We start from the raw sequence: 121,896 nt of genomic DNA on the forward strand, positions 1-121,896 counted from the left end.
GTGAGTATACTCACTGTCTGCCCCAGTGTGAACGTCGACTCAATCTGCAGTACGCGTACTCACCAAGCCGACAATAAGCTATAGCGTACGATGCGCTACATGTGTGAACAAAAAAATAGGCTCGTGTAGGTTCACACTAGATGCGTACGCTGAGCGGCTGACTATTCTACACATAAAAGGGCTCAGTATTTGAAGTTGCTCGTAGTATTTTATAAACGATAAAACTAGCGTAATTTTTTTTTTCAAATCAGACGTTTTACTGATATTTCAATTAAATGATGCGCATTCAGATAGTTGCCATTTGCGAAGCTCTAGAGGAAGACGAAAATAATAAAAAGAAGAGATTGTGGGTACATCCCTTAAATTTGAAGAGATGTTTTCTTGGTCAATTTCATACTTTATATTTCGAATATAGACTTTATCCAAATAAGTTCAAGAAATATTTTCGTATGACAGTAAAACATTCGATGAGTTACTATCTTTAATACGTTTAAGTTTATATAAAAGGGACACTAATTATCGACGTGCTGTACCGAGGCGCGGCGGTGCGTACGCGGCGGAGCGGCGCTATTCGGCAACTGCGTCCGCGTAGCCAATCCGCGTCCGCCGTGCATAGTCGCGTAGTAAAATAATCGGCCACTGAGAGTCAGCTACAACAGACGACGTAACAGCGTATAGTCGGTTCGGTGTGAACGACAATTTCAATATATATGGAAAAGCAATAAACTGCGTAACGCGCGCTCACAGTCAGCGGCCGACAATACGTTTGGTCTGAACGATGCCTTACGATTAATTTTACCGACAGATTTAACATGTGTTTTTCTTAAAACAACTATTTACTTTGAAAATTTTTAACTTGAAAATAGAACTACCATTCCAAAATTCTTGATGAAAATAGGTACATAGCAAAAGTTTCTTTAAAAAATCTGACGTTTATGCTGTCAATAAACTTGAACATAAGTATATTAGGTACTAGCGACCCGCCTCAGCTTCGCACGGGATATCAATATTTCCCCACAATTTAATGGATGTTATTATACATATAAACCTTCCTCTTTAATCACTCTATCTATTTAAAAAAAAACCGCAAGAAAATCGGTTGCGTAGTTATGAAGATTTAAGCGTACAAAGGGACATAGGGACAGAAAAAGCGACTTTGTTTTATACAATGTAATGATTATTAGGCTCATTTCTCTTTACAATCCGAGTGGAACCGCGAAAAATCGCTAGTTTTCCGAACATAAAATCGCATAGAACGTATTCCGCCATATTGGTTTTGTAAACACGTCAGGCTGTCAAGTTTCGCGCGCTTCGAGTAAAGAAGGTTGAGGTTCAATTATTTTAAGTGCTTTGTAAATAGTGGTGGCCTAGTGGGTAAAGAACCAACCTCTCAGGTAAGAGTGTGTTCGATTCCAGGTCAGGCAAGTACCAATGCAACTTTTCTGAGTTTCTTTCTAAGTATATCTTAGACACCAATGACCGTGTTACAGAGGGCACGTTAAACTGTAGGTCCCGGCTGTTATTTAACATCCTTGGCAGTCGTTTCGGGTAATCAGAAGCCAATAAGTTTGACAACCAGTAATACCTTGGGGTATCGGGGTGCCCGGGTTGAGAAAGTTAGATAGGCAGTCGCTCCTTGTGGCACACTCAGCTGAATCCGGTTAGACTGGAAGCCGACCCCAACACATTATTTGGGAAAAGGCTGGACATATGATGACCGTATATAGGTTTAGTTGAATAAAAATCAATGGTATTAGAATTAGTCGGTTTCAATGCGAAATATACAATGTAGCTGTATGAATTACTATAATGCTTAGGTTCTTGTAAAAAAATATGTGAGTCATTTTCTACCAAGTAATTATTATTTACACGAAGTTCATTCCTAAGTATATTAAATTACAATATGAGTAATATTTTTGCATAAATATAGAACTGATTCTACAAATCATTTGACTATTTTAGTCCTAAAAATCAATTATTTTTAGCTATTGTAGAGATTCTAATTGATATTTTGCATTAATACAATAAACGAGAAACCATTTTTTATTTCTTTGTTTGTTGTATCTTAAAGGCTCCGAAACTTGAACCTATTTGAAAAATTCTTTCACAGTTGGAAAGTTACACACATCTCGAGTAACATAGGCTATATTAATTTTATTCTGGTACGAGCAGTGGGGACTCCCACGAGACGCATTTGATACACTTATGAAGTGCATACGAAAATTTGGCAATGATTTGATCATTTTTCCTTCAAATTCCTGCTTTAATATGACAACCATCTTTTTACCTCAGTGCGGAAAGTAGGAAGCAGTTCTCTCAACACGCAAGCGAAGGCATAGCAAACAGTTAGACACATATACATTTCTTGTAAAACGTCTGACGTCAGAACACATACAATTTAGTCATTATAAGCATGCAATAGTATCGTGCAAGCCTACTGTAATTGCTAGTTCAAGTTAACCCTATACTATACTACTCAAAGATTATCGGCCAAATCTGCTGCGCAGGACATATTGCAGTGCAGGCACATTTGCTTGGACACAGGTGCACTCTCTATTCCTTCACTCTCATAGCGCGATGGGACGACAATCCGACACCACCGGAGAGAGATCACAAGCAGGACCGACTGCAACATGCTCAATCAACAACGGGTGGATCAATTACCAACTCACAGACTACGGGCTGCTTTTGTGAAAGTTTCTAAAACCCTCGAAGCTGTAAGACAGTTTGTCAGACTTACTAGCTTGTGACTACCCGTAACGACTGCCGGGAAGATGTTCAAATGACAGCCGGGACCTACAGTTTAACGTGCCATCCGAAACACAGTCATCTAGACACACGGCAGTGTGTCCGCCAAGTTCGAGCAAAAAAAGCGACACACCGGCCGTGGGTTATATTACACGAACCATTTCGGGCCAAATTCGACCCCCCTGTAACTCAAAATCTATTTTATTTATGCATATCAAATTTCTAGTATCTGTTGAGACTCCCTCACTTATCTAAAATACAAAATTTCATTAATATACCTATTGTAGGTCTTGAGATATTGACGTCAGAAAATAGCTATTTTTACTATACACTCACTGACTGACTGACTGATTCACTGATTCACTGACTCACTCATCAAAAACCTAGACCACTTCCAATGGTCGTATTGACTTGAAATTTGGCATGGAGGTAGGTCTTTATGTCAAGGTAAAGGGAAAAATCTGAAAATGGCCAAGTGTGAGTCGGTTTCAAAATAATGAAGGTGTTTTATACCCGGTGTAAATTTATACCCCTAAGGAACTAAAACTACTAAATTTGGTGTGACTTGAACGGCGCTTCGTTGACCGTAAGCCCTAGACCATTAGGGTTTTTTACAGATCTATCCAGGTTGTAAGGCTGGACGAGATTTTCTGTGAGAGGTTTATGGAAAGCTGCACACAGGACCGATAGGAAATAGGAATCAGTAGGTACTTACAAAGTTCCGCCGGTTGCTGCAACTTGATCCACTCACGCTACTGCACAGATCACTTGTACACATGTAATTTATGGTTTGATGGGCGCCCAGTAACTCCCTGCAGGGGCTTTTGATTAGTTTAAGAAGTTTATAGAAGTTTAGACACAGTTTTTGATTTTAATTTGCGGCGCGTTATGGCGGCCGGCGTCGTATTTTTTGGCACTCGCGCGAAAGTTTTTTTGCATTGACGGTGGCGCCACGTCTCGCTTGGTGAGTGGCAGTTTTTGGAACTAGGAGAGGGAAATGAAAGGAATAAGGAATGCATGCAAGCTCAAACATTCCCCCCCACTTGAAATCAGTCCAGGGATTTCACAAAATAAGAGTCGAAAAGACTAAAAGATGTGTGTTATGTGTGCTTGAGTTCAAATCGTGCTGAATTACCTAGTAAGTTACGTGATTACGATTCTAAGTTTATAATTTTAAGTTAAAAGTAAGTTGATTATAAGCTACATTAACAATAATTATGGTTAAAAAAAATACAATGGAAAGGTTAAAGTTTAGTTAGAAGTAGGCAAAGGGCAAATCTTGACTACAGGCCGTCGAAGTAGTCCTTTGGCCGTACGTAGCGTGACGACACGCACTACACCATCAGAGCCTGGATGAAGCTCGACAACACGACCGAAACGCCACTCCAACGGGGGAAGATTTTGTTCCACAATTGTAACTATATCACCCACTTGCACATTGACTTGGTCTTTGAACCATTTGCATCTCTGCTGCAGTGTATGAAGGTAATCTCTTTGCCAAATTTTCCAAAAACTCTGTGTCATTTTCTGCAACAATTGCCATCGCTCTTTAGGCGGTAAATACGTATCCGTAAGCGGGATCTCCGGTAATGATACCAAAGGACCACCAGTGATGAAATGACCCGGTGTCAAGACATCTACCTCAGTGGGATCGCTAGACAAAGCGCATAACGGCCGAGAGTTAAGGACGGCTTCTACTTTATTCAGCACAGTCAACATCTCTTCGAACGTTAGCACTTGTAAGCCAACAACTCGTTTAAGGTGGTACTTCATCGACTTAACACCACTTTCAAAAATACCGCCAAAGTGGCTAGCAGTTGGTGGATTATGTTGCCACACGATATTACGCTTTGTACACTCAGTATTAAGTTCTGACTCCTGAGTGGAAAGAAACTGGTGGACCTCGCTTAAGTAGCGCTTGGCCCCGACAAAATTTGTACCACAATCAGAGATAATAAGTTGACAAAGACCACGGCGTGATACGAATCTGTCCAAAGCTGCGATAAATGCACTTGTCGACAAGTCTGTAACTAGCTCAAGATGGATCGCTTTTACTGCGAGACATACCATCACGCAGACGTACACCTTGTAAACAGGCGCCTTACGCCTTTTACTCTCTTTCACGATGAAGGGTCCTGCGAAATCTATCCCTATCTTTGAAAAACATCGTGAAGGTTGTACTCGGGGTGCCGGTAGATTTCCCATTATAGGTGAAACTGATGTGGGATTTACTTTGAAGCACGTTACACACTTGGAAAGTCGCGATCGTATTAAATCGCGAATACCCAAAATCCAGAATCTACGACTTATAATAGACTGCAACATTCTAGGTCCACAATGAAGATGAAGTTTATGAAAATAGTCAACTATAAGTGCAGACAGTCGTGAATTTTTTGGTAACAACAAAGGGTAAATTTCAGAGAGTGGAAGTTTTGAATTTACTAAACGCCCCCCCACTCGCAAGAGTCCTCGGTGATCGAGAAAGGGATTAAGTTTTTGAATAGGACGTGAACAAGTCCTTGCACATTTTACTGACTCTATCTCATTAGCAAAGTATTCCGTCTGCTCGTGTTGAACAAGCAGGGATAATGAATTTTCTAATTCCTCCACAGTCAAAGTTTTACAATTGAAAGTAAGTTTTCTTAAGACTTTACTAAATCGCAACAACCAAGCTAATGCTCTTTGGACACGTGAAAATGAAGAATAATGACTTAATAATTTTTTAATCGGATCCTCATATAAAGGCACTAAGTCCGCGGAATGAGTTATCACAGGCAAGCTCTTCACCTCAGGCACACCTCCAGGTGGCACGTATACGTCCTGTGAAACTGGCCATTCTGAAGTCTCTAGAAAAAGCCAAGATGGACCTGACCACCAGGTATCAGAAGCGATCAGCTGTGAACATGACAACCCACGACTGCTATGATCAGCTGGATTATCGGAGGTCGATACGTGATACCAATTTTGAATCTGTACGAGATCGGTAATTTTAACTACACGATGCGAAACAAAGGTTTTCAATTTATAAGGTTCAGTATTAAGCCAAGACAAAACTGTACTACTGTCAGTGAAGGCGATCACTCGAGAGAGCTTCAGATGTGGATTTAACAAGTCAGCCATATGTTTCAAGACCCGAGCTAGAAGTACTGCACCAAGAAGTTCGAGGCGATTAATCGTAACTGGTTTTATGGGAGCTACTCTCGACTTCGCGATTAATAATTTAACTGAAATTTTACCTCTACAGACAGATCTTAAATAAATACAACAACCGTAACCTTTGGATGAACCATCACAAAAACCAACGAGCTGGCATTCTACTACGTCTGAGGGCAGAATATGACGAGGAATTTGTACTTGTTTGAGGTAACTGAGCTCAGAGACAAACTTAGTCCATTGATGAGCAATACTGTCTGGCACAGGATCGTCCCAATTTAATTGAAGTTTCCACAAGGCTTGAAGAATCAATTTAGCTTTAAGCACCATGGGAGTTAACCAACCCAATGGGTCATAAATGCGAGCAACATTAGAAAGAATGGAACGCTTTGTAAATTTTGGAGTGAATTCAGATTGAGAATAAGTAAAAAGATCTAGATTCGGGTCCCATTGCAGACCTAATATTTTTAAAGTTTGTATGTTTTGATCGTCACAAAATGATTTTGGAACTTGACAATGTTCAGAAGGAAGTTGTGCAAGGAACTCAGGTGAGTTACTACTCCATTTACGTAGTTCGAATTTACCACAATTCAGCAAATTAATAATTCCGTCTTTCAGATTTAAGGCAGCTTCAACTGAAGGAGCGCCAGCGGTGACGTCATCCATGAACGTGTCATGACGCAGAATGGAAGCAGCTTCAGGCCATGATGCACCGTGATCGTTTGCTAGCTGGTGTAGCGTACGGATGGCTAAAAATGGTGAACTGCTCACGCCGTAGGTCACAGTTTTAAGTTCATATTCACGAACTTCATCACAAGTGGAGCTACGCCACAGGATATGTTGATACTTGCGGTCCTCTGGACGAAGTTCGATATTTCTATACATTTTGGAAACGTCGGCTGTGAAGACTACTTTGTGTAAACGAAATTTTGTAATAATATCAACGATATCGTTTTGAAGTTTTGGACCTGTGTAGACAATATCGTTAAGAGATATGCCGCTAGATGTCTTCGCGCTCGCGTCAAAAACTACACGCAGTCTCGTTGACGTGCTGTCAGGTCTGATGACGCAGTGATGCGGAATCAAATATCTAAAATCTGTGTCAGAAGGTTCAATTTGATGCATGTGATGTAAGTCTTGATACTCTTGCATGAATTCTCCATAATCGTGTTTCAGGTCTTCGTGATGAAGGAACCGTTTCTCCAAATTATGAAGTCTGGATAAGGCCGTGCGATGAGAGTCTCCTAACTGCTCATGTTCTTCCTTTAGTAGCATAGGTACTACGTATCTTCCATCTTCGTTGCGTCGAACAAGGTCTGTGTAAATCTGTTCACATTTTTCATTTTCCGGGTTGACAATCGTTTGCTTAGGCGGCTCTTCTACCTCCCAGAATCGCTTGACCACATTGTCTAAGGCAGCTGTGGAAGCCAAAAGTGTAGACGTTTCAGCTGGAGGCGAACACTCAGCGTCGAGCCTGCCCGTGATAACCCAGCCGAATACACTATGTAGGGCTACCGGTAGACCCGGGCCTACTTCAAGTCGTTGACCATTATAAATGCTATGGAAAATATCTGCGCCTAACAAAAGATCAATGTCACCGGGTTTATCAAAGTCACTGTCAGCTAGAACCAAGTGCTTGAGGTTAGCTTTGACAAAAGAAGGTATTTCTACTGAAGGCATTTTATGGGTGAGAGCTTCCATGACAATAGCTCGTACCGTAAAAGTTGGTTGATCTGAGTGTAATGGTTGAATCGTAAATGATGTTTCACCTTTGACTTCAAGCACTGGATTCTGTCCTATTCCAACAACAGAATAATCACAACTACGTAAGGGTAAACCTAATCGAAGTGCGCAGGCAGTTGTTAAGAAACAACTCTGTGCACCGCTATCAATAAGTGCTCGAAGATGTGTAACACCACAAGGACCATACGCCCTAACCACACATGTTCCTAATAACACTAATGAGCGATGTTGCTGCAAGTTGCAACTTGTATTCATAGAATTAAGAGTAACTACTGGGTCAGCAGAAGAAGCTGGAACCGCTGGAGTAGCACAAGAAGTCACAGGACACGCTGACGTGGGGCCCTGGTCGCGATGAAGTAGCGTGTGATGACGCGCGTTGCATTTGGTACAGCAAGCTTTGGACAGACACATATCAGCCGCATGATTGGGCTTTAAGCAATTGAAACATAAGCGCTTTGATTTGGCTAAAGATTCACGTTCATTTACATTTTTTGAATTAAACACCGGACACTTATAAATAGTGTGGTGAAAATATCCACAGCATACACACCCGAATTTTTTATCTGACACTGAGTATGCATGAACATCAGGATTATTTAAATTATTATTTTGCATTAAATTGTTGTCAATAAAATGCGACCCTGTATTAGAGTTCGACCCTGTATTCAAATTACATTGATTTAAAATTGACTCAAGATTCACATTTGATGTATTATTAAAGTTAGAACTCGCGCCTGAGTGCGGCCCTGCATCTGAGTACGGCCCTGTGCACTCATCGAACGACATCGATGCCGCGTTATCGTTAAAATGCGCGGGAAATGATGATAACTTTGACTTCGTAAAATTATTGTTATTTCTACGTGCCATTGGTGGCAAACTATTGCTCGAATTACATTTATAAGGCTCACTAGCTTCTAATATTTTTAGATAACTTTGTAGGAATGTTAATAATTCGATAAAAGTAGGTATCTGACTTTTGTTTTGACTTTCGAATCGCTTTCGTGTATCAGAGTCTAATATGCGAGAAGATAAATAAAACAAAATAAATTCACCAAGGTTTTCGATTTTAATGGATTTTAAAGCGTTTACGGATTCCTGTAATAAACTAGTGATTTTACGTAAATCGTTAAGATTATAGTTCGGCCGTTCAGAGAATGCGTTCCTGACACCTGTCAGTTAGTCACGACTAGTGATGGGCACAACATAACACTGAGTTCGTTACCGTTCCTCCAAAATGAACCGCCAAATTATTTTAAGATTATTTTCGTTTTAAATTGGCGGAATCATTTAAATTTTTATTTTAGTTATTTAAGTGGAAACCAAAAAAAGGTAATATTCATATAATAAAATTGTTTTATTTATTCTTTGTTACAAAGTTACAATTTCTATGCAATAAAGTAAGTACATTGAATTGAATGTGCGTACAGAATATTAATCAGACTCCGATTCGCTTGAGGAGGTGGTGTCTTCATCATCATCTTCCCCTACATGTATAATTATATTATTATCAATAACAGAATCAATCCTGATATCTCGGTCAAAATGTTCCAAAATCAGGTTTTTAGTCTTCTCAACAACCCTTGCCCAGTCATCTCTTGTGACTTCCCCGCAGGCTTCTTTTAATAGGGTCATCATCTTTTTCGTGCTGAATGGCGGGGAAGTATTGTGGCGGGCGGCGTAACCTTTTATTTGAGCCCAGATTAGCTCGATCGCGTTATATTGGCAATGATACGGTGGAATTCTTAGAACGCGATGACCGTACTCCAGAGCCAGTTCATCGATTTCGTATCGCACATTTGCCGCTTTATTTTCTTTAACTAATTTAATTAGCTCTGCTTTTAGCATCTGCATATTTGCGTCAATGCCTTTTGCTTGTAACCAAGCCACCATTTCTTCTTTTTTATTAGCTTGGGTAGGGGGTTTCTGTATTTGAACCGAGTGATAGGAGGCATTATCCATGAATATTACAGAAGGCTCTGCTAGGCTGGGCAAAAGCACGTTCTGGAACCACTCTTTAAATGTAGTGGCATTCATTTCCTCGTGGTAGTCATTTGTGGTTTTTGATTGAAATGCCAGTAACGCGTTCTCCACAAAGCCGTATTTTGCAGATCCTGCGTGGCATATTATCAGACGGGCCCCCTTACCCATTGGTACTTTTGACGTTGACGCTTGTGTATCATCCGTCCAGGAACGGGAAACCGTGTGATTGGCGTTTAGCCATGTCTCGTCAATGAACACGACATTATCCCAGTTATCAATTTTTTTTGCTTCCCTCAAAAAACTTATCCTTTTTAAAATTACGTCGTATCGTTCTAATAAAATTTTTCTTTTGTCTGTTTTTTTATACGAAAAACCTATATCTTTTAAGATTTTGGTTAAAGCAGTTTTACCCCCCCTAAACAGTCCAGCTTCTCTTAAGGATGCCAAAAGCTTCTTCCTGTTGAGATATTCATTTCTGGAATAGTAACCATATATATGATTTCTGATTGCATCGGCGTCAAAGGTGTCAATATCTGTCACGGGTTTAGTTCTACGTTTCTTCTTCGGAGTACGTAAAATATTATCTTCCATGCCAGTCGAGCCGAACTTTTCTTTATTAATATTTGTTATCGTTCGTTTGCTAACTCCAAGCGCCTGAGAGACGCGTTCTTGTACTTGTTCGACAGGTATCAGGGGTCCGCAATTTTGCCGCTCCCGCTCAAAGTAATCTTGCAGCTTGATGATTAACTCACGGGCTCCACTTTTCAATGTTTGTCCACGTTTAGGCATTATTATGCACCAAAAGTAAAAAGAACGCAATAAAAAACACAATCGAAGTCCTATTTAGCGCCGATGTCAGTTTGAAAAGCAGAAACAGTCTTAAGGAGATGAGTTACGCACGAAGAATTTATGTCGACTAATTTATTTATACGGGCGGCGCCCTATTTATATGTGTACGCCTGCGACAACGAAAATCTGATTTTGAAAATTTAAAATTTTGAATTTGACATTTGAACTTCATTGTATTTTTCTTCATGACTATTGAAGGTTGCGAGTCGAAAAGGTTGTATGCGTTTCATGTCGCTACAAGTCCATTAAACATAAGCCGGATAATCAAATAAAAACCATAGACATAATATAGTAAACAGGACTGCGCACATACATATTATACTACTTACTTATTGGTGTCTATGAGATTAAGCTATGTGAGACAAATCCGAATTTGCTAAGATTATTAAACACAGATTGGTATTGAAGTTTTAACTTACGCAGTTTGTTACCTTAAGATACTAATATAAGCTTTTAATAATTAGCTGAAATTAGCTGTATTAAATTCATAAAAGTTATCTTATAGTCCATTATTTTCAAATTTTAAAAAAGAAAAACAAATCTTTTATTTTATAATATAAGTATAACTGTAAAAGAACTGATTACGATACTTGCCTGTTATTTTTAGCACAGCACTACAAATATAAAGCGCTGACATAACCTTGTAATTGCGCAGTATAGATTTAGAAAAATATTGTTTACCAAGTTATTTGACACTCAGTTTGGACCAAAATTATAACATTCATTGATTATTGATATAATAATGTTGTTTTAAATTTATTTCATCAATTGTTAAAACGGTAAACAATCAGCAAAAAATTTTTATCGTAACTGCAACGCCATTACAAAGTTACGTCGTCAGTTCAATCGCGATGTGTCAGGAACGCATTCTCTGAACGGCCGAACTATACTAGATTTTAATGTAGGATGACTACAGATTTTTTCCAAATAATTTACTGCTAAGATTCGCTTATTTTGATACCGATCTATTAGCGCATCGAAAACAATTTGATAATTGTCTGATGTGACCGGAATGCCCTTGGCGATTGATAACGCGGAACCCGTGAGGCAAGAAAGTAAATAATGAAACTTTTCGATATTAGAAATGTTTTCGTTATTGTGCACGAGAGATGCAAATGTGTCATAGAATGTTTGCCAATATTCTATATTTCCGTCAAATTTAATAAGTTCGATTTTAGGTAAACGTGGTTGCGCAAATGGTTTCCGGTTTCCGGTTGCCTCCGATGAGATGGCGTCGCGGAACGGCAATGCGGCTTCACTTTTATCACACTGTAGGTAGATTTCTGCGACTTCGTTGACTGCGTAGTACATGTCGTCAAAGGCATCAACCGTTTTCATGTTTATACTGTCTTGAGGATTCAAAGCTAGTTTTAACGAGTTTATTTCGTTCGTGAAATTTATGTATTCATGACGCAAGTCGTCAATACGTCTATACCTACTCTTAAATGGGCCTAACTTGGACTTATCGGATGTTATTTGACGAGATAAATCGAATAAAATTTGAATCTCACGAAATACGTACTCACGTTGAGTGACGAGAAGTTTGAGTTTAGTTTCTTTGCTATCCATTTTGTATTGTTTAGAATTCAATGACTAAAAATGGACAACTAAGTACTTTAACGTAATAATTGAGTCGTAGGTTACACGATTTGAACCAAGCACACTCAATAATTAGATATATTATGCGGCTCAGAAGGATCACTAAAAATGGTGTGACTTGAACGGCGCTTCGTTGACCGTAAGCCCTAGACCATTAGGGTTTTTTACAGATCTATCCAGGTTGTAAGGCTGGACGAGATTTTCTGTGAGAGGTTTATGGAAAGCTGCACACAGGACCGATGGGAAATAGGAATCAGTAGGTACTTACAAAGTTCCGCCGGTTGCTGCAACTTGATCCACTCACGCTACTGCACAGATCACTTGTACACATGTAATTTATGGTTTGATGGGCGCCCAGTAACTCCCTGCAGGGGCTTTTGATTAGTTTAAGAAGTTTATAGAAGTTTAGACACAGTTTTTGATTTTAATTTGCGGCGCGTTATGGCGGCCGGCGTCGTATTTTTTGGCACTCGCGCGAAAGTTTTTTTGCATTGACGGTGGCGCCACGTCTCGCTTGGTGAGTGGCAGTTTTTGGAACTAGGAGAGGGAAATGAAAGGAATAAGGAATGCATGCAAGCTCAAACAAAATTTATCTATATTTATATAATATATCTTCGAATGGTACAAAGGTTTGTATTTAGTCAAAGTAAAGTAAAAATCTGAAAACGGCCAAGTGTGAATCACTTTCGAAAATAACGAATGTGTAACTTTGATCCACGAACATAATATATGATAACATGTCATGTCAGTCAGTTGGTAAATCTAGTCCATTTATTTAATCTAGTTCATTTCTTTGTAAGAAACATAGTGCATATAAAAAAATCTAAAAGATAGTATAAATGAGACATTTCTTTAACTAACTCCATCATAAGAAAAAATAAAAATAAACAACCTTACAAAAATAAATGAAATCCCACCCAAAACAAAAATGTGAAAGACTGCCAAGTTCGATAATATGGGAATGCTTCGCCTATAAAAGAAGTGAGATCTGAATAAGTACCAAGTTCCATACACATACCTCAGTTAAAAATAGTTGCTTTTTAATGATGTTACTTGGCAAGTTTTAATAGAAAATTAAATAATTGATTCATTGCGTTTAGTAGGTTTATAACGGTGTATGAAAACTTGCCAAGTAACATCATTAAAAAGTAACTATTTTTAACTGAGGTATGTGTATGGAACTTGGTACTTATTCAGATCTCACTTCTTTTATAGGCGAAGCATTCCCATATTATCGAACTTGGCAGTCTTTCACATTTTTGTTTTGGGTGGGATTGGTATGTACAAGATATGCTTAGAAATATATTGACCTCGATTCAAGTAATAGGTTTTCATTTGTTTAACTAGTGCAAATAAAAGTTATTTATAGCGCAGTACACGCCTTTTATAGCTGCATTTGCAACAATTTTATATGTTCAGAGGTCAAGATTAGAGGTAAATTGTAGGTTGTACAACCTTAAATGTGGCTTCGACTTTTTTTGAAGAAGCATTGAAAAAAAATGGCGGACTAGTTGAGTAAATTGCGATGTATAGTTGAAAAGCTTTGCACAGGTGCAGTCTTCATTATTCTTCTTCTGATCAATTATAGGAACGTGCTTAACAACTTCATGCATGTGATACAGACCTATTGTTTAACTATTGTGTCCATGTTGAGAGTGAAGTGGTTAACTAGTTTAAAATATTTTGGTTTATCATCATCATCATCATCATCATCAGCCTATCGCAGTCCACTGCTGGACATAGGCCTCTCCAAGTGCACGCCACTGAGATCTATTTTCTTCATTCTTTTTTTTGGTTTATCAACTGAGGCGGAAATCGTCATCCTCCAAGCCTTTTTCCCGACTATGTTGGGGTCGGCCTCCAGTCTAACCGGATGTAGCTGAGTACCAGTGCTTTACAACTGAGGCGGATATCTCAGGTACCTACGTGATATGTCATGTTTGAATTGGTTAAGATTCGTAGTTTAAAAGAACATATTACAATATATGTACCTATACTATTTATTGGAAAACCTTTGAAGCAATTTGAAAAATACTTTCAATGTTGGAAAGCTACATTATTCTCGAGTAAAAGCCCTAGTACAGGCAGTAGTTCCCACGGGACGTGATTTTAAATACTAGCTTTTTAAGATGAGGATTTTTTTTATTTGTAATTTTGTAATTTTGCCATCTAGCGTGGCAATGCAGCCAGCCTTTTCCACGATCCCAGCTGACAGCGATGCGGATGAATATTTTGATCATCATCATCATCATCATCAGCCTATCGCAGTCCACTGCTGGACATAGGCCTCTCCAAGTGCACGCCACTGAGATCGATTTTCGGCTTCTCGCATCCAGCTCCTGCCAGCCGCCTTGCGCAAGTCATCACTCCACCGTGCCTGAGGACGTCCTACACTACGTTTGCCGAGGCGTGGTCTCCACTCCAGAACTCGTTTACCCCAACGGTTATCGGTTCTTCGGCTAATATGGCCAGCCCACTGCCACTTCAGCTTGCTGATTCGGTGGGCTATGTCGATGACCTTGGTTCTCTGACGGATTACCTCATTTCTGATGCGATCCCTCAGAGAAATGCCGAGCATAGCCCTTTCCATAGCCCGCTGAGCGACTTTAAACTTGTGAACCAGCCGCACCGACAGTGTCCACGTTTCGGCTCCGTAAGTCATGACAGGTAGGACGCACTGATTGAAGACTTTTGTCTTTAGGCACTGTGGGATCGACGATGTTAGGACTCGACGTAGCTTCCCAAATGCAGCCCAACCCAACTGAATTCTCCTATTCACCTCGTCCTCAAAGTTGTTTCTACCTAACTGCAATGTCTGCCCGAGGTAAACATATTTCCGAACAACTTCGAGAACGGCGCCGTGTATCGCTATCGGTTCCGGTAGAACATGTTCATTGAACATGACCTTGGTTTTGTCCAAGTTCATCCGTAGGCCGATGCGTAGAGAAGATTCAGATAGGTCGTTCAGCATCTGTTGTAGGTCCTGCAGCGTTTCCGCCATGATGACGATATCGTCGGCAAATCGCAAGTGAGAGATGTGTTCGCCATTGATGTTGATGCCGCGTCCTTTCCAGTTCAGCGTCTTGAACATATCCTCCATTGCATTAGTGAACAATTTCGGGGAAATAACATCCCCTTGTCTCACTCCTCGATGCAACGGTATGGGCCTTGTTTGCTGATTCTGTACTTGGACGGACATTGTAGCGGCTTCGTAGAGACATCTCATCACTTGGATGTATCGCCAATCTACTTGACAACGCTGCAGGGACTCCAGAACAGACCAGATTTCAACCGAGTCAAAGGCCTTCTCATAGTCCACAAATGCTAGACACAGGGGCTGATTATACTCTTCGGTCTTCTGTATAATCTGCCGCACTGTGTGGATGTGGTCTATGGTGCCGTATCCGCTCCGAAACCCAGCCTGCTCCGGTGGTTGGAATTCGTCGAGTCTTCGCGCAAGTCGGTTCGTGATCACTCTTGAGAACAGCTTATAGACTTGGCTTAGGAGGGAAATGGGTCGATAGTTCTTCAACTGGGTTTTGTCTCCTTTTTTGAAGAACAGGACGACAACACTCCTACTCCACGCCTCTGGAGTTCTCCCTTCAAACAGGACGGCATTAAAAAGCTTCTGGAGCTCCCCCAGTACGGGCTTTCCTCCTGCTTTTAGTAGCTCTGTTGTAATGCCATCCTCTATATAATTTGATACTTAGAAACTCTATATATTTTGATTACTTAGAATATTTTGATACTTAGTTTTAATATTTCCCTATCATAAGATCAATGATGAATAATTAAATAAAAAACAACATATTTAAATGTGGACTATAAAGTCTGAAATCACCAACCCGCATTGAGCAAGCGTGGTGATTAGCGCTCAATCTTCCTCCATGTGAGAGGAGGCCGCAGCCCGGCAGTGGGACGATTAAAAGGCTGTTATAGAAATAGTATTTATAAAGAATAAAACCTCCTTAGTACATAGCCAATGCCGTTTACCATACACATATATAACCTTTTTCTACGCATAGAGTTTCGTAACAAAGAGTTAGAATACGCGATAATATAAAACTACCCCCCTCCTGACCCCGAAATGTACTTCGTTATAATATACAGCGGTGGGGCGACCCCTAATTTAATACTGTACACAGGGTGTTTTTATATGAAGGTTGGTTTTGGATTAATTTTTGTTAAAAGCAAAGGTTAATTCGCTAAAGTTGTCGCAGTTCTGTTAAAGGAAGAAGGATTAGTACCTAATAATAATGGTGTCCAGAACGATTGTTGATCTGGGTGGTTGTTCTCATATAAGGAAATCAGCGAGCAAAGGACATATTATAGTGCACGAACATTTGCGCAGACACAGCAGCATTCACTATTCCTTCACTCTAGCGCTATGGGACGACAATCGACAATCAAAAAATATTTGAATTGAAACAACCTATTAAAGAATTAAACAAAGACATAAAAAAATACTTTGAGGTACATTATTAGCACGTTCCAATCAGAGCTTCATGTAATCTTAAAGGAACTAAAGTAATACCATCAGATCATAATTAGGTTCTTAAATTAGGTATATGAATGACATTATTAAAAATAACTTATTTAAGCAAACGAGTACGTGAAAGCCTTTCACAATAATCAGACAATAATTTTTCGAAAAAATCGCATTAATGTCATAAGATTCGCATAGAACCTCCTTTTAATAAAAAAAAAACAATAACGTTGAACAACCTCCTTCAAAGGACTGTCCATCACAAAGCCATATAAAAAAAACGGCAAACAAAAGGCCTATACAACCTTTTTACTGCAACCTGTATACGAATAAACTAGCAACCTTGCAAAGCTACCTTGCTAGCTAGTACCGCGTCAAGCATCGTGCAATCCAGACGAACATACAGTAACTATTAAACAAAATCAGTCTTCTTCTAGACACCACATAGAATAACCGCGATTAAAAGACATTTTAACTAAACAGTTTTAAAACCACGAAAAAAAAGAAACGTTTGTTCTCTACTTTCTTAAATGGAATTCTAAATCTTAATTTAAAATGAGTATTTTAAAATGCGAACGCACGCTTTTGCACTGTTTTTTTTGGCGTTTCGTTCCTGCTTTTTGAATTTTTTTGATGTGTGAAATTTTTGTAAGTGTATTTTTTTATTAAAATGGTTTTTTGAAAATTCAGGAAGCAGGATTTATTGTGAAGCTTGTATTAATATTTTTGGCAAACAAATTAATTACTTACGTTTAATTTGATGCTAGATTTTGGTGAACTTATTAAATATTTTCTAAACGGCCGATTAGTATCTATTTAAACTTAAGTTTTTTTTTTAAATTTACTGAATCAAATTCTAGTGTCAAGTTGAAATTCCTTAAATTAAAATAAGATCAAATATTTATTACACTATAATCTTTTAAAAATATGAATATACTTACAATAATAAAAACATAGCTTTTTATATTTAAAACTCACTGCTGCTTTGTGCAATATCAAAGGCGTAAGTCTCCACTTCTGAATAAAAACATTTCTATCAAAATTAACAACGAATTTCTATAATCTATCTATCTTTTGTTTGATCAGAGATTTAATATTGTCATACATGAGTTACATACCCCAACCGTTTTTTGGTGCAGTTGACAGTCCTGTCAATCAAACCAAAAAAAATGATATTTTCTATTGAAAATTGTGACAGCTGTCAACAAAACATTCGGTATAGTATGTAGCTCATGTCAAAATTCATTTTCTAATTGCAAATATATTATACAACAACAGATATATTGTCAAAATTAATCTTTACTTATTTTAAGTATATTAATATAAGTTTGACTGGTTATTCAGAAGTGGTGATTCCGCCATTTTAATATTTTATACTCAAATGTAAATAATAAAACCACGAATTCGTTTCCACTCTGATTGATCAACTATGTTCTATTTAATTATAATTTACTAGCCACCTTCGCGCGTTTACACCCGCGTCCCGTGGAACTACAGCCCATACCGGGATAAAATGTAGCCTATGTTACTGAGAAAGAGTATAGATTTCCAACAGTGAAATCGGTTCATAGTAGATTTGGAGCCTTCACATCACAAAAAAAAATCCTCTTTATTTTATTTTATTGAGTATATCTATACTAATATTATAAAGCTGAAGAGTTTGCTTGTTTGTTTGAACGCGCTAATCTTAGGAACTACTGGTCCGATTTGAAAATTTTTTTCAGTGTTAGATAGCCCATTTATCGAGGAAGGCTATAGGCTACTTTTTATCCCGATGCGGGCAGTTGCTCCCACGGGACGCGGGTGAAACCGCGGGAAAACGGCTAGTATTAATATAATGCTCACGGATATGTTGATCAAACAGAGGTAGAACTTAAAAGTGTTTCACAAAACGATAAATTATAAAAAAAAAACTTCTTTTCTATAAATACCATACACATGAAAGCCTAAACTTAGGTACTTCAAAATAAATTGTCAGCTCATGCTTATCGAGTGAGCTGCAGATTTCATCGTCTAACAAGCCCTAGTGTCAGAGTTTCCTCAAATTCGCCTGACGGCCTCTGACGTGGAATTGTAACAACGACTGCCACTGAGTAGCATTCGAGGACGCCGGCTTTACATTGTCTTCCCAGAAAATTCATGGTTTATTAGTGAATTTTTTTTAAAAGGCCACAGAGATATCATCCCACCTCGAGAGTCGAATCCGACTACGAGGTCTATCTGCTGAACCCAGGCAATCCGATTCCCCTCGGTAAAACTGGTTGTCAAACTTTCTGGCTTCTGACTAGCCGTAACAACTGCTAGAGATGTTGAAATGACAGCCGGGACCAATTTGACGTGCCTTCCGAAACAATAAAAAAAACAATAGATTGTCACCCAGTCAGGTTCTCTCAAAGTAAAAACTAAATAAGGCTGGCATGTGTGTGGTAAACTCTCAGTTACAAATAGGTACCTACAAATTTTCTTTTATTTTCTTACCTGTTTGGTCAATATTTAATTGGATACCTACGCAACGAAAAGACCCTCGATATAATATAAGTAAGGCTAAAACTGCAATTTGAGTTTGTCAAAAGAGCTCTACAGGAATTAATTTTAAGCAGTGCGCAAAAAAAAACTGGTGGTCCAGAATCATTAACAGAACATATCTGCATCATGAGTAAAAAAATTTTTTTCATTATTTTGTCCGCCCTAAAATCAGCAAAATATGGATACCAACTATTCTTACGCGCTTGGAGCAGCGCTCGCGTCAGTAAACCGGTTTCGCGTTGCCGCCGTGCCTACTACGACGACTGTGACCGTACAATCGGTTACAAAATAAACATCTTTCGATATCAATAACTTTTCTTTTTTGTACTAAAACACGACAAAATAAAAATATACGTATCTATAAAACTTACTTTACTATAGTTTGACAAAGTTTGCGCACTGGATAAAATTCATTCCTGTATAAAAGAACATAATACACATATTATGTGTATTTTATATTTTTATTTGCAACTCCAACGAGTAATACTTTCTAATTCTTTAAATATTGATCAAACATACTAAATTTATTTACTAAACAGGCTGTTTATGTATTTATTAAGACAACAATATCTAATATTGTAAATTTTATCAGAAAAATAACAAAAAATAATTGATATCTATCATAGACAAGTTTACTATTTGACGTTTCAAAAACGGCCATTCCTTCGCCTATTTAAAAATATAATTAAAACTAACTAAACTAAAATACTTTTACGGTCTGACTATTTAACCCGCATACTGCAAACTTTTAGTCGGCCGATAGTTTGCTTGTACTCATAAATCAATGTGTAGGTACGCACATTAAAAGGATCACGTATTCAGCCGGCATTATGACTAAAAACTTTCATTGGAATCAAGATTTTCTTTAAAAAGCGCCAACCATTGTATCAACTGTCGGCAGACTGTTTAGTCTGCAGTGTGTATTAAAATTTTCTATAAATATCTTTCCTACACCTTATAACAAATTAACTAAAATAAAATATCACCATCATACACCATTTTTTATATTTAGTAACGTGCTTTCATTTATATTCTGACAGTTAATGAAATTCAAAATGGCTGCCGTAAAGTCGCTATTAGTAATATGACGTGAAAAGAATGGACTGGGGCCCGATTCTGCTAAGTAATAATGTCAAAATTGAATAGAAATCGAATCGCAATAGCAGTTTTAACCATATCGGGCATTCTGCTACTAATATAAGACCAATCGTATTCCAACGATATTCGATTGGTTTGCGATTGGTCTGCCATTTTGGTGATGTTGGTCTATACGGTAGTTTGCTTTATAATCATCTTGCAATTGTAAATTAGGCAGACAATATAATTCATGATTGAATCACAGAAAATGATAAAAACGTTTATTTAAAAGAAAAAACGGAATGCCACATACGCTTCAATCGTAATTGAGTCGCGATTGGATCTCAGGCGAATGTGAATCGTATGTCGCTTAAGTAAAGTTTGGAGAATCGGGCCCCTGGTTATTTTAATAATTGTAGACCTCGGTTCGACTTTCAAATAGCAAGTCATTGACTTATTGTGTTATTAGCTGGCAGACTTATTATTAATAATTATTACAAAAGCAATTCGTACTACAATATGTGTGTCGTTATCGAAATATCAATGAAAGAAATGAACTTTAAGAATAGGCGTGATGACAAGGTTAAAAAATAATTCTTATTAGTCCGTCTTTTAGATTGGTAAATAATATTGGATACGTATTTTTTATTTTAACTATACATTAAATATTTACTTAGATATAACGCAATAATGGTTGAGAGTGGGGATGTCGCGTTTGTTTTAAGATGGTTCAAAATGTACGCTCCGGCCCACTCTTTGTACACCATATGCTAAAAAATGTTTCAATTGACGAATATTTACTGTCATTTTTGTTGGTCACCTATTCTAGTCTATATCATATAAATTGGCGAGACGCCATATTGAAAGTCAATTTATTTCAAGAAAAGTACGCGATCAACGTACGCGATACGTGATCTTAAATTTTTCGAATTCGTTAGATTTTTAGAAGTACTGTACCTATAGGGAGCCGTAGGTGTAAGTTCAGTCGTGTTGTATCTTCGTTTTAATTTGTTAGTGAGAGAAAAGAAAAAATACGTGTCCATTATTTAAAGGTTGTCTAAAAGACAGACTAATAATTTTTTTCATGCACCATGCCTATTGTCTTAGTATGAGTTGCTTTTGATACAATGCGTCAAATTACTTTTTAAAAATGATATGCATGTTCTTTTTTATAGATTTCAAACTCATTCAACATTTTTTGTAAAAAATCACAAACTTTTTTAAAAGTATTTTGACGCATCGTACACCAAATGTCAGATTCAAATTTCGAACAGCCATCCCATAAAGGAAAAACCATCGCTCATCCGATAACCGTGAACGTAACGTTCAAAAACAAGAAATAAAATACGGAAATGTTTGGAATTTTCGAGATGTGCCGGAAGCAAGTCGCTGCACTCATTCTGCCACTCGTGTTGGCATCCCTGACCGGGTACTCCTCAGAAGCACTCAGCACTTTTGGGGTCTCAAATACGAAGCCGCCCTCCGCAGCCCCAACCGCCCCACCCGGTAAATATATTTTTTTTTATATAATGGGACATTTTCACACTGCACTACCACTGAACTTTTACAAAATTAGACAAAAAAAACACCGATTTTTTCACTGTTTTTTTGAAAAAAAATCTTGAAAAAAAATATTTGAGTGACACATTTTTTTTGGATTTGATAAGTCATGTGTGTTTTTCGAGTGTTAGTGACGCATGAGTTTTTTTTTTAATAATTATTACAGGTACTAACAGAGGATTCTGTCCCATTATATGAAAAAAAATGTTTACCCATGCACTGGCGTGATTTTTTAACAGAAAATGCCTACAAAGGAGTAATAACGTTAAACACTGAACATACTGTATATATTGTACATACAAATTGACACTTACCACGTTTTTAACACTAAACAAATTAAAAAATTACAAAAAAAATTTTTTTTCAAGAATTGCTAAAAAAAACGAAAAAAAATGTGGCAAGTGAAATGTGGTAATTTTTTGCCCGTTTTCGTGTTAATATGGATGATTGGACAATGTTTCGGTGCGTTTAGTCCAGTTTTTGGCGTTATTAAAACTGAAAACCCCATCAAAATACCTTCACCAACGCCACCGTCGGGTAAGCCATTTTTTTATGTAATGGGACCTTTTTTATTTGTTTGAAATAAAAAAACTAAATAAAAAAAAAACATGTACAGATTAAATTCCGAAATTAAAACTTTAATACCTTGTACATATTTGCATCTTTTTTTCATTTTTTTTATTTTTTATTAAAAAATAATTTCAGATCTCATTGGTTTAAGAGCTTTGACAATTAATTTTATAGCCATTTTTATTGTTTTGATTTGTCTCATTATATAAATAGAAACTCTTTGGCGAAAAACCAGGAAAACTTAACATTTCATGCCAAACCTCATACATAGACTATTTTGAGCCTAGAATCTAGATACAATTACTATCTAACACATACAATTCCTCTGAATATTTTTACATACATTTTACAGCCGATTTTTCATTCGTCAATTAACTTCTATCTATATTGGGAATAAAATTATGGTTTGACGTATTTTCTACTCAAAAGCTGTCAAAACGTCAAACGTATTCTTCAGATAAAAAGTTATCTGACGATTGAAAATACAGCCTTTAATTGTACATTCAATATTGATATTATTTATACTTATAACGGAAAAACAAAAAAATAATTTGAACAGAATTAAATATAATTGAAGTAACTTCTTTTGAAATACCGATCGTCAATTTTGTTATAATTCAGAGGAATAAAAAACTAACACAAAATACACATCTATAGTGCCTGTTATTATACAAAAAAATCTTTACCTGTGTAGGCTAACACAACAGAATTTTAGCCAAAATCGCTCAAAAAACACTGCTTTAGCATCACAAATAGGAACTGTCAAACTGACAGCCAAATTGGCGGCAAATATCGGCCATTTTGATTCCATAGACAAAGATACTACATAACATACATAACCTTTTTCTTATAGACAGCATATTGTAACAAATCTTTTTTTACCAAGAAAAGAGTTTACAAGGTGCAGAAAGTGTCAAAAAATGTGGTGCAAACGGCATTTGGTTGCCATACTGCCTATAATTTTAATCGGTTGGCTAAATATACAGTGTACAGATGCTTTCGGCATCTCTTCTTTTGGAAAAGCGAATACAGACCCACCAAAGCCAGCTACTACTTCAGCGGCCCCGGGTAAGAATTTCAAACACTATATTTTATACATACTTACAGAAACTCTGCTTTTCATACTGTCATACAAAGTTACATATATACACACACAAACATATAAGCCAATTGTCAAAGCATGTAACTAACGCTATATACTAACCGCGGATTTCAATAATATATCTATCTTTATTTATGCTTAGTAGAGATCATAGATGTAGTATAATAAACAAGATTGCGCACGCTCGAAATATATATTTACGAAAATGAACTCTATTCCAACGCAATAAGGTGCTAAATTTGTTGCATAATACACAGAGGCAAATCCGAGCCGAGAGGGATAGTTAGAACGGAGGCCGTTTGTCTCTTTCTAACACCTTGCCAGCATAAAAAAATGCTGTCATCAACAGTTTTGTCTTCCCAAAAAAACAATTGAATCACATATATTTTTATCTTATTTTAACAATTGTAAGTCAACAAATTAATAAAAATCGCATTTATTTATTATACGAATAAATTAATTATTTAAATTATTATTCTTAAAACATAAACAACATAAAGAAGATGGATCAAAATTGCCCCACGTCCTATAACAATGTGACGTATCTCAAAAAAAAGATAAAAATGTTTAAAAAAATATGGCATACTCTCTAATTCATTTTTTTTACACCTTCATACGAAAAAAATGCTTTAAAAATTGTTCAGGCGCTGTTATGAAAACGTCGTTCATAGAACTATTAATGGACTATTTTATTAAATTGTTTTTTTGTTTGATAGAGTATACCTCACAGGTGGTCCCATAATCATCAGGTCAGGATCTGATGATGGAAACCCTGAGAAATTCAGGGCAACTTTTGAAAGTTGTAGGCATGCGCAGAATAAAAACTTGACTATAAGGTGTATGTCTTATAACAATATGCAACAGTGAAGATTTGGAGCTGACCTGATGATGGAAACGAAAGAAGGTCGAGGGAACTCGACAACCGAATATGTAAACTACCTCGTGTTTGGGCTTGTATTATTTGTATTGAATAGACCTTTACAACAGTGAAGGTTTGGAGCTGATCTGATGATGGAGACCAGAGAAGGGCGAGGGAACTCGACAACTGAATATGTGAACTACCTCGTGTTTGGGCTTATATTATTCGTATTGATGAGAACTTTCCACTTATGCGGATAGTGACAACTGTGCTTGACACTGAAAAGCCAAAAAAAAAAAAACTTTTTACAATAAAATAAAACAGATTCCCAAAAAAAACTATTCTTAGGAGCATCGGCCTAGAAGTCGGTGGGGATATAAACTTAGGTACATCCATTAGACACCGACTTCTGAGGTAGTTTACATATTTTGTTGTCGAGTCCCCCCGACCTTCTCTGGTCTTCATCATCGGATCAGCTCCAAACCTTCACTGTTGCAAAGGTCTATTCAATACAAATAATACAAACCCAAACACGAGGTAGTTTACATATTCACTTGTCGAGTTCCCTCGACCTTCTTTCGTCTCCATCATCAGGTTAGCTCCGAATCTTCACTGTTGCATAGTGTTATAAGACATACATCTTATAGTCAAGTTTTTATCCTGCGCATGCCTACAACTTTCAAAAGTTTCCCTGAATTTCTCCGGGTTTCCATCATCAGATCCTGACCTGATGATTATGGGACCACCTGTGAGGTATACCCTATCAAACAAAATAATAATTTAATAAAATAGTCCATTCATAGTTCTATGAACGATGTTTTCATAACAGCGCCTGAACAATTTTTAAAGCATTTTTTTCGTATGAAGGTGTAAAAAAAATGAATTAGAGAGTATGCCATATTTTTTTAAACACTTTTATCTTTTTTTTGAGATACGTCACTTTGTTATAGGACGTGGGGCAATTTTGTATGGATTGTGATCCGTCTTCTTTTTATTTTGTTTTTTTTTTTCTGGCGGTAACCCTGAACATTCTTGGCGCGTAATCAGCATTTAAAATTTTGTTTATATTTTTTGTATTAAATCAATTTAAACTATTTAAATGGTTAAAAAGTGTTGCGTTTATACTTGTAAAAGTGAACCCTATGGTGGTTGCAATATATCGTTCCATAGGTTAGCTAATAATAACATTTTCGTAAACCAAACAACTAGGGTGCCCATGAATTCTTGTAATGAGTGAAAATATGGGTGATGGATTTTAAAACTGTTGTACTATTGTTATAGCTTCCCAAAAAATGAAGAAAGGCGACATAAATGGCTCAGCAGTCTATATATGAAGTAGAAATAAAAAAAAACAGTTTTCACTTCGAATTTTCCTGCTTTTATACTGCTAATTCCCGCTAATTATTAAAAGCCTTTATAAGTATCTTAAGGTCACAAACTGCGTAAGTTAAAACTTCAATACTAATCTGCGTTTAATAATCTTAGCAAATTCGGATTTGTCTCACATAGCTTAATCTCATAGTCACCCTATTAGAAAGGGACAGACAGCCTCCGTACTAACTGTTTCACTCGGCTCGTTTTTTGGGTTTATATGCGCAGTCCTGTTTACTAATATTATGTCTATGGTAGAGATTCAATTTTGACATTAGCCTCTAGCACCTAATGTCAAATTCATATCTCTAGTAAGCAAATTGACAGATGAATTAATTATTGAAAGCCACCATAAAACGCTTGAGATCTGTGTTTAGGCATTATTTTACAACTTAAACCTTAAAAAACATTGATGTTTTCATTTAAATCGAGAGACAAAACAAACGTGTGGCTGTCTTATTTCTTTTTGACAGTAAAACTGTTGTATATACTTACTGGATTAAAACAGTATAGTCAGTAAACAGAATACGTTAAAAGTATAGCATGTTCTAGATAGCCTCACAACTGTTTTGACTCTCACTATGTGCTGGATAAGGAATGCTTAGTCCATTGTTTATTATCTAACTTTAAGGGAGAAGGTTAGCATTTTAGGCACTCTTTTACAGATTTACAACACTACAAGAATACCAGGTAGGCTACTTTTTTCATCAAACTTATTTGTAAGATGCTTAGTGAGAAATTCATGCTCTAAGAAAAAATTATATGATTCACCATCTATAAATACAGATCAAAGATATACATATACCTATCTGCAACGTTATACTACAGCTCGCCATTTAACTTTGCATTCCTGAAGTTAGCTATTTGATGTTACACGAAGGCGGCAGTGTTTTGTTAGTCTATTATGAAGCAATAGTAGCCAACTTCGGACAAGCAAAGCGGACGAACAAACGCGCACTAACTTCAAAAATGAAAAGTTTATTGGCGCGAGCCTACCTACTTCATAGAATAAACAAGACTAAAACCTCTTCATGTACAAACAGTAGTTAAATGTTAGGTACTGATAAAACAAACTATTCAACAAGATTTCAAACCATCACAGTACAAACAAAACATGGATTGCCATACTTGAACTACCGACACCACACCACATCTTACTCCCCAAATAAATATTTAACGTTATTGGAACTAAATCGGCCATCCGAATCTATCGAGTGAGCTGCAGGTTTAATCACCTAACAAGCCCTAGTGTCTGAGGTTTCTCAAACCCGCCTGACGGCATCTGACGTGGGATTCCACCAAAATTGTTCACGAACAAATAATATGTACGAGTCGCGCGAGTCCACAGCTAGCATGTGTTCGCGCGGAGGTTGCAGTGTCGCGGACATGTTAGTAATGTTCGCGCGCAATGTGTTATGAGGGCCCGATTCTCCTAATTTTACTTAAAGCAACATTCGATTGACGTTCGACTCGATTCGACTGAGATCCGATTCCGACTCGATTACGATTGAAGCGTATGTGGCATTCCGCTATTTTTTTCTTTGAACTAAACGTTTTTATCCTTTTCTGTCATTCAATAATGAATTATTTTGTCTGCAAATGATTTACGATTGCAAAATGATTGTACAGCAAACTACCGTATAGACCAAAATTACCAAAATAGCAGACCAATCGCACACCAATCAAATGTCAATCGAATACGATTGATCTTTTATTAGTAGCAGAATGCCCGATATGGTTAAAACTGCTATTGCGATCATATTGCGATTCGATTTCTATTCGATTTTGACATTATTAACTTAGGAGAATCGGGCCCCTGATTGCTAGAGCGAGTACACCACGAGATACAGACGTGTGCATCACAGTGCCTCATCAAGGGGGAATCTCTCTTACACTTCCTATTGGTTCATCTCATACGATTGGTCATTAATTTAAAATGTAGTTTGAGTGCAATATTAAGTTGAGATATTCAATTTCTCAATTGTATTGTAGACTAGAATAATTAGCCAAATAAAATGTAGATTTGACAGTAATTAGTTTTCACAATTAGTCAACAAAACCAACCAATATAATTCCAAATTCAAACTCAACAACGAAACGTCAATTCTCCCGCCAAATTAACCATAGACAAAACAGAAGCGTGCAAAAAAGTTTTCAGACAAAAAGGATGTATATTTTCTCCCGCGTTGAGATGTGGTGTCGGCGTGAACCTATGGCTTCCATGTTATTGGTGGTTATATTAACCTGGATGATGGGATCATCTGATGGTCTCACTACCTTTGGAAAAAGTAATACAGCTGGGCCCACTGTAGCACCGACTTCCGTGCCTGGTAAGTTCGTTGAGACCAAAAAGTATGTAGGTATTATAGTCTTTGGTTGAGACGCTATGTAGAAAATGGGTTACTTTAGAATATTATATACGCTTTTATTAATAGGGACACCATTTGTAGGTAATATAATAGTGAATAAGACTTATGGCTTTTTTAATAATTATTTATTTATAAGAGTTATTCTCTCATGCACGATTTACACATAGATACTACTCAATGCAAAATAACTGGCACATTAACACTTTTCCTCTAACCATAGAGAATTACATAAAAATTTCAAAGTTCCTATAAATGTATTTCCACTAAAAATCTTATAATTAAACAGAAAAATTCTTACAGTAAGTTACACCATTTAACTATAACGATAACCGAACCATTTTCAGTTGTCAAATCGCCGATGTGACCAATGGGCGGCAAGTATACGGTTGCTTATGGTTTGGTTAGGGTCAATTCCCACTGAAAGAGCAGCGGCTGGCAGCGGCCGGCAGCGGCCGTAATTGCAAGGGATTGAGCGCGAGCGCGGCGGGCCGCGCGGCGCCGCGCGGCGCCGCACCGCGCCGCGCTCCTACATTTTCCGTGCTCTTACGGCCGCTGCCGGCCGCTGCTCTTTCAGTGGGAATTGACCCTTATCGTTATAGTTAAATGGTGCAACTGGCACTTAAAATACTCTTTGGTTAGTCAGCCATTATAAAACATAAATGCATGGTTTTCAGTCATTCGTTTTTCAAATTAATAACATAATTTTAATTGTGTTTTTACAGTTAATGTAAGTATTTTATTATTGTTAGTAATTATTAAGTAATTGTTCTTTTAGAGTTATATTTAGCAATAGAATGTATAATAAAGACGGTTCTCGGTCTCGGTGGCGGTTCTCATGTAAGGAGATCAGCCAGCTGCGCAGGACATATTATAGTGCACGAGCAGGACATATTTGCTTGTACACAGGTGCACTCACTATTCCTTCACTCTCATAGCGCGATGGGACGGCAATCCGACACCACCGAGGAGAGATCACAAGCAGGACTGTCATTAAAGCAATTGAATTCAAATAGGCATAAGAAATATGAATGAGCCTGAAAATGCAACTGACATACAGACCTATTTATAAATATTATAAACAAGGTATTTTTCGTGGTTTTGCCTGCATTCCATACTTCCCCGAAAATCTATGACGTCATTCTTTGCATTTTCATATAAATTGCATAGAAAAACACCTTTGATAGCTCTTTAAAAGTATTGAATTTGACTAGTTGTAAACTAATCTACATATGTAGAGTAGTTGCTATGGGAAGCGGGTGAAACCGCAGAAAATATCTATGCGTGTATATTCACAATACGATTTGAATATCATATATCATATTTGACGTTTGACGTAATGTTATTGTTTCAAGGGCGCCATTATTATACGGCAAAGATCATTTGTCAAAATGTCAGTTTCTGTGTATTTATATACGAATCAGAAACAATATTAATGAATGAATATAACTATGTCTTTTACGGTTTCAAATCTTTGTACGGTTCTCGGGTAGGTACATAGTATACCTACTAGCACGGTTTCTCTCGCGTCCCGTGGGAACTACTGCCCGTACCGGGATAAAATATAGCCTATGTTACTCGGGAAGAATGTAGCTTTCCAACAGTGAAAGAATTTATCAAATTGGTTCTGTAAATCCGGAGCCTACAAACCTTTACAAACAAACAACATATTTTTTTCTCTTTATAGTATTAGTATCTAAATAGCTATAGATTAGTATAGAAGGTATAATAATAGGTATAGTTTATTGGAAACTGTCCGAATTTTATGTAAATCAATTTGTCAATATCAGTCACCATTCAATATTCATAATTATTATACACGGTTTGTTTGGGGCTTATAAATCAGTATGGAAATGAATGGTAAAGTGATGATGATGTCCTCCTAGCCGATTATCGGCTACGGCGGCTGTTCTCATGTAAGGAGATTAGCCAACTACGCAGGACATATTATAGTGCACGAGCATTTGCGCAGACACAGGTGCACTCACTATTCCTTAACTCTCTTAGCCCGATGGGACGGTAACCCGACACGACCGAAGACCGAGAGATCAGGCGCAGGACCGACATTTACGTGCTCTCCGATGCACGGGTGTATCAATCACCAGTTTCCAGGCTCCAGGCTGCTTTGTGAAAGTCTTCTAAAACCCACAAAGCGATTTCGGCCCGACTCGGGAATCGAACCCGAGACCTCGTAAAGTACGCATATAACAATAATCAGGTATTTGGTAGATATCTAACCGACTGAAAGCTTTGATTGAATTTACGATTTTCTTTAAAAAAATCACGTGCGAGAGTCGTGATTTCAGACTTTATAGTCCAGGTTTCCTCGAGATATTTTCCTTCACCTTTAAACAGTTATTGGTATCCAAAATATACTTAGAGAAGTCTGTAATTTCTCATATCAACTTACCTCATCTGTCAAATTTCTCCAATAGATTTTCAACCTTATCACAATAGTAGAAGGTAATGTTCGATTGGTAAAATTTGACAGATTCGGTTAGGTTGACTTGCTGGCGTTTGTACATTGTACTTAGAAAAGTTAAATAGGTATTGGCCTTCAAATATATATTTTTTTCATATCCCTTTGTTTGACACATAAAACCCAAAGCTTATATAACTTTACTAATACTTAAATCTAAGTTATTCGACATGCAAACTTTTTTTATAGCTTTGTACCATAGTGTACCACTCATTGGTAATCCATAGACAATATAAAAGATATGAGACCTCTAAGTTTATAGCTGTTTGTATTTGGAACGGGATGTATAAACGCACTATGGTATTTAGACTTTGCAGCTTTACATGAAAGCTAGAATTTTATATCGGGTGTGTCGTTCACAATCACATTAAATCCTATCACATATACTTTATGATATTCTATGGCGAATTGTAAAAGAAATTAACTAATCCATCCAGTGGTTTGGCCACAGGAGTCATTTTTCGTTTTTATAATTTACAACATCATGTGTTAAGCAGAGATAAAGTTAGGAGTATCGAATGTTTTGATCAGTTGACAGCTGTCAGTTTTCAAGGGAGAAGTTAAGTTGGTTGTAATGAGTGACGTTTATATGGTGTTCTAATTTTCGCACATTTTTATTCTATTTACTTTGTTTGAAAAATTCAATTTTTTATTTTTACGTACTTTTCTTTTTTGTTTGTGTTAATCGACATATATTAAGTAGTATATTAACGCATTTCATTTAATGTGATTGTGAACGACACACCCGATATATCCTATGTACATAAGCGGATATTGAAATCTAGAAGTGTTATATACTTTCAAAATAGGACCCAGGCCTTTAAATCCTTATCGTTTCATCCATCTTATAGCTGAAAATTCATATTAATTGCATAAACACTGCAGACTAAACAGTGGAAAAAAGTATTTTGTAAGAAAAAAAAAATTAAAAGTTCTCTAATTAAATTCAGGTACATCCTGAAGTATATTAGGAAAGCACTTAAACGAGTATGTAGGGGGAGTAAATAGGAAAATTACATATAAGAAGTCATAAGGAAATACATAAGCGAGTACATAAGAAAGAACACAAAAGAAAATGTTGCGTCACGTCGAAATAAGCGTTTGACTACGACAGTGAATGCCTATGTCGTAGCAACGTAGCATTTGAAGCTACGTCGTAGCGATGACCACGAAAAAGTCTACGAGCTTTCAATGAGGCACAGACTTTCATTTTTGTCGAAAGTATATTTTACTAAGTGTTTCCCGCGGTGTCACCCGCGTCCCGTGGGAACTACTGCCCGTACCGGGATAAAATATAGCCTATGTTACTCGGGAAGAGTGTAGCGCCCCAACAGTGAAAGAATATTTCTAATAGGTTCTGTAGCTTCGGAGCGTTTAGGGTACAAAAAAAAACAAAACAAAAATCCTCTTTATTGTATTAGTATGCATGTATAAATTAAACTAAATCCCATCTTTGTACTTTCTGGAGCCCTTTGTGTAGCAGAGCCGCTGTAACTTTTAAACCAACATTGATTTACTAGCTTCCGCCCACGGTTTCGCCCGCGTAGAGTTCGGTTATATCGCGTTTCCAAGAGAACTCTTCAAAAGTCCGGGACAAAAACTATCCTATGTTCTTTCTCAAGGTCAACTCTATCTCTGTACCAAATTTTATTAAAATCAGTTCAGTGGTTTAGACGTGAAAGCGTAACAGACAGACAGAGTTACTTTCGCATTTATAATATTAGTAGGGATATAGCTTTTATATATTTTTAACCATACATGTAATTTTAAACAAACTGCAAGATTATACAGCAAATTACTGTTTTATAACATTTTTTAAAAACCCCTAACTTGACAGTTAGATCTTGATAACGCGAAGTTATTTTCTTTGAGTGCAATTATGCAGATAGAATTAGTGTTAGCTGTTAATGTTTCGAGTTTCATATGTACTTGAACTTGACAAGTAACAAGTAATGCCTTGTTTAAAAATAAAAAAGTCTTTATAGCGGACTGGCTATTTGTTGCGGTTTCACCCGCGTCCCGAAGGAACTTGAAATTATATTTATAATTTGTAATATGTAAGTAGTATTAGTGCCATTTACAAACTGTTTTTAAACGCTATTTTAAAAAGAGTACCTAACCATGGAGTTTCTTGCCCGTTCTTCTCCACAGGAAGCTACTTTTGGAATGGGCCACTAGATTCAACTTAGTTATATTTTTGACATTCATAAGTGCTTGTAAAGGCTTAAGTGAAATAAATGATTTGACTTTGTTTTGTTCATTAAGAAAAAAAAAATATAATGCGATAGTTTCGGCATGGAAACGCGACAAACATTACTTACTTTCGCATTTATAATATTAAGTAAGAGTATTGTTTTTTTATTGCTTTTCTTTTATTCATGCGTTGTTTCTCGGCATCCTTTACTCCAAATTTCTTTTCAATCAACAACTCACTCACGTCACTTTTCCTTCAAAATCTTCTTTAATGTTATTTTTGGTTTTACGTACATTATTTAGTTATAATAGTCACTTTTTTAATGTATTTATCGCCTGAAAACCTCAAGACATTCTAATTTCGTTCTCTAAAACGTAAAAATACTTTTCACCTAACCCCATATTTACAACATCACCTTTTCACAACCAAGTTGACCTAAAAACGAAAATACTTACAACACGCAACATTTACGAAAACAGATCAATTTTCCCCCAAACGTCCTTCGAGTTAAAATATTCAGCAACCTAGTTCCGCTATTCAATAATAGATGGCGCTGATACCAGTTGGAAGCGGTTTAGATTTGTACGTAACAATCACCGGTATATCTTGACCCCTTGATAATACGTTCTTATAAAGTAATGCGAGGTCAGTTTAAAATGGATATGTGGTTCCAAGTGGCTACTGTATCTTGCTGATTTGAAATTTTAATCTGGACTTTGAATTTTTGCTGTGGTGTTGTGAATTCGACTCTAAAGTGTTACAGTTAAAGTACATTTTTGCGAGTAAGAATGTAAATGGAATTTCTTAATCTAGTTGTAAGCCTCTTTATAATGTAATTTGCATTTCTTTAACACTAGCTTTCACACGCGGTTTTGCTTCCATGCCTTAACACTGAAACATTTTTTTCAGATCTACTATAAACGCAAAAGTTTATATGTTTGGATTTCATCCTTCTACACGCAAAAACTACTGGATGAATTTTCGTGAAACTCGGTAGTAAGCTGGGGGCATGGTAGTGCCCCAGCCAAGTCTCGAGCAAAGCGTAGCTTATACATATTCCAGAATAACGTACCTATAGGCTAAAATGACATTTGTTTTATCCTAAACACTCTGAAATACTGGACCTAATCAAAAATCTTTTCACTGTTGGGAAGCTGCACTCTCCCCGAGTAACATAGGCTATATTTTATCCCTATACGATCATTAGTTCTCCCAGAACGCGAGAAAACCGCGAGAAACAGCCAGTCAAGGCTTAAAATATTCACAAAAATATCTAGACGCCTAAAATACTTACTAGTGGTATAGTAAATAACTAACACTAAGTACAAGTTAAGGCCTACATTAACTTGTACCTAGAAAAAATGCCCAGCTATTCTTAAAACGCCATTTGTGTAGGAATACCATGATTTTTGGTTTTTCGACGGACATTAGCGGTGAAAAATTTTTTTTTTTTTATTATCTATAGATTCATAAAACATTGTAATTATAAACGTATTTATAGCTAGCAGTTTTGCGGCGGTTTCACCCGCATCCCGTTGGAACTGCTGCTAATTTTATTTATTTATTCATTTAACAGTTTATGTACACATAAAAACACAAACAAGAATAAATAATAGAAAAAAAGTACAAGGGCACAGCTTATCTTTAAAGAAATTTCTTCCAGCAGGCCTAATTTTCCTAATTTATTTGTTAGTTTTGTGTACACCTATGCGTTATATTCTCGTAAATAAATATATTTTCTTTCATTCTTAAACTATGTATTTTTCTTTCATTCTTAAACTAGTAACTATTTTTGGGAGTCAGGTAAAAAAAAATTGTGAGAGAGATTCAACAATTAAGTTTGTCTTTTTTCGAAAAGAACGAAAATTATCCGTCGACATTTAAACCCGTAACAATTTCCCATTGCGCTCATAAGTAAACCTTTATGGCCTTACTACAAAAACTTTAACCCCTGTTTTACACTTGTCTAATAAAATTTTGGCTGCAAAATGAACCGTATGTCAACGTCATAATTTGACATTTTTTTAGACAAGGCATAAACTGACGTTTAAAAGTTTTTGTGGTAAGACGGTTAATGCCCACATAAAACCATTTATTCTACTACTAAGTAACACCACTATATTTTTCCAAGGCCTACCCAACCTCGTGGAAGCTAAAAAAGCTAAAAAACGGGACAGTAACTTTCATGGAGTCTGTACTAACCTTTGCTTTTACCTTTAGCAGTCGTGTCATATATTATGTTAGTACCAATCATTTGCATATCTAAGCACGCTATGTTGGCGTATTGGTGTACCTTGGCGACAAATGTTGGTCGAGTGGTAGGCATAAATATGCCTGACTTATCTTGGGATAATATATGTATCGGAAGCAGTGATTTAGAATGGTATGTTATATATTGTTGTGTTTCGAAGGTTGCTAAACCCGTTGTGTGTCGGAGCGTAGATATACGTGACATAATTGATTACCGCATAGAAGCAGTTTATATACATATATGTATATGGTTCTGTACTATTATAATGAAGAGGTGGACATATTTTTTTTGTACCCTAAAGGCTCTGAAATTAAGGAACCGATTTCAAAAATTCTTTCACTGTTGGAAAGCTACACTGTTCCCGAGTAGGGCTGCCATCCGTCCGGGTTTCCCCGGATTTGTCCTCGTTTGGAGGCCGTCCGGGGGCCGTCCGGGCGGGGTTTCAAGAAGTGTCCGGGGAAAACCCGGACACTTTTCATGTAAGGAAGCACCTCATTGGATTTAAGTATGTGTTAATAGTAAATGGATTACAAATTAGGTATTATTTTGTTTAAAAAAATCGTACTCCTTCGGGGAAAAAATGCGATTTACGCCAAATGTCCGGGTTTTTTTAATGTTTGTCCGGGTTTGGTGAAATTCGAGATGGCAGCCCTATTCCCGAGTAACATAGGCTATATTTTATTCGGGTACGGGCATTAGTTGACACGGAACGCGAGCGAAACCACAAGCAAATAGCTAGTATTCGTCTAAACTTAGCAATATTTAAATGTTGCAGACTTTCGTTTCTTTGTTTGCTTGAACGAGCTAATCTCAGGAAATCTTAGTCCGGTCTGAAAAATTATGTCTGTGTTAGATAGTCCATTTATCGAAGAAGGTTTACTTTTTATCCTAATGCGAAGTAGTTCTCGCGAGACGCGGATTGGACTGCTTTGTCAAGCAAAACAATCTTTGTTTTACTCTCCTGTATTGTTAATACTGAAGAAACTGTATGTCCGTTACGTTACGCTTTCAGGCTGAAACGACTGACTTCTATATAACATTTTAAGGTCAGGGGGTCTATAAAAACTTATAGGTTACGGCACGGATGCGTGCAAACACGCATGACAGTTAAAAGGCCTTAACATAGTGGCCTCCTTTTCATTTTTTTGGGATTTTTTACCATATATAGTTATTTTTTTACAGAATTTTGTACCTAATAAATGACTTTTGACTTTAAAAAGCTTAGATATTCTGCAGAAGGAAGCAAATTTAATGGTGTCAGACGCGAAAATTGAAATCTGACTCTACTATAAGACTATGCTAAACTAGCTATGTATGGTACTTCTAGCTAGATAGAATAAGTAAAAATAAACAATCACAAGTAGGTATATTAGTACACAACCATCATGCACAATGATTTTAATTCAGTAGCCTATGCTTAAGTAGACCAGTAACTGTAGTCTGGCGAGCGTTTAGTTTGTCCGAAGTATCTTGGTGAGTCTAAACCAATTAGTCTACATGCAGTACATGGATTTGTGTCTAGCTTAGCCAAATAAGTAAGCATAAAATGTTTGATTCAGCAAGAGTTATTTCTATGCTATAGATATATAGTTAAGGAGTTTCGGTGTGGGTAGTTAGTAATGTAGTTAGAAAAAAATCTTTGACAGCTTTACTTAGTACTTAACCCCAGATTGTTAAATCACATTTCCCCCAGGCCTCAATATCTAAACAATGTGAACGCAACTATCCCGCTAGCGAATTTTAATCTGTGTGCGAAGGCACTTAACTCCTTCAAAATAGGGTTTTACACTCCAAAGACGCGCTCTTCTTACTGCCGTTAACTTAAACGTCAACCCTAAGATACTTTGCCCTCCTCTCTTCCACCTACAACCCCACAATTTAACCACAATTTTACCAATAACTCTTTAACATTACAGCCCGACCATGTTCGCGTCAAGCGGAGTGTGCTGGCATCAGCAGCAGTTCTTGTGTGCGCACCCACTATGATCCTGTGACCCGCTGTCTCTGTGGGGACAATCAGCCACCTGTGAATGGACAGTGTGATTCGCAGACTAAAGGTATGAACACCATCTGTCTGTTCTTGGATAGGTAATCATCAAATGAACCCTCCCGCTGTGGGTGCAGTGTGAGGGAGTGTCAGACAACCAGCCACCTGTGAATGGACAGTGTGATTCGCAGACATTCGCAGACTAAAGGTATAAACATCATCATCCTCCGAGCCTTTTTCCCAACTATGTTGGGGTCGGCTTCCAGTCTAACCGCGTGCAGCTGAGTACCAGTGTGCCACAAGGATCGACAGACTATCTGACCTCCCAATGTCTCTTGGTTAGACTGGTGTCAGATTTACTGGTTTCTGACTAAGCGTAACGACTGCCAAGGATGTTCAATGACAGCCGGGACCCACACCCTCCCGTTGTGGGTGCAGCGTGAGGGAGTGTCAGACAACCTGTGAATGGCCAGTGTGACTCGCAGACTAAAGTTAAACGACTCATCTTCAGCCTAGCCTTTTATAAGATACCCAAAAATCATTTATTCAAACTTGGCTGCCGAATAGAGCTCGTGGCTAAGTCAAAGATGGCTACATAAGGTGAAGCAACAAGCTGATGGGTCCCGACCGTAATTTGTCAGTCGTTTCATGTAGTCAGAAGCCAGAAAGTCAAGGGGTATTGGGTTGTAAGGGGTGTTAGAAAAAGGCTAGGCAGATGATGACCCTCAATATTATCGCGATTGAACCTGAAAAATATAAAATTATTTAATCAAATATTACACGATGAGATATTTCATTATGAAATACTTAAATACAATTATTTAGTGACCACAGTTACCTCACCTTTTACCCTTTTAAATCGTTATCATATTAAAACTAAAACAATATACTTTATACATTTGAAAAACCCACATTTCACAACGGGTTTCGTGTCAAAATTTCATAATTGTAGCAGCTAAAACCAAATTATTAGTTAAATTACAACTTTTACTTAGCACTTAGTAAAAAGATTGAAATCTTTTTATTTCTGTTAAACACGTGAGGGCAGGTATGCCACTAATTTGACTATGAACTGGTTTTAGGGTTCCGTAGCTGAATGGTAAAATGGAGCTTTATTACAAAGAGTACTCGAATACTGCAGATTTTTTTGTCGGCTTTCTGTCACCAGGCTGTATCTCACAGTTAGACAGTTAACACAAATGATATATTTCTGTTGCCGCTACAACAACAAATACTGTAAACTATATATTATATTGTAAAACAAATAATTTAGAGGGCTTCCATACTGCTACATACATAAAAGTGTTTTTTTTTTCTTTTTGATGTGGTTAAAGTTGCAGAATTTTCGCCCTTAAAATATGAATTTTGCATCTATTTCGCATTAATTCAAGAACTTTTAACAATATCTAGAAAAAACACTTATAATTGTACGGAACCCTTCGTGCTTGATTCTAATTCACGCTTGACCATTTTATAATTCGGTCCCGATAAGCTTCAAGGCTGCTTTTAATATTATAAGGTTCACGTTAATTTCTGTATGGTGACCATAATCTTGGTTTCAATTGGGCAAAATCCTGTAAAAATTGAGGTAAATTATGTATAGTTTATTACTCTTTTTTTAAGGTTAAGCTTTTTTAACATGAAGGTTGGATTACGGTATATTTGATGGATTTAGGTAGGTCAATTTATGTCAGATTTGAGTTAAAAATTACGAGTATTAATCACGTTTTTTTAACCCCAGATGCAAAAAGGATGTGCTGTATTATATGCTTGTGCTCAGATAGACACAAGCATACTTTTTTAGCAATTTACAACACTAGTCATCAGAGTTTCTGGCTTCTTACTATTAGTAAAGACTCACAAACAATGTGTTTGTTACTTGAAATAACAGCCAAGACCCAAAAACATGAGTTCTTAATTTTGACTTATTATGGCAAGTTAATCCCTGGTGAACTTCATGTGTGATCCGTTAGCCACGAAACCTTGCTTCCGTACCCGGTACAAAATATAGCTAGTGTATTTTGACAACAGTGAATGAATTTTTCAAAGGCTGCTAATATGTATTATGTATTTCCTCTTTACTATATTAGTATGAATAACATTATGTATATACTTTCCACAGCTCTCTACCACGTCTGCGCGAACAGTGACGAGTGTAATGACGGGTTGATCTGCGGCACCCCGAACATTACCGGCACGGCACCCTTGCACCTCAGGGTTCACGCACCCACGGACAAGATCTGCCTCTGTGACGCTGACACTGGGTTCACTGAGAAGGAACATACTTGTAACGGTTAGTTTTTATTAATACTAGCTTCTGTTAACGGTTTTGCCGGTGCTAATTCGAAATTATTCCTCCCAAAAAGTATCTTCGAAAAGCGAATATTTTACTCTATAAGTGGGCTATATAACACTGGAAGAATTTTCAAATCAGACGCAGATTAGCGTAATACCAACCAAACTTTTGGGATAATCAAGTTAGCTCTATGGTTTTATAATCCAGTTCAAACTTTATGGTCTATATCTACAAATATTTTTTTTTTCAGATGCCGAAATTCTCAAGACGTCTCTGCTAGCCATCTTCCTCGTTTCTTGCATAAGAAAGATCTTAACCAATTAATTTATCTACCATCACCAATTACTTTCCTATAATTTTATAATCATCACATTTTTTTTAAAGAATTGGAAAATCCGGACTTTGAAAATGGTATTTAAAACGTGTATTAGTTCTCATCAAAATTCTTGTCATCGCGGAATAATCGCTGCGCAGAAAGCATTTTTATTATATTTCTACGGGTGAGGGATGAGGGGTTCCCTACCTGGGAAGGGTTTTTTTTAACAACTTCAAAAATCATCAAATGACCGTTCCCTATGTGGGTTAGCAGCGGTGAGGGAGTGTCAGACTCTTACTAACTAAACACCGTCATGTTCCGTCGTAGGCCTTTTATGTACCAGGGCCGCGGTAACTCGCGCGAACGTTCCCGCAGCCCCGGCAAGCCGCAGCCCCAGAGACACATTAGTTGCAAAACACCAAAAAGTTTGGAGCGAACTTAATCCACAATAAGATTTTTCTAGTCCAGGATTTTCCAAAAGTTTTCTGTAGTTTGTAATTTCACGTGTTTATAGAAGTAATTTAAGTAAAGAGACATAATGTAAAATTAAATTTTACAATAAAAATAGCAGATTAAGCTAAAATTGTATAAATTTGCGATTTTCTTATTTTTTTATTCACTCGAAACTTTAGTACAAATACACGACGTGTTTTAGCTTTTAAATGAAAAGAAAAAATAATTGCTTAGAATTAATAAATAAAAAATTAAATAAAGAAAATGAATTATTAAATACGTCCATTAAAATTAAGGTTATAAATGTAAATAGGATTAATATTGACATTTAAATTAAGAATCACTATTTTTTTTTAACAGAAATCACAAAAGACACGCAAGAACAGAGTATGTATTAAAAGATTTCAATGAAAAAATGCCGCCAATAAGAAAAAAAAAACTTAAACATCTATACCACAGAGCATTAATTTCAAAAATGACAAATAAATAAAAAAAATTGTTCATTCTGTTAAAAACACTACGAAACAACATATTTCATTTAATTAATATTAGAAAGAGCAAAAGCCTTTTTAAAAATAAATTTAGCTCAATGTTCGTAACTAATTATAAAAAGCTAAATAATTTTTATTTGCACTTCATTTGACAAAAAATGCTCAAATTATTTTATTTATATTTTTTTTGCACAAAATAAAATGGTGAATAAAAGAATATCCTAAATAACTATCCTCTTCTATGGTAACCCTACCTCAAGAGTTTATTTTTATTAATACTAAAAATATAAATATATTGTTTGTTTAATTTTAAGATATAAAAAATAAAAGAGTTTATAAAATAGTTACAAGATTTCATATTTTAATTATATTAAAAAAAAACATTAATAATTCATGCTATTTTAAGATTTTAATGTATTGAAAAAATCTCAAATTGAAACTATGTATTTACCTAAGTAAAATTGAAAATGTAGAACAATTTTTAGAACATAATTATGAAGTAAAATGTTTGAGATCAAATAAAATAAAGAATTTAAAAAGTTAATTGGTCATTTTATTTTTCTATTGTAAGTTAGAGTAAATAATGATTATACAAAATGTCAAATGATCCCTCCCGCTGTGGGTGCAGCGTGAGGGAATGTCAGACTCTTACTGACTAATCCCCACCATGTTCCTTCTTCAGCACTTTATGTACCAGTGCCGCGGTAACACGCGCGAACAATCCCGCAGCCCCGACAGGCTTAGGCCCTAGCCCGATACAATACCTTACTTTTTAAATGACACAAGATTAACACTCGGAAAGTTATTTTCCAATACCGTAACTATTTTTTTTATATCAGCGCCATCTCGTGTTGAGTAGCAGAATATACAGAATGTAGTTTAATTACAGATACCGGCACGGATATTGGGCTCTCGGCGGAAGAGTGGGGATCGCTTTGCGCACCCGTACGCATAAGGCAATAAGGCAGTAAATCGCTTCTGCGCAGGTGAAGGTCATGGCCCGATATCCGTGCCGATAACTGTACTCTCCTTTACTTTGTAAATGAGACTGATAACAACAATAAAACGGGGTACGGCGCATATTGTGAGGAGTTTTCTGTCTCTGGGACCCGAGCCACCGGTACCTTGGACCCTGTGCGCGATATCGGTGGTCACCTATTTTATATATTTTTAAAGGTTTTTTATTTAATATTTAAACATGTAAATATGCCTAAAAGTAAATAAACGACGATAAAGCAGGGAAGTTAAATTCTCTAACTTTTATTGATCACCACGCCATCTCGTATTGAGTAGCAGAGCTTAGTTAAAATATACTGCATAAGCTTTTCTATTACAACTTATAGATGTCGCTACAAAAACACTACAAAAACAACTTCAATATTATTTCAATTAGAAAGCATTTTAAACAAATTAAAAATGTAGTTTAAATATATTGCGTAGGTGACATGTAATTTCCATAGTAATGCGTACATAGAATACATTTAAAACTTCAATTATCCAAAAATATTGAAAAATCATGAAGATAGTATAGGTACTTTACCAATTTTTATTTTATATAAGAATAGCTATGACAATCTTGTTCAACTGTTTATATAATCATCTATTTTACACACAATTTCTAACAATCTACTAAAAATATCAAGGTTAATTATGACGACGAAGTTAAATCGAAAACATTGCGTAAATAATCAGATTATGACGTCACAAATAATCTTTTAATAGTCTTCTTTTTAGAAACGAATCTGTAATTTCGAACCGTCTATCAAGCGGGTTCCGTGGTGTAGTGGTTATCACATCTGCTTTACACGCAGAAGGCCGCCAGTTCGATCCTGGCCGGAATCACATCTTTTGCCCTTTTCTTTTTCAACCATTCATAAATCTATACTACTATAAAGAGGAAAACTTTGTTTGTTTGGTTGTAATGGATAAACTCACAAACTACTGGACCGATTTTAAATATTCTTTCACCATTAGAAAACTATATTATCTGCGAGTAACGTAGGCTATATTTTATCCCGATGCGGGCAGTAGCTGCCACGGGACGCGGGAAAACGGCTGGCTATTGTATATATTTACTTTCTGTAGGTACTTTTCTTTTAAATACTCGCATTTTATTAACTTTGTTCTTTATTTTTCCGACAGTCAAGAAAGGGTATATTTTGACAAGCGACATTTTACAATTCCTTTACTCTATAAGAGAAAATACAGTTACGAAGAATGTATGGCGGACCTACGATTGGCTTAATATTTAATATATTTTTTCTATTAAAAGGTCCTTCACTAAAAACCGACAAAGTTGGTTACTTTCAATTACTTACCTAGTTTTCTTATGCTTTATTTAGATACTAGCTTCCGCCCGCGGCTTCGCCCGCGTAGAGTTCGGTTATATCGCGTTTCCAAGAGAATTCTTCACAAGTCCGAGATAAAAACTATCCTATGTTCTTTCTCAAGGTCAACTCTATCTCTGTACCAAATTTTATTAAATCAGTTCAGTGGTTTAGACGTGAAAGCGTAACAGACAGACAGAGTTACTTTCGCATTTATAATATTAGTAGGGATTAGTAGGTAGGGTACTTACCAAATTAATAAAAACCGTTCATAAAAAAATATATGATCATCAGTTTTAAAGTGCAACAAAAAACATTATTTCCTTAAATCTTATCCTTTTCCTTTTCATAAATAAAGATTTCTGTGTTTGGGGTTTTTTAAAAGTACGTAAGTAAGTAATTTAACTGTGATATCTTTCCTTCCTTTCTTTAATATTTTCTCCTTTCTTTTTTGGTTTACTAACAAATTATTTTAACATAAAAAATATGTACGCTATGTCGCGAGTCCACAGCTAGCATGTGTTCGCGCGACGGTTGCAGTGTCGCGGACATGTTAGTGATGTTCGCGCGCAATGTGTTACTGTTTGCTAGAGCGAGTACACCACGAGATACAGACATGTGCGTCACACACAGTGTTCAACAACCAAGGAAGTTTTGGGTTGCCCGGGTAACTGGGTTGAGGAGATCAGATAGGGCAGTCGCTCCTTGTAAAACACTAGTACTCTGCTGCATCCGGTTAGACTGGAAGCCGGCCCCAACATAGTTGGGAAAATACTATGCAAAAGACTTGACTTCCTAAGAACATATGTTTTGTAAATATAATTGGGAAACCCGTTTAGTACAGATGATACAATATTATAATTTGTATGAATAAGTTATGAGTTAAGACTAGTTCACATTGTACTAGACTAAGGAAATGACATTTAAAAACTTTTTTGTTGTAACTTTTTTTACGAAAAAAGGGTCAGATAAGTTCATTGAAACATTACCTAATTATTTTAAAACTAGCTGTTGCCCGCGGTTCCACTAGCGACGGAGGGTATTACCTCCCGCACCTGGATAATCCTTCTCCGTGTGAGAGGAGGCCTGTGCCCAGCAATGGGACGATAAAAAGGCTGTAACAGTAACAGTAGCCTGGATAAGAATAAGTAACCCATATCACTGTGTACAATATTTATTCAATTGGTAAGGCCTGTTATCAGACTTACTAGCTTCTGACTACCCGCAACGACTGTCAAGGATGTTCAAATGACAGCCGGGACCTACAGTTTAACGTGCCGTTCGAAACACAGTCATTGGTGTCTAAGATATACTTAGAAAGTTCATACAGTTACAGCGTTTTTTATCGTCCCACTGCTGGGCTGCGGCCTCCTCTCACACGGAGAAAGATTGAGCGTTAATCACCACGCTTGCTCAAAGCGGGTTCGTGGTTTCAGACTTTATAGTCCAAGATTCCTCAAGATGTTTTCCTTCACCTTTTTATCAGCCATTGGTGTCCAAGATATACTTAGAAACAACATACAAACTTAGAAAAGTTGCATTGGTTTTGCAAACCCACACACTCGTACTTGTTAAAGGTTTTAGGTATTGTCCAATATGTTCTAAGCTTTATAAATATATTTAACATTATTATGTTCGTCAGTGAATCCGGTTTGGCACCCACAACAAGATGTTTTAACCAGTCAGCTTCCAAGCTTTGCTGAATAAAGTCGTGTTAGTAATTAAATAAGTATCTAAATACTGTGTTTATAACAGCGATATAGATTGTAATTGCGGGTAAGTTTATTTTGTTTTTTTATTTTTTTTTTATTTACATGTAATCTTACTGTTGAAATAAAGAGGAAATATTTTTTGGTTTGCACTTAAAAGGCTCCGTAACTACCGATTTGCAAAATATTACGTTGTTGGGAAGATAGAGTTTTTCCGAGTAGGTAACGTAGGCTGTATTTTATCCCGGCACGGACAGTGGTTCCCACGGGACGCGGGTGAAACCGCGGGAAAACAGCAAGTTTTTTATGGTCTTTTATCGTTTTGAGAAAAAAATTGTCTTGCTTTCGAGTTTTAAGTTAGTCAACAAATTATGATAATCGGCATATTTGTCTTGTTATTTTTGTGTTTATTAGACACTCCCTTTCCGCCGCCCTTTCCGCCGCTTCTTGAGGAAACTCCCGCTACAAAAAGTACCTAGCTTCTGTTATTTAGATGCTATAGTACAGTCGGGTTAAATCAAAATCGATCCGGTAATTTTAGCGTAAACTTTTGGTTTGTATTATTAACACGCTTATATTAGCTTCACTTGTAACTATGTATGTAAGAAAGAGGATCCCCAAGCTGGCGGTCTGGCTGCTGAAATCCACCCCCACGATATGGGTATCAAATAAAAGGGTTTGCTGTCAAAAATACGAAAAAGACAGTTACGTGACCTAAATCCAAAATGGCGGCCGTCCGTATGATTTAGTTACAAAAAAGTATAAAATAAAAATAATAGTTTAAAAAAACACGCTAATTTATGTAATCTTTACTCTATTTGGTCAAAACGCTCCACGATTTCTTTAGAGTGTTTTTTTTAGTTTTTCAACTGTTATTTTTTTATAGCAACTTTTCCCGTCCCCCTCGCACCCGCATGTTGTCGCGCTACTTTCTTAGGAGATTTTGCGTTATGACATCTCCGCTAGTCATTTTGTTCTCTACGTCCGAATCTCATGAATCATTTTGACGCAAACCCACAACTTCTTCCTGCACCTGTTTCTCGTCACTGACACCATCATTAATAACTTCTGCTTGTAAAACGTGATAAAAAAAGAAATTTAAAAAACCTTTTCCTCGTTTTGAGGAAAACTTGTGAAATGACCCGCAATTTTTTTTAATCCATAATCATATGGGCGGGTCATTGACATACAATGAGATAAGTTGGCCTATCTGACTCATGTATCATTTTCCGTAGCCTTTTTCCAGTCTAACCAGATGCAGTTGAGCACTGGGTACTGACTGCCTATGTGACCTCCTCATCCCAGTTATTGGGGTAGCACGACACCCCTTGATAAGACTGGTTTACAGATTTACTGGCTTCTGACTACCCGTAACGACTGCCAAAAACATTCAAATGACAGCCCGGATGCGGATCCATTTGGATCTTGACATTTAGCTTGCTCAATTAGCGACTTTTTGGATCATGAGCTTTTTTTTTATTTACTTAGGTACTAGCCTTTTTCCCCGCGGTTTCACACGCGTACCGTGAGAACTACTGCCCGTACCGGGATAAAATATAGCCTATGTTACTCGGAAAAAAACACTTTAGTTTTCCAACAGAGATTTTTTTTTTTTTCAAATCGTTTCTGTAGTTACGGAGCCTTAAGGGTAAGAACAAACACAATAATTCCTCTTTGTTATATTAGTTTAGATGAGATACAGCCTGGTGAAAGACGGACTCCGAAGTCTTAGTAATAGGATCCCGTTTTATCTTTTTGTGTACAGGACCGAAAATCGATCTCAGTGGTGTGCACTTGGAGAGGCCTATGTCCAGCAGTGGACTGCGATAGGCTGATGATGATGATGATGATGTACAGGACCGTAAAAAAGCCTTTTCCTCGTTTTGAGGAAAACTTTATGAAATGACCCGCATTTTATTTAAAAATCCAAAATCATATGGGTGGATATTTACTACCTTCACTGTTCATACATATAATCCTTGTTTAGGTTAGGGCACGATAAACTGTAGATCCCGGCTGTCATTGAACCTTGGCAGTTGCTACGGGTAGTCAGAAACCAGTAAGTGTGTGTGACAACAACTCTTACGAAGGGGTTTTGGGTTGCCAGGGTTACTGGATTGAGGAGCTTAGACAGGCAGATGCTCTTTGTAAGTCACTGCACAAGTCAGCTGCATCCGTTTAGACTGGAAGCCGACCCCAACATAGTTGGGAAAATACTAGGCAGATGATGAGATGATTATTAATATTTAAAATCTAAATGACCCGGTAAAACATTTAATAGTAAATTAATAATACCAAAAAGATTCAAATGCATAAGTTCAATAAACTGCATACTGTCATTTAAAAAAGACTTGTTTTTTTACGATCTTGAGGAAATACCTAAATTATATTGAGGAAACAGTTTTTAATCCAAATTTTATTATATTTTGGATTTTTATTAATTTCTTACATTTTGGAAGATTTCGAACAATTGCATTGACCTAACTTTGATTTAGCAAAGGTTGTCGAAATAACCGTCATCCTCCTGCCCTGTTCCCAATTTTATTTGGGGTCGTCGCAATATTATATAAACTCTTTTGCAAAAAAAGCGGGCACCTATGCGAAATTTTGGTTCTAAGGACTTCACGTGTATTTCAAAGGGTTTTAATGACTGTAGTATGTTACTAGCTTCAAAAGGGTTAGCCAGGCATGCGTCAGAGTGTATTCTAAATTTGAATTTTGTAGATTTGCTAAGAAACTGGTTAAATCTCGTTTTGGACAAATTCCTGGTAGAAAGTTCGTGGGCGTTTTGAAAAGTTTTTGATGTGATTTTCATAAAACTGGTAAAGCAGTTTTAATTAATGATTAATGTACCTTTATGTTAAATCAAAACATTTTTGAAAAACGTAGACTGGTTATTTTATAACTGAGCAGGTGAAAATTTTGTCAAATACGCATAGTTTTTCAAAAATGTTTTGATTTAACATAAAGGTACATTAATCATTAATTAAAACTGCATTACCAGTTTTTTGAAAATCACATCAAAAACTTTTCAAAACGCCCACGAACTTTCCACCAGGAATTTGTCCAGTTACGGGCAAACCAGTTTCTTAGCAAATCTACGAAATTCAAATTTAGAATACACTCTCACGCATGCTTGACTAACCCTTTTGATGCTAGAAACATAATACAGTTAACAACCCTTTAAAATATACGCAAAGTCCTTAAAACCTAGATTTCGTATAAGTGCCCGCTTTTTTTGCAAAAAAGTACCTATGTCTTCCGAGTCCATTTTTCCCTGTCACTCGTCATACTGACACTTGTCGAACACATGTCGAACTAACAACGTAATACAACTTAATCTGCTTATAATAAACTTGACAATACATTTGACGGATAGTGAGTGCACCTGTGTCTGCGCAAATGCTTGTGCGGAATATAATATGTCCTGCGCAGCTGGCTGATCTCCTTGGAGAGATAAGGTAGAAAATACTTAAGTAGGTACTGCGTACCTAAATGCGTAATAACTGAGAATAAAATAATGTCTAGAACAAGTAAGCTTGCTACTTTTTAATAAGGAAAATTATGATTGATTTCCCTTTGGCAAATGGTCTAGGAAAATGCAGTACCTACCTACTTAACAACATCCTGTCCATCTGTTAATGTTTTACTTACCTATACGTTTACATACGCTTTGAAAAATTGATGTTTTTTTTAAATTTGAAATTTTTGGAATGCTACACTGTTCCCGAGTAGGGCTGCCATCCGTCCGAGTTTCCCCGGATTTGTCCTCGTTTGGAGGCCGTCCGGGGGCCGTCCGGGCGGGGTTTCAAGAAGTGTCCGGGGAAAACCCGGACACTTTTCATGTAAGGAAGCACCTCATTGAATTTAAGTATATGTTAATAGTAAAGGGATTACAAATTAGGTTCGGGGGAAAAATGCGATTTACGCCAAATGTCCGGGTTTTTTTAATGTTTGTCCGGGTTTGGCGAAATTCGAGATGGCAGCCCTATTCCCGAGTAACATAGTGGGCAGTAGTTCCCACGGGACGCGGGTGAAACCGCGGAAAACGCTGTACCTATCTTCTTCTTCTTCTTTCTCCTGCCCTGTTCCCAAATATTACTTGGGGTCGGCGCAATATGTCATTTTCTTCCATTTTCCCCTGTCACTCGTCATACTGACACTCACTCCCTTCCTATTCATATCATCTTTCAGGCAATCCATCCATCTTTTCTTAGGTCTTCCTCTTCCTCTCCATCCATCTACATTCATACTTAGCACACACTTTGTTGCATGCGTATCATCCCTCCTCATTACATGTCCATACCACGACAATCTTCTACTTCTCATCTTTTCTGTAACTGGCGCTACTTTCAGACTTCCTCTAATGTAATCATTCCTCACTTTATCCATTCTTGTAACACCACACATCCATCTCAGCATTCTCATTTCTGTTACATGCACTCTCTTCTCGTCCCTCTTTTTCAATGCCCAACACTCCGATCCATACAGGACGACAGGTCTAATGACGGATTTGTAAATTTTGCCCTTCAGTTTGAGGGGCATCCGCGGGTCACAAATAGCGCTAGTTACCTGTCGCCACTTCATCCATCCAGTATTGATCCGATGCGTAACGTCCCTGTTCACCTCACCGTCACTTTGGACGAGTGAACCAAGGTACCGGAAGTCGGAGCAAACTGGTAGGGGCATGCCGGCTAGGGTTATGGTCATGGGTCCCGAAATACCGCCAAAATCACAATGAAGGTATTCGGTTTTACTCCTGCTCACCTTTAAACCCACTGTCTCCAGTCTCAGCCGCCATGCCTCCAGTCTACTCTGGACCTCTGGCCCACTCTCCCCCACCAGAACAATGTCATCGGCGAAAAGCATACACCAGGGTGCCTCCTCCCGTATATCTGCCGTAAGCGCGTCCATTACAAGCAGGAAGAGATACGGGCTGAGGGCCGACCCCTGATGTAAGCCAACACCTACACTGAAGCTGGTGGTAGTGCCCGCTGCGGACCGGACTTCTGTACGGCATCTGCCGTACATCGCTCGGATCAACTGCACATACTTCCCTGGTATACCTTTCTCCTCAAGGGCCCACCACAAAACCTCACGAGGCACCCGGTCATATGCCTTCTCGAGGTCAACGAACACCATATGCAAGTTTTTGTGTGCACCCCTGTACTTTTCGCACAATTGGCGAATACAGAATATAGCGTCCGTTGTACCCCGACCAGGCATAAAACCGAATTGATTTCGTGCGATATCACTCTCTTCTCTCAGCCTCCTTTCAATAACTTTCTCCCACACTTTCATACTATGTGACATTAGCTTTATTCCTCTATAGTTGTTGCAATTCAACACATCACCCTTGTTCTTAAAAATGGGCACCAGGAAACTATTGCACCACTCGTCTGGTATAGTTTCCTCTTGCAACAACTTATTGAAGAATAAAGCCAGCCATTTCCATCCATCCATCTTTAATAATTTCCACACTTCCACTGGTATTCCATCTGGCCCTATCGCTTTTCCATTTTTCATTCCATTCACTGCTAATCTGACCTCATCCTCACATACATTTCTTACAAGGCCCTCGTTCACCGCTTTATGATGGAGCACACCGCTCCACTCATTTTCTTCATTCATCAGTCTTTCAAAATATTCCTTCCACCTACCTTTAATCTCCACATCATTCGAAAGGACCGTTCCGTCTCCATTCTTTACACACCTTATCTGGCATACATCTCTTGTCATTTTCTCCCTAGATTTAACCAATCGGTAAAAGTCATTTTGACCAGCTGGGCTATCTAGGGAGTCATACATCCTCTCGTGCGCTTTTGCCCTTGAAACAGCCACAATCTTCTTTGCTTTCTTCTTACATTCATCATATTCAGCCTTTTTTCGTGCTTTTTCACTATCATCATTGTCTTCCGTCCGCTGCCATTCCTTGAATTTCATCTTCTTTTCCTTTAATACACTCTGCACTTCTTCCACCCACCACCAAGTTTCCTTCTCTATCACTCCATTCCCTTTTGATTCTCCTAGAATGCTTCTTGCCGCTTTCCTTATACACGTCGCCATTCCACTCCAGCATTCATTCACATTCTTTTCATTCATTTCTCCCATTTCAATCATCTTATCAACCACTACTTTTCTAAATTCCCGGGCCAACTCAGCCTTCCCCAACAGATGCCATTTGATTTTGGGGGGCCGTCTCTCTTTGGCTTTTGGCCGGGAAGTTAAAATCACATCCATAATTAGGGGTCGGTGCTGCGAGACTACAGCTTCGCCTGGTATCACCTTGCAATCTTTGATGTTCTTTAAACTACTGCGTCTGACCAAAAAGTAATCTATTTGTGTCACGTGGTGACCGCTTTTATAGGTGATTAGATGTTCGGTGTTCTTTTGAAACCACGTATTTACCACTGCTAGGTCAAACGCAGTAGCAGCCTGTAGCAGGGCTTCACCCTCGTCGTTCTGGCAACCGAACCCCCACCCTCCATGCACTCTTTCATAATTCCCTCTCATTCTGCCAACATGGCCATTAAAGTCTCCTCCCACAAATACCTGTTCATTCGTCGGCACATTCATCATTACTGCATCGAAATCCGTCCAAACCTATCTATACATATAATAAAATTATAGGAAAATCAAAACTGTATATTGAATATTGTTTTTAAAGAATACTTGAGGGGTGATCCATAATTGATTCTGAACCCAAAAATATAGTTTTTAGAACTTTTGTCTGTATGTCTGTTTATCTGTTTGTCTGTATGTTTGTCCCGGATAAACTCAAAAAGTACTGCATAGATTTAAATAAACCTAATTACCTGGGGACCGGTTCAACACATAGGCTATATATTATCACGCTATCACCTACGGGGGATGAGCAATGAACGATTAAATGAACGAAATTGGTAAATTGGAAATTCTATATTGCCCACGCCAGTAAGTCTGACACAAGTCTAGCCAAGGGGTATTGGGTTGCCCGGGTAACTGGGTTGAGGGGGTCAGATAGGCAGTCGCTTCTTGTAAAGCACTGGTACTCAGCTGAATCCGGTTAGACTGGAAGCCGACCCCAACATAGTTGGGAAAAAGGCTCGGAGGATGATGATGATTGCCCACGCAGATGAAGTCGCGGGCAACAGCTAATAAGCTATATTACTGCTTATAAATAAAAAAATACAAGGTTATTCTTTACTATGTGCAACCCAATTGTTTTTTAGGGTTCCGTACCCAAAGGGTAAAACGGGACCCTATTGTTTTCTTTCTCTGTCCGTCCGTCCGCCTGTCACCAGGCTGTATCTCATGAACCGTGATAGTTAGAGAGTTGAAATTTTCACAGATGATGTATTTCTGTTGCCGCTATAACAACAAATACTGAAAACTAGAATAAAATAAATATTTCGGGGGGCTCCCATACTCATTTTTGCTCGATATCTATAAATATATGTATGTATATAGAATAATAGTTTGGATGGTACGGAACCCTACGTGCGCGAGACCGACTCGCACTTGGCCGGTTTTTTTGCTCATTTTTGCTCGATATCCATAAATATACAACATGTAACTTAATTAACGCACATCCTGAAATTAGTTTGTTCAGAATCGTTTACTGAATCGATTTATATCATTTTTAATATAGGTAATTTTTTATCCCAAAAATAATTAAAACTACGGAAATTATTGTCATATTAACCCTGAACAGTCAAAACAAATTCAAATAGACCGTAACTCAAAGTAATAAGACTTCGTGTATTGTCGGCTTTTTCCGTAGTTTCGTTATGTTGTGTCGAGTCGAGCGGCGCGCGGCGCGATATTTGCGTGCGTAGTAGTATGACCAAAAAGTTCTCCAAGAATTGGTATAACTAATTTAGTAAATAACAATGCATATACATGTTAAATTACAAATTCAGTGTATGTATTATGATTATAACATAATATTCTAATTGGGGTGTTTGAGGGTGTGCGTTAATTACGTTACATGTTGTATATAGAATGTTAGTTTTGATGGTACGGAACCCTACGTGCGCGAGTCCGACTCGCACTTGGCCGGTTTTTTTTGCAACATAACCTAGCATGTACAACATTCCCTTTAAACCAGATTTTTGCAAAACCAGCCCAGTTTAAAAAAAAACACTGGAATTTTTAATGAACTCAAAATAAAATAAAACTAGTTACTTGGTAGATCCAAGCTCTTTTTATTGGTTTTCCAAGCTGCGTAGGTAATGTGCAAATGGGCGTTCCTCTGGGGCCCGATTCTCCTAAGTTAATAATGTCAAAATCGAATAGAAATCGAATCGCATTATGATCGCAATAGCCGTTTTGACCATATCGGGCATTCTGCTACTAATAAAAGACCAAAATCGTATTCGATTGACATTTGATTGGTGTGAGATTGGTCTGCTATTTTGGTAATTTTGGTCTATACGGTAGTTTGCTGTACAATCATTTTGCAATCGTAAATCATTTGCAGACAAAATGATTCATTATTGAATGACAGAAAAGGATAAAAACGTTTATTTCAAAGAAAAAATAGCGGAATGCCACATACGCTTCAATCGTAATCGAGTCGGGATCGGATCTCAGTCGAATCGAGTCGAACGTGAATCGTATGTCGCTTAAGTAAAATTAGGAGAATCGGGCCCCTGCTAAACAAAAAAACAAAAAGTATGTAAGTAAGTCGTGGTGGCTACTGGGTAAAGAACCAACCTCTCAAGCATGAATGTGTGGGTTCCAGGCAAGTACTAATGCAACTTTTTTAAGTTTGTGTGTACTTTCTAAGTATATCTTGGACACCAATAACTGTGTTTCGAATGGCACGTTAAACTGTAGGTCCCGGCTGTCATTTGATAATTTTTGGCAGTCGTTACGGGAAGTCCCAAGCCAGTAAGTCTGATAACCAGCTTTACCAAGGAGTATTCGGTTGCCCGGGTAGCTGTGTTGCGGATAGGCCAGATAGGCAGTCGCTCCTTGTAGACACTGGTACTCAGCCGCACGCGGTTAGACTGGGAGCCGACCCCAACATAGTCGAAAAGGCTCGAGAGATGATGAATGAATAGTTCCTAAGATTAGCGAGTTCAAACAAATAATTAACATACACTTCAGGTTTTTATAAAGAATCTATACTAATATTATAAAGCTGAAGAGTTTGTTTGTTTGTTTGAACGCGCTAATCTCAGGAACTACTGGTCCGATTTGAACAATTCTTTCGGTGTTAGATAGCCCATTTATCGAGGAAGGCTATAGGCTACTTTTTATCCGGGTTCGTGCAGAGGTTCCCACGGGATGCGGGTGAAACCGCTGGCAGAAGCTAGTATAAGTATACTTACAAAAACAAATAAATGATAAAAACAACAAGATAAGTAGGTATATCAACAGAATTTAAACAAAAAATACAGTTACCTGATTCTGTTACCTACTTAAGCGGAAAATCATACCCTATTCAAACCAGTTTTTTGCAAAAAAACAATCATAAAAAGTCGTATTAAGTTATATTAAACGTTTCAATTAATTTATGTCTGTCTGCTAATCTCTGAATGTGTTTCTATAAAGATTTTTTATAGATAGCTTTTTTCAAGTGTTTTCACCCGCGTCCCGTGGGAACTACTGCCCGTACCGGGACAAAATATAGCCTATGTTTCTCGCAGATCATTCATTCATCATCATTTCATCATTCTCCGAGCCTTTTTCCTTACTATTTTGGGGTCACTCGCAGATATTGTAGCTTTTAAGGGTAGTCAGAAGCCAGTAAGTCTGACAACCAGTCTTACCAAGGGGTAACGAGTTGCCCGGGTAGCTGGGTTGAGGAGGTCAGATAGGCAGTGGCTCCTTGTGGCACACTGGTACTCAGCTGCATTCGGTTAGACTGGAAGCCGACCCCAACATAGTCGGGAAAAGGCTCGGCAGATGATGATTTAAAATTTTTGCAAACCTTTAATTAACATGTATTTATTTGTTTATTTACAGATCGTGAATTCATTATTATGTGGAGTTGACACGGTATATACCAGAGACAACAAAATGCTTCCATATTTGGTATTTTCATTATTCTTGGTTTCCTGTACAGCGCAAAGAGGTAAGATTTTAAATTAATTTCCATTTTTTTTCGTAAAATTTCTTGTAAAAGTTATTGAAAGCGCTGCTGAATGCTTAGTAGTTCGCTCTGAAAATTGAACCGATGCATAGTAGTTCTCTCGGGAAATTCTGTTGTTTTCTAAGGGGACTACAAATTTGTAGTTTAGTCCCTGCGTTCGCGGGGTAGTTCCCACCGGAACGCTAGTAGAATCGCAGTAAATAACTATACAAGTAGGTACTAAACCTTATTCCACAGTAGTAGTCCAGTTGTAGGAAAAGTAACAAAATGTATAAATGCACCATTAAAAACCTCGTTTATTTAATTTTAACGATTGTTTTGGTTAATGCCATAAAATGTCAAGATCAAATCAAACTGAAGAATGTTGAAACGGGGGTTCCTATATAATGGCGTTCAAGGCCGATTTCGACCACGGCGGCTGTTCTTATGTAAGGAGATCAGTCAGCTGCGCAGGACATAATAAGTATTATAGTGCAGGCACATTTGCTTGGACACAGGTGCACTCACTATTCCTTCACTCTCATAGCGCGATGGGACGACAACGCCGGAGAGAAATCAGGTTCCTTTATATATATCAAACCTAGCAATCACTATCATAAGAGATATCATATACAACGAGAATACGACAGTTGACGTGATAGTAGGCAAATATTTTTTTGAAAAAAAAAATTGTGAATTCCATCAAAGTTTTAGTCGGTCTGATACCGTCCAAATACCTGGTCTTTGTAATGTGTGCACTACCATTCATCTTCATACTGATTTATGAGCCCGGGTGCGAGATTCTAGGTTTTTAAGCCTGAATCATCGTAAACGTAATTATTAAAACAAATAAACAACCGTTGGTCAGTGTATAAATATTTATTATACCTAATACTTATTACCTGCTTAGTGGCTTTAATACATATATTCATATTTAAGTGCCTTAAGTGCACTTAAAGTAGGTATCTTTATGTATTTGTATATAAGTCCTGTTTCTCGCGGTTTCACCCGCTTGTCAAAGGAACTACTGAAGAAAGAAAGAAAGAAAATATTTTTTATCGCGCAACAATAGACGACGCATACACACACACTTAAAATTAGGCTCATTATTATTACTCTCCCGTACCTGGTTAAAAAAGTAGGCTGTATGTATTTCTGTGGGACTGCACTGTGCCTGAGGTCTCGGGTTCGATTCGGGGGTCAGGCCTGAAAATTGCTTTGAAATTTTTTTAAAACTTTCACAAAGCAGCCCGGAGATTGAAATTTGGTGATTCATACACACGTACGTCGGAGAACACGGTAGCAAGGTATAATAGTATAGAAGATACACATTAGTTACATAATAATACTAGGATAATAGGAAATAATTATTATCATTTGCATGCCATTTATTACATGATCATCATATTCTCTTTTTTGTCGCTTTCGTGTGCGCTTTAAATTATTAAATGTTGCTCAACTGTCAGGAGCCAGCTGAAAATCAGTGCTGTGCTTGCATGCACAGCGTATACTGAGGTGAGTCTCCTGCTACATATCATTTTTCTCCTTCTGTTTGTTGTCCTATAAATGTAAAGTGTATGTGTAGCAAATAAATGGTTTATAAATACTATTAATCATAGTTAGGGCTGCCATCTCGAATTTCGCCAAACCCGGACAAACATTAAAAAAACCCGGACATTTGGCGTAAATCGCATTTTTTCCACGAACGAGTAAGATTTTTTTTAAACAAAATAATACCTAATTTGTAATCCATTTTCTATTAACATATACTTAAATTCAATGAGGTGCTTCCATACATGAAAAGTGTCCGGGTTTTCCCCGGACACTTCTTGAAACCCCGCCCGGACAGCCCCCGGACAGCCTCCAAACGAGGACAAATCCGGGGAAACCCGGACGGATGGCAGCCCTAATCAAAGTAGGTATTTTAGGTATTTTTCTAATATATTTTCCTTATATTTAATCCTTACTAGTAGCTTCCTATTATAAGTAATGTACTTTATGAAGATTAATACATATTTCTCGCTGTTTCAACCGCGTCCCGTGGGAACTGCTGCTCGTACCGGGATAAAATATAGCCTATGTTACTCGGGAAGAGTGTAGCGCCCCAACAGTGAAAGAATTTTTCAAATCAGTTCAGTAGTTTCAAAACCTTTTAAGGTACAAACGAACAAACAAAACCTTGTTTTAAAATTATTATATTAGTAAAAGTAGACCCCGCATTGAGCAAGCGTGGTGACTAACGCGCAATCCTTCTCTGTGTGAGAGGAGGCCGCGGCCCAGCAGTGGACGATAAAAAGACTGCAACAGTAAAAATAGAATGATGTAATCCTAGCCGATTATCGGCTACGGCGGCTGTTCTCATGTAAGGAGATCAGCCAACTGCGCAGGACATATTATAGTGCACAAGCATTTGCGCAGACACAGGTGCACTCCCTATTCCTTCACTCTCATAGCCCGATGGGACGGCAATCCGACACGACCAGAAAGAGATCAGGCGCAGGACCGACATTTACGTGCTCTCCGATGCACGGGTGTATCAATCACCAACTTCCAGGCTCCGGGCTGCTTTGTGAAAGTCTTCTAAAACCCACAAAGCGATTTCGGTCCGACTCGGGAATCGAACCCGAGACCTCGTGCTCAGCAGCCGCACTTGCGACAACTAGACCAACGAGGCAGTTAGACTAGCTTTTATTAGCGGTTTCACCCGCTTCCCGAGTTGACTCCTCGCACCCAGATAAAAGTATTTTGTTGTATATTTTTTAATTAAACAATTTTGTATTTATTTGTTTTCAGAAGGAGAACCCTGTGTGGATCAGTATGCCAACACAGTAGGACGTTGTACGGTTGCTGATCAATGCGAATCAGCCAAAAATGACTTTCAGTAAGGTTTCTATTTTCTTTCATTAATTATCGACATTATTAGGCACTATCCTTAGGACTTCAAATAATCATAGTTAACTGCCTCGTTGGTCTAGTGGTCGCAAGTGTGGCTGCTGAGCACGAGGTCTCGGGTTCGATTCCCGAGTCGGGCCGAAATCGCTTTGTGGGTTTTAGAAGACTTTCACAAAGCAGCCCGAAGCCTGGAAGTTGGTGATTGATTCACCCGTGCATCGGAGAGCACGTAAATGTCGGTCCTGCGCCTGATCTCTTTCCGGTCGTGTCGGATTGCCGTCCCATCGGGCTATGAGAGTGAAGGAATAGGGAGTGCACCTGTGTCGGCGCAAATGCTTGTGCACTATAATATGTCCTGCGCAGTTGGCTAATCTCCTTACATGAGAACAGCCGCCGTAGCCGATAATCGGCTAGGAGGACATCATCAATCATAGTTAAGTACCGTAGCTAATCAGCGGGTTGTTCGAAAGAGATACCGCGGCCCTGGTACATAAAAGGCCTATGATGGAACGACGGAACACGACGGTTTTTAGTCAGTAAGAGTCTGACACTCCCTCGCCGCTGCTAACCCACATCGGGGTCATTTGATGATTTTTGACGTCGTTAAAAAAAAAAGCTAATCCCTGCAATTTCATCTTATTTTTTGGTGGGAAATCATCAAATGACCCCTCCCGCTGTGGGTGCAACGTAAGGGAGTGTCAGACTCTTACTGACTAAAACCCACCATGTTCCTTCCTAAACCCTTTATGTACCAGCGCCGCGGTAACTTGAGCGAACAATCCCGCAGCCCCGACAGGCTTTGGCCCAACTCTTTTCTGAACTCTGTGCCAAAACACAATGTTATGATGCGTACACAGTTCAAGAACAATTTTGGTGAAATTATATACCTACTTATTTTGTTTTTTATTTTTCAGGTTGAGTGGTATTCGGCCTACTTTCTGTACGTATAATACTTTTGGCGCAACGGTGGTCTGCTGTCGAGATGGGTCCTCTATTTTGCAGTCGGCTACCACGAGAGATCGGGAGTATGTACTTATTGTCAACATTTTTATATACAGTAGCAGTTTCTTGCAGTTAAATCCGCGTATTGAGGGAATTATGTCCCGCACATGGTGAAAAAATTATCTATATTTTATGACAAGCTGAATATATATGGAGTTTCTCACCCGTTCTTCTCCATAGGAAGCTACTTTGGAATGGGCAACTAGAATCAAACTTATTTATAATTTTTGACGTTCATAAGTGCTCGTAAAGGCCTAAATGAAATAAATGATTTGCTTTGATTTGTAAGCTATCCTCGGTAGCTTGGGTAAGTCATTTGGGATCCTATAGCCTTCCGTGATAAGTAGGCTTTCTGTCACTGAAAGAATTTTTCAAATCAGTCAGGCCGTTCCTGAGAGTACGCGTTCAAGTAAATAAACAAACTTTATTGCTATCCCCTGTTTAAGTCCTAAAAGAGGGGTGCTTCTAAACTCTTTATATTTTTTCTCAGTCAAAGGCCTATTTGGGGAACAGCGAACGGTGCAAATGATGGCAAAAGAGTCAGCGAAAGAAGTAAGTACCTAATTTTACTTAAACTACGATAAATACGGTTGCCGAATGAAGAGTACTTCGTAGGTAATTGAAAACATGCTGCGCCAATCCCAAAACAATTGGAATAAGGGCAGGAGGATGATGATGATGAATTACCTAACTGGTGCCTCATGTTTTGGCGCCTCGTAGCTAAATTCCGAGCAAAAGTTATATGTCATCCAGACAATTGTTGCCCACGGCGGCTGTTCACATACAAGGAAGTCAGCCAGCTGCGCAGGACATATTATAGTTTGGGCACATTTGCTTGGACACAGGCGCACTCACTATTCCTTCACTCTCATAGCGCGATAGGACTGGTACCTCACGTGTGTGTCATGACGAGTTCCTCCTCGTTTCGGAAGATACGATAAATTGGTAGGTCCTGGTTGTCATTTAGTAAATCTTTGGCTGTCGTTTGTTGGCGTGTCGTCTGACAACCAGCCTTGTCAAAGAGTTGCCTTTGCATATTGAGTAGGTCAAAAAGACAGTCGCTCCATGTGGCCCACTAGTACTCAGCTACGTCCAGTTAGACTGGAAGCCGACCCCAACATAGTTGGGAACATTAGACAGATGATGAACTTTTCTTTAATCTTTTAACTTATTTTTATAGAATGTGAAGAATACAGCCGTGGTGTGGTAGAAAAAGTGCCGTACATACCTCTGATACCGGATCCCGAACCCTTTTCCGTGACATCGGCTAAATGTGATTATACTGGCGTCGAACTTATAGTGGGAGGCGAAAATGCTAATCCAGGAGAGTTTCCGCATATGGTGAGTTTTACAAGTGTTCACGCCAAACTTACACTTAAGGTAGAATTCCGTGCAACGCGACTGTCAGACGTGTCATTGTGACAGTCGTCGATCGCGCGCGACAATAGTCAAAGTATGAAAATGTATGGCACCGCTGCCGAGGCTCGCGACAGACGAATGGCGTGAGCCGCGAGCGGCTGCGACAGTCGCGATGCACGGAATTCTACCTTTAATTAACACAGTGACACGCAATGCTCTAAGCTGGCATGAAGTTTGGCAAAAACTATCTCCTTGTGTATTTTGGCAGAACGACCCGTTGACGCGTTGACATGAACCAACTTCTACAATCATGTTTATAAAGCTTTTCTTTCGTATCCATTTTTAAGTTAAGAATATTTTTAACCGTCTTCCCAAAATGGAGGAGTTTCTCAATTCGGATGTTTCATATTTTTTTAACCCATTAGAAGTCACTGTACTTGATTGAGTATTTTTATATGTAAGTAAGTCATATTCCTACAGCCTTACTTATAAACGTTGCTTAAGCATGTTTTAACTAACATTTAATCACTACTTAAGACTTTAAGTAGTGATTAGTTAAAATGTTGCTTAGGAGGTGATTACAGAGTGCTGATTCCGAGTTTTTTGAGCGTTCGCAACTCGATCCGTAATTATAACTCTATTGAAATAAAGAGTCGTATGCTGCGTCACATGATTTAGGTATAACATCTTCACTCATTTTGCCGGTTAATAATGTTTACACTCGCAAAAGTGAGCGCGACTGTAATACGACCAAGTACCGTTGACAGTCTTTATTAAATAAACAATTCAAAGATAAGTGCTACGTAATTCAATGGTGTAATAATCTTCGCATCGAAAAATTTAACTTGCAAAACTCGCACTAGGCACTCAGATTTTATAAGTGAGGGGGAAAATGTTGGAATATCACTGTCACAATAGAGTACAGTGACTTCTAATGGTTTAAAGATTAATTTATTAACTGTTTCTGACTGTAAAATAAAGTTTTTCGAACTACAAACTATATCCGGGCTACGTGACTCCAAATGTCGTTTCCCTAACCAAACATCAAAAAGAAAATTCTTATATTTTCAATAACTAGCTTCTTCTTTCTAGCCCCGGCTCGTGACAGCGGGTCCTCTACAACCAAATTCCAAAAGCTAAAAAATATAATAAAACTGATTTTTTTCCCCTTTTTCAGGCAGCCATAGGCTGGGCAGATTTCGGTGGGACCTACAAATTCAGCTGCGGCGGCAGTCTAATCAGTCCGCGCTTCGTGCTCACAGCCGCGCACTGCAGTAGAGACCCGAACGCACAGACGCCGGAGCCCGTCATAGTCAGGCTCGGAGACCAGAATATTGATAACGATGTGTATGACGGCGCTAGTCCTGTCGATGTAAGTCGTGTCCGATAAATCGGTGACCTACAAAAAATCGGTTAGAATGTCCTACAAGAAATTGGTCCGAATATCTGTCCTACAGAAAGTTAGTCGGTGCGTCCTACAAAAAATCGGTCCGATTATTCTGTCCTACAAAGTGTCGGTCGATGTGTCCTACAAAATATCGATCCGATTATCTGTCATAGGTACTAAACAACATAAGGGCCTACAAAAATTCGGTCGGTGCGTCCTACAGAAAGTTGGTAGGTGCGTCCTACAAAATATCGGTCCGATTATCCATCCTACAAAGCTACATGCTTGTGTACAAGTGGCGTGTGTCATAGTCAGGCTCGGAGACCAGAATATTGCGACATGTATGACGGCGCTAGTCCTGTTGACGTAAGATATTTTTGGGAGAGTAGGTACATGAAAGAACATGGTGGAGTACATACCTGCGAGAGAACATAAGGGGAATAGATAAGTACATATATAATGGAGTTTACAGGGGGAGCACGTAAGTAAGTACATATATGACGTAGCACGTACGAGAAATGTCGAGGAGTGCATAGTGAGAGTACCACAAAGGAGTACATATAAGAAGTATGTTAGACTGTACATAAGCAGGTATATGTGGGCATTACATAAGGGACTAAAGGGAGATAAAAAGGGGTGTAAAGGGACGAAAGGGAGAGTATCAAAGGGGAGTAAAAGAGGGCATGACGGGCAGTACATAAAGTAGGCCAGAGGAATCATTTATTAAATGTGCGTCAGAGTGCTGCATGCACCCCGATGAAATCTCACATGAATCTCACATTTAAATATTAAAAATGAATCGTCTAAATCCGGCTTATTTAGATTTTACTAACTTATTTTTTTTTTCTTTCTTTTACTGCGCTGGTACTCGGCTACATCGGGTTAGACTGGAAGCCGACCCCAACATAGTTGGGAAAAAGCTCGGAGGATGATGATTTTTTTTTCTTTCTATCCCCAGGTAGCAATCAGAACTATCCACAAACACCCCGACTACGATCCCCCGCGAGTCTACAACGACATAGCCCTCCTAGAGCTGGTGACAGATGTCAAGTTCAGAGCTGCTATACGCGCCGCTTGTCTTTGGACGAGCGCAGAGCTTAGTGGCGTCAACAAGGCAGTCGCCACCGGGTGGGGCGTCGTGGATACCCGTGAGTAGATATGAAGAGATAAGAGAAAAAATTGCCTGGACTCCTTATCTGTCATGTCTCTTTAAAATCAGTATGGACCGAAGTTAGGTACCGAGTAAATAAATATGGAAAATTTCGTATTCATAATATTTGCCATCTGCGTCATATAGCATTTTCCCATGTCATGAGCGACTGCCTATCTAATCTCCAATTGCAAAACAACCGATAGACCGCTTATTGAAATCTGCAGTCGCCCACAATCTCTCTATGGGTGTTATTCATAAAGTAAAGTGTTATTAGACCAATCGATCAATCGTCGATCGACGCCATCGATCGATGGCAGAATCGATTGCTCTAATAACACCTTAAGATCAATAAGCCTTTAACTATTTTTTTCTCATCCCCAGGAACAAAGCAAACAGCCAAGGAGCTCCAAAAAGTATCGCTCTCTATCTTAGACAATGCATTCTGCAATGACACGCTGGTGTTATTCTTCAACCGCAACTGGCACGGGTTTGAGTCGACACAGATGTGCGCCGGCGAACTGAGAGGCGGGAAGGATACGTGTCAGGTATGATTTGGTGTCTCGCAGAACTTTTTGTCGTCTTTATGATTGTGAGAGTTTACGCAGATTTTAATTTTAAGCGATTAAACCGTACCGGAATTGAACCCGAGACCCTGTGCACTAGACCCACGAGGCAGCTGCATACTACTAAAAAGACACAAAATATGAAAAAAATATCACACGAAAGTTTGTATGAATGTTTGTTACTTCTTCAAGCGCAAACGGGTAAACAGTTAAGCTTACGCTTTTGCGCAGAACAGATATTGATGAAACTTGGTACCTAATACCATAGCTTTTCATCAAAAAAACGTGTAGACTACCATACTTTTTATCCAGTTGAAGGAAGCAGTTCCCACAGGAAGCAGGTGAAACCGCTGGCGGAAGCTAGTCTATAGTCTAAGCACTCGTGTAGGTACAGTCAGCACCAAAAGTCGATGAACAGAATCAACATGACAAAACACCTGTTCACAATAAAATGCCATAAGTTATAGTCGCAACTAGGAAACAAAATAGACTGTACACCAGAAATTTATAAAAGTCGTTAAACACGAGTATTTCAAAAGTATTTGTGCACTAGTATTCCTAAAGTCGCTGTACACCATCAATCCAAATGTCGCTGAACATGATTATATCAAAAGTCACTAAACAGCAGTAAATACAAAATTAGGTTAACAAAGTATATTTTTAATGTTGCCGCGTGTTAATATACTTTTGACGCTTATGTTGTTCAGCTACTTTTGGGACAGTGCTTGCTTGACCTTAATAATGTGTGTTAACACGTTAGTATCTATTTCAATACTTATTTACAAAGCAATTATATTTTTAACCGACTTCCCAAAAAGGAGGAGGTTCTCAATTCGTCGGGATCTTTTTTTTTATTTTTTATGTATGTTCACCGATTACTCGAAGACGCCTGGACCGGTTTGCAAATTTTTTTTGTGTTTGATAGGGTTTACCTCCCAGGTGGTCCCATAATCACACGGTCAGGATCTGATGATGGAAACCCTGAGAAATCGAGGGCAACTTTCGAAAATTGTAGGAATATGCAGGGTAAAAACTTGACACTAAAGCGTATGTCTGATAACATTATGCAATGGTGAAGGTTTAGAGCTGACCTGATGATGGAGACCAGAGAAGGTCGAAGGAACTATGCAACTGAATATGTAAACTACCTCGTGTTTGGGCTTGTATTGTTCGTATTGATGAGAACTTTCCAGTTATGCGGATAGTGACAACTATGCTTGTCACTGAAAAGCTAAAAATAAAAAACTTTTTACAAAAAAATAAAACTGACTCCCAAAAACATTGTAAAGCAAAAAAAAAAACTATTCTTAGGTGCATTGGCCTAGAAGTCGGTGGCCAGGCCCGCCGTAAGCGGGCGTGCAAGGCGTGCACCGCACGCGGGCGGCACGTCCTAGGGGGCGGCAAATCAAGCGACTTATCAATTAATATTAAAAAAATACAACATCTTTTTACCAATGATTTGATTTCAATATTTCATAATACAGCAATAGCGCTAAGAATATTATTACTTACACTGCCGGTTTCAGTAACATCTGTTGAAAGATCATTTTCAAAATTAAAAATTATTAAAACGATTTAAGATCAACCATTAGCGTAGCGTGGGGGGGAGGGCTGGAGAGGCAAATTCCCCGGGCAGCACTATTTAGGGGCGGCAAAATTAAACCACAATTACGTAATAAAAATATTTTTACTAAAAATAGATGAGTAGATTAGTAATAAAATTTCAGAAAAAGCCGCCCTAGCTTTGGTCGTCTCCTATCAATTTTGACGGGTTCACCCTTTGAATCCCCAAAAAAATTCGCGTGTCCTCCATGTCAGATATCACAATTTATCTTTGTTTAATAGTTAAGGCATTCAATTCCGAAAAATCTTTTTTCGCGCACGTCCGTTATAGCTTTTTGAACACTTTGGCTTTTCATGATATGTTTACAAAAAAAAAAACGAAACGGCTTGAAACGGCTGCGATGGTTCGGCCATGTAAAAAGGCGACCACTTGAACACATCGCCAATGTTGTGTACTCAATCTCAATATACGGAAACGGTGGTGGTTGAGTGTCGTAATGAATGACATGAATATCTACGAACTCGAAGAGGAAGATGTCCTGGATAGATTGAAGTGGAAGAAGAAGATACGGAAAGCGGACCCCGTCACAAGACGGGATAAACGCTAAGAATTACCGTGAAAAAAAATATTTTTTTTCATTGAAGTGAAAGTCATTTTTTATGGTAAATCGTAAGCATTTTATGGACCAAGGTCGCGGTAACTCTTTCGAACAATCCCGCAGTCCCGGCAGGCCTTAGCCCTGCGCGTGGAACAACTCGGGCCGCCGACACGGGTCTGTTGTCTATGCAGACGGAGGAACGATGAGCCACCCGAACTCACCGTCCACAGACCGACGCCTACGGTGGCCGAGAGTCGTCTCTCGATGTGCGAACTCGCAGGCGTTCCACCGTCTCCTTCTCGAGCATGACTGCTTCGCAGAAGGAGGCGACGGTTTTCCCTCTCGCTCCGGACCATGGCTTGAACCAGGGCCGGACGCGAGAGGTCACCGCTGCCTATTGGCTCGACGACGACACGGCGGTACCCTTCCCAGGCAGTGCACACCTAGACTGTGTGCTCCACCGTGTCCTCATAGCTGTCCGCATGGTAGTGAAGTAAAAGCTCTTGCTCAATAAGGTCATAGAGTAGGTAAAATAAGCATAAGCTACATTTTTACCTAATAGGAGCTGACAGCTATGAGGAAATTCAGAATAACCGAATGAATAAAACTTGTTTAGATATTATAAATTAAGATGAGAATGAAGATTTGTATCTAACCTAGAGATAGTTATGGAGCCACATAAGTTTACTTTCCTAAAAAACAGCAACTTTAACACTCTTACAATATGTAATGTATGCAATATTACATTATGTTCAGGCTACATAATGAAGATTTGACGTTAAATTAACATCATCAGCCTATCGCAGTCCACTGCTGGACATAGGCCTCTCCAAGTGCACGCCACTGAGATCGATTTTCGGCTTCTCGCATCCAGCTCCTGCCAGCCGTCTTGCGCAAGTCATCACTCCACCGTGCCTGAGGACGTCCTACACTACGTTTGCCGAGGCGCGGTCTCCACTCTAGAACTCGTTTACCCCAACGGTTATCGGTTCTTCGGCTAATATGGCCAGCCCACTGCCACTTCAGCTTGCTGATTCGATAGGCTATGTCGATGACCTTGGTTCTCTGACGGATTACCTCATTTCTGATGCGATCCCTCAGAGAAACGCCGAGCATAGCCCTTTCCATAGCCCGCTGAGCGACTTTAAACTTGTGGACCAGCCGTACCGTCAGTGTCCACGTTTCGGCTCCGTAAGTCATGACAGGTAGGACGCACTGATTAAAGACTTTTGTCTTTAGGCACTGTGGGATCGACGATGTTAGGACTCGACGTAGCTTCCCAAATGCAGCCCAACCCAACTGAATTCTCCTATTCACCTCGTCCTCAAAGTTGTGTCTACCTAACTGCAATGTCTGCCCGAGGTATACATATTTCCGAACAACTTCGAGAACGGCGCCGTGTATCGCAATCGGTTCCGGTAGAACATGTTCATTGAACATGACCTTGGTTTTGTCCAAGTTCATCCGTAGGCCGATGCGTAGAGAAGATTCAGCCAGGTCGTTCAGCATCTGTTGTAGGTCCTGCAGCGTTTCCGCCATGATGACGATATCGTCAGCAAATCGCAAGTGAGAGATGTGTTCGCCATTGATGTTGATGCCGCGTCCTTTCCAGTTCAGCGTTTTGAACATATCCTCCATTGTCATGGGGGACTTTAACGCTAAAGTGGGAGTACAGATTTGCGGCGAATCGGCAGTAGGATCCCATGGATTTGGAAGCAGGAATCATAGGGGGCAAATGCTCGTCAACTTCCTTGAACGCGAGGGGCTCTTTTTGATGAACTCCTTTTTCAAAAAGCAGCCCCAAAGGAAGTGGACGTGGCAAAGCCCCGACACTATGACTAAAAATGAGATTGACTTCATCATGACGAACAAGAAGCACATATTCAGAGACGTCTCCGTGATCAATAGGTTTAATACCGGTAGCGATCACCGACTTGTCCGAGGCTCTCTGAATATCAACTTCAAGGCCGAACGTTTCCGTCTGATGAAGGCCAGGCTCCGACCAACACTGCTCCAAACCATGACAGGATCCGAAACGTTCCAGTCAAATCTGGAGAACCGATTTGCCGCCGTGGAAACCACAACAGACGTTAACCAGAACCACGAATATGTGGTTCGGATCCTCAGGGAGGAAGGTTCGAGATTCTGTAACATGCAGCGTAAGGGCAAGAAATCGAAGCTTTCGGAAGAGACATTAGGGCTTATGAAGAAACGACGTGAAAACCCGCCTGTCACTTCGTCAGCTAAGCGGGCTCTAAACCAAGAGATCAACAAGCACGTACGACGCGACCTCCGGTGCTCCAATACTCTTGACATTGAAAGAGCAATTGAGCTGAATCGGGGGTCAAAGGTGTTCGTACAATCTCTTGGAAGAAGCCACTTGACGAAGCTGACCACAACAAGTGGAGAAGTCGTTTCTTCGGTGCCGGCAGTCCTTTCGGAAGTGGAAAATTTCTATGGCCGGTTATACGCATCGCATGCATCTCGACCTGATCCCGGAAATGAGGATTCTAGAGCCACATTAACACGCCATTTCACCGAAGACCTGCCAGAAGTCAGCAGTGGCGAAATCGAGATCGCTCTGAGACAGCTCAAAAATGGAAAAGCCCCTGGCGAGGATGGCATTACAACAGAGCTTTTAAAAGCAGGAGGTAAGCCCGTACTGGGGGAGCTCCAGAAGCTTTTTAATGCCGTCCTGTTTGAAGGGAGAACTCCAGAGGCGTGGAGTAGGAGTGTTGTCGTCCTGTTCTTCAAAAAGGGAGACAAAACCCAGTTGAAGAACTATCGACCCATTTCCCTCCTAAGCCACGTATATAAGCTGTTCTCAAGAGTGATCACGAACCGACTTGCGCGAAGACTCGACGAATTCCAACCACCGGAGCAGGCTGGGTTTCGGAGCGGATACGGCACTATAGACCACATCCACACAGTGCGGCAGATTATACAGAAGACCGAAGAGTATAATCAGCCCCTGTGTCTAGCATTTGTGGACTATGAGAAGGCCTTTGACTCGGTTGAAATCTGGTCTGTTCTGGAGTCCCTGCAGCGTTGTCAAGTAGATTGGCGATACATCCAAGTGATGAGATGTCTCTACGAAGCCGCTACAATGTCCGTCCAAGTACAGAATCAGCAAACAAGGCCCATACCGTTGCATCGAGGAGTGAGACAAGGGGATGTTATTTCCCCGAAACTGTTCACTAATGCACTATGTTAAATTAACAATTGCTATATATTATCACAAAAACGTAAAAACCGGTAAATTACCGGTTACATATTATTTTTACCGGTAAATTAAAATTCGCGAAAATGGGCGGTTTTACCGGTAATACCGAAACCGGTAAACCGGTATTGCATGCCCTACTCGCGACTTCATACACATTTGCACTTCATTTCTGTATATGATGAAAAAATCGGGCTCGCTTCGCTCGCGACTTGATATGCATTTGCACTTCATTTCTGTACGTAGGTATCTTACTTTTTGACATTGCTTTGTTAATTTACAGTGGTTTTTATTTGTTTTGTGCCCTTAGACTTTCGCGCTCGCTTCGCTCGCGCATACTTTACATATGGTGAGTGTCTTATGCGTTGACTTTTTCAACGGGAAACCGTAAATGAATAACATATTTTACTGAATTTTAAAATTGTTATTGATATTTAAGTTCGTTAGTTTAAGTTACCCATAATCTATTCTAAGCACTTTGATATACATATGTTGGTACCTACCTATTAATCACAATCTTTCAAAACATAGGAGCCACTTCTTTCAAAACATATTCCGGATCCCCTGGACCTCCCGCCCCCTATATATTTTTGACAAAACCCAGTATAATATGTAGTCGTAGGGCGGCATAATCAGTTTTGCACGCGGGCGAACAAACAGCTAGCGGCGGGCCTGTCGGTGGCGAAATAAACTTAGTTACATCCATTACCTAGACAATGTCTTCTAGGCCGATGCACCTAAGAATAGTTTTTTTTTGCTTTACAGTGTTTTTTTATTGTCAGTAATCATACTAATCTGTAATATGAAATAACATAAATATAACTCATTTAATTAACATAACGTTTTTAGAAATAACTTATTAGCTTTCGGATGAAAAAACATTTCATTCTACTGAAAATGGTCGTATGTCGCTCTGGCGCATAAATAATACTCGATATGCAGAACGTAATATAATCGATAACCGAATATCTGTTGGGTTTTGGCTCTGGTGGCCCTGGAGAGGCTGGAGAACTAATCGAGATAGGAGACTTCTGTGAAGTTCATGCTCCGTAATATGCACATTATACGGTATTATTGTGATATTTATCGATTGATGTATCTCAATAATATAAATAAACAACTATACACTTACACAACGTTTCAATTAGTTCAGACTATGACAATCATACGCTAGACTAAAATTATCACAAGTCATGTGAATAGAAATAATAAATAAAAAATTAAATGAAGGTAGGTTTTGTAAGATTCGCGAAAAGTAAATTACAAGTACCGTCGCAATAATCGCTTCGTAGATCATTATAGTTGTGTTTTACGTTTTTCATATTATAGATTAGTAAGATTACTGACAATAAAATATAATTGCTTTGCAAATAAGTATTGAAATAGATACTAACGTGTTAACACACATTATTAAGGTCAAGCAAGCACTGTCCCAAAAGTAGCTGAACAACATAAGCGTCAAAAGTATATTAACACGCGGCAACATTAAAAATATACTTTGTTAACCTAATTTTGTATTTACTGCTGTTTAGTAACTTTTGATACAATGATGTTCAGCGACATTTGGATTGATGGTGTACAGCGACTTTAGGAATACTAGTGCACAGATACTTTTGAAATACTCGAGTTTAACGACTTTTGTAAATTTCTGGTGTACAGTCTATTTTGTTTCCTAGTTGCGACTATAACTTATGGCATTTTATTGTGAACAGGTGTTTTGTCATGTTGATTCTGTTCATCGACTTTTGGTGCTGACTGTACCAGTTGGTATTACAAATAGGACAACATGTATTTTTGTTTCCTTGTAATGGAAAAACTCAATAATTAGGATGGATTTGAAAGATCTTGGATTGGATTCTTTCATTCTTAGAAAGCTACAGTCTTCCTGAGTAAAATAGGCTATATTTTTCCCCCGGTACGGGCAGTCCTACCTAGTTCCCTCACGAAGCGGGTGAAACCGCTGACAAACGCTCGTAGTTGCCATATTAATGTGTCCGTGATGCGGAAGAATACTTCGACGCCTGATCGATGTTCTTTTATATATGTTTATATATATTTTGTATATAGTATTTTACTTATAGTTTTGTATAAAGATAAGTAGTTTAAGTTTGTATAGATACCTACTTATATAGTGTGTACATTGTATAAAATAAATAAATGTGTCCGTGTTATTTCACAGGGTGACTCCGGCTCTCCTCTTCAAATAGCATCAAAAGAGAACTCCTGTATCTTCCGTATAATAGGAGTAACGTCATTTGGTAGAAACTGCGCGGAAAAAGGCAGACCCGCCGTATATACCAGGGTAGCTAGTTATATTGACTGGATTGAAAGCGTCGTGTGGCCGGGTGAATAAGTAAAATATACAGTATTATGAATTAGATATTTGTTTTATTTTAATCTGTAACTTAACTGTTACTGTGACAGCCTTTTTATCGTCCCACTGCTGGGCACAGGCCTCCTGTCACACGAAGAAGGATTGGGCGTTAACTATAACTTAAGGTCATAAATAAATACTAGAATAAGATTAATATTGTAAGGGCTAACATAGATCAAGCACAATACTTGGCAGTTTTATAAATAGTGCGGAACCGTCCGTACGCGAGTACGTAACGCACTTGGCCGGTTTTCTGTTTCCCTTGGTATTTTTTTCCCCATTCTATGTTGTTTTCTATATTTTGTTTTCTGTAATGTATGATCACAGCGTTAAAAATGTACCATCATTGCTTCACTGTAAACGGAAGTCAAGGGTTCGAAGCTGACGCTCGAACCTTTTGCTTTCGGTATTATAGCCTCCATGTTAAGTTTGTTTGCAATAAAAAACAATAAACATCTATTATTCTAAATGGGTGTAATCAAAGGGAACAGCTAATCTATATATATAAAAATGAAACCCGCTTTCCGTTGTCACAACATAACATGAAAACGGCTTGACAGATTTGGCTGAAAATTAGAGGGGAGGTAATTTAGACCCGGGAGAAGGTTTTTGTCACCATCCGGCTACGGGACGCGAGTGAAACCGCGGGCGAAAGCTAGTAAGCAATAAAACCCAAGATGATATAGGAATTAAGAACAATTTATTTCTATAATTTAAATAAAAAATAACAAGTTTCAATAGATATTGCACTTAATTTACTTATAATAAAAACTATGGTACAAAAACTATAGGCCTGTTTCCTTATTCATAAATGCCAAATTCGTAATTAGTAGAAACAAGTAAAATCCCTTGAGTTTAAAAATTAAGGTTGAACCTTTACCATTATTTACATCTGTGAGTTACCATTATAATACTCACAAATATTATAAATGCAATTGTTCTGTCGCTTTCACGCCAAACTACTGAACCAATTTCAAATTAAACATATTTATAGCAAAATGTATCTAGGTACAGAAATGCATCCTTATCCAAGGTATACATTACTCTGTGAGGGCTTAGCAAATATTTATGAAGATGATAATAATCCACCTTAAGCGACATGACGAGATAGGCTTAATTTTAACCCAGATCAGGTAGTCGTTTCCTTAGGAAACCATTTTAACCACAGGAACCAGCTATTACAAAGTAAATCCCAAAAACAGCTATTAAATAAATATATCACATTTAATATCAAAAGGCCTAAACAACTATACTATAATCAACCACATAACTTTTAGTAAAACCTCCTTTGAAAGTCTGATAGGCACAAGCAAACAGATGCGGCAACACAGCTAAAAGAAAGAGGTATAAACTCTTATCTATGGGCGGCGAGCTTCCAAAAGGATAAAACCATAGACCACGTCTATTACCATCTCTTAAATGATGACTAGTATATGCTAAAATTATCATAAATGATAGTAAGTATAAATTTAATTTCTTTTGTATATAACTGTATGATAAAATTAGAGTAGTTATAAGCAGCCAGAAAGTTGTGCAGTGGAATATGCCTCTGCTTTTTAAGTTGGTCATGTCCTGAAAAAAAAAACAACACTGAATGAACGGAAAGAATAAAATTTATTTATAAGTAGTGACCTGTCATGGTGGCCGCCCTAGTGGATAAAGAACCAACCTCTCAAGTATGAGTGTGTGTTCGGTTCAATTACTAATGTAACAAAGTATATCTTGGACACCAATGACTGTGTGTCGGAGGGCACGTTAAACTGTAGGTCCCGCTGTCATTGAACAACTTTGGCTGTCGTTATGGGTAGTCAGAAGCAAGAAAGTCTGACAATATTGGGTTGCCTGGGTAACTGAGTTGAGGAGGTCAGATAGGCAGTCGCTCCTTATAAAACAGTGGTACTCAGCTACATCCGGTTAAGACTGGAAGCTGACCCCACCATAATTTGTCTAAGTAAAATACAGTAAGTATACCAACAACTTACCTTCAAATAAACAGACCTAGCTACAAAAGCGTGGTCTATATCTATAAGAGACGACAATAATGTACAAAAAGTTACATTTATAACAGTATTCTCCACATGAATAGTGTGTTCATGGCTGAAAAATATCAAGGAAGATAAAAATCCAAGGCTCGCATGCACCATACTGTCAGTTATGGCGCGAAACGCTAAAGAGGTTGAATATCTTGATCGAAAAACTATTTCGTCTCCAATATAAGCTGTGAAAATGATAGCGAGAGTCAAAAAAACTTTTAAAAATTTCATGTTTGTATTTTTTTCATTTCTTGTCGTTACGTTTTATTGTTGAAATACATTTTACTATTTTTTTGGTTTGTTTTGTTATAGTTATTACATAGTTAAATGGTTAATTAGGCATTGTTTAATTATTTTTTATAACTTGCTTGTTTACGAAAAACTTGTATGACTTTGACAATGTTTTGGTTAGCGTTCAAAAACCTACACGTACTATAAATGATAAGAAGTACGCAGTCGGATTACTTGAAGAAATAAACATAAAAAGATAATTATTTAATAAACCGGTGCGGAAATAATGCAAAGTAAGTCAATTCTACTCTAAAACAATATTGTAAAAATCTAATGAGCACTTCAAATTTAGAAAAATAAAATTCAGTTTTCTGGTTTCTGAACACACTATCGGGAGTTGACAGTTCTCTTTTTAATTTTCGCCCACTCTTCATTGGCAGAGGCGGCAATTTAAACAGCCATCACTTAGTTTTAGTTTGATCATTTTTTATTGCTTTTAAGTAAAAAAATAAAGAAGAAATCGGATCAAAGAAGTTGATTCCGACTTTATCTAAACTTATTTAAAATATTTATAGTAACCTTACTTCAAGTATTTATATTTAGTTCCGTTAATTTTGGTCACTCGGATAGTATTCTTCTGAAAAATGGATAGTGTTTTCTTTTTCAAGTAAAAATCTATTTGTTGCGAAGTTTATGTGATATTTTTACAAAAGGACTAAAAAGTCTCCAACCTAACTATATCAAAGTGGTGAACGAAACAAAATCCCGCCAAAACCAGAAGTTCGAAAGACTCACTTTCGATATTCAAATTAAAATTACAAAGTTCATCATTCTTATCTAAAGATAGATTAACAAAATATTTAAACAACGCCACGCCTTAAATACTTGTAAAATGTTGATTTAAAATGTACTCATATAATCCTATATTGTACGACCTTCTTGCAGGAACATTATTGTATATACGTAGATGTCTATGTCACTGGCATTATATAAAATTTAATAGAGTTTATAATAAACTCTGGAGTCATAGATTTTCTGAGTATTTATAGGTCTTATCGCCGATTGCAATAATCGAGCCATCCATTGTTTTTCAAACGAAGATTTTGACATTAGCTTCATATAAATTGTGTCAAATTAGCGGCTTTTTAACTACGTATAAATAAATGAAGAATCCGCTCGACGGATTTTGTGCAAACTTCACATGTACCTACTAAATAGTCCGAACAAAGCCTAAACATTTGGTTTGGATTAAGACCGTTCTTGAGTTATAAAATTACGACGAAAAGTGACATACATTTTTATATACACGTAGATTTCAATCTATAATCGAAAGACAATGGATGGTTCGGTTATTGAAATTGCAGTTAATCATTGGTTACACCGTACACGGCATTCCTTGAAATCTTATCGTTTATCGTATCAGTTTCTGCATTGCTTATCTATCGGGGTTGCTAACTAATTGAATAAAATTTACACACACTTCTAATTGGTATATTCGTCACGGTTTATAATTTAGTAAAAAAAAACATTTAAATGGTAAAAATATTAATTAAAAAATAAATAAATATATTTTTTTAAATTATAATTTAATAATATGTACGTACTTTGAATCTACGTAAGATTTTTTTTAAAACCAGTGTTAGACAGAACTTAATGTAGTAAATATACTGTAAAATTAACTTTGGCAAGCTTTAAATATGAGGAATCTACCTAAATTCTTAAATTATTACGACATTTATTGTAAAAGTATGTAGGAAAAAATCTTAACACTTAACATTGCATTGACACATGACCGGATACCTAACCAGCCTTTTTTAATAAAATCTACTAAAAACAACCTCAAATTTCAAATTGTTAGTCGATTTTAATATTAATTTAATAAAATATTACACCTGGCTAACCAAGTAGCGTCTCCCTAAAATTGTGTAAAATTATAAACTGGCAACATTCACATTCTACAATCAAATTGTACTCGGAACTACAAGATATGAGATAAAAGTTAGTAAATCACTCCATTTTTGTCCAACGTGCCGTCACGAACCGGTTTTTTCTAAAAAGTTATTATAAACCGGATTAAAGTTCTTCAAAATGCGTGAAATAGTGCACGTTCAAGCTGGGCAATGTGGAAACCAAATAGGATCCAAGGTCAGTCAATTTTTTCAGTATATTTTCTTAAAACGAACTTGTTAGCAGCGCTATCTGGCGAAAGAGATAAGAAATGGATATTTAACGTACTTAATTTCAATTTGTACTGAAAATACTGATAATTTATTACCGAAAAGTAACTAAAAATTCATTGTGAAGTGAACAATCCCGAGCATGATCGGCCCATTAAATTACAAGCACCGTTTTCTCCTTGTAAATACTTAAACATCATGAAAATAGTACTAATTACTTCTTATACTATCAAGAGACATTCCTAATTTTGTAATGTTAAATACCTAAGTCATTTTTATTTATGTCTACCTGCAGTATTTAGAAAAATAACTTAATAACCTCGAAAACTATTAACTTTCAGTCAGTGATGTAATAATAGCGAGTAAAATGCACCCCGATTGTAATCGGTTGACCTAGTTTAAACAATATTGCATAAAACTTGAATGTTTTTATGTCGCAATACGTCGCGCTGCAGTGAAATTGAGTGCAACGCCATCTGTTGACGAGTAGCCGAACTAACTTTGTTTTACGTCTAGAACAATTGGAAGTTTTAAAATTGGTATTTTTTTGTGTTTAAGTTTTGTCCGATAGAAATATTAGCGTTATTTAACGTGACAGTATTAGTTCTCAATTACTATGATTAGAAAGTTAGTGAAACCGCGCGAAACAAATGACAATGTTTATCCATAACCGTTTAACATAGACATCAAAATTACTTTGTGTTAAATTAGCGCAATTGACAAGATCACGACTCACACCTAATGTTAACTTAGGTAAAATATTATCAATCACTTTTTGATTTCCCTCGAAAAGTCTTTAATTGACAATCTATTGACGTACTTTTTATAAACAACGGATTGTTAATAACCTATCTCTCAGTTGTTTTGCTAACTAGAGATAGGACTTTGACATTAGAGCCTTACAAGTAATGTCAAATTTCTACCAGCAAATCCACAGATAGGTTATCGAAATCTAACATTAATTTCGGGAAGTTTATTCTACACTTTTTCTGTCCGTCAAAAATACATAGGAAGCGGCGTTTTAGGGGCTGTCTTTTGTTAATTATGACATTCAGAAAGTGCTGTTTTTCAGCCTATCTTGAATAAATGTTTTTTACAAATACCAATATAATAATTTATGTATATTTAAGGTATATTTTTTAATTTGATTTTGATTATAAAACGTATTTATTTATCAACAGTTTTGGGAGATAATTTCGGACGAACACGGCGTCGACCCCAACGGTTATTACAAAGGGGAGAGCGACTTACAACTCGAAAGAATAAGCGTTTACTACAATGAAGCTGGTACAGGTAAGAACGAATATTAAGTATTATTATTTTTTTTATTTTATTTTATTTTAAGAAGGCTTACAGACTAATAACATAATATGTAACAAAAATATATTTTCCAGTTGCTAATAACAAGCCTCCACAGATATATAATGTTAACGATGAACTATTGTAATGCCTGAATGTGTTTTTTTTTTTTTTTTTTTTTTTTTTTTTTCTTTTTACCTATAGAATATTGAAAACCCGGCCAAGTGTGAGCCGGACTTGCCCGCGAAGGGACTCGTACCCTCTAAAATGTTTATTATATCTTAGTAGTCAGTATTGGGTTGCCTGGGTAACTGGGTTGAGGAGTTCAGATAGGCATCGCTCCTTGTAAACACTAGTACTCAGCCGCATCCGGTCTGCACCGGATGCGGATCCGGATCTGCATCCGGTGAAACTAAAAGCCGACCCCAGGCTCGGGAGATGATGATCTTCATTATCTGTGAAGATTCACCAGTCTAGCTACCAGCTATACAGCTTGGTGACAGACGGACGGTAAGTTGAACAGCAAAGTCTTAGCAATAGTTTTACCCTTTGGGCACGGAGCTCTAAAAATGAGGGTTGTTGTCTAAGTAAAAGATATAAACAGGTCGCAGTTTGAAAGCGTCTGTTTGGGGATCAAAATAATAAGTGATGGGGATATTGTGAACGCCTTTTGAGAGAAGGAGGTCCCTTTTACACTGGCGATTAACGAGCGACGGTTATAGTTATCGGCACGGATATTGAGCTCTCGGCGGAAGAGTGGGGATCGCTTTGCGCACTGTACACTTAAGGCAATAAACCAATAAATCACTTCTGCGCAGGTGAAGGTCAGGGCTCAATATCCTTGCCGATGATTATAACGCTTCTTCAACATTGCGTAAACGAAACCTTAACGTCGAGCATTTCAAGTAGGAAGAACATTTTGTCTATTGCCAAAGCCAAAAAACGTTAAGCAGACACTCCGCACGTGACTGTTGACTTTAGGACAACACAAACGCGGGAGCGGAGTGCAGAAGTTTTTAACCAACCTATAGTATTTTGTTATTCAAACGTCTTGTCTCCGCCCACTCAGTAGTAGTCGCAAGCGCTGCTGCTGTGCTCGAGGTCTTGGGTTCGATTCCCGCGTCGGGCCGAAATCGCTTTGTGGCTTTTCTTAATCTTTCACAAAGCAGCCCTTAGTCTGGAACGTGGTGATTGAGTCACCCGTGCATCGGAGAACAGGTAAATGTCGGTTCTGCGTCTGATCTCTTTCCGGTCGTGTCGGATTGCCGTCCTATCGGGTTATGAGAGTGAAGGAATAGGGAGTGCACCTGTGTCTGCGCAAATGCTCGTGCACTATAATATGTCCTGCGCAGCTGGCTGATCTCCTTACATGAGATCAACCGCCGTGGCCTTGGACGCCATTATTATTATTAGTATCCCTAAACGGAGACATTGTATTGGTTGTTTAAAAACTCTTCCGCTCCGCTTTGTTCGACTTTGGGCCTAAACTATGACAAATCTTTACACTATGTGTTGCTGGGGAGTTCGTAGCGCCACTTCTTCTTCCCAGCAAAAACACATAGGAAGTGGTGAAGGGCGGGCGTTTTGGGGACTGTCTTTTGTAAATTTCTGATGTTCGAAAAGTGCTGTTTCGCAGCCAAGTTTGAATAAACTAATTTTGATTTTGACTCATTTATAATCATCGGCAAGGATATTGAGCCCTGACCTTCACCTGCGCAAAAGTGATTTATTGGTTTATTGCCTGAAGTGTACAGTGCGCAAAGCGATCCCCACTCTTCCGCCGAGAGCTCATTATCCGTGCCGATAACTATACAAGTTACGACTCATTCTTACAACCGGCCCCATACATTAGGAACACGTAGTTATAATCTAATTACATAATTGGATCTACAAAGGTGCAACCTTGAACTCAATTGGCACCATTTGGCTTGTTATTGTCAAATTGGTATCACCTCTGTAATATAACGTAAGAATATTATGATCTAGCCGTTTTCCCGCGGTTTCACCCGCGTCCCGAGGGAGCTACTGCCCGCACCGGGATAAAATATAGCCTATGTTACTCGCAGATAATATAGCTCTAATGGTAAGAGAATATCTAAAATCGGTCCAGTAATTTTTGAGTTTATCTAAACACACGGCAGTGTGTCCGCTAAGTTCGAGCAAAAAAAAGCGACACACCGGCCGTGGGTTATATTACACGAACCATTTCGGGCCAAATTCTACCCCCCTATAACTCAAAATCTATTTTATTTACGCATATCATTTCTAGTATCTGTTGAGACCCCCTCACTTATCTAAACTACAAAATTTCATTAATATATGTTACTACTCTTTGGATGAATATTTGAATGATATGTCTCTGTGAATTGTATTTATTGTTGTTTATTTTGTTTTCTGACGATTTAATTACTATTTTTGTTTGTCAATTTAATGTTAAGTTTTTTTTTTTTTTTTTTCTTCTCTACTACATTTGTACGTCGTAATGACAAAACATAGCGTTCTAATTATACATACGTAAGATCTTTATTTTGTCAATACCTATGTTTTACAAATAAAAATATTCTATTCTATTCTATTCTATTCTATTCTATTCTATTCTATATCTTTTGTAGGTCTTGAGATATTGACGTCAGAAAATCGCTATTTTTACTATACACTCACTGACTGACTGACTGACTGACTCATTCATCAAAAACCTAAAACCTGCCAAGAACCATCATTAAAAAGTAACTATTTTTAACTGAGGTATTTGTATGGAACTTGGTACTTATTCAGATCTCACTTCTTTTATGGGCGAAGTATTCCCATATTATCGAACTTGGCAACCTTTCACATTTTTGTTTTGGTTTCCATTACAACCAAACAAACAAACAAAGTTTTCCTCTTTATAATATTAGTATAGATGAGTAATAACTCAGAGTGACTGCCTATCTGATCTCCTCAACACAGTTAACCGGGTAACTAGACCACCATCTGCCTAGCCTTTTCCCAACTATGTAGGCGTCGGCTTCCAGTCTAACCGGATGTAGCTGAGTACCAGTGTTTTAAAAGGAGCGACTGCCTATCTGATCTCCCCAACACAGTTACCCAGGCAACCCAAAATCCCTTGGAAAGACTGGTTATCTGACTGACTACCTGTAACGACTGCCAGAGATAGTCAAATGACAATCGGGACTGATGGTTCGACTGTCATTTGAAAGTTGATGAATTTAACGTGACGTCCGTAACACAGAAACACATTATGGCATTACCAAAATTCAGTCGCCTAAGTGTTACTAAACTTAGTAATAAGCCGATTCGACCTGTGTGGCAGTTATTTATCCACGAAAAGCCTGTCAACTGGAAAAATACTGCATTTTTCAAGTAATTATAGTAATTTGAAAACTCACGTGAACTCTGCATCATCGACATGACGTAAACAAGGCGTTGCTAGGCAACGTCATCTGTCTGTCAGCGGCATAAATAAATATGTATCGCTATTTGCGTTGTTAAACGCGAAACTTGAAATCGGCTGAACCTACATATTCGTATGTAATAAGAGGATAGAGTCGAGTATTTTGTTTGCTTTTTCTTGCTGCGTATTGTTTTTTTTGCTCCTTATAATTGGCATAGGTACAATTCAATCTATAAAAAGTATCTCACTCATCACGTTATCTCAGAAACTATTAGTGTTAGAGCCCTTGGACACTGCAGACTTAAATATCGACCAATGTTGGCCCGACAGATCGGTCTAATAAAAAAATATGTTACCTAATGCTGTAATGTGAATCAACATATCGGATGCCTCAAATCTTCTGAAGAACAATGTATAATAGTAATTGCCACAGCCCAAGTCCATGCGAACTCAGTCGCGGACCATAGCTAGTTAGTCATCAGCTCAATTCGTTCATAATTATGGTCACACTATTGAATTCGGAAATTCCTGTAATGATAGTAACAATGTGTTAATAATTACCTTGTTAGAGGAGGTCTCGTATTCGATTCCCAGATCGGCCCGAAATCGCTTTGTTTGTTTTAGAAACTTTCACAGGGCAGCCCGGAGCCCGGAAGTTGCTGACTATTTAATTTTTATTTATTTTTCAGGTAAATATGTACCCCGTGCGGTGTTGGTGGACTTGGAACCCGGCACCATGGACTCAGTCAGGTCCGGGGAGTACGGACAGCTGTTCAGACCAGATAACTTCGTGTTCGGACAGAGTGGTGCTGGTGAGTTACCTTTCAATTTTTCACCCGCTTCCCATGAGAACTACTGCGTACCACTTATAGCCGCGTGTGTGCTGGGACGTACTGGGATAAAATATAACTTTCCAACGGTGAATGAATTTTTCAAATCGGTTTAGGGGGTTATTCAATGTAAACAATCAATTCTTTCTTGTAACTTAAGGCGAGGAATTGGTCAACAATAATTCCATAACCGGCACGCGCATCTAAGGCGCCAAAAGGGGTCGGAGCGTCTGAGCGGGGCGAGGATAACAATACGCGCTCTAGCTTATAACTAAAAGTCGTAAGCGACAAAATGGTTTTGTAATTTTATTATTTAGAAATGATAATTTGATAAAAATTCCTTCTACAATTTTAAAGAGTATGTACATACTCAACTACGAAAAAAGTTAAGAGGCTTAAATCGGTCCCGTATGCCCATAATATGTGTATCTCTTTTTAAAAAGAGGTATGTTTGATATATTTTTCTCTGTTATAAAAGTTACCTAATCATGTTTCTACGTCTAACAAAATAAGGTTTATATCATGAACTTTCAGGTAACCAAGTTGTATTTTGATCCGTTTTGTATTTACTGAGAAAAATTGAAATCCTTGGCGCCAAAAATTCCAATTCGTCCTCTTAATTCAAGAACCTCTATTCAACAAATTCTGTCAACCCAAAAACTTTATATCATTCTAGTAATCATTAATTGTTTCTCCTCTTTGAAAAAATATTTACTCATTCCCTATTTATAGATTCGTCATGTTAAGGTTACACTGTATAAATATAGACTAACAGTTTCGAGCGGTTACACCTACGTCCCGGGGAACTACGTCCCCACATGAATAAAATGTAGGACATAGAAATCACGAATTTCTATTCGTAAAATTATTACCAAATACGGACCACAGATCCAAAGAACACAATCTCATAATTTAGCCAAGAGCCATCCAGCGACGAGTAGCGGAACTAATCTAAGTATGATGTAATTTCTCATATAGATAATTACGTTTCTTTCCGATGAAGAATATGATTCATGATTAGATTATATTAAGATGATATGAATTAATGATTAATTGTGAAATGCAATTTTGTAATTATCTGACATTATTTAAGCTAAGCGTCCACTTGTCGGTATCGTACGCAACGGACGCATCGCACGCAACGGATCGTAGTATTATTTATATAGAAACTCAAACAAGATGTGCGATGCGTACGATGCGGACAGGTGGACGCACTTGTTTGAGTTTCTATATAAATAATACTACGATCCGTTGCGTGCGATACGTCCGTTGCGTACGATACTGACAAGTGGACGCTTAGCTTTATTGTTGCTGTGGGTGGATATTGCAATCGGATTAACTTTTTACTAACATATTATTTTACGAGAGTCATTTAGAACTGAAAAATGTTACTGAAAATGTAAAAAATAGGTCCAAATTCTAAGTCATTGTCAAAATGACAATGTTTGTTAGCTGTTTTCTCGCGGTTTCACCCGCGTCCCGGGATAACTTTTCCTGTATCTGAACAACGTTACTCCAGAGATAGTCAAGCTTGGCTATGAGAATGATTTGAACATCGTTTCAGTAGTTTCATAACCTGTAGGGTTCAAACAAACAAGACAAAATTTCCTCTTTAGATTTTTATAGAAGTACATATATTATTTTATTTTAATTTAAAAATTTGTTTTTTTTTATTTTGGCTTTTATGTAGGTACCTAACTACCGACTAATGTGCCAGTGTGTATAATTCTAGTAAAGTATAATTTCTATATGTATTTTCGTTCGTCACAGGTAACAACTGGGCGAAGGGTCACTACACAGAGGGCGCTGAGCTCGTCGACGCTGTCATGGATGTCATCAGGAAGGAGGCGGAAGGCTGTGACTGTTTACAAGGTAAGGTATAAATAACTTGGTGTTAGTTGTTTTGAGAGAAATCTGTGGTTGTAAACTATGTCACAGAAATGTATTACAGCAACTTTTGGCAGCATGTTTTATGATCAACATTTTGTAATGAAATGAAATGAAATTATTTATTCCGCTACTTGAATGTTGTTGACAAAATATAGGTTCTAAATAGTCGTCTTGCACTTTTTTATTTAATAAAAAAGACGTTCAGGGCATTGGTTCTTTTTGAGAACAGAATTTTATAACTTTTGAATTTTTACACTATTTACACATATTTACATCACTTATTTATTGCACTTCACATTAGTTTCTTGTTTCTATTAAGTATTAGATATGAATTTATTAAAATTGAATGTTTATATTAAGTTTTGATTTTAGTTTTATACTGTTCCTTTTCAATTGTTTTTTGACATGAAATACTTGAAGATTATTGTTTTCTTCAACGTCACACTACACCACTGAGTTTAAATGAGTACTGTAAACTTATAATTTTATTAAATTGTATACAATTACTATTTGTATCTTTCATCATCCTCCGAGCCTTTTTCCCAATCATGTTGGGGTCGGCTTCCAGTCTAACCGGATTCAGCTGAGTACCAGTGCTTTACAAGAAGCGACTGCCTATCTGACCTCCTCAACCCAGTTACCCGGGCCACCCGATACCCCTTGGTTAGACTGGTGTCAGACTTACTGGCTTCTGACTACCCGTAACGACTGCCAAGGATGTTCAATGACAGCCGGGACCTACTATTTGTATCTTTATTGAAATCAATTAACTTTAATTTCGGTCATAAACTTTACATATCATGAGAAACTTCGTCCCACGTGCGGGCTCTTCTCATACAGAGAAGGAATGGACGTTCATCACTCAAGGTGAAAGCGACTTTTGAGTCCAGGTTTCCCCTCACCTTTTTTTAACCCCAAATTCCCCATCAACATTGAGAAACTTGAGCTCGAAAATTCGTAGTAAACAGCTGTCTTAAGAAAACAGACGTTTATGTTGCCCTTAGGAATCTCATAATAAGTAAATATAATCCGTTTCTTCCAGGATTCCAGTTAACCCACTCCCTAGGCGGTGGTACAGGATCTGGCATGGGTACTCTACTGCTCAGCAAAATCCGTGAAGAGTTCCCAGATAGAATTATGAATACTTTCAGTGTGGTTCCTTCTCCTAAGGTAACAAAGTTAATTTTTACATGTATGCACAAAAAACAACGTCTAGAATATTGTACTGTTTATTTTTTAATTAATATGTGTTCTTGTACGAATCGTGTTGTATTTTTTACGCTGTTGGTCACCGTTTTTTTTATCGCAAGATATCCTGATAATAACGTGCCAACGAGATATTTAGTTCCTCTTTTCTAAACTAGATGGCGTTTACCCAACTTTTATTATACACAGGCGTTTTATTTCTGCGCCACTTGGAAGCGTCAAAAGGGATGAATATCGAGACTTATATATGTGTGGGTGCGTAGGGTGTCGTGTAAGGAGCGGACTAAAAGTCCACGGTACGGAAAATATTTTTAACCGTTTCATAACAAGATGCTCTGTCTTTAGATCCATTGTACATACTTTAAAACCCTAAAGAAACACAATGGCACATACTTATTTACTTGTCCATTAAGAAGCATACTAATAGTACATATTCGTGACGCTAGGTAAGCGAAGTGGTGCTGGAGCCGTACAACGCGACGCTGTCGGTGCATCAGCTCGTAGAGAACACCGACATGTCATTCTGTATCGACAACGAGGCGCTCTATAACATATGTTTCCGCACGCTCAAGCTAGCCAGCCCCAGCTACGGAGACCTTAATCATTTGATTTCGGTAAGTTTTTGAACATTTATTAATACCCTGACTTCCACCAGCAGTTTCACCCGTGTCCGGTCATCTTAAATGAATGTCCGGGCTTAAAAAGTCTAAGCTAGCTCCCCGACAATTTTCAGTCAAATAGATTCAGTCTTTCTTGAATAGGGTAGTGTCCAGGGTCGAAATAATGAAATAATATTTAGTCCGCTTTTTAGATAATCAAAAAATATTGGATACGTATTTTTTTGTTTTTTTAATTAAACATAAAATGACAAAGATAATACACTTCAAAAATTAGGAGTGGGGGTTTTTACGTCACAGTGTCCTGAAAATTGTAGCAACTTGTGACGTCACACTCAACTTTAACACGCTATATCTTAACAAGTTCTGATCCAATTTAAAAAAGAAAAAATACGTATCGCTTAATTTTGGACAATCTACAAGACGGACTAATTATTATTTTTTAGGAAACTAGCCTATTATGAGTAAAGTAACTAAAACTAAAAATAAAAATAAAAAATAAATCTTTTATTTATGTATTTATTTATTTATTTATTTCGCATAGCTACTTTGCCTAGTCTTTTCCCAATCTTAGTTGGGCTCAACTTACAGTCTGCCAGGTACTACAGGTGCGACTGCCTATCTTACCTCCTCAATACCGGTTCCTATTACTCTTATCAACGATCGATCCACGCGGCTTTGAATCAGCCACGAACTCTTCCAAAATTATAAACTTTGTTTTAAAACTTCTCTTATAAAGACATCCTCTATATTTCTAGCTCACAATGTCCGGAGTGACCACATGCCTACGTTTCCCGGGACAACTGAACGCCGACCTCAGGAAGTTGGCTGTCAACATGGTGCCCTTCCCTAGGTTACACTTCTTCATGCCAGGTATGTGGGAAGAATTTCTTTGAATTTTGTAAAGAAAAGTTGAAGTATTTATTAGTTTACTAGCTTCTGCTAGTGGTTTCACCCGCTTCTTGTGGGAAATACTTCCCGGTTCTGGATAAACAGTAGCCTGCATATTATTCTGATCTATAAATTATAGCCGTCTTCGCGTCCCGCAGGTACTGCCTTTACTTGGGACAAGTGCAGCTTTCCAACAACGAAAGAATTTTTCAAATCGATCTCTTAGTTATCGAGCCTTTAGGCCTTTCGGACAGTCAGAGAAACCAAAAACACGTTTTAATCTGTATAATCCAGACTATTATACTAGATAATAGTCGGTATTTTTATTTCAAAACAGTTTTTTTATGTAGGTACTAGCTTTTGCCCGCAACTTCGTTCGCGTGGAATAGTGACTACCAGCAGATTTTTGATTTGACCAATAGATGGCGCTATATGTCCGGAATATTTTTTTTTTTTTTTTGTAATAAAAACTATCCTATGTCCTTTCTCAAGTTTCAAACTATGTCTGTACCAAATTTCACACAAATCGGTTCAGTAGTTTAGGCGTGAAGAAAAGACAGACAGACAGACAGACAGAGTTACTTTCGCATTTATAATATTAGTTTGGATGACAGCCTTTATTTATAGGTATATGTTTTCTTCAACAGGTTTCGCTCCGTTAACAGCAAGAAATGCCTTCAACTTCCGCGCACAATCTGTACCAGAACTAATGAGCCAGGTAAGTTGATTATTCTTAGAAATTGAAATCTGATAATTTCCGAGTCTTTGCTCAAAGAAACAAAATAAAAACGTTCGTTCAGCTCAATCCGTCATGTTTTCTATCACTTCATGTTATTTTTTCGGTATTTACTTTTACAATTGTAAAATACCTTCAATATATACTTACCCATTTTTCAGTAATTACGTGTAAGTTTTTACTTTAAATGTCTAACCATAGACTAAAATACTGTAAAATTTCAACTAAAAAATACTATAAATACAATTTCAGCACAGCATAAATAAAAGTTGTTCCCCTTCTCGACACTAGATGGCGTTGTTACCAATTTTTTTCATTTTTTATTTATAAACTAATATATAAAGACAATCACGATAGATACAATACTTTAACACTTTAACTAAAAATACTACAAGTAAATACAAACATACAAAACAACAGCACAGCGTAAATAAAAGTTGTTCAACTTTTCACCACCAGATGGCATTTAACTCAAATCCCTTGTAATTAGAAGTTCAGCTTCTCACCGCTAGATGGCGTTGTAACCAATTTCCCCCGTTTACCTGTAGATGTTCAACTCGGGTAACATGATGACGGCCGCGGACCCGCGTCACGGCCGCTACCTGACTGTGGCCACCATCTTCAGAGGCAGGATGTCCATGAAGGAGGTCGATGAACAGATACTGGCTATACAGAATAAGAATTCTAGGTAAGACGGATTTATTTTGAAGAGATTATGTATTAAAGGAGTATCTTGCCGGTTCTTGCGGTTTGTTTTTGCGTCCCGAGGGATCTAATTCTTGAATGTGGATAGAAAGTAGTCTATAATATGTTACTTAGGAATAGGTCCTACTACCATGTTTCATCAAAATCTTTTATTCGTTTTTGCGTGAAAGAGTTACAAAGGCTAGTCCAGTCTATCCGTAATTTAACTGGATGCAGCAGGATACCAGTGTTTTAAATAGAACGCTAATCTGACCTCAAGCTACTTATCAGGGCAACAAAATACCCCTTGGTTGGTTGATTAGAACTGATTGTCAGAATTACTGGCTTCTCACTTAACATGACGCCCGCCGATTGTACAAACAACAGCCGGGACCAATTAGCGTGTCTTCCGAAACACGGAGTCAAGACAATCACACATCCATAGACCGACCGCGCTGAGCGTTGCTTAGGCATCGTTCAGACCAAACGTATTGTCAGCCGCTGACTGTGAGCGCGCGTTACGCAGTTTATTGCTTTTCCATATATATTGAAATTGTCGTTCACACCGAACCGACTATACGCTATTACGTCGTCTGTTGTCGCTGACTCTCAGTGGCCGATTATTTTACTACGCGACTATGCACGGCGGACGCGGATTGGCTACGCGGACGCAGTTGCCGAATAGCGCCGCTCCGCCGCGCCCGCACCGCCGCGCGCCTCGGCCGCAATACACTCGAGAAACAAACTTCAATGAGGACAGACGTGACACGTGACACCTCGCGATGTTCGACACCGAAAAGTTTATTGCAGAAGTACATTCTAGAGAATGTATTTGGAATGCGAATTCAGAAGAATTTAGTGATAGAAACTTACGAAGATGCGCTTGGGAAGACATAGCATCTGTTAAGGCGCGGCTCCACCGCGGTGCACGGAGAGGCTACGCACGTGTATTAAGTTTCGCTTTGTAAGAAAATGTATGTGGTTGTGTCCACTGCAACCCACGGAGAGGCTACGCATGAATTGACGTCATTGATACACGCGTGGCTTGCTCGAATAGGCGGTTACATAGCTCAACGCTGTCAACGTGGGTCTACGTTTCCACTGGAGTACACGAATAAGACCCACGACTATGTACAGCTCGGTTATCGCAGAGCAGTTTTCAGTCATTCACGTTGTGGAACGGACGCGTTTCGTGTTTCTCGTATACATATATCGTATCGAGGTACTCATAGAATGGCATTGGTACTGACTTTGCTAGACAGTTCTTCTGACGATGAATCCGAAAGTGAGATTGATGATCATTGACACACGCATAGCTTGCTCGAATAAGCGGTTACGTAGCTCAACGCTGTCAGCGTGGGTCTACCCGTGCGCCGTGCCACGCTATACATAGTCGTGGGTCATATTCGTGTACTTCAGTGGAAACGTAGACCCACGTTGTCAAACAAATGAATACACGCAGCTAAAATGCGCCGCGTGTCCGTGCACAGCGTGCACTGCGGTGGAACCGCGCCTTTATGTATGAAGATTGGGGGGTTCAAATACTGAGCTCTTTTATGTGTAGAATAGTCAGCCGCTCAGCGTACGCATCTAGTGTGAACCTACACGAGCCTATTCTTTTGTTCACACATGTAGCGCATCGTACGCTATAGCTTATTGTCGGCTTGGTGAGTACGCGTACTGCAGATTGAGTCGACGTTCATACTGGGGCAGACAGTGAGTATACTCACAGTCAGCGGCGGACAATACGTTTGGTGTGAACAATCCCTTTCCAACTCACACGATACGAGCCTCCTAAAATCTAAACATTATCTTTCTTTTAATTACTTAACTTTATGAAACTTTCTTTCTTTCTCCCCTCAGCTATTTCGTAGAATGGATCCCTAACAACCTGAAGGTGGCAGTGTGTGACATTCCGCCGCGAGGGCTGAAGATGTCGGCCACGTTCATCGGCAACAGCACGGCCATACAGGAGATATTCAAGCGCATCTCCGAGCAGTTCACCGCCATGTTCAGGAGAAAAGTAAGCACAATTTGTGAAAAAAAAATACATATTTTGCCAAATTTTATCCCACCTACTATCACTTATCTACGTGCACACCTATTCATCTTAACAACTACTCACACAATCATCATCATTATCTGCCTAGCCATTTCCCTAGTTGGGGTCGGCTTCCACTCTAACCGGATGCAGCTGAGTACCAGTGAGCCACATGAAGCAACTGTCTAACTAACCTCGGAGAAAGGTAATCATCATCTGCCTAGCCTTTTCCCTACTATGTTGGTTTCGGCTTTATATATGAATGGATGGCCAAGCCCCTGAAGGTGGCAGTGTGTGACATTCCGCCGCGAGGGCTGAAGATGTCGGCCACGTTCATCGGCAACAGCACGGCCATACAGGAGATATTCAAGCGCATCTCCGAGCAGTTCACCGCCATGTTCAGGAGAAAGGTAATCATCATCTGCCTCCAGTCTAACCTGATGCAGCTGAGTACCAGTGTGCTACAAGGCGTTACCTCAGAATATTATTGTGTATTAATTTCTTATCTTATCTAGCCATCAAATAACCGAACATTCCACTTAACTATGTAATCAACAAAATATATAAGTTATCGAATGTTAAATGTTTGTGATGTGGCAGTACTTTTTAAATAAATAAATAAACCACATAGCCACTTTCCCAAACCTACTCACTGACTCATCCTCTCACCTACTCATCCCGCTCACTCATTCTCCTGCCTTCTTCTTCCTGCCCTGTTCCCCATTTTATTTGTTGACTCATCCTCCAACCCACTCATATTCCCACCTAAACACCATGTTGCTCTTGCTCACCACTATAAACATACTTACCTATATTGTCTCCAGGCTTTCCTCCACTGGTACACGGGCGAGGGCATGGACGAGATGGAGTTCACAGAGGCAGCCAGCAACATGGCGGATCTTATCTCCGAATATCAACAGTATCAGGTAATATAAATATGCAACATATAACTTAATTAACGCACATCCTGAAATTAGTTTGTTCAGAATCGTTTACTGAATCGATTTATATCATTTTTAATATAGGTAATGTTTTATCCCAAAAATAATTAAAACTACGTAAATTATTGTCATATTAACCCTGTACAGTCAAAACAAATTCAAATAGACCGTAACTCAAAGTAATAAGACTTCGTGTATTGTCGGCTTTTTCCGTAGTTTCGTTATGTTGTGTCGAGTCGAGCGGCGCGCGGCGCGATATTTGCGTGCGTAGTAGTTTGACCAAAAAGTTCTCCAAGAATTGGTATAACTAATTTAGTAAATAACAATGCATATACATGTTAAATTAAAAATTCAGTGTATGTATTATGATTATAACATAATATTCTAATTGGGGTGTTTGAGGGTGTGCGTTAATTACGTTGCATGTTGTATAACTAGCTTCACACGGAACAACTTCATGCAGCCGGATAAAAAGTAGCCCACGGCATTCCTCAATAAATAGTCTAAGTGGAAAGAATTACCAAATCGGTCTCTTAATAATTGGGACAGTTAGGGCGTTACTACAAAAACTTTAAACCCTGTTTTACACTTGTCTAATAAAATTTTGGCTGCAAAATGAACCATATGTCAACGTCATAATTTGACATTTTTTTAGACAAGGCATAAACTGACGTTTAAAAGTTTTTGTGGTAAGACGGATATGGCCTTACTACAAAAACTTTAACCCCTGTTTTACACTTGTCTAATAAAATTTTGTCTGCAAAATGAACCGTATGTCAACGTCATAATTTGACATTTTTTTAGACAAGGCATAAACTGACGTTTAAAAGTTTTTGTGGTAAGACGGTTTTAGTCTAGAGCCGAAAAAAGGGCATACTCTACTCTATATAAGCCACTAGCCGTTTTCCCGCGGTGTCACCCGCGTCCCGTGGGAGCTACTGCCCGCACCGGGATATAATATAGCCTATGTTGCTCGCAGATAATATAGCTTTCTAATGGTGAAAGAATATTCAGAACCGGTCCAGTAGTTTTTGAGTTTATCCATTACAACCAAACAAACAAAGTTTTCGTCTTTATAATATTAGTATAGATGAAATGAGTATTATAGCATACGCACAACATGTTATTAGAGTTTTGGGTCCCGATTACTAAGATTTCGAAGATTTCGCTGTCGAAGCCTGGAAAAAACTTGTGCTGTGCATAGGTTTTAATTTGACACAGCCACTACACAGTATATAAATTTTTAAATATTCAATCAACAATCTATCTAACCGATTGTCACTATCTAGCCGATTTCCCGCGGTTTCACCCGCGTCCCGTGGGAACTACTGCCCGTACCGGGATAAAATATAGCCTATGTTACTCGGGAAGAGAGTAGCGCCCCAACAGTGAAAGCACTTTTCAAATCTTTTAAGTACTTCCGGAGCCTATTCGATGCAAACAAACATACGATGAAATATTTGCTTTTTACATATTAACTATTTATCATTTTCGTTCCTAGGAGGCAAGCGTGGATGATGATGACGTGTTTGATGAAGAAGAAGAGGCTCCCGAGGAGTATAGGATGGAACCCACCAATAACACCATGGAAATGATATAAAAAACTAAAACTAAAATAAAAACAACGGCATTTTTACTATTTTTAGTTTATATATTATCTTTTATTTTTTTTATCACCATTTATTTTCGTTTTAGTTGTAAGTAATCGTGTTTTTTTATTATTACAATTTTAAAATTCCAATTTGTGTTTGTTTAAAAATCCGTGTTTGTGTTGTTTTTAATTTAAAATTGCGTTTTTTTTAATTTGCCAGCAATGCATAAAAAAATTGTCTGTGTAAAAAGCAGGGCTTTTTACTTTATTTTTTATTTTAGAAAAAAAAATCTTGATTAATAGCATGACAAACGAAAAAACGCTTTTTTAAATTAAAAAAAAATTAATTGAATTGCCTAATTGTTAAATGTATCAATCAGTATGTCAATTAATGTGATTTTTCATATCATTAATGAAAAGTGCTTGTAGTTCACATAAGTGTTTCTAGAGCTTTCAAATAAATATTTATACAAAGTACATACAAAACAATTTTAATTATATGTGAGTGATTTCCAAAGATAGCGATCGTAGAAGCTTGAGAGGTCTAAAATTAACAAAAACTGCAGTTCTAAGGCCCGCCGCTGATTGTAACTTTTTGTCCCCGTGACTTTTTGTCACTGTCACCTGCTATCACCCACGATGCGCTCACTGAATCTGTTCTTGGGTGACAAATCGCGTTCATTTTTGTATGCCGGCTGAGTGACAAAAAGTCACCGAGTGGACTCCCATTGTAATGTACAGGGCGAGTGACAGTCACGTCACTCCGGCATTGCCTGCTGCTGCAACTATTTGTCACCATATTGTCACGTCACCATAATGAGCGCACTAGTTTTCATTGCACTTGACTAAGTGACAATAAGTCACGGTGACGAAAAGTTGCAATCAGCGGCTAGCCTAACATTGTGTATTTTTGATATTAAGGCCACTAAATGGTGAAGGAAAACATCTTGAGGAAACCTGGACTATAAAGTCTGAAATTGTCAATCCGCTGTGAGCAAGCGTGGTGATTAACGCTCATTCCTTCTTTGTATGAGAAGATGCTTAAATTCCAAAGAAAACTCACTTTTAATTTAATAATTTCTTGTATTTCCTTTTCAATTTTAATTACTATTAATATCTTGTATGTCTCTACCAGACCTCGGGACTATAGAGTCCCGGATTTTTGGGAGGCGAACGTGGGGCCGAAGCCAACACGCTGAAGCCCTTTTGAGACAACTTTAATGAAATGGTGACACAAAACCGACGATTATCCCTGTATACACTATAGAAATGTACCCAAGGACAATCCCCGGTTCTGTGCTAAACTATTGCTAACTATGGATGAAAACTACTTGGGCTATTGTGATGGGATGCTAGTGGACTAGGAATGGGGAAACTACGGGAACTATGGCACCTGCCGATAACAATGTAATAAATACACGTAAAAATGGCAGGTGGAGACTCGCCAACTCACTTACTGGGCCCCCGGGAATCAGTCGCTAAATCGCAACAAGGGGGCAACAGGTACATGAGCGGCTGAAGGGTGAGGATACCTCGGCGGACTTTAAACGCAGATCACGCGCTCCCTGTGGGTCCAGCATCACCGGCCCACTCGCCACTTACCACGAGGCACCTACCCTCCGAGTGGGCTGTTAACCCATTATTTTCATATTAGATCAAGCTTTAAATTGAAAATTATGTAGCGGTTTTTTAAATCAATTTAAAAATCCGTCTTTTTTTTTAAACCGTTTTTAAGCCATTTTTAAATTATAATGTTAATTATTAAGCATACGTTTGTTGAGCTGTGTTAAGCATTAAAATGACGCAGGAATGTTATCATTTATTATTTTTGAAAAATAAATCATATAAATTGTGTAAAAGTGTTGTTTTTTATTTATTCCCATATATTTTTTTCTCGGGGTCGGCTTCCAGTCTTAGGGTGTTTACATAAAGAAAGGTTACCGGTACAGACAAACCTGTACGGGTAGGTACCGATCAGTGCAGGTATAATATTTCAATATAATCCTATTGAAACAGAAACAGGGGCCCGATTCTCCTAAGCCTCTGTTGGTCCCCGCCTGCGATGCTTTCCATCAATATTTATAAATTAAATATTATTGTGGGGCTTGTTTTACTCTTTTTTTAGTGTGCAGTCGGGTATTTTGTTTTTTTAATAATAATTCTTTTATTTATAACTTTTTAGCTGTTTTTATTTAACGAAAATGTTGTAGATGTAGAAGACTATGTATATGTAAGTACCATTTTAAATTATTTCGACGACATTTGGCTTTAGATTACGAGTGATGTTACTCCGCAACATAAATTTACCGCCAATCTGGACTGTTGGTAGTGAAGAAGAAAAAGAATTAGGTGAGTCATTACTGCTGAAGACCGTCAACGACGTGTGCCCTTATGCGTGTGCCCGCATTCGGGCTGTATACTCGAGCATATCCCCCTCCGCACCGCGCCGCGCGCCGCATGCCAGGCCACACCCTATCTTTTTGCTTGCTAACGCATGAGTTGCTTTGCGTTGACGCAGAATTAACATGTTCCCGTGGGAATTTTGAGAAAAAACGTATCCTATATTAATTATTACTCCCGTGATTGAAATGAATCTAATGATACCGCATACATATTTTTTTAAAGGGAAATTTAGAAAAAATATCCCGTGGGACTTTTAGGATAAAATGTATCCTATGACACTCCCGTAATCAAGACAAATCTAACGATACCTCATACATCAAAATCCATCAAGCCGTTTAGGCTACAGGAGGTCACAAAGGAACAGACATACATACATACTTACATACACTCGAAAAACATTACCCTCCTTCTTTGGCAGTCGGGTAAAAATAGCGGAATGCCACATACGCTTCAATCGTAATCGAGTCGGGATCGGATCTCAGTCGAATCGAGTCGAACGTCAATCGAATGTTGCTTATGTAAAATTAGGAGAATCGGGCCCCAGGTTTACCTGTTTCTTTATAAGTGAGTGAATAGGATTGTATTGAAATATTATACCTGCACTGATCGGTACCTACCCGTACAGGTTTGTCTGTACCGGAAACCTGTTTCTTTATGTAAGCACCCTAACTGAATGCAGCTGATACCAGTGTTTTACAAGAAGCGACTGCCTATCTGACCTCCTCAACCCAGTTACCCGGCCAACCGAATACCCGATAAATCCGCGCGGCTTGGCTTTAGAACGATCAGTATTTTTATAATTATGAATTAACATTCTAATAAGCCAATGTAACGTGTAGGTATTAAACTTATCAGAAACTTTTATATAACCTTTTGCCTAGGTATATGTCCTGCGCAGTTGGCTGGCTTACATGAGAACCAGGGGCCCGATTCTCCTAAGTTAATAATGTCAAAATCGAGTAGAAATCGAATCGCAATATGATCGCAATAGCAGTTTTAACCATATCGGGCATTCTGCTACTAATAAAAGACCAATCGTATTCGATTGACATTTGATTGGTGTGCGATTGGTCTGCTATTTTGGTGATTTTGATCCATACGGTAGTTTGCTGTACAATCATTTTGCAATCGTAAATCATTTGCAGACAAAATGATTCATTATTGAATGTCAGAAAAGGATAAAAACGTTTATTTCAAAGAAAAAATAGCGGAATGCCACATACGCTTCAATCGTAATCGAGTCGGGATCGGATCTCAGTCGAATCGAGTCGAACGTGAATCGTATGACGCTTAAGTAAAATTAGGAGAATCGGGGCCCTGTAATCGGCTATGCCGCCATTATAACCTACTCACTTTATTTTCATATCGCCAAAAGGTACAACATACCGTTATGCCCGATTATATTTTAACAGGAAAATTAATAACTTCGAATTAACAACGAATCTTAATTAATTTTGTGTAACTTAAAAGGTTTCAAAATTGGTTTTTGTAGATTATAATTAGGTTTTTATTGACGCTTTCGCTTTGTGTATAGTTTATCGTGTCTAAAAATTTGAGAATAAAACGATGGTTTCATATTTTTTAAGTAAGTATATTTTAATCATAATCTCCCGAGCCTTTTCCCAACTATGTTGGGGTCGGCTACCAGTCTAACCGGATGCAGCTGAGTACCAGTGTGCCACATGCAGCGACTGTCTATCTGACCTCCTCAACCTAGTTAATCGAGTTATCAGATACCCCCGCGTTAAGACTAGATTGACAGGCTTTCTGCCTTTACCTGTAAAGATTGCCAATGATGAAATGACAACCAGTTCCGGCTGCTAAGAGTCATGCGTCATTCCGGTTCGTGTCTATCTGAATACCATATTTCATATAAATCAATTCAGTAGTTTCGGTGTTAAAGCGTGACCAACAGGCAGTTACTTTCGTATTTTCAAATCCACCTTAAAAGTATCTTTTTTCAGGTATACTATGTCTTCTACTATTTATCGCACCAGCTCTTTCAACGAATTACATAAGGCTATGGAAGCAACCGCAGTTTCAAGCTTCCTACGATTCTTTAGAATATGATCTACCATACGTGCCTTCCAAGATGGCGGACAGAACTAGCCTGATGAAAGAACAGTTGGAGCAAAAAGATAAAATTATAACTTTACTTACGAAGGAACAGAAAGAGGTGGTATTTTTTGTTATAATCTAGGTACTACTAGGTTTTGACAGCGTCCTCAAGGAACTTAAACTTAGGGTCGATTTATACTAGCCTAGAGTCGAAGCGCATCGAAGCGTCTTTCCAAAACCGAACATAACAAATTCAACCTTAACTCGACAGCGTAACGCACACATTACTTCGGATATTTTAAAAAGACGCGCACATTCGTCGGAACAACGCGGATTGGTGCGCGCGCATTCTCGTGTATCCACGCGCCCACTAGCGAACCAACGCGTCATCAGTCGCTGATTCAATAGCTCTGCTGTTGATGCCCATTATTACACGTGAGAGTGGTTGATTCTGGCGAATACGCGCGCATTCGTGCGGCTTCACTTTTGTTGTAAAAAATTGGACGCTTCGATGCGCTTCGACTCTGCGCTAGTATAAATCGACAATTAAGCGAATGAAGTATATAGCCTATGATACAAGGAGATAGGTTTTCTTTCCAAACAATTATTCTAATCTGTAATCACCTAACTGACTGCCTCATTGGCCAAGCAGTCCTACAGTACAACTGATGTGCACGAGATCTCGGCTTCGATTCGGTTAGGCCGAAATCGCTTGGTAGGTTTTAGAAACTTTAACAAAGCAGCCAGGAGTCTGGAAGTTAACGGTGTTACACCCCCGTGCCTGAGCGGGCACGTAAAGCCGATGTCCCCGAATGCTACTCAGTAACACTCGTTTCAATGCCACGTCAAAGCCGTTAGGCGGATTTGAGAAAACTCTGACAGTAGGGCTTACTAGGTGACTAATCTGATGCTCACTCGATAAAAAGAATACCTAACTAACCATTGGCCACAGAGCATCTAGGACAGATGATTGTGGCAGTGCCTGTCTATGCGGTTACTAGTGCCGTAAGCACTTTCTTTAGTGGCGAAATAAGCCAGTAGCTGCGCGACACTTCTTGCCGCATTTTTCGCAGGTGAAGCGCGGGTCTTCCACGGGAGCAGCGTTAGGTATCTATTGATACGAAGCCTTTTCTGCTTAATGCTGTCGAGTCAGGCTTCGTCATATTTTGCAGCTCCATTGTACAGGTCCACAGATACTAGCCACATTAACATTTACCGTCTTACCACAAAAACTTTTAAACATCAGTTTAAGACTTGTCTAAAAAAGTGTCAGATTATGACGTTGAAATAAGGTCCATTTTGCAGCCACACTTTTTTTAGAAAAGTGTTTGACACATGTTTAAGTTTTTGTAGTAAGACTTGATCCTTTATCTTGTTTCTAGGTGAATGACGCCGAAGCATTTCTCTCAGCAATGTTAAGAGTTCTTCATAGTTTGCTCGTCAAAAAGCCTGAAGTTGTCAAGACGCCCATCACGAAAGACGGTGGTACCGACGGCATCGCATGGTCTTATTACGATGATCTTGGAAAATAAAAATGGAGTATTTCCCACCAAAAATATACGAAAACAACTGTATCTATAAATTAGCAGCATTAAAATTAAATGTAACTAATGTGGTTCCGACAGCATCGCATCTTATTACGTCGATATTACAAAATAATAGTTTTATTTCTCACCAAATTTATTTATGCAAAATCCCTGTTTCTATAAATTAGCAGCATTATAATAAAATGTAATGTGAATGTACCTAAATCTTGGATATAAAAATGTTCTTTTTCCCACCAAATTAGAAAAATTAAACCTTAACGTAGAATTCCGTGCATCGCGACTGTCGCAGCCGCGCTCAGCCTACGACAGTCGTCGGCCGCTCGCGACAATAGTCAACCTATGAAAATGTATGGCACCGCTGCCGAGGCCCGCGGCCGACGCCTGTCGTATGCCGCGCGCGGCTGCGACAGTCGCGATGCACGGAATTCTACCTTTACAGTTATATTGACATTGAATGAATTGAATGAGACACGCACACAATACCCACATCACACTTGCCTCACCAATACGATTATGAGACGGACACCATACGGGCTGCGGGATTGTTCGCGCGAGTTACCGCGGCGCTGGTACATAAAAGGCCTATGACGGAACACGACGGTTTTTAGTCAGTAAGAGTCTGACACTCCCTCACCGCTGATAACCCACAGCGGGAGGGGTCATTTGATGATTTTCGAAGTCGTTAAAAAAAAGACGTTCACTATACTCATCTTAGAAACCAGAAGTGAGGAGAGATTTTAAAAAGTAACGCAAAAAAAATAAAAAGTTAACCTTAGATCCAATCATAAAAACTACGACTTCATAATTTTACTAAACACCAATATATGTATGAAAAAGGCGGGCAAATTGACGCGTATTTCCCTTTCCGTGTTCAACTGGCGACACCGGTCTTGCGAAATCCACACGCTTTTGTTTTACTGCGGAATCCTACGATCCCGTGTTCAATTCGCGTCAACTAAGCACGCTTTTGTGATTTCGCGAGACCGGTGTCGCCAGTTGAACTGTTGAAAGCACTGGTCCACGGCTACATCCGGTTAGACTGGAAGCCGACCCCAACATAGTTGCGAAAAAAGACTCAGAGGATGATGCATAACCAAAAAAAGTAAATAAAACAACCAATTTCAGATTACAATGCGTTTATTAAATAATTTATTAAGTCAAATAATAAAATATTGTCTACAAATGCATTATTTATTCACATCACTTATTTTTACACACAAAACTAATTTATTTACATTCTTAATGTAACTTAGCGGCCATCTTGAAAAATCTATGTACTATTTCGACTAAAACTAAATTCCGCCAGCAGTTTTAGCCGCGTCCCGTAGGAACTACTCCGCGCATCCGGATAAAGAGCCTTTAACCTTGCTCGATAAATGGGCTATCTAACACCGAAAGATTTTTTCAAATCGGCTCAGAGGTTCCTGAGATTGGCGCGTCCAAACAAACTGTTCAGATGTATAATATCTATTTAACAAAGAGATTTTTTTTTGGCCTAAACTACTAAATCGATTTGGAAAATTCATTCACTTGTAAAGCTACACTCTTCCCGAGTAACATAGGCTGTATTTTATCCCGGTACGGGCAGTAGTTCCCACGGGACGCGGGTGAAACCGCGGGAAAACGGCTAGTAATGTTAATAAATATAGATTAAGATATCATTTCTTTTAAAAGTTTTAAAGTTAATTGATCAAAGTCAAAGCTGCTACTGAAGGAATATTACAAAAAAATATTTCTAGCATTCTAAATACATAGTTATTATTATGTACAAAATTATTATTATTTCAGATCATTTATTTAGTGCAGTACATACTTCACAAACTATCTGACTAACGGCCGTTTCCAATATCTTATCTATCTATCGATTTCCTTACCAGAGATAGGAATCTGCATTGCTGACGTACGGGGCAAATGTCAGAGTCGTGGTGGCCTAGTGGGTAAAGAAATTAGTGTGAAGGTTCGATTCAAGTACCAATGCAACTTTTCTAAGTTTGTATGTACTTTCTAAATATATCTTGGACACCAATGATTGTGTTTCGGATGGCACGTTAAACTGTAAGTCCCGGCTGTCATTGAACATCCTAGACAATCGTTACGGGTAGTCAGAAGCCAGTAAGTCTGACACCAGTCTAACCAAGGGGTATTGGATTGCCCGGGTAACTGGGTTGAGGAGGTCAGATAGGCAGTCGCTCCATGTGGCACACTGGTACTCAGCTGTATCAGGTTAGACTGGAAGCCGACCCCAGTTGGGAAAAGGCTCGGGAGATAGAGATGATGTGCGGGGCAAATCTCAAATTCCTATCTCAAGTAAGAAATACAACAGATTAGAATATTAGGAAAGCCGCCGCCAGGGCCAAAAATCTCGCTATAAATTACAAAATTCACTGAAAAAATCTCAGGATATCTTCTAGCTTATATCTTTAAATTATAATAAACAGGTTTATCTTCGATCATGGGGCCCATTTCTGCCATTTTGGGGTCACAGGGCCACATGGGTGGTGCCATGTCCATCTCACCTTGACCTGGAGGCATTTGACCCTGAAAATAATGTAATTATGTGTTATTTTTCTGTTTAGTGTAAGTTAAGTGCTACCCTATGCAGTTGTTTATTTACTCCTCCTATGTAATCCCTCCTATACTACTCCAATGTTCTTTTTTAATCCGCTTATTATTATTTTTTTTTGCGTACATCTTGATAAACTTCCTTATATACTTGTTACAAACCCCTATGTTCTTTCTCATTTACTTCCCCATAAACTTATGTCCTTCCCCAAGAACATTTACATGCTCTCAAAAAAAATCCCCTCCCCTGTACTACCACAATATACTCCCCATAAGTATATACTACCCCTATACACTCCCCCTATTTATTACACCAATACACAGGGGGAGTCGCTGTGTACTTCCTTATGTACTCTGTTATATACTCCCTTATAAAACAAACAAGCTATATTTCCTTCCTCACAATTTACACACATACCTGTCTAGTCTCGAGTCTCCGCTTCCCCCTAGCACGTTTAGGCCACGGCTTCTTCAGATGCACATACGTGATATGCGCTCTCTTCTCGCTCGCATACATAAATAAACACTGCCCTTGTGTACTACTCCTATATACTCCCCTATCAACATCATCATCATCATCTCAGCCGGCGGATGTCCACTGCTGAACATAGGCCTCCCCCTTAGATATACACAGATACCTATTGGAGGCGACCTGCATCCAGCGTCTTCCGGCGACCTTTATACTCCCCTATATACTTTCTTATATACTTCTCCTAATAATATACCCACATACCTGTCTAGTGTCAGGTCTCCGCTTCCCCCTAGCGCGTTTAGGCCACGGCTTTTTCAGATGCACATACGTGATATGCGCTCTCTTCTCGCTCGCATGCTTGAATCCTTTTCCACACATCTCGCATTTAAACGGCTTCAATCCGGTGTGGATCTGTGAAAAAAAAATATTTCTATAAGGTATCTATCCGTCGTTTTGTGATTGGAGATAGAATGTTGAGGTTGGCCCCATATAAATTATATGTGACTTCCTCAACACAGCTGTCAGTTTTCAAGGGAAAATACAGTTGCTTGTACTGACTAACAATATTCTTGGACCCCTAGGTAAAACTGATTGTTGGACTTATAAGCACTTACTAAGAATATTCATCATCCTCCTGCCCTTATCCCAATTTTATTTAGGGTCGGCTTACTTACTTACTAAGAACATTAAAGACTGTTTTTTGGACTTCTTAGTATATTACTACCGCCAAAGATGTTCAAATGAGCCCCACCTTGTAGCCACGAGCCCCACCTAGTGACCACGAGCCCCACCTAGTGACCACTCGCCTGTAACACCTGCCGGAGTCCCTGTAAGACCATGAATACTCACAAACATGTGCCTCTGTCGGTTGCTATGCGTTGAGAACTGTTTGCCGCAGAGCTTGCAGACGTAGCTCGCGCGAACTTCACTGTGGACGCGCCTGTGGGCGACGAGGCGTTGCTTCATGCGGAAACTCTTCGAACAGATCTCGCATTTGAAGGGACGCTCGTCAGTGTGAATGTAGGTGTGGTCTTTTAGGAGGGCGAAGCTCTGTAACAAGGAAAAAATATATGTAGAAAAACATGTACAACATATATTAAACTAAAGCCCATTGCAGTAATCTTGATATAATCATCGGCAAGGATATTGAGCCGTGACCTTCACCTGCGCAGAAGCGATTTATTGGTTTATTGCCATAAATGTACAGTGCGCAAAGCTTTGTGGGTCTGCAATAAAAAGTTTTTATTTTTTTTATATTATAAAGCGATCCCCACTCTTCCGCCGAGAGCTCAATATCCGTGCCGATAACTATGAGACTTTTAATTTTTTTATTTATTTACACACACAACCTTACATCTACCATTACAGGACGTGCCTAATACGGCAAATAGGTTCTTATTATTTCTGAACTAAAATAAAATAACACATGAAGAATAAATGAACACACAACACATACATAAATTCATATCAGAGAAAAAATGGCAGAAAGTATAAGCAGCCTTTATCTGGCAGTTAGCCTTCACTATCAGAGTGCTTAGTGCGAGTTTTCGTGAATTTTTTTACGGACTCACATGAGAGCGCGTATACTAAGATTTGTATGCAGTGTTGCCAACTTAGTGGATTTTCCACTAATACTGGTGGTTTAAGTCCCCTATTTAGTGGCGAAATGTTGAAAGTACTGCGGGTCAAGTAGCGAAATGTAAGTTTTGTGGTACAACTTTAAGGAGTTACTATGGAGATTTGAAGTCTCACGGAATGTCAAAAAAGCATCTACAAAACAAAAAGGTGAACGACTACTATATAATTATATTAAGTACTCATTCATTGGTCAAATGCGTAACTAAACAATTTGTGAAACTACTACGCCGATTATAATTTGTGAAGGATTCGGATCGGGTCGGATGAATTGCTAAACAGATGTAATGCTTTGTCTGTTTTAATTTTCTATCGTTGCCGAGTTACATCTTTGGATGATTAAATTGTTTTAGGTTACAATAAAATATAAACAATATTTTTTTAGTGGTGAATTTGGTGATTTTAAGTGTGGGATAAATTTTTGTTAGTGGTTTTCTGGTGGTTTTAAAAGTTGACTCTGGTGGTAAGCTTCTACAACTGTTGGCAACACTGTTTGTATGGAACAAAAACAGGTTCCAATTTTTGACACTAGGTGGAGCTGTTTTTGTTCCATACAAATCTTAGTATACGCGCTCTCATGTGAGTCCGTAAAAAAATTCACGAAAACTCGCACTAAGCACTCTGATAACTCAATGCCGGATTAATATTTTCAATGAGTGTAGGATACTTTATTTCCGCCGCCCCATGTACAAACCTTACAAATTATCATTTTTCCATTCGGCCAAGGGGGCCTTGTTTTTTTTAGCGCGTGGAACAACGCGAGAGGTGCGAACTGTCTGTCATTCCGCGACGGCATCGGTAAGGTAATTATAAAAAACCGGCCAAGTGCGGATTCGCGCATTCCGTACCATTATTTAAAATGAGCAAAAAAAATCACGTTTGTTCTATGGGAGCCCCCCAAAATATTTACTTTATTCTAGTTTTCAGTATTTGTTGTTATAGCAGCAACAAAAATACATCATCTGTGAAAATTTCAGCTCTCTAACTATCAAGGTTCATGAGATACAACCTGGTGACTGACGGACGGACGGACGGACGGATAGATGAGCGAAAACAATAGGGTCCCGTTTTGCCCTTTGGGTACGGAACACTTCGTGCGCGAGTCCGACTCGCACTTGGCCGGTTTTTGTTTTATATTTTATTTTAAATAAAAGCTTTTTAAATTTTATCCTAAATTAATAACTCACTTGGAACATTCTGCCACAGACTTCACACATACAGGGTGACTTCATAGAGGGGTAGTTGGTTCGATTCTTGTCGGGATGCATGCGTCGGAAGTGACCGTGGTAGGCTCTGGAATCTTCTAGTTGAAGACCACACTGGAATGAAGGAAAAAATATTTAAAAGTGATATTAGAAATGTTATTTACGTAATGAGGGGGGATGATACGCATGCAACAAAGTGTGTGCTAAGTATGAATGTAGATGGATGGAGAGGAAGAGGAAGACCTAAGAAAAGATGGATGGATTGCCTGAAAGATGATATGAATAGGAAGGGAGTGAGTGTCAGTATGACGAGTGACGGGAAAATGGAAGAAAATGACATATTGCGCCGACCCCAAGTAAAATTTGGGAATAGGGCAGGATAAAGAAAGATTAGAAATGTTATTTACATGCATTCTGCGATGTGTAGAAAAGGTGTTACAAAATAGCTTAGAGTTAAGTACTGTATATTTAGCGTATACACTGGGGCTAATTTGAAGTCCAATTACAAAAATATGTGATTTATTTAAGAGCGGGTGTACAGGTGACACGACAGCTAATCGCAACTTTTAATTAGCATCCATCCTCCGAGCCTTTTTCCCAACTATGTTGGGGTCGGCTTCCAGTCTAACCGGATGCAGCTGAGTACCGGTGTGCCACACGGAGCGACTGCCTATCTGACCTCCTCAACCCAGTTACCCGGGCAACCCAATATCCCTTGGTTAGACTGGTGTCAGACTTATTGGCTTCTGACTACCCGTAACGACTGCTAAAGATGTTCAAATGACAGCCGGGACCTACAGCTTAACGTGCCATCCGAAACACAATCATTGGTGTCCAAGATATACTTAGAAAGTACATACAAACTTAGAAAAGCTGCATTGGTACTTGCCTGACCCACACCCTCACACTCGAGAGGTTAGTTCTTTACCCACTTGGCCACCGCGACTTTTTACCCAGGTGCGGAAAGTAGTTCCCTTATATCTCTCACCTGTTCACAGGGTATAGGTCCCTCGGCTCTCCTTATCTGGCTGGGGTAGCGTCTCTTATCTTCCGAGTCGCTGTTCTCTCTCGCACGACGCTCCATCTCTTTCATCTCTTTAGTTTTTCTGCCTTTACGGGGTTTATTTCTTACTCTTTTTTCTACGCCTGCATCTGAGAGACAAAAAAAAAATGTTTAAAAAATCAGTCAAGTGCGAGTCGAAGGGTTCCGTACTATTATTTATAAAACGTTCCATAATTATAATACATTCCATATTCTGTTGCCGTTATCGATATCGAGCAAAAATGAGCAAAAGACACGCGTTTGTTGTATGGGAGCCCCCAAAATATTTATTTTATTCAAGTTTTCAGTATTTGTTGTTATAGCGGCAACAGAAATACATCATCTGTGAAAATTTCAGCTCTCTAACTATCACGGTTCATTAGATACAGCCTGGTGATAGACGGACGGACGGACGGACGGACGGACAGAGGAGCGAAAACAATAGGGTCCCGTTTTACCCTTTAAACTAAAAAACTAAGGAAACACGCTAGTCATGTATTGTCATCAGAACTCAGAGCGTGTGCAAAATTTCATCCTAATCGAAGACCGGGAAGTGGGTCAAATTAAGATTCCAAGATTTACTTACATACATAGACAAGTGAAGTTAAGTGAAGTAAGCATATTAAAAAATACAAGAAATAATAATTATGTCCTCCTATCCGTTTGTCGGCTACGGCGGCTGTTCTCATATAAGGAGATCAGTCAGCTGCGCAGGAAATTTTATAGTATAGGACATGAGAAAATCCAATATAGATAGATAGATATATTATTTAATATGTAGGTACACCAATTTAATTTACAAATAGTGAACTAAAACTGGATGCGAGAAGCCGAAAATCGATCTCAGTGGCGTGCACTTGGAGAGGCCTATGTCCAGCAGTGGACTGCGATAGGCTGATGATGATGATGAACTAAAACATTTTAAAGTTTAGGTGATACAATGGGCGGTCTTATTTAAAAGCTATATTTTTGTAGGAGACTTGAAAATTAATAAATGTAAAGGTGTACCTAGGGCTGCCATCTCGAATTTCGCCAAACCCGGGCATAGATTCAAAAAACCCGGACATTTGACGTAAATCAAATGTTTTCCCCAAACGAGACCGAAAATAATATGTAAAAAAACAAGACCACATTTTCATATTATTTTTTTAATTTCACACAATGGTCCGGGTTTTCCCCGGACACTTCTTCAAAACCCGCTCGGATGGCCCCCGGACGGGCTCCAAATGAGGACAAATCCGGGGAAACCCGGACGGATGGCAGCCCTAGGTGTACCTATTAAAAATGTTGCTTTAAAAGTCAACCCCCTTTTAGGTTTAAAATAGGAGATGCTTAAATGCGCTAATCTACTGAACTGATTGGAAAAATTCTTTGGCCCATATATCGAAAAAGGCTCTTAGCGACTTTTTATCCATAAACAGGAAATTTTACCCTTAGGAATCGGGTGAAACCGCAACATACAAGTAGTATAATATTTAGCGGCATTAACAAGCATTATGTCTCGCGGATAAGGTAAGATGTCTCTTATAAGCGTCCGTAGTAACGGCGAATGAAATCCAAACTAATATTATAAATGCGAAAGTAACTCTGTCTGTCTGTCTGTCTGTCTGTCTGTCTGTCTTTTCTTCACGCCTAAACTACTGAACCGATTTGTGTGAAATTTGGTACAGACATAGTTTGAAACTTGAGAAAGGACATAGGATAGTTTTTATTACAAAAAAAAATAAAAATAAAATTATTCCGGACATATAGCGCCATCTATTGGTCAAATCAAAAATCTGCTGGTAGTCACTATTCCACGCGAACGAAGTTGCGGGCAAAAGCTAGTGAACTATAAAGCTTGTGGCACATTATAGCAGCACCGCAACAGCACGGCTGCAGCACGGCGTCGCCTCGAATTAAGACTACGGCGAGGTGTAAGCTTGCTGTCACCGCAAACTCAATATTATTTTAAGACGATTATGATTGATGTTATGATTGAACACGACGTAATGACGTTGTTTCGCTGCCGGCTCGGAGTCGGCGCGCAATTAGCACGCCGTCGGCGCGCTGTACGCATGAGGACCGCTCGCTTGCAGCACGCGGGCGGCGAGTCGAGTTGTGTGGAAGCGGCAAGCACGCTGACTGCTCGCCGTTGGCTTTTTCATATTGACATTACGAAATATATTATAATATACACGATTTAATGCTCTAAATTGAATGACAACTTAAATGCTGGTGTGGACCCGTGCTGTTGCGGTGCTGCTATAATGTGCCACAAGCTTAAAGCTCATTCATCGAAAAGGAAAAGGCTCTAGGCTATTTTTTTACTGACTTCCCAAAAAGGAGGAGGTTCTCAATTCGACCGTTTTTTTTTGTATGTTTGTTACGTGATTATTATCCATATACTCAATTCTTTATTAGCATTCCATGTGTTATAGGAGTAATACATTTTATAGTTTAGAAACAATATGGACCCTTAAAGAAGTGGAAGTTAGGCCCTCCGCACATGGAGCTACTCAAATATGACGGAATTAATCAGTAATTAGAATTACAAACTAGTTATAAACTGTATTTCGCACACGACGCTACTCACATTGCAAGGTTTCAGCCACTCCTGTTATTTCTACTACCAAATAAACACGTGCGAAAAACCTAGCAAGGGGAAATATTGGAAGCAATAAAAATGTCGAGTGGATCGAGCGAAGATGACGATGTCATTATACTATATTATCATCATAACAGACGCCGAAGGAATCGACGCAGATTTTGGATTCACCCATATATCCAAAATAATGTGAACTGCAGATTGTCAGTTGCAGCACGAGAGCTGCAGTGAAACAGATAAACAGATCATTCATTTTTCACATCAATACACAGTAAACTCGGGTAGCCTAGTCGCTCGGCGACCGGCACGCCGCGTCGCGCGCGATCAGTTGCCAACGCGTTACGAACTGGTTAGTGACTAGTCGCGTCGTGTGCGAACCTGTATGGCAATGTATGGGCGGTGACGCTCAAAAAACTCGTTAGTAATGTGAGTTTGTGATTAGTTCCTTTTCAGTAGCTCCATGTGCGGAGGGCCTAAAAGGGCATAGCTTAAAGAAGTTGAATCTGTGTGAGTTTGTGTGTGTGTTTGTGTTGGTCTTATACGAAATGAAATTGTTTATTTTGCAAGTTGGACGTTACATCACTTTTACACGTCATTTTAAGAACGCTGGGGTCGTAAGGGAAGTAGTTGCCTCAGAAAGCGGGTGAAACCGCAACAGACAACTAGTATAGTATTTACCTGCATTATGTCTCGCGGATACGGTCAAATGTCTCTTGTATGCGTCAGTATTAACGAAACGCACGTTACAAGGTTCACATTGTGGACCATCGTCTGGGATCTGAAAAATAAATAATAATTAAGAATAGATATTTTATTAAATAAACTAAATTTTCCTGTGTTTGTAACTATGTCTTTCGCGTTTTGAGAGAACTTTTTCACGAACCGGGACTAAATTAGCCTTAAGCTCTCTATACATTAGGTATATACAATATCTTTGCATCATCATCATCATCATCATCATCATCATCATCAGCCTATCGCAGTCCACTGCTGGACATAGGCCTCTCCAAGTGCACGCCACTGAGATCTATTTTCGGCTTCCATCTTTGCATTGCAGACTTTTTTGCGCGAAATAGTTCCTTCGGAATGCGGGTGAAACATATCGTTATCAAATGACTTTCATTTGAGGAAATTAATACTTCAGTGATATTGTAGTTTTTAACAGACTGCCAAAAAAGATTATATATAAAAAAAATATCAAAACCTTTTTACAAAAAAAAACTGACATCAAATATTTTATTTTAGCTTTTTTATTCGGTAATCGAAAATCGCAGAAACATACATAGACACAAACAGATCAAACCAAAAACATTATTTTTTGAAGTCGGCTAAAAACTACCTGCCAAATGTTAACGGTAGTAAAAAAACCTCTGTCTGTCCCTCTCTCTTGAAACTTGAGACAGGACATAGGATAGTTTTTATTACAAAAAAAAATAAAAATAAAATTATTCCGGACATATAGCGCCATCTATTGGTCAAATCAAAAATCTGCTGGTAGTCACTATTCCACGCGAACGAAGTTGCGGGCAAAAGCTAGTATTTTCTATATTACCATAAATAAAAGCTTATACATACCGGTACATTATCCAGTCTATGTTTGAGTTTCTTATGTAGCTCTATGCCTTTAGCGCTCACAAAGGAGAATCCGCAGAGACCGCAGACGAAGTCTGAAGGGTGCTTTATGCGTATATGCCCCATATATGTTGTGAATTTACTGTGAAAAATACATATCATTATCTGCCTAGCTTTTGCCCAACAAAAAAAAATAATGGCGTCCGCGGCCGATTCGGCCACGGCGGCTGTTCTTATTTAAGGAGATCAGCCAGCTGCGCAGGACATATTATAGTGCACGAGCATTTGCGCAGACACAGGTGCACTCTCTATTCCTTCACTCTCATGGCGCGATGGGACGACAATCCGACACCACCGGAGAGAGATCACAAGCTGGACCGACAAGAGTAAGAAAGGTATCATATTGCCTCCTATGTCGAGGTCAGCTTCCAGTCTAACCCGATGCAACGAAATATATACCTGCCATAATTAGCATTGAAAGAAAAACAATTTAATTCCAATAATCCCTTTTAACCACGAGCCACATGCCACTTAACCATGTCACCCCAAAAGGACAAAAAAAATCGACATCTTTCCTTCTTCATACGAGCCTTTTCTCAACTATGTCGGTGTCGGCTTCAAGTCTAACCGGATTCAGCTAGCGGTATCTGAACTCCTCAACCCAGTTACCCGGGCAGTCTCTTAGTAAGACGGTTTTTACATAAATTGATAGACAATTTTTTTGATACTTTTTGGGGTCTGTTAGTTCAGATTCAATTGGCTGGGGTACTTGTGGCTCATTGGGGTCTCGTGGTTAACTTAAACTACGTGGCTAAATGGAGTCTTAATGAGAAAATAACTTACACAAACTCATCTTGACAATGCGGGCACTTGTACTTAGTCCCCTTATGCCATCTCTCGTGCAATCTGGCTGTTTGTCTGTGTGTAGTCACATACGGACATTGCTTGCAACTGAACCTAATATCATCTGGTTAGCCTTTTCCCAACTATGTTAGATGATGGTCCCACATAGAGCGACTGCCTATCTGACCTCCTCAACAAAGTTACTCAAGCAACCCGATACAACTTGGTTAGACTGGTTGCTAGACTTACTGGCTTCTGACTACTCGTAACGACTGTCAAGAATGTTAAATGTTTTACAAGGAGCGACTGCCTATCTGACCTCCTCAACCCAGTTACCCGGGCAACCCAACACCCCCTTGGTAATACAGTTTTTTGGGATCTTTTAGTTACGATTCAAGTGGATGGGGTGATCGTGACTCATTGGGGTCTCGTAGCTCATTGGGTTGCTCGTGGCTCATTGGGGTGCTCGTGGCTCATTGGGGTCTCGTGGTTAACTTAAACTACGTGGCTAAGTGGGGTATTAATTAGAAAAAAAACTTACACAAACTCATCTTGACAATGCGGGCACTTGTACTTAGTACCCTTATGCCATCTCTCGTGCAATCTGGCTGTTTGTCTATGTGTAGTCACATACGGACATTGCTTGCAACTGAACCTAATATCATCTGGCTAGCCTTTTCCCAACTATGTTAGATGATGGTCCCACATAGAGCAACTGCCTATCTGACCTCCTCAACAAAGTTACTCAAGCAACCCGATACAACTTGGTTAGACTGGTTGCTAGACTTACTGGCTTCTGACTACTCGTAACGACTGTCAAGAATGTTAAATGTTTTACAAGGAGCGACTGCCTATCTGGCCTCCTCAACCCAGTTACCCGGGCAACCCAACACCCCCTTGGTAATACAGTTTTTTGGGATCTTTTAGTTACGATTCAAGTGGATGGGGTGATCGTGACTCATTGGGGTCTCGTAGCTCATTGGGTTGCTCGTGGCTCATTGGGGTGGTCGTGGCTCATTGGGGTCTCGTGGTTAACTTAAACTACGTGGCTAAGTGGGGTATTAATTAGAAAAAAAACTTACACAAACTCATCTTGACAATGCGGGCACTTGTACTTAGTCCCTTTATGCCATCTCTCGTGCAATCTGGCTGTTTGTCTGTGTGTTGTAATATACGGACATTGCTTGCAGCTGAATCTAATATTATCTGCCTAGCCTTTTCCCAACTATGTTGGATGGTGGTCCCATATGGAGCCACTGCCTATCTGACCTCCTCAACCCAGTTACCCGGGCAACCCAATACCCCTAGATAAGACGGTTCCTTTATGCTTTTTGGGGGTCTAGTAGTTACGATTCAAGTGAATGGGGTGCTCGTGGCTAAGTGGGGTCTTAATTAGAAATAAAACTTACACAAACTCATCTTGACAATGCGGGCACTTGTATTTAGTACCCTTATGCCATCTCTCGTGCAATCTTGCTGTTTGTCTGTGTGTTGTAATATACGGACATTGCTTGCAACTGAACCTCTGAGTATGGTGGGCAGTTATATGTTTGCGTAATGCGTGCGGATGCTTAAAATGTGTTTTGCATACACCGCATTCGTGTTCGCCACATTGCTGTAAAAAAGATTAAATTATTTAAAATGAGCAAAAAAATCACGTTTGTTGTATGAGAGCCCCCAAAATATTTATTTTATTCTAATTTTCAGTATTTGTTGTAATAGCGGCAACAGAAATACATCATCTGTGAAAATTTCAACTCTCTAACTATCACGGTTCATGAGATACTTCCTCCGACTCGCACTTGGCCGGTTTTTTATCAATACATGAACCTTATCTATAGAATATAATTAATATTACTATATAAACTTACATCTGTATGTCTTGTCATGTGACTATTATAAGCGTCTTCATCCAAAAACCCTTTAAAACACGCGGTACACTTATAAATGGCGTTCTTATAATTCGCCGAATCCCGTCTTTTCAATATTTCAGCTATCTGCTCTTCAATGGTCAAATCTCTTATTGTAAACAAAGTTTCGTTCAAATCATCGTTTAAGAAAGGCTTACGACGCCTATCAACTTTCGGTTCATTACTATCATTAACTTCTTTAACCTTTTTAACTTTTTTAACCGTTTTAACCGGTTTCTCATCCTTAATTTTGCGTTTTCGAGTTCTCTTTGTCTTACATTTCTCCAAAGGTAAACTGTCATCTGAAGAATAATCTTTATCAGACACTATGACGAATTCTTTGTCAGAAGCGTCATTATCACTAAATCCGTCGGTAATTCCGTTATCATTAATTCCAGCTTCGTTAATTCCGACCTCGTTAAATCCGTCATCGTTAATTTTGACCGCTATTTCTTCTGGAAGAAATATTTCGTTCTCTACTTTGACTTCGATGTTGCAGGTTGAAGGTTTTTCCTCGATCCATATAGGGTCTGTATATTCGTAGTAAGAATCATAATGGTTCACTTCGAATTTTTTATACGATAATGTAGAGGCGAGCTGGTTGTTTTCTCGGTTTATAGTTTTTATGTTTTGTACTGTTAACTGTAATAAATAAATTGTGGAGATTAAATTAATATCTCATATATCTATACTAATATTATAAAGAGGAAAACTTTGTTTGTTTGGTTGTAATGGATAAACTCAAAAACTACTGGGCCGATTTTAAATATTCTTTCACCATTAGAAAGCTATATTATCTGCGAGTAACATAGGCTATATTTTATCCCGGTGCGGGCAGTAGCTCCCACGGGACGCGGGTGAATATGAAATATAGCTGAAGTGTTTACTAGAAAGCGCTAATCCTAGGAACTACTGGTATGATTTGAAAAATCCTTTCAGTGTTATGTAGTCCATTTATCGAGGAAGGATTTAGGCTCCTTTTTACCTGGTGTGGTAATTGGTACCCAGCAAAATCATTAGCTGAAGACTTATATATCTCAGGAACTAATGAACTAATTCGAAAAAAATTGTGTTAGAGCTCTATTATCGAGAAAGGCTACAGGCTTCTTTCTTTGGTTCCTAGGAGTAGTTCCCAACAAAAGTTTCTTTTAAAATAAAATAAGCCTATTTTTTACCAGGTGCGACAAAATGACCACAAGACATGACTAAAACCGCAAGATAAACAATACATATATGTACTTACGATATCATGCTTTTTAATAACTTCTAGCATCAAGGAGTTAGCTCGCAAACTCTTCAGCCGGAACTGACTACAATTGTTTAATCTTTGTACACATTCCACGCACAGCTTCTGGGGTAGTTTATCTTCATTTAACTGTAAAAAAAAAAAAAAAAACAAAATATTACTTAAAAAATGTGGTTGTCTGTGTAAGTAATGCCAGTTTCATCGTCAACTCTCGAGCCTTTTCCCAATTATGTTGGGGTCGGCTTCCAGTCTAACCGGATGCAACTGGGAGCCAGTGTGCCACATGGAGCGACTGCCTATTTGACCTCCTCAACCCAGTTACCCGGGCAACCCAATACCCCTTGGTTAGACTGGTTAAGTAAACTCAGTTAATGGACAGTATTTTTAAATATAACGTCTTATGTAAACATTAAATAAAAAAAAAATTGAAATATGCATTTAAGTGGCGAAATATGCACAAAATACATAATTTATATTATGTCACGGTTAAGGTTTTAAGTGTGGCTAAAGCAGGGTGATGCTGGCCAAGAGCGGCTAAACTTAGTTGCATCCTCCTATCTTCAGTCAGAACTAAGCACAGTCTTCATCATAGCCTAGGTGTTCCTACAGACTTTCTAGCTTCTGACTACCCGTAATGACTGCCAAAGATGTTCAAATGACTACCGGGAACCACCAATTTAACATGCCTTCACCACATTCGAAATAGAACATGCAACATATAAGAAGCCTGTAAGAAAAATGTCTTACCGAAATTCCAGTGAGATTTTCATAAGCTTGTTCCAAATTACATACTCTTATTGGTATTAACTTTACATCCATTACAAGGCATATTCTGCAAGCCTGAAACAATAATTATTTTATGAATATTAAGAAAGCCAAAAAGTTTTGTTTCTAAATACTTGCAATATTTTTATTTACCAACTTCTTTAAATAAAAAGTTTCAAAATCCATTCAGCAGTTTACAGTTAAAAGAGTAACAAACATACATAGATTTTTTCAATATTTTTTTTAACAAAAGAATACATACCTTCAAGGTGGCCGGTTCTCCATATTCACAGCTCATTGTGTCCTTAAAAAAAGAAAAATGAAATCAAGACCTACTTATGATGTCTGTCTGTCCCGTATCTTGTTACACCAAAACTTCAGAAATTTAAATAAAATAAGGTACACAGATATAGTCTGTTTTTTAATCTCGTAGACTAAATTGACACTTGCAAAATGTCAAACTTTCTAATAATTTTGCTAGCTCTGTGGTGCAGTGTTGTACTTACGATACCGGTTCGTTGAATCGTAACTTTTTATCTATAATAGACGAATTTAATATTCATTCAAAGTTTTATATTTAAAATTCACGTACGTACACATGGCTGTACGACGTGCTACAAACTGCCAGGGATATCTGACCACGCAAAGCCATGCGTAATCATCAAGGATAAGCCCATTATTTCAGGATGACTTATTGTAAAAAGTTACGATTCAACAAACCGGTATCGTAAGTACAACACTGCACCACAGAGCTAGCAAAATTATTAGAAAGGACAATGCCAGGGTGTGGGCTCAAAGTTTGCCCAGCAGTGGGAGTAGTTTCAGCTGGTTCCATAGTGCACTCTGAACACGAAATCCAAATATTTTTGAAATCGGTCCCAGAGGTCCCGAGAAAAACCGGTTCAAATGTTCTCCATAGATAGTCACTTAACAAAGCCTGAGCCATTTGCCCAGTAGTGGGAATGGTTAGAATAGGTTCTTTACTTCACTGTTATCACGAAATCCAAATATTTTGGAAATCGGTCCCAGAAGTCCCGAGAAAAACTGGTTCTAATGTCAAACTTGAACAGTCAATTAATAAAGCCCAAGCCATTTGCCCAGTAGTGGGAATTATTAAAATAGGTTCTTTACTTCACTGTTATCACGAAATCCAAATATTTTGGAAATCGGTCCCAGAAGTCCCGAGAAAAACTGGTTCTAATGTCAAACTTGAACAGTCAATTAATAAAGCCCAAGCCATTTGCCCAGTAGTGGGAATTATTAAAATAGGTTCCATAGTGCACTCTGAACACGAAATCCAAATATTTTGGAAATCGGTCCCAGAGGTCCCGAGAAAAACCGGTTCAAATGTTAAACTTGAACAGTCACTTTATAAAGCCCAAGCCATTTGCCCAGTAGTGGGAATGGTTAGAATAGGTTCTTTACTTCACTGTTGTCACGAAATCCAAATATTTTGGAAATCGGTCCCAGAGGTCCCGAGAAAAACCGGTTCAAATGTTAAACTTGAACAGTTACTTTATAAAGCCCAAGCCATTTGCCCAGTAGTGGGAATGGTTAGAATAGGTTCTTTACTTCACTCTTAAGACGGAATCCAAATATTTTTGAAATCGGTCCCAGAGGTTCCGAGAAAACCCGGTTCTAATGTCCAACTTGAACAGTCAGTTTATGAAGCCCAAGCCATTTGCCCAGTAGTGGGAATGGTTAAAATAGGTTTTTTACTTCACTCTTAAGACGGAATCCAAATATTTTTGAAATCGGTCCCAGAGGTCCCGAGAAAAACCAGTTCTAATGTTACCCAGCCATTGTTAGCAAGCCATTTTAAGCAGCCACAAACCTAACAACCTCTTTTCTTGAAATAACATTCAGATAGATAGTGGTTTTACTGTTAACAGGATAAAAAAAAACAGAAATAGACGTTTAAAGGTAATTGTTGTTTCTCTTGCTTTTCAGTCTCTATCTACCACAATCAGTCCTAAGTTCGAGTAGCGTCATGCAAATCCTTAATGGCAATGGAAAAATCTTATCAAGACGAATAAAATAAGCTCAAACACGAGGTAGTAAATAGATACCGTTGAGGAGTTCCCTCGTCTCACTGTCGTCTCCATCGTCAGGTCAGGTCTTAACCTCCACAGTTTTGTGGTGTCGGAGACATATACCCGAATGACAAGTTTTTATTCGATATGTGCTTACAATTTCCGAGAGTTCCATAATGTTTTAAGGTTTCTATCACCAGACCCTGGACCCTGGAACTATTTGGAAAGTAAATCCTTTTAAACAATAAAATGATTGTTTAAATCGGTTGGTAAACGACGGAGTTATGCACGTACTTACGTAAAAAGAATACAAACGAACTGAGAAACTCCTCCATTTTTTGAAGTCGGTAAAAAAAAATCTCGTTCAATACCTCGTATTTGTCGATTAATATTATAATGCATTTCAATTAAGGTAATAAAAGTGGAATAGTTAAGAGTTCGTAAGCATATTTTTCGTAGTATTGAATAAGAGTCAAACCAGTTTTTCTCAGCACTCCTGGGATAGATTTCGAAATATTTCGGTCTGGGACCTATTATAAGCCTATGGAACATAATACACTATGCAGTTACTGCGGGCAACTCTTGAGCCCAACTTCCATACAAAGAATAGCATTGTCCTTTGACATTTTGCAAGTGTCAATTTAGTCTACGAGATTAAAAAACAGACTATAGTCTACTAGAACCTAGGAAATGTCATACACAACATTTCACCTGGTTGTGAGAAGTAATTCCCACAGGATGCAGGCAGAACACAGAGAACAGATAATCCTATCTTCTACATGAAAACAATGTTTGTTTATTGGTTGAAATGAAGGAGAAACTAGGCACTGATCCGATTTGAAAAAATATTAAAAATATTATGCTTTTGTCTCATGTCCTGATGAACTTCTCCCTTCACTTCGGAGCCTTTTAGGTAGAATCAAAAAATGTTCCCTCTTTAATAAATTATTACGAATAGTATAGAAAAACTTTGTAAATCTAATTTACCTGTAAAATCAAAGGTACAGCTCCTGACCGTACTTTTCTGAGGCCACTCTTAGTTTCATAAAGGTCGTCGCATAGAAAATGCTCCGAGCATACTGCACTTCTCTCTTTTGGCTCCCAAGTCTCTTTACCTAGGGCTTTGAGCCATGCAGACCGGAGTGAGGCCTCATTAGGAAAGCTAAAACAAATAAACATCGATTTTTAGTGTTTTTAAGTAAGATTGTGAATTTAGTGGTGTTGTATGTCATTTTCAATCAAAGAAAACTATTTATTGATTGTAAATAAGTTCGCTGTAGCGTAATTAGTAAGTAATATGCTCTAAAAATGATGTAAGACACGATTTTATAACGTTGAAATCAAGTGTAGGCGATTCCGCGATTTGCGTCAATATGAAAGCTAGTGTGGAGATAAAAGCATACACTTACACATGGAAGGTGATTCCTTGCGATTTAGATATGTGTCTCGAATCATTCTTGCAATTCGGCACACAGCATCTCATTTTTACTACAGATTTATCACAATATACACAATTATTAAGCGATCGAAGTAACAACGCAAGGCGTTTAGCAACGACATATTTTTTACTATTTACAAGGCATTTATTTAAAAAGTTTTGGTAAAGTCATTCGCACTTTATATTTAGAAATCACATTCATTAATAGTTTTTTGTTTATTTCAACAGGATTAGATAATATTTAGTTAAAAAACGTAAATTAATTGACTGTCATAGTCCTAGCCGACAAACGTTATTCAACTAAATTTAATTTGAATGTCATTAAAGCCATTGTTTCGTCTTATCTCTTCTATCTTAGCTCACGAATACCGTGCAAGATAGAGAGAGCCATATCATAATGTCACAGAAGCTACTTTTAAATTTGGAAGTATTACAATAACAATGTATGTAAACATAACTATACTTTGCTCTTTCATCTCGCTCACTCATTGTTATCATAGGTAAGCTAAAACGGAACAGAATACAAAGCTTTAGTAGCTTTTAGAGTTGACCTTGGATAATAATACTATATAATGTGCAATTTTGAGCCTTGGACTAAATAAATCGATCCAAATCACATCCCTATATTTACGTGACTGGCAACACAGTGAAAACCGCGCGATATTTAAAAATCTCTGCCAGAAGCTGTCACAAATCTTAACTTATTTTATGTTTATGTAATTTTTATTTATTTTAATTTCTGATAGCTGCTTAACGTTCAGTTATCAAGATTTAATTCAAGATACAATTTAACGTCAAATGAAGTTAGTGAGCATCAGTCGCAATCTACCGAAACACTGTTTCTACAGCCAGTAAGTTATTCTGTATCTGTATCTATTACTATTGGCTTTTTTCCGCGGTTTCACCAGTATCAGTTACCCATGTTCCTTCTTTGAATCTAGTACATTATATTTTAAAATAAACTAAATCTATACAGGAATGAATTTTAAGCAATGCGCAAAAAAAAACTGGTGGTCCAGAATCGTTAACAGAACATATCTGTATCATCAGTAAAAAAATTTTTTTCATTCTTTTGTCCGCCCTAATATCAGCAAAATATAGATACCAACTATTCTTAAGCCATCTACACACTCGCGCGCGAATCACGGCGCCAATCGCGACGCGAATCGCGGCGCGAATTGGAGCAAGAACTGCCAACTGTCCACACTGGCAGAGGTTCGCGCCGGGCTCTCAGTATAGTTCGCGCACTTGACGCGTATGCACGCCAAGCATTTAATCAATATAGTTTATTTGTAGTCGGTATGGACAGTGAAACCACTACAGCAGCTGCGGGGCTACTTTGCGCTTTAGCAATTTATAGTTACGCCATAAAGAAAAAACAAACAATTCAAAAGAAGCAAAGAAAACGGAGATGGTGGATTACCACCATTCACCGAAACAGAACCAGGTAAGTACCAATTTATTATGCTTTCTCATAGAGTTTAGGATATAGTAAGTACGTAGTACAAGATGGGTGAAATAAATATATATTCACTTTTAGCTATATAAAATTACAGTTTTAATAACAGTTAAAATGTAATACGCCGCTGTAACATATCTTGTGATGTGGGATCTGATACTTGATAACTTTGTATTTTGTTACAGTGCAACCATGGAGGAGCAGTTGAATGAACTAGTTGCAGAACCTACAGATGAATTCAAAAAGTTTTCCCGGATGTCATTAAATGATTTTGAATATTTGCTTAGTCAAATTTCAACACGAATTTCAAAACAAGACACCCAATTACGAAAAGCTATTCCTGCCCAGATACGTCTCGCTATAACACTGAGATACTTAGCAACAGGAGATGACTTTGAAAGCCTTCATTTTTTGTTCAAAGTTTCACCACAAATAATATCAAAAATTATACCCGAAGTTTGCCATGCCCTATGTGAAGTGTTAGAGGATGAAATAAAAGTAAGGACATCAATTTAATACTTTTATTATGCATATACAGAACTACTTAGAATCTAGAATATAACTTTGCAAAATCAACCAAATATAATAACAAAATTCAATAGACAATAAAAACAAAATTCGGTAATTTCAGTAGGTATTTAACTTAAGTCAAAAGCTGTCTGAACTATATCATTATTATGATCAGATGTGTTTGCATCTTGGTTCTCTGGTAAATGAAGGACAGGATAATCTGGTGTACGAATTAGCCGGTTCGATTGAATAATGATATTAGAAGGTGGGGCTGATATTACTTGTCTATTTTGGTAATAAGTATTTTGATTCGCCTGCCCGTAATGAAATGGAGGCTCTGAATGCGTAGATGATGATGTGCCTGTTCTTGGTTCATAAAAATGAGGTGGCGATGGAGTCATCACTAAAGGGTCATCAAATTGGTATTGTAAATACATCCCATCAATGTCGTGCATCAACTTCAATCTATTCTTTTCAGATAATTTTCGCAACTTATTTGCTAATAGTTTTCCGTATAAATCGCAATCATCGTCTTGCTGAATAGGCTGTAATGGGTTCCTTTTTAGCGTGGATTTGAAGGTGATAAGAGCGTCTTTAACGACATTTCCTGCGTCAACCACTTCTGAAGAGATTTTGCGTCGGTGGATTGTCTGGTCACTGTCTTTTTGGGTGTTAATAGACTGACTTCGATTTTCATTCATTTCTTCAACATTCTCTTTAATAGCTTCGAGATTTACTTCTTTAGGCTCCTTTATTCCACGTTCCTAAAAAAACACACATACATTTAGGCACTTAAATACTGTTTTTTACATGAAGGTTTTATATATGTTATGTTTTTTGCAGATACCATCTTGTCCAGAAGAGTGGCTGCGTATTGAAAGAGGATTTGCAAGGAAGTTTCCTCGAGCGGTTGGATCTATTGACGGCAAACATATTGTTCTCGACTGTCCATTCAATTCTGGTTCTGTATACTATAATTATAAAAGAACCTACAGTATAGTATTACTAGCATTAGTTGATAGTCAATACAATTTCATGTTTGCTGACATTGGTTGCCAAGGCAGAATAAGTGACGGTGGAGTTTTTACAAATAGTATTTTATGGAACAAGATGTGTACAAACAGCTTAAATTTACCACCACCGCATCCATTACCAGGTTCGAACATTGATGTGCCCTACGTTTTTTTGGGGGATGGAGCCTTTGCACTGTCAGAACATTTAATGAAGCCCTATCCTGATCAGCACAACATAGGATCTGCAAAACGTGAATTCAACAAAAGATTATCTTCAGCTCGGGTAGTGGTAGAAAATACTTTTGGTATATTGGCGGCCAGATTTAGAGTGTTTAGAAAACCAATCCCATTACAACCACAAAAGGCTCGCCTTATAACATATACTTGTATACTACTACATAACTTCTTGAGACGAAGTTCTACTTCTTTACATATCTATACACCACCCGGATCTATTGATATGTTTGATGATGATGGAGTACTTATACAACCTGGATCATGGAGGACAGATCAAGAAAATACATCCGCTTTTCGTAACTTGAGAAGAGTACCTCGGCGATCAGCAAATAACGCCACAGAAATAAGAAACGAATTCACAAAATATTTAAGTAATATTTAAGTACCTAACTATTAAAAAATAAAGTTATCTACTAACCGTATTCATACTTTTTTTACACTTTAGAGTATCTCCCAAAAAAGCATCCATTGCTTCATAAGCGAACCAAATGGGCTGATATATCTCATCGGCACCAGCTCCCGATTGAACGGACTTCTTAACTTTTCCCTTGTAGCTCCTATAGCTTGACATGAGAGAACCTTTTTTCTTTTTCAATTCATCAATTGGTATTTCCATCACCGTACTTATCCGCATCCAAGCATCATGGGTTTTCAGTTTATTTTTATAATCTTTCAAATTAATGTCCCATAATACCGGCTCAGCACGAAAACATTCTATAAATGTTAGTTCTAATTCATTGCTCCACACGTTACTCATTTTGCAAGCAAAATCGTAGCATATACCTAAAAAAAAACTAAAACACAACCATCCGTGTCAATTGCTACTGAGCGACTGAGCTGCCCGAGGCGCGAATGTATAGTCTTGTCGCGTTCACGTCGCGCTTCGCGCCTGCGAGCGCTTTGTCGCGGGACAAAAAACCGACAATTTTCGGGGAACACAGCGCGAACGAGCCGCGAAGCCGCGAAGAATATGCGAATCGGATCTACACTCATGTTACGCGGGTGTTTCGCGCCTTCGCGCGCGGTTCGCGCGCGAGTGTGTAGACGGCTTCTGCCAGAAGCTGTCACAAATCTTAACTTATTTTATGTTTATGTAATTTTTATTTATTTTAATTTCTGATAGCTGCTTAACGTTCAGTTATCAAGATTTAATTCAAGATACAATTTAACGTCAAATGAAGTTAGTGAGCATCAGTCGCAATCTACCGAAACACTGTTTCTACAGCCAGTAAGTTATTCTGTATCTGTATCTATTACTATTGGCTTTTTTCCGCGGTTTCACCAGTATCAGTTACCCATGTTCCTTCTTTGAATCTAGTACATTATATTTTAAAATAAACTAAATCTATACAGGAATGAATTTTAAGCAATGCGCAAAAAAAAACTGGTGGTCCAGAATCGTTAACAGAACATATCTGTATCATCAGTAAAAAAATTTTTTTCATTCTTTTGTCCGCCCTAATATCAGCAAAATATAGATACCAACTATTCTTACGCGCGCCGAGCGTAGCTCGCGTCAGTAAACCGGTTTCGCGTTGCCGCCGTGCATACTATGACGACTGTGACCGTACTATCGGTTACAAAATAAACATCTTTCGATATCAATAACTTTTCTTTTTTGTACTAAAACACTACAAAATAAAAATATACGTATCTATAAAACTTATTTAACTATAAGTTGACAAAGTTTGCGCACTGGATAAAATTCATTCCTGTATTTACATAAAAAAATAAAAATTAAAACTAATAAAGCGCGTCGAAAAATTGATCCTCATCGCTGTCACCCGGCAGTGTACCCAAAAGGCTGGCTGCATTGCCACGTTGAATAGCAATGCTTAATCGTTGGGCGAAATAAAAGACAGCCCTTGGGTCACGAGAAGTGTCAACAAGGCGCTTAGAAATTTCCTTCGCAAGCGCGCGAGCACTCGGACCCCACGGCCCGCGAGTTTCAACCCCAAACGGCTCAAACATGTAATTCCCGATAAGGCTACTATATTATGGATCTAGTTAATTTCTGTATAACAAGTTTTGTTTCTGAGTACGTTGGTACACAGAAGTACCAACGTTCAGTAGTTTGTTTGTGAAAGTGCTATAGGCAGTTTACTTTCGCATTTGTAATATTAAGGATTTTAAA

General features: G+C 38.4%; 9 protein-coding genes and 1 non-coding gene across 12 annotated transcripts; 6 read left to right on the forward strand and 4 right to left on the reverse strand.

The window, feature by feature from the left end:
* Nucleotides 1–4,171: 4,171 nt before the first annotated feature.
* LOC124644374 lies at nucleotides 4,172–7,581 on the reverse strand. Its single transcript, XM_047183685.1, has 2 exons — nucleotides 6,486–7,581; nucleotides 4,172–4,275 (listed from the first exon to the last, which is right to left on the reverse strand). The coding sequence occupies exons 1-2, from the start codon at nucleotides 7,579–7,581 to the stop codon at nucleotides 4,172–4,174; spliced, it is 1,200 nt and encodes a 399-aa protein (XP_047039641.1).
* A 9,352-nt stretch (nucleotides 7,582–16,933) lies between these two features.
* LOC124644697 lies at nucleotides 16,934–41,000 on the forward strand. The gene is made up of 5 exons (XM_047184206.1): nucleotides 16,934–17,067; nucleotides 23,145–23,359; nucleotides 36,830–36,970; nucleotides 39,023–39,193; nucleotides 39,447–41,000. The coding sequence occupies exons 2-5, from the start codon at nucleotides 23,212–23,214 to the stop codon at nucleotides 39,518–39,520; spliced, it is 534 nt and encodes a 177-aa protein (XP_047040162.1). The 5' UTR covers nucleotides 16,934–17,067; nucleotides 23,145–23,211; the 3' UTR covers nucleotides 39,521–41,000.
* A 1,225-nt stretch (nucleotides 41,001–42,225) lies between these two features.
* Nucleotides 42,226–42,298, forward strand: Trnav-uac. The gene has a single exon. It is a non-coding gene; the product is annotated as a tRNA-Val (tRNA).
* Nucleotides 42,299–44,463: 2,165 nt separating this feature from the next.
* On the forward strand, nucleotides 44,464–70,668 carry LOC124644685 (serine protease snake-like). The gene is made up of 10 exons (XM_047184190.1): nucleotides 44,464–44,559; nucleotides 54,447–54,555; nucleotides 57,346–57,433; nucleotides 58,359–58,469; nucleotides 58,937–58,998; nucleotides 59,627–59,787; nucleotides 60,983–61,177; nucleotides 62,151–62,340; nucleotides 62,727–62,890; nucleotides 70,470–70,668. Exons 2-10 carry the CDS (start codon nucleotides 54,501–54,503, stop codon nucleotides 70,641–70,643), a joined length of 1,200 nt encoding a protein of 399 aa, XP_047040146.1. The 5' UTR covers nucleotides 44,464–44,559; nucleotides 54,447–54,500; the 3' UTR covers nucleotides 70,644–70,668.
* A 674-nt stretch (nucleotides 70,669–71,342) lies between these two features.
* On the reverse strand, nucleotides 71,343–73,103 carry LOC124644499 (transmembrane protein 267). The gene is made up of 2 exons (XM_047183909.1): nucleotides 72,647–73,103; nucleotides 71,343–72,236 (listed from the first exon to the last, which is right to left on the reverse strand). The coding sequence occupies exons 1-2, from the start codon at nucleotides 72,926–72,928 to the stop codon at nucleotides 71,904–71,906; spliced, it is 615 nt and encodes a 204-aa protein (XP_047039865.1). The 5' UTR covers nucleotides 72,929–73,103; the 3' UTR covers nucleotides 71,343–71,903.
* Nucleotides 73,104–74,875: 1,772 nt separating this feature from the next.
* On the forward strand, nucleotides 74,876–93,084 carry LOC124644407 (tubulin beta chain-like). Of its 3 annotated transcripts, XR_006986055.1 has the most exons (14): nucleotides 74,877–75,073; nucleotides 76,287–76,398; nucleotides 80,488–80,610; nucleotides 82,399–82,500; nucleotides 83,561–83,688; nucleotides 84,171–84,338; nucleotides 85,100–85,214; nucleotides 85,880–85,950; nucleotides 86,517–86,656; nucleotides 88,516–88,675; nucleotides 89,518–89,619; nucleotides 91,136–91,795; nucleotides 92,124–92,340; nucleotides 92,864–93,084. XR_006986055.1 is itself a non-coding variant. In XM_047183734.1 (13 exons), exons 1-13 carry the CDS (start codon nucleotides 75,017–75,019, stop codon nucleotides 91,232–91,234), a joined length of 1,377 nt encoding a protein of 458 aa, XP_047039690.1. In that variant the 5' UTR covers nucleotides 74,876–75,016; the 3' UTR covers nucleotides 91,235–91,702. The 3 variants fall into 3 exon arrangements, 1 of the variants encoding a protein (XP_047039690.1); XM_047183734.1 differs by lacking the exons at nucleotides 92,124–92,340; nucleotides 92,864–93,084 and adding an exon at nucleotides 88,978–89,103 and having other exon boundaries at nucleotides 74,876–75,073; nucleotides 88,516–88,549; nucleotides 91,136–91,702; XR_006986054.1 differs by having other exon boundaries at nucleotides 91,136–92,340.
* Nucleotides 93,085–95,194: 2,110 nt separating this feature from the next.
* Nucleotides 95,195–97,312, forward strand: LOC124644656. Its single transcript, XM_047184150.1, has 3 exons — nucleotides 95,195–95,213; nucleotides 95,593–95,804; nucleotides 97,069–97,312. Exons 1-3 carry the CDS (start codon nucleotides 95,195–95,197, stop codon nucleotides 97,216–97,218), a joined length of 381 nt encoding a protein of 126 aa, XP_047040106.1. The 3' UTR covers nucleotides 97,219–97,312.
* A 1,795-nt stretch (nucleotides 97,313–99,107) lies between these two features.
* Nucleotides 99,108–116,836, reverse strand: LOC124644630 (zinc finger protein 62 homolog). Its single transcript, XM_047184122.1, has 14 exons — nucleotides 116,515–116,836; nucleotides 116,093–116,267; nucleotides 113,335–113,376; nucleotides 113,055–113,147; nucleotides 112,305–112,436; nucleotides 111,023–111,703; nucleotides 110,561–110,766; nucleotides 108,312–108,450; nucleotides 107,415–107,514; nucleotides 104,096–104,259; nucleotides 103,090–103,221; nucleotides 101,117–101,317; nucleotides 100,529–100,678; nucleotides 99,108–99,771 (listed from the first exon to the last, which is right to left on the reverse strand). Exons 1-14 carry the CDS (start codon nucleotides 116,586–116,588, stop codon nucleotides 99,646–99,648), a joined length of 2,415 nt encoding a protein of 804 aa, XP_047040078.1. The 5' UTR covers nucleotides 116,589–116,836; the 3' UTR covers nucleotides 99,108–99,645.
* An 826-nt stretch (nucleotides 116,837–117,662) lies between these two features.
* LOC124644516 lies at nucleotides 117,663–120,184 on the forward strand. The gene is made up of 3 exons (XM_047183945.1): nucleotides 117,663–117,990; nucleotides 118,188–118,500; nucleotides 119,356–120,184. The coding sequence occupies exons 1-3, from the start codon at nucleotides 117,845–117,847 to the stop codon at nucleotides 120,142–120,144; spliced, it is 1,248 nt and encodes a 415-aa protein (XP_047039901.1). The 5' UTR covers nucleotides 117,663–117,844; the 3' UTR covers nucleotides 120,145–120,184.
* On the reverse strand, nucleotides 118,510–120,805 carry LOC124644517. Its single transcript, XM_047183946.1, has 2 exons — nucleotides 120,181–120,805; nucleotides 118,510–119,276 (listed from the first exon to the last, which is right to left on the reverse strand). The coding sequence occupies exons 1-2, from the start codon at nucleotides 120,517–120,519 to the stop codon at nucleotides 118,641–118,643; spliced, it is 975 nt and encodes a 324-aa protein (XP_047039902.1). The 5' UTR covers nucleotides 120,520–120,805; the 3' UTR covers nucleotides 118,510–118,640.
* Between the last annotated feature and the right edge of the window lie 1,091 nt (nucleotides 120,806–121,896).

This window comes from Helicoverpa zea, chromosome 30, assembly GCF_022581195.2.
Source record: "Helicoverpa zea isolate HzStark_Cry1AcR chromosome 30, ilHelZeax1.1, whole genome shotgun sequence".
NCBI lineage: Eukaryota > Metazoa > Arthropoda > Insecta > Lepidoptera > Noctuidae > Helicoverpa > Helicoverpa zea.

Bases quoted from the DNA above. Each gene is read 5' to 3' on its own strand.
- LOC124644499 (XM_047183909.1), bottom strand. From the start codon at position 72,928: ATGAAATTTTTAAAAGTTTTTTTGACTCTCGCTATCATTTTCACAGCT. The intron at 72,237-72,646 runs GTAAGTTGTTGG...TTTTTTTTTCAG, and splicing joins CTAGGTCTGTTTATTTGAAG to GACATGACCAACTTAAAAAG.
- LOC124644407 (XM_047183734.1), top strand. From the start codon at position 75,017: ATGCGTGAAATAGTGCACGTTCAAGCTGGGCAATGTGGAAACCAAATA. The intron at 84,339-85,099 runs GTAAGTTTTTGA...CTATATTTCTAG, and splicing joins ACCTTAATCATTTGATTTCG to CTCACAATGTCCGGAGTGAC. The intron at 86,657-88,515 runs GTAAGACGGATT...TTCTCCCCTCAG, and splicing joins ATACAGAATAAGAATTCTAG to CTATTTCGTAGAATGGATCC.
- LOC124644685 (XM_047184190.1), top strand. From the start codon at position 54,501: ATGCTTCCATATTTGGTATTTTCATTATTCTTGGTTTCCTGTACAGCG. The intron at 57,434-58,358 runs GTAAGGTTTCTA...TTTATTTTTCAG, and splicing joins TCAGCCAAAAATGACTTTCA to GTTGAGTGGTATTCGGCCTA. The intron at 62,891-70,469 runs GTATGATTTGGT...GTTATTTCACAG, and splicing joins GCGGGAAGGATACGTGTCAG to GGTGACTCCGGCTCTCCTCT.
- LOC124644656 (XM_047184150.1), top strand. The intron at 95,805-97,068 runs GTGGTATTTTTT...TCTTGTTTCTAG, and splicing joins TTACGAAGGAACAGAAAGAG to GTGAATGACGCCGAAGCATT.
- LOC124644630 (XM_047184122.1), bottom strand. From the start codon at position 116,588: ATGAGATGCTGTGTGCCGAATTGCAAGAATGATTCGAGACACATATCT. The intron at 108,451-110,560 runs GTAAGTTTTATT...TATTTTTCACAG, and splicing joins CATTGTCAAGATGAGTTTGT to TAAATTCACAACATATATGG. The intron at 104,260-107,414 runs GTAAATACTATA...TTTGTCTCTCAG, and splicing joins ATCCGCGAGACATAATGCAG to ATGCAGGCGTAGAAAAAAGA.
- LOC124644517 (XM_047183946.1), bottom strand. From the start codon at position 120,519: ATGAGTAACGTGTGGAGCAATGAATTAGAACTAACATTTATAGAATGT. The intron at 119,277-120,180 runs GTTAGTAGATAA...GTGTTTTTTTAG, and splicing joins GTAAAAAAAGTATGAATACG to GAACGTGGAATAAAGGAGCC.
- LOC124644374 (XM_047183685.1), bottom strand. From the start codon at position 7,581: ATGCCTTCAGTAGAAATACCTTCTTTTGTCAAAGCTAACCTCAAGCAC. The intron at 4,276-6,485 runs GTAAATTCGAAC...CAATTGTTGCAG, and splicing joins TATTAATTTGCTGAATTGTG to AAAATGACACAGAGTTTTTG.
- LOC124644516 (XM_047183945.1), top strand. From the start codon at position 117,845: ATGGACAGTGAAACCACTACAGCAGCTGCGGGGCTACTTTGCGCTTTA. The intron at 117,991-118,187 runs GTAAGTACCAAT...ATTTTGTTACAG, and splicing joins ATTCACCGAAACAGAACCAG to TGCAACCATGGAGGAGCAGT. The intron at 118,501-119,355 runs GTAAGGACATCA...TGTTTTTTGCAG, and splicing joins TGTTAGAGGATGAAATAAAA to ATACCATCTTGTCCAGAAGA.
- LOC124644697 (XM_047184206.1), top strand. From the start codon at position 23,212: ATGTGGTGCAAACGGCATTTGGTTGCCATACTGCCTATAATTTTAATC. The intron at 23,360-36,829 runs GTAAGAATTTCA...TTAACATTACAG, and splicing joins TACTACTTCAGCGGCCCCGG to CCCGACCATGTTCGCGTCAA. The intron at 36,971-39,022 runs GTATGAACACCA...TACTTTCCACAG, and splicing joins GTGTGATTCGCAGACTAAAG to CTCTCTACCACGTCTGCGCG.